This window comes from Onychostruthus taczanowskii, unplaced genomic scaffold (assembly GCF_017590055.1).
Source record: "Onychostruthus taczanowskii isolate IOZ18803 unplaced genomic scaffold, ASM1759005v1 scaffold8, whole genome shotgun sequence".
Taxonomy (NCBI): domain Eukaryota; kingdom Metazoa; phylum Chordata; class Aves; order Passeriformes; family Passeridae; genus Onychostruthus; species Onychostruthus taczanowskii.
Window position 1 is genome coordinate 8304578 of NW_024505892.1, and position 144179 is coordinate 8448756.

At 39.9% G+C, this 144179-nt stretch overlaps 2 protein-coding genes across 3 annotated transcripts; one reads left to right on the forward strand and one right to left on the reverse strand.

Moving 5' to 3' along the window:
• The first annotated feature begins 6625 nt into the window (after window positions 1–6625).
• Window positions 6626–59417, forward strand: ENPP1 (ectonucleotide pyrophosphatase/phosphodiesterase 1). Of its 2 annotated transcripts, XM_041423756.1 has the most exons (25): window positions 6626–6974; window positions 22137–22209; window positions 23655–23771; window positions 26689–26814; window positions 26984–27044; window positions 32024–32121; window positions 35643–35722; window positions 37029–37148; window positions 38261–38370; window positions 39540–39605; window positions 39913–39985; window positions 41598–41706; window positions 42861–42992; window positions 44629–44660; window positions 45897–46024; window positions 47051–47120; window positions 49094–49181; window positions 49993–50168; window positions 50665–50716; window positions 53112–53266; window positions 54534–54669; window positions 55456–55536; window positions 55986–56118; window positions 56768–56924; window positions 57771–59417. In XM_041423756.1, the coding sequence occupies exons 1-25, from the start codon at window positions 6789–6791 to the stop codon at window positions 57936–57938; spliced, it is 2727 nt and encodes a 908-aa protein (XP_041279690.1). In that variant the 5' UTR covers window positions 6626–6788; the 3' UTR covers window positions 57939–59417. The 2 variants fall into 2 exon arrangements, with proteins under 2 accessions (XP_041279690.1, XP_041279691.1); XM_041423757.1 differs by lacking the exons at window positions 6626–6974; window positions 22137–22209; window positions 35643–35722.
• A 14256-nt stretch (window positions 59418–73673) lies between these two features.
• Window positions 73674–76882, reverse strand: CCN2 (cellular communication network factor 2). Its single transcript, XM_041423915.1, has 5 exons — window positions 76455–76882; window positions 76131–76347; window positions 75748–75999; window positions 75310–75521; window positions 73674–74988 (listed from the first exon to the last, which is right to left on the reverse strand). Exons 1-5 carry the CDS (start codon window positions 76836–76838, stop codon window positions 74692–74694), a joined length of 1362 nt encoding a protein of 453 aa, XP_041279849.1. The 5' UTR covers window positions 76839–76882; the 3' UTR covers window positions 73674–74691.
• Window positions 76883–144179: the final 67297 nt, after the last annotated feature.

Below are 144179 nucleotides of genomic sequence, written 5' to 3' on the forward strand. Positions count from 1 at the left end.
GTTTTATTTAAAATTTATCTACAGATGTTATTCTTAAACAGTGTTTAAGTTTTCAAAAGTGTTTGTGCAGAGGATTGCTCAGGATTGCAAAACCAGCTGTCCAGAAAAGGCTGTGATGGTCAAATCTTCAGAAACATGGAGTATTTATTGCTGTCACAGTTCTGAAGAGCAGAAACACCACAACTATTCAAATTACTTGGAAGCTTTATGGATGTCCTTTTTATGGCGAGGAAATTTGATCAAAACAACAAAATTTTTTCATTAGGTGTTTTGTTCTACTGAATTGGATCATCTGTTAAAATGCTTGCACACCGTGCACTAACTTTCAGATGGGTGAGAAATAACATCTACACCACTAAAAAACAAAGATAAAACTTCCTCCTTTTTTTTTTCCCTCCAGGTACTCCCCTCTGTCCATCCACTCTTCCCTACCTCTTTGAGATCTTTGAGTTTTATCTCTTGAGTTTTCCAGCTGGCCTTAACATTATACTTTTCAAGTGTAACATGAATGTTAATAATGTTAATATTGATGGTATTAATGTTAAATTCCCATTTTATACCTTCTTTTTTTCCCTGAAGAACACGTTTTTGGTTTTTTTTTTTATTTTCTCTTTTTATCCCTGCATGTTGTATTTTAATTTTGTGTATTGAGTAATACCGTATTTGAAAATTCCAGATGTTTCCTTAAATGTGCAACAAATTCCTGGATCATTTGTTGCTTGTTGAAACACCGGAAGAAACAACTTGCATTGTGAAAATCACTTTTTTTTCCCCCGTGCTAATTCAGTTCAGCCTGACTTAAAGCATCATTCCAGGTGTTTTTTAGAAGTAAAGATTTCTTCCAGAATCTTGTTTTGATGACATTTTAGTAGGTTCATATGAAATATGTTTTGTTCCAGCAGTGAAATACAAACTTGGCATTCCATGTTCTTGTTTCCAGTAAAAAGGTAGTGAATGCCAATGCCTGTAAGCTGTTGAAAAGGAGACATGTAGCATCTGAATGGTAAAGCTACTATGCAGGATATAGAACTTCCTCAAATTACACTGACCTACATATTTTACATGTTGGCAACAATATACTAAAATTTAAGGAGGTATTTCTTCACTAAAACTTAGAATGCAAAATTTTATACTACAGGATGGGGTAGATCCTAAAATATGTATGTGTTCAAGAAGTGGTTCGACATGATGAAAAATTATCTTGAACAGTATTTAGCAGGAGACACTCCCTCAAAATTCTTCTCAGCTGCAGGTCTTTGACCACTGTCTACCCTAATTAAATAGAACCGTTCTTGTACTTCTAGGCTTGAAATAGAAGTGGATTTCAAAGACTTAGAGTATAAGTTTGTATGGAGCTGCTGGATGCCCATTGCTAAAATCCTTATGCATTTTTTTCAAATCTCTGCCCTCAACTGACTATCTATTTTGAAAGCCTTTTTTTCTTCCCATCCTGGTTCGTGTTGAATCTTGTTCATTTCAAGATGTCAAAAATCAAGGAGAGGTAAGCGGATATCTAACTTAATTTGTAAGACAACACTTAACTTGTGAAAGAACATCTAATATTCTTTAAATCACACTCTAGCTGCAGTGGATGTTGCAGTACCTACACTATTGCTTTGCTCTGGACTCCTCCCAGATTGATAAGCACTGCTTTTAATATTACTACAAGCACTACTGCATTAACCTTTCAGGTTTTCAAGAAACCACTCAGGTGTTTGCTCTAACACTGTATTCTTCCTCCCACCTCCCCCCCCTTTTTTTTTTTTTTTGTGAACAACCTACGATTTTTCCACCATAGATACCAAGGTATTCTTCCTGATAATAGGCTTGATTGTGCAGACCATTTAGATATGGTTGGCAGATTAGGTATTGAAACTGTGTTTGCTTGAGAGATTATGCTGAGAAGAGCATAATGAATGTATGCTTGGTTCGCATTAAAGTATGCAAGCATCTTATAGTCTGCTTCCCAACAAATCCTGCCAATATGTTGTCATCACATCAGGATTTTATAGTTTGAAAGAGTATAGGCATTTTTTCTAAAATCAAATAGAGGCATTTTTATATAGGTTAGAGAGAAGGAAATCACTGTCAAGCAATTATTTCCTATTGCTAAAGGACTTTTTATATTTTTCTTCTACTGTTGCCAGCTATCACTGGTAGCTAACAACTGTTGTGTTAACAGTTATTAAATTTCCAATAATATATGCCAAACTAAGACTGAAAGGAGGAACAATTATGCCATTTTTCAATTATACAGTAAATATTAAGTTATCAGTTTATTATCTATAGTTGGTTTTGGTTTTTTGGAGACCAGCAGAACAACCAAAAAATGGGTAATTATTTGCAAAAATTATTTTCTTTCTGCACTTATTAAAAGGGCCGTGTTGGGGAACAAAATTAACAGATTTTGAAGCAAGTAGTTACAAAGGACTAATTAATTTTTCCTGACAAAGAGGCATCTTGATGCTAAGCTCAGAATCTGAGACTTGCAATGTGTGACTTGAAACTGTACCTTGCCCTTGTGTCTTGGATCTCTGCTTGGTTATGTGCCATCCCTTGATGCAAACCATTCAGTCCACACAGTTTGATATGCCCATAAATGCCGTGGGATTTCTGACTTCATCCTAGGCATTACTCCCAGATGTAATAAAACAATTTTGAGCTATACCTCCAATTTCATTTGTTCCTTTCATTAAGTACTTGCATTTTGGTGAAGTTTTAGACACATTTTGAATGCTAAATAAAACCACCCATTAGGATATTTCAGAAACTACCATAATTGCTAATTTTTCAATGATTTCCAGACTAGTTTACAATGCAACACTCATACAACAATGCCAGAGAAGTCCTTAGAGCAGGAGCTGAGAAACATCTTCAATTAGCTCCTATAAGGTAGAGTCCAGTGCAACACTGAGCAGCAATGGTCTTCAACGAGCAGCTTCAGACTTTCCTAGGGCTCCTGGTCTTCTTCATGGTTACAGGAATTTTGCTGTGGATTAGAGGCAATGCAACAGGAAATATTTGCACCAACCACCAACCACTGGTTTCTACTGCAATGCAAGAGGCAAGACTCAGCCAGCCAGGAGCTGATTATCGCTGGCAACCTCACAAGATGATGCTCCTCTGCCTGCAAGCTCTCCCTGTCCCCCCGCTGTGAGAGCAGCAAGGGCCTCCCAACTCTGGCTGGTGCAAGTGGGTAGTCCAATCATGCAACATGGTGCAATTTACAACCCCCTGTCACTAACCACAGCTCCTAAATGGGCCACAGCCACCTCTCACACAGGGGCTAGATGAGAGAACTTGGTGTTTGTTCAGGTCTTTCCAAAAACAGATGTTTGGTGGAGATTTTGTCGAGGTGAAAAATGCAAGGAGAAAACATCACAAGCTGTGACATGCAGCAGCATGGAAAACTTCCTGTGTTTACCTTTTGCTCCTCGTACATAATTGATTTTTGTTAATCTTTGCTTCAGCCACTAAAAGCTGAACAGCAAATTAAAATTTATAATCTCTGATGACTCCCTTCACAGATAAGGCCTGCAGACATGAAGCTGGTGTTACTGCTATTCTCTCTTGACATTTGGTTGGGCAGCTTGACTCAATTACTGCTGGAGCTGGCAGCTGCCCTCACTTCCTCAAAAGCTTCCTCAGTCTCTGTCGAAATGGCTACAGCCAATTTTTAGAATTTGGATTTGCAACCTCAGTAATCTCTGCTATTAATTTGTTTCACAATGATGTCTTTTGTCACAGATTTGTTAAAATGGTATTGACTGCTATTTAACAGCCTCACCACAAAGAGACCAAGCAGATGTGGATTTCTGAAGGTTTGATATTGGGAATGTTTTACCTCTTCCCCCAGTATTCAATAGATTTATTCAGATATGTTTGACATATTCAGTGCCAAAATTTAGTCTTTTTTGGTTTTCTAGACTCTCTTGTCTAGAGCACTTTGACACCTTGTCAGTCAGCTGAAACGAGCTAACTTCTCACTGTAGGTTAATTATTTTCCATGCTGGTTAATTATTTTCCATGACTAGCCTCAAGTACCTTGACTATTTGTACTGTCACAAAAAGAAATTACAAAATTTATGATGTTTCAGGAATATTTGTACACAGAAGAGTAAGTGTTAATGAATAGTTAATGGTTAATGAATGAACAACTCAGAAGTTATCTCCAGCTGCAGAATATCCTTTCTTTCTATGGAAAAAAAATATACCTTTTTGTTTGCAGTGTAGTTATACATAATTGTCGTTGCAGCATCATTACACTATATGTGCAATTCAAATTTTTGAGTGAGTGACACTTTGGACAAGAAAGATTTCTATTTGACTTTAAATTAATCAAAAATATATTTCTACATGCAAAAACAAGGAAATGAAAAATGAAATCTTATCTGTACAAAAAACCAATGCTGCAAAGTTTTAATTTCTCTTTTTTTTTGTTTGTAGAGAGAAAGCATTTACTTTATTGCTAGTGTGACTGGAAATGGAAAAATAAAAGATTTGAACTTACACACATTATTGCAGTATTTTTTCATTTTTATGAAAAAAAAAGTGATGGTCCTACTGCCACTTGTGCTAATTATTAAAGCCACATTCACTGAAAAAACCCGAAACCTAAACAATTTGACTATGTCAGTTTTTATGAGAGTTTTAAAATTATTGTGCAACCAGTATTCAATTTGCAACTTTCACATGCCAAAACCCTTGAAAGTATAATAAGCAGTCTGCTCAGCTGGACAGCTGTTTGAAATGCCACATTAATGGAATAAAGGAGATTTTTTAATGTAGGCTCCAGGGCTTAGTTCTCACAGTTTCTGTTGCCTTTCTCTTTTCTTTGCGACCAAGTGAAACATTAGTGCAGAAATTCTCAAGACTGCACCTATGGAACCTCATTAGATGACAACGGGCACGTGGGAGCAGCCCTGCAGTGACCCTCAGCATGCTGCGAGCTGCAGCAACACTACAGACCAGCAGTAATGTACATGCTGCAGCCTGGCAATTATTTTTAATGGGAACTTGTACTGACAGCTTGTTCTTGCAACTCAGCTGAAATAGAAAGCAGAACAACAACATTTCAACAGGGATCAAGATCACTTCCAAAGGAAATTTTAATTTCATTGTAGCTATTTTTTAGAAAATATGGATTTTTGTCAGAAACTATGTAAGGGCCACTCCTTTCTGAGTACATTGACAGGTAAAATAAATCTGATAGAGACTCCTGAAGCCCTAGGAAATCAAACCCACCATCTCATTTGAACTCAAAGACTAAGCCTAATGTCAACATACATAACTGTATATAGTAAAAAACCCGTAAAAATTATGCAGAATGAGATACCTTTAGTAATGTTAACCTAAGGCATACTTTGCAAGTCTTGATGCTACTCAACCCTCACAGATCTATTACAGAAAGGAGGAATGACCCACATGTGGAGCCAGCCCTGCAGTCAGGGTTGTACCTACACATGTGGGGTGAACTGCCTTTCCCCATGCACAGTCAGGGTGTGTACAAACACCTCTCTCTTGCCAAACAAGCAGGGCTGAGTGGGAATGACTGGGAAGTGACATATTGGATCCAGGTGGTGCCAGACCCAATAAAGGCCCTAAAGGACACTAAACATGGATTTTACCCCAACAACACCAGCCCTCTGAGCAGGGCCTGGCTTGGGGGCAATGAGTCCAAAGTCACAGAATCAGAGAATATGCTGAGCCGGAAGGAACCCACAAGGATTATCAAGTCCAATTCCTGACCCAGCACAGGACCATCCTCAACAGTCACACCATGAGCCTCAGGGCATTGTCCAAGTGCTTCTCGAGCTCTCTCAGGCTGGTGCTGTGACCACTTCCCTGGGGAGCCTGTTCCAGTGCCCAAACACCCTCTGCGTGAAGAACCTTTTCCTGATATCCAATCTAAACCTCCCCTGACATAATTCCAGGCCATTTCCTCGAGTCCTGTCGCAGGTTACCATAGAGATCAGTGCCTGCCTCTCCTCTTCCCCTCACGAGGAAGTTGTAAACCGGGATGATGTCTCCCCTCAGTCCCCTCTTCTCCCGGCGGAAAAGACCAAATCACCCCCCAGGAGTGGCAGTGTCCCCCGGGCGGGCGATGAAGCCGCCTGCTGAGCTGATCCTAGCCCCGGTGTGCGGGCGCTCTGCTGGCCCGACGCCCCGCGTTGTGGGGGTTTCCGAGGGCATCCCGCAGGTGCTTAGGGACGGGAGGGGAAAACCTCCTTGGGAAGGGGCGAAGAACTGCAGGCAGGGACGGAGGGAAGCACCTTGCGAAGGCGACCAGCAGCCGGCGGCCCTCCGGGTGCAAAGGCGCACCGGGGGCTGGCTGCCTGCCTGTGGCAGCACCGGGAGCGGCACCGGGAGCGGGACTGGGAGCGGGACCCCCGCCCCCGCGCACACCTGTGCCACCGCCGCCGGGCGGCTTCGGGGACCGCCACCGCCTCCGCCCCGGGACCGGGCAGCGGAAACTTTCTCCACGCTCCCTCGTAAACACGGCCCGGCGCCCTCCCCCGGACACTATTTCGGAGTCCTCCGGCCCCGCACCGCCTCCCTGCCCGGCCCGCCCTCACCTGCAGGGAGGGGTCGGAAAGCGGGGGGCGGCCGAGCCGGGGTGACCGAGCGAGGCGGGCAGGGAAGGACGGGAACATCCCGCTCCCTCCTGCACGCCGCTGCCGGCGGGGGAGCGGGGGCCGCCGGTGTCCGCGTTCCGGGCGGGGCGGGACCGGGCTGCCGGGCTATTAATAGCCGTGTCCGGGCGGGCGGAGGGCAGAGCCGCGGGGACCATGCAGGGGAACGGGCAGCAAGCGGGGAAGGGCCACGAGGAGCACCTGGATGGGGTAGGGGCGGCTGATGACGGGCTGCAGACTGCGGCTGTGCCCATGCTGCCGGCCATGGAGGTGGCCGAGGAGCCGGAGAAGCCTCCGGGCGGCAAGAGCAAGGATCCCAACACCTACAAAGTGCTCTCCCTGGTAAGGGCCGGGGCGCCGCGGGGCCGGGCGGAGCTGGGTCTCACCTCGCCGGCGGGAGCGAGGGGAGCGCCGCGGCCGGCGCAGGTGTTTGGCCCGTCCCCAAGCTTCGGGAGATGGGAGACGAGCCCGTGGCGGGACCTTAGAAGCCTCTGGGCGGTGTTGGAAGAGGGTGACTGCCTTCGGCAGCGCGGGCTCCTCGGGATGCCTGGGGCAGCAGTGCTACGGGACGGCTCCGCTTCGGGAGTCAGCCTCGGGCAGGGGCGTGGCATTGCGAATAGACAGCGACCTGCCTCAGAGAGGGCTTCGAAACTCTTGGTTTATTTTACTCTTCTGGCGGTCCTCAGCGTTGAAATCTTTCAAAATTTTTTGTGGTGTCAATGGTTGTCTCGTCTTCCATCATGTGGTTTTAGGTGTTTGCTGTAGGGGGGACACCAGGGAAGACTAAATCTGGTTAAAATAGGAAAATACAGCTGGAAAATCTAAAAAGAGTTCAAGAGCCAAAAGGACAGAGGAAGTGTAAAAACTTGCCTTTCTCTGAATTCGAGCTACCGTGGGTTGAAAGTTTGTCTCCAAGTGCTGCTGGGAGGCACTTTTGGCCCTTGTTCGGAAGCCCCAGCAGCCAAAGCCATTGTTAGCAGGTAGGTCACTTTCCAGTTTTAGCCACGCTGCTGTATTATAATTATCCTCCCCATAGAGATGTGAAAATAAGACCTTCCAAACTGCCTGCAGTAATCATTATGAGGCTAAAATCATTATCAAGGTGAAGGAATTGTGGTGTTCTTGGAAGGAAGCTTTAGTGGAACTGCAGCAGACGTCACTACGCCTAAGTAGTCCTCTTTCAATACACTGAAGCATAAATGTCAAGGTGCCTATCCAAATTTACTGATATCTTTGTAATCTGGCTACCTTTTCAAATGATTCATCCACCCATATCATTGTGACTACAGGTTGGTCATACTTTCTAACATAGCAGGAGGTGAATTATGTTTCTAAGTTTGTCAGAATGTTATAAGAAAAAAAAAATAATGCAAAGGTCTATGGTAGTTTCCATGCAGAAGCTTTTTTGGCAACTTTTCTGATGAAATGTCCCCGTAAATAAAGGTTGTGGTTAGTAGCTCATTTCATTACTTCATTGTCTTCTGTGGAGGTTAAGGTTGTGCCATAAAAGCCACTGCAGTTGGATGGTGAAGACAGCTCAGCTCTTTTCAGGCTTAGAAATTAGATACCAGTAGTGGGAAATAGTGCTATCCTATTCAAAACCTAGTATTGTTGCCCTGAGCTTTTTAGGCTCTAATGCAATAGAATTATTAGAGATGCACAGCCACTTAGATACCAGAGTTGAGCACAAGTTAGTGCTTGCAGTTACTAATTCTTCTGAATTAAGTTCTTATTTTCCAAATGCCATTCATTGAGAACTGACAAGAATTTCCTCCTGTGCTCACGAGTGTCAGAGTGAAATATGTCACCTATACAAAAACAATTAAAAAAATTCTAAATATTTATGGCCATACACTAATTTTTTTGGGGTGACTGCAAACACAGAGATAACGTAAGATATTCAGTGAGAACTTGGAAAAGTTTGTAAATACTGCAGGTGATACTGGATTGAGTAAAACAAGAATGTATTTAACCTAAACATGTCAGAAAGAAGCAAACTGGAGTTGGAAATGCTAGTTTGTTCTTTCTCAGAAACTGTTGTATTTATAAAGCATTGATGATATCTAAATGTGCTAAAAAAGTGAGTAGACTTACCTGGTTGGTGTTTGTAGTTTTATAGTAATGAGAAATTATTAAAGTGTCCAGATGTAGGTAAATCTCATTTGCCTGCATTTATCCTAGTTGTGTGTGGTATTGCCTCATTTATTTATATAGATAAAAAAATCCCACAAACGACTGCTTTCAAGTGAGCTTATGTTGAAATTTTCTAAAAACTCGTTAATGCATTTCTGCTGATTAAGGAATACTTGAATCACTCTTCTTGTTTTTCTGGAAAGCTCAGACTGGACTGCATTCTCCACTTCCTTCACAAGTGCCTGCCAGCTGCAGATGTCTGTGCAGTTTGTGAACACAGCCTCAACGTCCCCAGCTCTTGTCCACGAGCCAGCCTTACCCTGTCACAGAGCAGCTGTTGCTGCTGCAGAGGGAGGATTCCACAGGTGGTGGATTTTACTAACCCATAGTGCTTCCCTAAGCACCTAAAGCACACCTTTTTATTCGCTGTCTTGCCAGTTTTTTGAGCACAAACTTCTGTCCCTCAAAGCCCAGTGAACTGTCTGTCTGTCTGTAGTCTCTCCAGGCTGTTGTGTGAGTGAGCAGTATGCTGCTGCCCAAGAGCAGCATAACCTTTGCTTGTGTTTGAGGTTTTCCCACTTGCCAGGAACTCAGGCATTGCATTTTGGTCTGATTCATTCATTCCGGTAAAATAAGTTTTTCCATGCCAGTCTAACAGCTGAAACATTGAGAGAAATAAAAGTAATAATATAAGAGAATGTTTCTTTTCAACAGCTTCAGACTTTTTGTCAGAAGTGGAAAATTCATTTAAACTGACACTTTTGTTAGAAAAATTCTTAAGGAGTTTTGCAGCTTGAGAATTCCTAAGTAGAAAAAAATTACAAAAAAATTCCAGGTAAGGTCCAGACTGAGACATTGAAAGTGTGTTAGTCTCATCTAAAGAGAAACTCAAGCATTTCAGAGTGCATAAAGATAATAAATTGTGAAGTTTAAAAAGAATGCGGTGGAACGCACTTAATATTTTTATAGTCTGTAAGTTTTTTTCCCCTTTTTTCATTAAGACTGTCCAGGTTTTTTTGTGGTTTTTTTGTTGTTTTTTTTTTTTTTTTTTTCTTTTTTTAAGGCACATCCCAAAAACTAACCAACTTCCTACTTTGGGCAAGAGATTAAAACCTCTTCAGGTCTCTTCTAGCCTTATCATATCACAGAATGGGTTTGGTCTGAAGAGATCCTTAACAATCAGCCAGTTTCAACCCCTCTATCATGGGCAGGGATACCTACGCTAGACCAGGTTGCTCAAAGCCCATTTCATCTGGCTTTGGACACTTGCATGGAAGGGGTATCCACATATTCTCTGAGCAATCTTTTAAAGTGTATTGCTGCCCTTACAATATATAATTTATTCTTGATGTGTAATATAAACAGACCTTCTTTCAGTTTAAGGCCATTTCCCCTTGTCTGATCACTACGTGCTCTGTAACAAGTCCCTTTCCAGCTCTTTCATTGGCCCCTTCAGGTACTGGAAGGTGCTTAAGGTCTTCTCAGGGCTTTCTCTTCTTCAGCTTGAATAGCCCCAACTCTCTCTACCTATCTTCACTGAAGAGGTGGTCTACTTCTCTCTGTGGGTCTCCTTTGGACTTGCTTCAAGAAGTCTTAAGAATTCCTTTTATGCTGAGGACTCTAGAGCTGCGTTCCAGGTGGGATCCACATGGGCAGAGTAGAGGGGCAGAATCCCCTCTCCTGACCTGCTGGTCACACTTCTGTGGATACAGCCCAGGATGCAGCTGGCCGTCTGGGCTGTGAGTGCACGTTGACAGCCCGTGTCTGGCTTTTCATCTACGAGCACCCCCAAGTCCTTCTCTGCAGGGCTGTTCTTAGTGAGTCCTTCTCCCAGTCTGCACTCATCTCAGGGATTGCCCTTATCCAGGTGTGTAGCACCTTGCACTTGTTGAACTTCACTAGGTTCTTGTGGTCCCACTTCTCAAGCTTGTCCAGGTTCCTCTGGGTGTCATCCCATTCTTGTTAGGTCAACTGCACTGCTCAGTTTTGTGCCATCTGCAGACCAGCTGGGGATGCTGGGTCACATTGGGCTTCTCATCCACTAACAGCCCCAAGTCTTTCTCCTCAGGGCTGCTTTCAAACCATTCTCTGCCCTGCCTGTGCTGGTACTGAGATTGTCATGCAGGAGCACCCACTTGGCCTTTGCACAGTCCCACCTCTCAAGCTTGCCCAGGCCGTTCTGGATGGCAATCCCTTCCCTCCAGCCTGTTGACTGCACCTCACAGCTTGGTGTCATTGGCAAACTTGCTGAGGGTGCCTTGATCCTGCTTCCCATGTCACTGACAAAATGTCAAATAGTGCTGGTTCCTGTGCTCACCCTGAGGAAGGCTACTCCTCATGGTTTTCACTGGCACATCAAGCCCCTAAGCATAGTTCATGAGTGTGACCATCCAGCCAATTCCATGTCCCTCTGTCAAATCCACATCTCTCCAGTGTAGAGACCAGGATGTCATGCAGAGCATGCCAAATGCTTTGCACAAGTCCAGGTAGATGATATTCCCTTCTCCACTACTGCTGTAATCCCATTTTAGAAGGCCACCAAATTTGTCAGACACAATTGGCCCTTAGTGAAGCCGCAATAGCTATCACCTATCGCCTTCTTACTTTCCATGTGCCTTAGTGTAGTTTTCAGGAACATCTGCTCCATGATTCTATAAATCTGATTTCAGTCATCTCATGGTTGCTATGTTAAGCTTTTATGAATCATAAACCCCCATTTATCGTAAATAAATGAGATAATCTCTGCCCAAGGGAGAGTTTCTGTTGCCAGCTCATATTTGCCATTGCTGCTGTCAGCAGAGAGTGCATATCTGTATTCTTTTTTCCATAAAAAAAGGCAGGATGTGTATTTAATTACCCAAACCTTGTGATTTGGACCATGGTTATTGATTTCAGTTGACTTCAGTGTGGGTATTTTTATGGGCATCAGTCAGTTCTCAAGCTCTGGATTGGAGGATGCTGTTGTCTAAATTGGAGAGGCCTGGGTGCCATGTTCAATCTTTAATCTATTTTTGGCCCTCAGCAAACCATTCCATTTCAGCCTTTTTTTTTTTTTTTTTTTTTTTTTTTTTTTTTTTGTATTATTTTGCTTTATGTGGCTTGTAATTTTTTCTTTATTTTTCAGTAGGGAAAAGTGGTCCTTGCTGAAATTACTTGCTTCAATGACAGTGCTGGACTGAGCTTAGATGGGACTTCTGAGATCCAAGAAACACCACACAGCTCAATATGAGTGACTGTTGGGTGATTTAAATTTTTTTTGGCATTAAACATCGCTTGGTGAAATATGAAGTAAAGAATGATGGTGACAAGACTGTCATACTTTTAATAGACTTTGAAGCACTTTCAGTTTAGAAACATTAAAAGAGTTCTTGGCTGATCTCCAATATCTTAATAATTTGTAGGAAAATCTCTTCCAATGTTGGGAAACAAGAATGCTTTACAGCTGTCTTCTGCCAATGTTACAGCTCTCCAGCTTCCATGGTGACTTGGTTTTAAATATGAACACATGGTGTTTGACAAAACATTTTCTTTATTGAGCTTGCTGTTGATATTGCTTAAATGTATTAATTAGAATAAAAGTGTAACGTTATGTAAAATAAAATAAAGACGTTATCCAATTTAAGCCATCAAAAGAAAGTTTGGGGTTTGAATTTAAAAATCATTATAACTAAATATTTCTCTTCTGTCTACTCATTTATGGGGAAGACTTTGCAAATAATTCTCATTATATGCAGTGAAATGTAAACCCAGAATTTCTTCATTGCCCTTCAAGTGAGGATTTTCATGCTGGGTATTGAAGACAAAAATCATAATCTTGCTTTTGTACAATAAAAAAAATTAGGTATTTTAGCTCTGAAGGGTTTCCAGGGTTAATTTGTATTCTTGCTTTATTTGCACTTCATAAAGCTAGTTGGCATAACCTATCCTAAAAGGCAGAAGCTGATATGAATTAAAAAGTATTGTCCAATGACACACTTACAGGAATTGAGTCTTTCTATTTGGTTGAGGATTTTAAAAAATAGGAAAAGAAAGCCCCAAATCAAGCAACAGTGAACACAGACAAACAAAATCCAACACCAGCTGAACAACAGCAAAACCAAAACAACAACAGAGAAAACCATTCCCCAAATTCCACTTTTATAAAAATCTTCACAAAGGTAGAGACCATCTTCATTAAAAACTGTAATCAGAACTCAGTTTAAATTTTATTTCCCAACTAAGTTGAATTTGGATACACAGTCAAAGGGGTGATTGTGAATTGGCCAAGCAAACTTCAGCTTGCTTTCAGCTGGGTATTTTAGGTATGGCTTTTAGCATCAATAAAACAGCATGGAGTTTAGGCTACCAAATACTCTCTTGTGCAGCTGAATTGGAGGACTTAAGCCTTGCAGGAGGTTTTAGTCACCCTTTGGAGTGCAGTGTGTGTGGATGCTTCTGGCTGCCTGGACTCCAGCTGGAGTGCAAATCTTGGGACAGGCTGAAGCACGCCCAGCTGTGTGACTGGTGCATCTGTCAGTGCTCCTGGCTGGCTGCCTGCCTGAAAGCAGGCACATTGGCCTAGGAATAGGAGTAGAATTAGGGAGTGGAGAATGGGAGTGTAGATTAGGCCACGCTGTGCTTGGCTCAGCCCTTTGGTCCATTCAGGCAGAACGAGTGAGTGGAGTTGTGATTGGTGTTGTGTGCTCAGACTTACTGCTCCAGCATTCAGAGTTCTAATGCAATCTGTGCCTTAGGGTTTTCATTACATTTCTTTAATTTTGCAGTAATGTTTGCAGTAAATCTTTGCCTTCCTGTCAGGCACCAGGTGAAGGCAGGTCATGCTGGAAGAGAAGGTAAAACTATCCAGTCGTGGCAACAAGGCAGTGCCTTTATTGGACAGGGACAGTCTCACTATGTGTGAGTAAGGAGAGCACAGTGGATTTGGGGACACCAACCAGGTTCAGCCAATAGTCTAAATTGCCAGGTGAGTGTATAATGGTAAGAGAGGTCCAAGGTAAGGGAAGGCAGGCCTGTGAGTTTGGGTCAACAGAATAAATGGCCAGGATGGACTTGACTGTAGTGTGGCTGTACCATATTCCAGACCGGGCATAGAGGAAAGGCTGGCTAAAACAAGGGCAGAGTGACTCTTCTGAGGCTTTCTCTAGCTTTTTGTTGTAGAGCTATCTTCAAGACAGATCCAGATCTCCCAATTAGTCCTATCAATAACTGAACCATTACTGGAGAACTGGCCCCAAGCACAGGCAGCCAAACTCCTGGGAAGAGGGGGGCAGCTTGTGTTCCGAACACCTTCATATAGTTCTGCAAAACTCTTGGATACTAAAATAATAAAGAACGCATTAACAGTTTAAATTGGTAGACTTTCTGTAGTAATAATTTTATCTTGAATTCGGAACAACTTAGTTACACTGTGCTAAAACTTGGATTTCAGGCAAGGCCAAAGATATAAAAACTGTGCAAGGCTTCCTTCCAACTCCTGCTCTTCAAAAATTTTCCTTTGCATTTTTTTGCTGGTATCACTGGAATTACACAGAGTGAATTGTTCTGATTTGACTTGCAGTGGAAGCTACGTTATTGTTGCTTCTGGCTGAAAGGAGGAGTAGAGTAAATAAAGGCTTTGAAAACATGAAAGGTATGAAGAGTTTCTCACCTTGGAGCTGATAATAGAAATGAATATATTGGCAAGTATCTCTGTGACCATATGCTATGAACGTATTTGTCAATGTACTGCATCATGACAGTGTCCCATTTGAATGAAACAGTATTAGATGTGATTTTAAGATAAGCTATTTTATAATGTTCAATATTGGAATGATATTTTTAAATATCAAAATACTGGTTTGATATATTTCCTGACCTCTTTTCAAAAAAACACTTTCTGCACTGAAAAGCAAAAAGCACTGTCCTGCATAGATGTTGCACAAGTCACCTGTATAAAAAGTTTCCTGTGTGTTTATAAGGCAGCAGTGGCTTTTGTGGTAAATGCAGGGTGGTGGAGGACAAAGAAATGTATTATAAGTAAGGACTTATTTCAAATGAAATAAAAGTGTAATTGTTTAACACAATAAGTTAGCTAAGGAAAAAAGGAAGTAATAAGAAAAAAATGTAGTATTTGCATTTCTGAAGAAACTCAGTGAGCATAGCCTTGTCCCAGTTCTGCTGTGTAATGGCATATAGGCAAATCAACGTATATAAATGCATTCCAGTGTGGTAGTATGTGGATACAAGTTTGTGTTAAATGCTGGTTGCTTTTGTTCCTAGAATAACAAAAAGTGTAGTGTTGTTATAGCTACTTCAAGAAAATCAATAATCCAACCTGGCATGTATATGTCATTTCACTGTTTAATGCTGGTAAATGGGCCAGTTCTAGAACTTTTTTGTAGCTCAAATATGTTTCTGTGTGGGAGGTATCAAAATTTGATAGTCTGCCTTTTGTTTTTTGAGGGGCTATATTCAAAAGGTGCTGAGGTAAATAATGGTCTCTTTATCATCCCTTGTCTTTGTTTTGGGAAAATGGCCAGAGGATTCAGGGCTGAAGATGAGTCTGGGGTCAATATCAGTGTACTTAGTAAATACTTACAATGAATAACTGAAATTGTTTGACTTTATATTAAAGGTCTTTTCCAGCCTAAATGATTGTTTGAAACCTGATTTGTCCTACATTCTTCTCATACTGCTTGTGGTTCTGCAGTTATTTGACACTCCTAATAATCCTGGTGTTTTACAGGATTTCTTCACTTACTCTTTAAGGTCATTTTGTCTTCTGTGGAAGTTAATATTGCTGTCATGTTGGCAATTGTAACAGGATCTGCCAAAGAAAAATGGATGTGAATATAGGTTTACTTGGTATATTGTGTGGTATAAGCAGTACCCTGTAGAAACTATCCTCTCTGTTCTCTGTTCTTGTCACAGCTCTCACGACTGTAATCTAAACTGGAACAGCTTTGGCTTTATTCTTGAAAAGGCACTTCTGGAATAGGAAGGGCATGAAGATGGCTTAAGGCCATGTTTTCAGATTCAATTTTGCTTTTATTTATGAGTCAGTGCAACTTGTTTGGAAAACAAATTTTAATTGGCATAATCACTGACAGTTTCTTTCCTTTCTATGCAGTCATGCATTCATATATGGTTGCCACTAAAGTGGATGACGTGCGATGGGCTTTGTTCTGTGTTCTTAGTCTGCTGTGTTGAATAAAAGAATTGTGCTTGAAAGTACAATGTTTACTTTTTTATCATAACATGTGTTTTCAGTCCTGTTTTCCTTAGGTTTCTACAAAAATCTACTTGCTGATTAAATAGCAGAGTCAGCTGCTATCTGCTTTTTGTGAATTGAACTAGAAGTTTTATTTCCCCTTCTTTGTGGCTAGCATATTGTTGCACTTTAATTTTTCTCTAAATTCTCTCATGATCTTAAGTGCAGTGAAAAAGGTAACAGCTGGGGTAAAGCTTTGATAACAACAGCTTAAGTGCTAATGACTTCCAGGAGAATATGTACCTACACAGTTGGGCAAGCAACAAATGAGAAAAATATTTTAGATTCCAGCGATGCTAACTCTTCTGTCTTTTGGTATCTTTCTGTTAAAAACAGATGCTTGAATAGTTTTGGAAGGTATTTAGAGAGCTGTAGTATGATGATGTCTTCTGCTGATAATTCTCTACTGAGTGAAGTGTTATCACTCTTTGGTGAGCTCTGTGAAGGCTTTTATAATACCTTGCAGTGGCTCAATCTACCTTTAAAACACTCTTGTCCTTTGAATGGCCTTTGGTTGCAATAGAACATAATAACAGTCCTGAGAACACTCAATAGAAAGAATAAGAGTAGACCTCCTGTGTGCCTCTTTGAGGAAGAAAAACAACAATGACTATGCATTTCCATAGTAAATCATTTTAGCTCTCGAAAAGTTTTGGGTGTTATCTCCAGCATTTTCAGCCACTGACTTCAGAATTATTTAGTCACTTCCAGTGTTGTACAACAGCCAGGACCTGAGAGCCTCAGCGATTCTCCTCCTGCTGGCCTCTACGAGTGGAATGTAGATCAACAGAAGCAAGTCTTTGTAGACCATAAAAATATTTACAAATGTGGAAAGAAGAGATGACTGGTGCAAGAAGGAGGTGGTGCACTTGATTCAGTGCTGATTTACTTTTTTTTAGGTGATTTACTAAAGTGTTACTTGAGTAGCAGCACTGGTGTGAGTGAAGTACCTACTCCTTTCAGTTTATTAAACTTTATTAAGTAACCCCTGCTTTTGAATAAAACTGAGCTGTTGGCAAGGGGATTATGCTGGTTTAAAAATAATTTTTACAAGCATGAGTAAGTGTTTCACTGCCCCTGGCATGTGTAGATAAGTGTAGTTTTTTTTTCTTTATACTGTATGCTGTCTGCATTTTTAACAGTCAGAAGGTGACACTGTTCTTGCTTGAAGTTCATTATTTATTATTGTGTTCTTTACATTTTGGCAGGTGAAATTCTTTCTCAAAGATATTTTAGTGTTAAGGTTCAGGTCAGTAATCATCTATTCTAGGTGCACAGAACAGTGAAAACACAGCATGCCTTTTGCAGATCCCAGTGGTTTTGGAAAATTCCATGGGTTTTCTTAATACTGGCATTACAGACCCTGTCTAGACATCCTCTCTTCATGGATATGTGTGACACAACTGTGAGAACCAATCGTGGAGATTAGGATGGAAAAACATTATTTTGCATGGTTTCCTTGATAATTGTGTAGTTGTTAATGGATGTGTCTTAAATCATGGAATGACAAGTTTTGTTGACCATGGAATACTAGGGAAGGGAGATGGAAAGCAACTGAGTGCAAGGCAGGCAAAAAGTGAGGAAGATCAACACAGAAATAAATGTAATTCATAATGATAATTCCTTAAAAGAAGTATCAGTGCATTCTTTGCCAAAGAAAATGCAGAATAGAGGAGGGGAGTGGGAGAGGTGGATGGAGCTAGAGAAGAATGAAGAGAAAGGGACAGTAGTATTAACTGCTCAAAGGAGAACTAAAATGTGATAGGAAAGGTGGCAGTAGCTAAGGCCAGTGAGAGATTTCTTTGTGTGTCAGTAAGACCTGTACAGCTGAGGAGTCTCTTTGGGATCAGGTGTGTGCAGCCTGCATGCTTTGCCGACTCCAGCCCTTCCAGCAGCTCCCCAAAATTACTGCTGAAAAATCCTCTTCAAATGCAGCTCTAGAGATGAGTGATGATTCTCTTCTCTAACCATGCTATCATATTTCAATTTACCCAGCTCAAAATTAAAGGCTTTTGAAATAAAAGGCTTTTGAAATGTTCTCAGGATTGCAGTTTTCCAGACTTTCAACTACCTATTCACAACGATTATAATTGTTTACAAAGCAAAGCTTTTATTGCTTCCTCCCACGTAAAGGAAGCAGTGATGGGACAGAGATTCATCCCTAGATGACAATGTTTTTGTGATTCCAAAACAAACTTTCTAAAAATTATTTTTAAACCAAAAAAGGACACTTTCTTCTCTGCAGTTGTTATTGTGTTGTTTTAAAAACTTTTTCTCAAGTGCTATATTAGAACTGAATCTGACAGTTTGTGCTGGTAGCCTCATAAAAGATACAGATTTTACAATGTTATTTTTCTACTGTGTTTTATAAGGCCAGGTTCTTTAATTTTACTTGTCTTCCTATTAAATGTTGGATTCCTGTATTCTTTCTTAATGTCACCTTGTTCTCAATTCTTGCTTTCTCTTTTGAGTGAAAGAATACTGGTGAGAGAGAACAGGTAAGGTTTCTTCCTGTGGTTTAAAAAGCCAGATTAAACCTTCAAGGCAGGTGTTATGTTGACAGTTTGGTAGTAGCTAGAGATTTGAATTTGGTGCTTGCTGCAGGATGCTAAACAAGGTCCTTGTTAGTAAACAAGCATGCATGCAGCTGCTTGTCTTCATATGGATTAAAAAAATATATAATCTTTATGTAGCAGGCTGCAGCATCTCCAACCTGACCTACCTGTATGTAAAGCAGGTCAGGTAAAATTAGTAACCTACTTGCTGTGGTAAGGTTTTCTTATAGAATCACAGAACAGTTTGGGTTGCAAGGGACCTTAAACATCATCTAGTTCCAGCACCCCTGTCATAGACAGGGACACCTACTAGGTTGCTCAAAGCCCTGTCCAACTTGGACTGGAAAACTTCCAATGCATCCACAACTTCTCTGGACAGCAGATATGTTGCAATAAGAAAGAAGCAAAGTAAACTGGTTCATCTTTAGGGTGCAGCAGTGAATATCTGGATCTTTAAAAATAGTTTGGATATTCTTCATCATCTACAGAGTTGATAATCTTAGGGCCTTTCCACTGACAAACTACTGATGTAACACCTCTTGCTGTGCCTAGTCAGGACTGCTGCTGCTGGCCAGTATTAGCTGCTCCTTATTGTCCCAGCAGAACATTTTGCCATTTGTGTGGATAGTATCCATGTGACTGAAGTCATTCAGGCTCAAGATAAAGCTTCAATTCAAAGCCTTAAACACTAAGCTGCAATTGCATGAGGTTCTACTGGGTTAGATTTGACTGTCCCAGAACACTGTCAAATGTTTAATGTGTAAACTTACTGTTTTTGTAAAAATTATTTATTAAGTGTTAAAGAAGGAAAGAAAGAGGAAAACAAAAAGGAGGGGGAAGCTTTACTGTTTTGCTGTAAAATATTTTTAATACAAAAATTTAATCTAGTGGGACTAAGGTTAAGAAAACAAAGGATTTAATGTAGTGAGTCAAGAGTTTCTAGATCTTACTATATAATTGCATTTGGTATTGCGTTTAGTGGTATTTTGTACCCAAAAGAGTACTCGTGTCTCAGTGAACATAATCCTTTTGTTTTTTGTTTCTTGGAATTATGTTCATAGGAGCGTAAAACTGAAAACCTGGAATATAAGACAAAACTGTGATTTTATTTTTGGTGCCAAAATCACAGAAATTATTTGTGAGAATTTCAGCGAAGTTTCACCAGTTTTATGATGAGAAGTATCATAGTACTGTCGCTTTTGGGTGGGTTTTATGTAAATTTTATTTTTGCATTAATTATTAAATTCCTGCATTACATACACTGAAGCTCCATAAGGGAATATTAATAGTCCATTTAGTGGCACCGCAATGTGTTTTCTGTACAAGGATGCCTTAGGTGGCCAAAGTCCCATAGGTCATAGGTCTAGGTAGCTATTTGAAGGTATGGGAACAAAGCTGTTACAAATACAGTAGCTGTGGGTTTAGATTGTTTTAAAGCATGTTTGTGTTCACATCTCAGAGAGCATTCTGCTCCTTGATCTTAGTAGCAGGGCCTGGTGGGAGCAGAGAAACAATAAATCTTCACCCTGAAATAAGATTTTCTTAACCTTGCTTTTAAAAAATAAATTAATCCATTTGTAATTTAATAATAATAATAACAATAATAGTAATGATAATGTTAAAAGAACAATAGCAGATCTTGTCCTCTCCACTGATTTTGCTGGGCTTTGACATCTTGCGTTTGAATTGTCACATATCTCCCTGTGCACCTGCTCTTATCTAGATAATATTTTATATGAGGGATTTCAAAGGTCCAGAACAATTTATATTGAAGATAACATTGTTGATACTTATGTAATAGAAAGTGTTGATGCTGCATGTGTTAGTATTCTGATTTAAAAACAAAACAAAACAAAAAAATCCCAAAACAAAAAACACCCCAAAACCAAAACCAAAAAAGAAAAGTACAAAGCACTGTACTTGTGTTCATTCTTGATAGCTGGGTGTAATGGAGACTTGCATCTTTCTGTAAGTTTTTTCATATCCAGGTGCATAGATGATGCTAGATTTTTTCCCTCTTCAGTCTTTTAATATTTTCTTTCTTTCCCTGTCAATTCAAAGACTGTAATTGAACTGAAAAAATTCTTTGCTACATGTGATGTTGAATAAGATTCTAGTGACTTGCCTGGTTCAGAATTCTAAGCCACAGCTTCGTCTATTTATGCAGTCTAGTGTTCAATTTTTAAATAAATGGTATACATGAAATAATTTTTATGTTGATTGATTTGCTTTTTGTTAATTTTTAGTTCAAAATTCAGAGTAATATATGAATTCCAATTCTACACATTCCAGAAATTGCTTTCTTACTGTCTTTATTAACTCTTTAGTGAACAAAATTGGAAAGTAAACTGTAGAGTTCTTAAAAACAACACAATTAGTTTTTAGTTACTGAAGTGCTCATAGTATTTAGGAAGAATAAACTTAAGAAATAATTAGGGACATTTTAAAATGGAAGGAATTTTTGCCACATCACAATATGATTCAGGCATCCTACTGAAGGCTGACTCAACAGATTTTGCTCATGGGAAAGGACAAAAAAATGGACAGAATTGTGTAGCCATGTGTGTGAAGTTATTGAAGTATTGCTTCAATGCGATTTTTCTGCAGAAAACAGTGACTGGAAAGGTGATATGTACACATTTTCCCTACCCAGAGCTCCCCAAATTATTTTGTACAAGAAAGCCTGCATTATTGCAGTATCTTCTGTTTCAGGACTTCTGGCAAAGTACTTTATTAAATTCTACACTTAAATAGAATAGCTGTTGTAACTGCATTATTGGCTTCCCTTTAATTACTGTGTAAGCACTGATAGTGCATATGCTTTTCAAAGAGTTTATGGAGTAAACCCAATACTTAATGAGGTTAAAAGAAATCTGTCCCTGCATTTGAGCAGGCATTAAATCCTGCTGTGACATGCTGGACCAGGGTAATACAGTGCTTGTTCTATAACTTCAGTGCATCCAGAATCCATAATGAACACAGCCGTAGTGTCCGGTCAGTGCAAGACACTGTGGTCAGCCTTAATGTGACATCCCACAGTTGCTTACCATGGTGTGGACCCAGATCTAGTATGAACTGGATACTAGGAAGTGGGAAAAGGTTTTCCTGCCTAAGAAAATTATAGGTATCACTTAAGGGCTATGCCTTCTGTTGGTAGTCTGTGGTTAATGGCAAAACTTCACCTTCTTAGAACAACATACAAGGAAGGAAGGAGTAGAGTAAAAAAGTTTCTATAAAATGTGTAAGAAATAGAAATATCTCATCATGAAAGAATGATATAAAAGAAATCAAGAAAAACATGCTGATGTATGTCTATGCTAAAGGATTTGAGAAGAAATGATAGACATAGGCCCAGTTCTGACAAGCATGTTCATACACTGCTAATTAATAGCAAACAGCATAACTACTTGTGGAAGTGAAAACTGCTGGTGAAAACAGTGAAATTGGCCTCCCAATCAGCATGTTTATGAATTTCAGTACAATTGTATAGCATTACAGAGAAAATGAGCACTTTCAAAACCATTCAATGGTAATTTAATATTATTTCTTTTCCTTCCTGTCCCACAGGTACTCTGTGTCTGCATGTTAACGACAATCCTAGGATGTATATTTGGCCTGAAGCCTAGCTGTTCAAAAGATGGTAAATAATATGTCTTTTATTTAGTAATATTACTAAACAATTCCTTTTTTTTTCTTTTTGTGAATTAATTTTCATATTATCAGAACACCACCCTTCTTGTTGCAGTAGGAGGATGCATGCATGCATGGCTTGAAACAGTATCAGTAAGAGTGGAATAAAAATACCAGAAAATAAACCTCAGGTGTACTCAATAATTGTGTGTACTCACTTGAGAGGTAAAATGATCCTAGTACTCAGTGTCTGATCTGGCAGCTTCCATGTATCCCAGCTGTCACTGTGGTGAATGGCTGGCTTTTTTCAGTTCACCATTAAAAAAACCAAAATGAAACAACAAAACACAACAACTTCTATTTCATGTTGTCCTGGAACATTTGTTTTTCATCTTTTCCAGTCAATTATGGAGGAAAAAAAAAAAGTTATTTTTTTTACTGGTTAGAATTGTAGCCTGAAAACATTCCTGGTGGAATTCCTCTGTCTGTTTTCTGTTCTGAAAAATATGTGTTTTTTTCAATGATGAAGTTTCATCAGGTAGAAGGCTATTTTTTTTTTTTAAAGAAATTAGGCTTCACTTTGGGAGCAACTCTGAAGAATAATTTCAGGGCTGAACATAAAATTATTTTCAACAGAAGTTCAGTTTATAAAATTTCTGTTACTATATATATATAGGTTTCTTCTAATTTTATTACAGCTCTGCAGTATTGGTTCATTAATATCTCATTTTCCTAATGTCACACACCTCAAGATTCTTCAGAAGAGAAGCCAAATGATGGAGGATTTCCCTCACTCCCTTCTGGTGGTTGCTCAGGATTAGACAGTGTGACCAATTTCTTAATTTTTGTTAATGTTTCTAGTTGGGTGGTGGTGGTTTTTTTTTGGGGGGGGGGGGGGGTGTTTGGGGTTTTTTTGTTTGTTTTGGTTTTTTCGTTTTGTTTCCTTTCTTTTCTTCATTTATGATTATTCCCCTGCTCTCAGCAACCCCAATCTAGTGGAAGAATGCTATGTCTTTTTCTTTTTTATATTGAAATTGAACAAAAAATAAATCAGTGTTTGTATCTTTTGTGTCTGCTTTGGAACAGCCATCCTTACGTCTTGAGATCTTACATGTTCTTAGGGACTGTACTCGCATCTTCCTGTGACACAGAGAGGCAAGGACAGTCACAACTAGCTTTTGTTTCTTTGGTTTCTGCCAATACTGAAACACCATGTTCCTGCTAAAAGAGGACAGAACCCTTTGTTCAATATGATAAAAAATTATTTTTGTTCAGTAAGGGGAAATAAGCATTTGGTTGGATCAAGACTTTCCTTTGCCTGTCACTGTTTTTGCAGCCATCCTATACGCTGGAATCACCAACTGTGTCATTTCACACGCTGGCTGTATTAGTTTCTTTTGCATGTTGACTGATTTGGGCTCAGCCACTGATATCTAACACTATCCAATATTACAGTGAAAACCTGCAAAGGTCGTTGCTTTGAAAGGACCTTTGGAAGCTGCCGTTGTGATAAAGATTGTGTCAAGCTTGGAAACTGCTGCTTAGATTACCAGGAAACATGTATACAACCAGGTAAGGATGGAAGAAACTGAGGGAGCAATCTCTCCTGTTCTTTGACAGGGGACAGCTCAGCATATGTGAGTACTGCTGTGGTCAGGGCTTATTTCAGATGGGCTGTGAGTGCAAAACGGGGCTACTGAGCAGCAGAGAGTTTCTGATGCCACTCATCTTCCCCTTTTTACGCTGCCTTGCGTTCCTGGATGGAGTTGTAGTGATGATGGAGGTACTGGGGATTCCTGTGGAAACATCAGGGCTCTGGTACAGCTGCTGTTTCACACAAGCAAGGCTTGTATTTCACCCAGCTGGTCTACTTAGGAGCTGACAAAGCCTGTAGGCTGGCTGTCCCATTGCTCTCCTGTGAGAAGAGAGGCTGCCACAGACTGTGCTGCTGCCCTCCCCCTTGGAAGGAGGAGGAACAATGGCAACACGTGGTCTTAGCCAGCTTTTTGTTTGCTGGTGGTGAGACAACAGTGACCCGCATTGTCCCTGGCATCAGGGATAACTCCTACGTTCTTGGGCAAGCCTGGAATAGAAGTGCATTCTGCATATTGCATTTGTCTGTCATCGCCTGAGTGAAAAAGGGGAAGGACAAAGCAGCTCTGTAAAAGCTGCCATCTCTCCTTACCCAGCTGCTCAGGCCCTTGGCCTTGCTGCTCCCCAGCCTGAGTGTGAAGCAAGGGTCATGAGCATGAATCAAGGCAGGATGACAGAACAGATTGCACTGGTGAAGGATTGCGAAATGAGAAGCAGCTGCCATGGTTTGCCAAAAGGCAAAGTTCAAATAGACAAACGTGCAAAAAATACCTTGGAGAAATTTTACAGGGAAAGATGTTAGTGTGTCTAGAAAAACAAGTACAGCACTTGAGTATTTTCTCTACTTTGGTTTTGCCTTTATGCTTCAAAAGCTGCATTCCTTTTAGATAACTTTTTTTTCTTACTCTTCTTTATACACATTTGATTAATTTCTGGGTGAGACCACACTGATACATTTAAAATTCCAATATGGATGTTGAAAACCAAATGATTAAACTGAGCTCAGATCCCTGCTTCAGTTGACTGCTACTGAAAGGTCAAGTTACACATATATAGTTGATATATCCAGGTATATAATCATATCAGTTTTACTCTGTCTGTTTTATGACATCACTCCCCCTGAGTATAACGGTTCTTTAAAAACAAACTGGAGAGTCTGTCTTAGCATCTTAGCACTAGGATTATGAATGAATTCATTGGTGCTGTTTTTTGGGGTTTTTTTAAAATTAGACCTAACAGCAGTGGAGAATCAAATTCTAATTTCCCAGTAGTATCCTGTAACTAGAACCATAATAGATTGTTCTCTCTCTCATGGAAGTAGAGATCTATTTGATATTACTGGAATTTCTGAAAGTAATTACTGAAAGTGAGATCAACTGCCTGACAATGCTTTTAGGGATTTCTAATTGCTAGTCATGTATGAAAATCATTGAGTGTCTTCTGCTCAAACATTTAGATTTGGCTTCCATGTCTCTGTTAAGATCTTCACTTAAGTATTCACTCAGCTGGTAAATTCACTGGTGTTTATCCTCACTGAATGTAAAGGATTTATTTGTGTTTATGACTGTTAAGAAATCACAGAATCACAGAATCACAGAATATGCTGAGTTGGAAGGGACCCTTCAGAATGAAGTCCAACTTCTGGCCCTGCACAGGACATGCCAAGAGCCACACCATGTGTCTGAGAGTTATGCAAATGCTTCTTGAACTCTGTGAGGCTTGATGCTGTCACCATTCCCTGAGGATCTTTTTCCAGTGTCCAGCCACCTTCTGGGTGAAAAATCTTACAATAATACTTAACCTAAAGCTCACCTGATTCAACTTCATGCTCTTTCCTTGAGCTCTCTCACTAGTCATGAGAGTGAAGAGCTTGGTACCTGCTTATCTTCTCCTCTGCTTCCCCTCATGAGAATGTTGAAGGCTATAATGGAGCTTTTCCTCAGTCTCCTCTTCTCCAGGCTAAACAAACCAAGTGACCTCAGCTGCTCCTCATAAGGTTTCCCCTCCAGACCCTTCACCATCCTCATGGCCCTCCTTTGGGCACTTTTCTCATAGTTTAATACTTAAATTGTGGCACCCAAAACTGCCCCCGGCACTTGAGGCTGCCCCGGTGCAGGAGTGCCCTGCTCTGGCAGGACAATCCCCTCCCTTGCCCGTCTGGCCATGCTGTGCCTGATGCCCCCCAGGACAGGCTTGGCACTCCTGACTACCAGCGCACTGCTGATTCATGTTCAACCAGGACATCCAGGTCTTCAAATGATACAATGTACTGGAATATGCCATTCAGAAACGATCATTGTTCTCCAATAAAATCAGCAGTGGAGCTGAAGTCAATAGGTCTTCTGTGAGCTTATGTATAGAGTCTTAAATAATGGCAGTGATGCCTATGACTAAGAGGTGCTGAAAGAGGCTGGAGTGCCTGATGATGACTGGTAAAATCCACTGTGACTTCAGATGCAAGTCAGAATAAATTAATGCTGCTCACTGTTTTCTAGGCATTCCAAATTCAGATAATTTTTTTTTCTGATGGAGTTTTTGGGAATTTTTCTATAGTATGACCTTACCAAATTAAACCCACATAAATTACCATATTTCAGGAGATCTGTAAAATAGATTCTTTCTGACCTGTGGTATTTATATCCATATGCTGCATAGATGTGTTCAGATGACTGTGCTCTTGGATATTTAGTCATGGGTGTTCCTATTTCCTGAAGTGCCCAAGTTTGTGATACCATGCATGTATGAGATAACTCATTATCGCTATTACACCTGAGAACTATTTCTCAGTGAGTAGAGATTTGAGACTGAACTTAACACTTGCTTTATTAGTTCTGGACTTACAGCAGTATTAATGTATTAATCATTGTGCTGTCTTTCTCTCTCACCCGTTTTTTAGCCCACATATGGACCTGCAATAAATTCAGGTGTGGAGAAAAGAGGCGACTAGAATATCATTGTTCCTGTTCAGATGATTGTGTGGAAAACAACGATTGCTGTGTTAATTATCAAGCTGTTTGTAAAGGTAAGTATCATCAACAAATTACTACCCTTTCTCATATGTACCTATATTTGTATAGAAAGAGCAAGAACATAATATGACTTTAAAAGCATCCAGTAACATGAAAAAAACCTTGCATCTATCAGTAAGAATGTACTGTCTTAAAAAATGAATTGCACTCATTTGTTTTAAGGAGAGGCAAGCTGGGTTGAAGAAGAGTGTGAGAACATTACTGAACCTCAGTGTCCGAAAGGGTGAGGAAATTTTATATTTGCATAGCTCTGCTCTTTGCTTGCGTTTCATTTTTGAGATTGTTTTCCCTGCTGTGCCTTCCTGGGACCTGCTTGCCTTTTACGCACACAGTGAAAGCAGCTGCCAGACAGAGATGAACCCCTGTTCAGCCAACATTTGTTGGTGCTTACTAACACATCAGGTTGCTCTGTCTCAACACTTGCTTGACTTGCAACATGTGCCTATTCCTCAGTCCTGGTGTTTCTCACAGATATGTGTGCCCTGGACAACTCTGCCTGGTTGCCAGTCATATTATTGACCTACATGTGCTACAATACCCACCATTCCAAATATTTTGGGACCCGTCCAGCAATCTTAGACTCCTGTCTCCCTCCCTTGTCTATTTAAAAGACCTTTCCAATACCTTGCATTTTCCAGCCTCAGGACTCCAAATTGTGGGCAGATCTGTGTTCCAGCTCCACCAGGAGTGGGACAGCACTATTTGCAAGCTGTCTGAATTACTTTCTTTAAAAGGTGTAAAGTGCCATGGGATCCTTTTATCCTCTGGCTCAGCTCCACATTGGGCCTGCTCCTGCAAGTTATGTATACAGTGTGTAAGGAATGACTCATGTGGTTTATGGCATCAGCACTCAGGCTTGAATAGTACAGCAAAGCTCCCAGCCAGGAAAGAAAGCTTGTATTACTTGAATTGTTTTTGCTATGGGATCTTCTAACTAAGTTTGTAATTACATTTGACTATTAACTATGATTGTATGTCTAAGCTGTCAATAGAAGTGACTTTAATTCTAGATTGATTTATGTTCTAGTAGTGAATACTTGCTTGACATGTTATGAGACATGTTATGGGACAACTACATTCTTGTCTGACAAGTATCAAAAAATACACACCTTTTTATTTTGATTTTGAAATTATACTGCAGTGGGATATTTCTAGTAAAGTAAAACCATTTTATTTTGTTCTTATGTTATTACATTTTTGACGTAAGATATATAAATCATGCTATTTTTATTCATTGGGGTTATAATACTGTCAAACAGAATACAAAATATTTCCATGTGAAATATTTCATACCAATTGAGTACCCTCCACTCTGATTCAGAGCACTAACAGTTGTTGACATGTCAGAACCTTCATCAGGACAGAAACTGGAGCTTCTGTTCAGCTTGTTGTCCAAGTCCGCAGTAATCCCCTGTGTAGGAAGCTGGTAGCCAGGCACTTCTTGAAGTTTTTGTCGTTGAATTTTTTTCTGAGTTGAGGAGCCATTTGGAACTTCTTGCTGGGAACAGAGTCTACAATGGTGATTTCTCTAACACAGGGTTAGGAAGCTTTGCCCCCAAGAGGTTGGTAAACAAAGAAGAGTCTTGTGCAGATCCACAGTCACAGTCAAAGTTACTGACGCAAGTGCTGTAGGGCAACTCCTGTCGGTTAACTTGTTTTTAGGGTTTTTTCTTTGTTTTTTTCTGTTCAGCTCATGAAAGGGATACATAGTTACTCCTCTAAAATTGTTTTAATCCTGGTAACCCCCAAAATGTTGCAATAAAACCCAGCCCAGGAAAGGGTGATGTGTGGTCAAAGTTGAATCAAGCAGTGTTGACTGAAGGTTCATCTTGGACTATTAGCACACAAGCCTCTCCCAAAAGTAACAACTCTGTAAACAATCCGCTTCTTCCTATGCTGTGTAGTAGTCAGTAGTGCAGGTGAATTTAGTTGCAGTGCTCTTTTTGAGACTTCAGGGTATCAATTCTGATTCTGTGCATAGCATATTTCGTGGGTTCCAATTGCTGGTTTTATTCTGTTTTAGTTTTAGCTGAGTTTTAGCTGTTCCTGTGGTGCAGAATAGACAAAAGATGACACAGCATTCAATGAGGTGCTTAATCTGAGAAATCCCACTGATTTCAGTGAGATGAACTGCTCACTGATTTCACTGATCAACAACTTAATTTTAAGTACACAACTAAGTCTTTTCAAAACTGGGTTCTGTATTGTTTAATAGGATTATAAAGTTAATAGGCTATAAGATCTCAGGAGTGATCTAATCATTCCCACTGTTCTAGGAGTGAAATAATACTAATTCAAACCTACTTAAGCAGTTTATCCTAGTACTTACATAGATGCCTTTACTGATGACTTTTTGCTGTCTTTTTGTCCTCATGTCTTCTTCTGTACTTCAGACCTATTACTATTTGTCCTATCTTCATTGAGTTGTAAGAGCATCTGATTACTTTCCTCTTTGCTGATCTCTCTTTATATCTGGAGATTGCTCTTATGCCTCCTGTTGAGGCTTTCTGTACATTTAGTGGAAAAGAAAACATTTCCTCCTGTGCTTTATGGTTGTATATAGGCAGTATGAATGTGTGTGGGATGAGAAGTCTTCTGGGTATTACATTAAGCTTTTCAAGGGAGCTTTCTTTCCTTCCTATTTTGTTTTCTTTCTCTTTCTTTTAATTATGGTCTAACCTGCCTGCAGTGAGGGAGGCCAACTTGGCAATGTGTTCCATGGTTCTGGCCTCTTGATCATCCAGACTGGTGAACCTACTGGACCACAGCAAGCCTGTGTTGCCTGCATAATGTTTCCATAGAAGCCAGTTTATAGGAGGGGATAATTGCTACTGCATTTCCTTCAGTTTGGAGTCAGGATGTGACTGTGGCATACCTATTTATCCAAGAGCTGTGAAACGCTCTTGTCTTACTGTTTGGACACAGCCAGCATGAATCACCAACAGGACCAAAATTTGAGCCTCCCAGGCTTGCTTGCTCATGGCAGCCCATTCATTAAGTAGCAAGTGCAGTCTTGGCCACTGACAGGAAAAATGCGTGGAAGTGGCTGATATACCTCAGAATGGAGCTTGGGTCGATTTGTCAGGGGATTTTACTGGAGCTGTTCCAAAGAGAGTGCAGTTTAACACGGTCTGTCATGCTTTGCTTCCCTGAGCACTAGGGCAGATCACTAAATATATGACTTTTGGCATGAGTAGAGATAGAAGAAGTGAAATGGGCAATTGCCCTCATTGTGGCAATGGCCTATTTTGCCAAGTTTAATTTTACATGTGCGAAGGGGTCGGTAGCTAGATTTGCAGACAACCAAAACATGTATTTAACAGTTGGTTTACTTGTAAATGCCAAACCAGAAACAGTTGCGTAAAGTCCCTTTCTAAGTGCTTGTTTTAAGTTTGGTGGGGTTTTCTGGTTTTGGTTTGTTTTTTTCTTTTTTTTTTTTTAAGTTAGACTTGTTGGTAAGTAATATTGAACAGCCTTTGCCTCAAAGTTCACATTTTATTGCACAGAACTTTGCAGTGACCATTTTTAGACGTGGAGAAGGTATTTCTGCAAAACTTGCAGAGATCAGAATCCGTGGTGCAAAAATATACTTGTAATATGGGCAAAGGTAGTGCATAAAGTTTCCTTACTGTGTTCTGCCATATGACTTTAGTTTTGACCTGAAAATTACTCATTTCTTGTTCCCACCTGTGCCATATAAATTAAAAAGCAGGCTACAAACATACATCTTAGAAATGCATCTAAATGTTTTGTTCTGTCTGGGATATAGGGTAGGCTATGTGATAATTCTGACTAATGAAATTCTTTTGGCTGAACTGTCATCCAAATTGTTCATTAAAATTTTCTTAAGATGGACATGTTTTGGTTGCCTGACTATTCCTTACTTTAATATAGTTACATTTGTTTGACTGACACACAGCTTATAAATGTTTCATTTGTAAATGGCTCTTCAGCTTTCTTTTGTGGCGTACATCACTAAAGAAATTGTCAACACTTCATAAATAATATTTGTCTTCTATCCTTGCTGTTTTATTTTTGGAAACTAGAGTATAACAAAGTTTTAAAAAAGTAAATATAAAAAGGGAAAATGAGCTGGCAATAAACCAATATATTAATATTATAATATTATAAATAGTAAATTGTTTTATGAAATTCCGTATTTTCAATAGTTATTGCTGCCCAGCAGTAATTTTTTTTTTCAGTCTCACATGCCCTCATGTCTATAGGTCAAACACAGGGTATGTTTTCTTCAAGGAAGAAGTTACTGATGTTACAGAAGTTACTATTCCTGTCTGTGATGCAATGTTTTAAGTACTTACAGTTGGAGAGAAATTGTTTGAACAGGGCTGAATTTGGGAGCAAGTCAAGACTGGAAAACATGGGTCCTGTGGAGACTGGAAGGGGAGATTTTGTTTTTGTTGGTTCCAGTGAAATCAGTATCTGGCTTTATCTGTCAAGTTCCTAGCAGAAATGCTGTTACAGTGTTTCCAGTCACAGGGCCACATTTTTGAGTTTGGAGATGGGTAGGACTTCTGGGGCAGTAAGCAAGTTCTTTTTGGTTGGATAATCTTTGTAAGATGAGAGGAAAAGTATGTATTTTAGTTGCTGATTTAACATACCCTGTACGTTAGACTTGCTTACAGTTCTGTGCACTATATATGTGCACTATATATATATATATATATATATATATGTATATAAACAATCCTTTTTTTTTCATCTAGGTTACAGGTTGTTGAGGAGGAAAGTGAATAAAGGAAAGTTTGGCTTTGCATTGCCTTGTTTCTTTCCCTGCTCTTAGCTTGGAATGGGAGAATGGGGTTGGAGGGGTTGAGTGTAGCTTCAGTGGGACTGATTTAAAGATAAGGAGTAGCAAATCCACCAGATGGATCACCTGAGCATGTTGGCTTGTTCACCTTAAAGGTGTGTTTGAAATCAGGCCTTGCCATGACTTTTCTGTGCATGCCCTGCTGCAGACCTCAGCCTCTTTGGGTGCAGATTGCTCTGCCAGCCTTCAAGCAGAGGGACCGGAGCAGTTTGCTCACCACTGTGCCAGCAAAATTTCTGCTGAGGAGGACTTCCTTGCCTGGCTTACAGCCTCATAATGAACATTCCCACAGTCTGGGCAAACTTTCTTGAAATTAGTGATAGGAAACTGTTTCTCAGAGTCTGTCTTTTAATATTCAGTTTCTGTTTGTTCAGATTTACCAAGTCTCCAGTGTTGCTATTTTCATTGGATGGCTTCAGAGCGGAATATTTGCAGACTTGGGGTGGACTTCTACCTGTTATTAGCAAATTACGTGAGTAGTTTCTTTGTCTAAGAACTATTATGATGTCTTACCTGAAAAAAACACAAATGCAGCTTTCCTCACTCTTTAAAATCCTCACTCTTCTGCCATGAATATGGAAGTTGTTGCCCTAAAGAACACCCATGCACAAAGAACTTCAGGTGTTGGAGAGTGGAAGGGCAAGAAAGAGAGGGCTTGAGGAAAGGGCCCTTTTGATTTTCATTGAAATCTTATAAGTTATAGCCCCTGTTATATTTAGGAGGTGGATTTTTTTTTTTTTTTTTTTTTTTTTTTTTTTTGCTGTGAGGTTATTATATTTCTTCAAAACAGAAGTAGATCCTTTTTACTCTGTAATACTTGTCATCTCATATTTAGGTGGAATGGCTTTGGAATATGAAAAGCATTTGATTATATTTGGAAAACGAAGACAGAGGAGGAATAGACTAAGAGGAGATGATATAGAAGGGCTGGTGGAAATGTAATGAATCCAGGAAAACCTTAATTTAGCAAACATTTCCAGAAGAAATATTCCCCAGCTTTTTTAGTGTCTTACTTGATTTGGTGGTGTCTAAATAATTTTAGTTACTTTTCCTGTTTCTGTTTTGGCTGCAGTCTGTAGAGAACTGATGATATTTCTTGTCTGAAAAATATGCCAATCTTCTTGACATTCCGAAATTACTACCTGGGGTGCCTGGTTTCAGTTTGACTAAAAATAAATCAGTAAAAATACTTGCTTTTTTACACAGTGGTTGTTACAACTTGAAGCATTCCAGAGGATAACAATTCGCAGATGTATCTGAGGTTTTGGGTTCCTTTTAGTTTTGTTCCGTGCTAGAATAAAATAAGATATTTGCAAAGTTTTCATTAGACGCAGTTATAAAAAATTTAAACCGGACAAAATTTCTGGGACATTTCTAGGAGAGGCTAGCTCGTACAAATTATTCTAGCTCTGCCTGAGATACAAGATAGAAATGTCACAAAGCATGTGTAGGACCTCCAGTCTGCAGTATCCACTTACACATGTGAAGTTTCTTCATTCTTTGGTCTGGATAGACTACAGTGGAACTTCTCTCATTGACTTCTATAATTAACTTGCACTTCTCTTTGCACTGAGCCTATGACAAAATCTGACCACTAAGAAATACAAATACATTTGTATCTTCATCAAAGTCATTTCACTTCTCCACAGTGACAAGGTTTTTTATGGTCAAAACGTATATTTTTAAAATATTCTAATACCAGAATGCCTAATAATGCATGTTTTATATCCAAAAAAATACTTGTCCCAGTCTGGGGGCAAGTATTAATTCTGCATTATGCTTATGGTTCTAAAGTACTCTGGATCATTCTTTGGTAATATGCTAGAAGGGCTTTGCTATACACTGTGCTATGGAATCTTCAGCTTTCTTCTTTTTTCTCTCATAGTAAAAATTTGGTGAAATGCTCAGATAAAGCAAATTTTCTTTAGTAAGAGAAAAATATTCTCATTAATGAAATTTGGTGTCCCTAAGGAGGGACTGTGGCTTCAAATCTCTTATGTGCTTTATGTTCCATGTGTCCAAAAATGGTGGAAGCAGTCATATTGTAAAAATAAACTAATATATGAGTTAGTAAATACTCCTGCAGGACTTCAGTGTTCAGAAAAGGGTAATGAAATCTATTTCTCTGTGTAGACAGGTAACAATAGTGAATAAATTGCTTAACTATTGCAGAAAAATTGTATTAAATAATTTTAGAGTTCACAGCTGTCCATTTATAGAACTATTAAATTTTCAAAAAGAGTTTAAGAATGACAGCACTTACAGAGCAGTGAACAGCTAGTCACATTCAGTAACTTATGGGACTGCCTGGTTCTGTGTTAAATTAGAACTGTGCTAAATGCCTGGATTTTCATCTTCAAAGCATTTGATGACAAGGGTAGAATTCCAGTAGATAAAAATATTGCCATTATTTGGTCCTGTTAATTCAGCCATGCTTACAGTGATATTTTGGTGTCGTCTTGGAGAAATCTGTCAGAGTAGATGCCTGTAAGACTATCATAATTTCACTTTTGCCATGCTTTGTTATACATTTGCTCTTCCTGCTATTTGAAAGATGAACAATTCAGCATGGAGCTGAGGGATTTTAGTGAATCCAGGAATAGTCTTGCTGGGCACGTGTGGTGTTCAGAGAAGACGTTTTCATATACAATTACGCTGTGGTATTTTAAGTTTTAGATAAATGATCCTTTTGTCTTAAAACATCTTTATCTAATCCAATGAGCCACAAAGAATACTGATAACTCTGGTGGAAAGTCCTACCAAAACCCCCCTAGGATTCTTGGCAAAACTTTTTAAGTGTGTTTCTCTATTACTTTAAAAAGCAAAGCAAAACAAAACAAAACAAGCCAACCTCCCCAGACACCCACACCAAAAAACTAAGATTTTGGAAGACAGTCTCAACAACAGATTTGGAAGTAGTTGAAATGTGCTAGGTGTTTTCCAGTAATAAAAGAAGATACAAGTGATTATTAGTTACTTATAGAATGCAAGTGTGGGAGGTGAAGCCTGTGTGACTTGAGAGGAATTCTTTTTCTGGCCTGGCTTCTTTTATCCTCATTAGCTGAAATGTGTTATTTCAACTGAAATCTAATTGAAGCCCTAATCCAATGAGTTCAAAGTGCCTTGATGCAACACCTCCTATGTTATGAATCCTTTAATTTCTATTCTATTTATATTATGTGTAATTACACAGAGTCAGTGAAGATGTTGCAGTGATGTTCGCCTTATAGGGTCATTAGTTTCGGTTCTGTAGCATCTGTTGAAGCAGTTTTGGTATTTTTTAAGTTGTCATGAAAACCTTTTTTTTTCTTTCTGAAAATTTAGGCCCACTCATTTGCTGATAGAAATTTAGACCCCTTAAATAAGGTTTGCCAGCTGTTTTGGCCTTACTAATGCTTCTTCATACTAGCAAATACTGTATGCTAATCTCCCTAAAGCCATATGATTTGTATATTGAGATAAAGAAAACTTTGACATACATCCTAGAATAAGGGCTTATTTTTTATATTTTAAAAGCCCCACAAACAAGAAAGGAACATTGAAAAACAAGCAATAATTTGACAGATGGCTTAGAGAGCCAGGCACCACTGTGTCAGTGGCCACTTCACCTCTCCTCTGGGAGCACCCAGGGTTAAGTGTCTGGTTGGTCTCAAGGTGCTGACTGCATTTACTGCATAACAGGGCAACTTTGGAGGGTGTGATTTCTTTCATTTTTCATTCTTATCTGGACATACTTTTCACAAAGGCTGTAGGTTTTGCTCATGTGACCATTGCAGTCAGCCATTAGGAATGTATAAAATTTGTGTTAATAGGCTTTTAGTCAGCTTGTAAATGAATATGGGAAGAAAAGTCCACAATTTTGAAGACTGAAAACTTTCTGGAAATATGTTATGTTGGTTTTGGGTTTTTTTAATAGCTATACATTGTCTTGAGAGAAACTTGCAAGATTTTTATTTCAGTAATTTTGCTGACTCTCTTTGTTACTTCCTCTAGAGAAATGTGGAACATACACTTCAAGTATGAGACCAGTGTATCCTTCAAAAACCTTTCCCAACCATTACTCCATTGTCACAGTAAGAATTCTTGTATAATATGTTTCCACTACTGTTCATTATCAAGTTTTCTCCAAGGGAATAGTATATTTTGATGCATTATTAAAATAATTTGCTTTCCCTTCAGAACAGGAAAAATTATGTATTATATTTATGTAACTTAGGTTAACAGCTGTTATATAACACTACAGCTAAGTGGCCAGATCTAATGTTAGTAAATCCAGTCCTTCCAAGAGTAGCTGTGAAAAATCCTGTATAGCCAAAAGGTTCCATCACTTTACAACTCCTCATTTGTGTAACTATTTCCACTAAATTGCAGTTTCCTCTCTTGGAGTGGGAGCAACCTAACTGCTTTAAGTTGCCAACCTTATTCCACTTCATTAAAGTAGCCTGGCATGATGAAAAGAAGGGTATGAAATGAGAGGAAAGATTTGAGCATCATGCTGATAGTGGCTCTGTGTGATGGACTGTACCTAAGCCTGCATAGAAATGTCACAAAGCTGATATTGTAAATTTGACACTTCTTGCATGTAGGAGGAAAAAGAAAAATTGAGGTTCTCAACACAAATGCAGGGCTCGAATCCAGGACATCCTGTTTAGTTTCATCATGCCAAAACTAAAATTCAATCAAATACTAGGATCTGCACTTTCTTATCTTCCCAGTTTGTCAAGACCTTTGGTGGGAGCACAAGGTCAGGAATGAGGTGCTTAATTGTGTAATCCTGACAAATCTCCATGACTGAATATGCAGCTAAGAGTCCTTAGTCATGCCCAGCAACCATGTGAGGTGTACAGTGCAGAGCTTTATCTCCACTCCTCATTTTTGTGAAAAGTAGCAAGGTCCTAATCGTGGTGGTGCTTTATCCCTGATAAATGTAAAAAGAAGCTAGTCTGATTAAAGAGAGAGCACAAAGTCTGCTAAAACTAACCAAGACCTGGTACCTGCACTTCTTTGACTGCTCATGTAATGGTTTTCTAGAGCTAGAGCTTTTGCTCATGTGATGGAGGTCTAGCATAGATGATTGCTTTGTCTTTGGTACTAAAGATACAACAAATGTGTGAACTCAAACACTGTCTTTCAGTTGGATCCCAAAGGACAGTGCCTAATATTTTTTAACTCTCACTGAGAAGCAAATAAGGGTGGGAAGGTAGGGCTTGGATGCAATGAGAGATGATGCTGCTAAATTTGGCTCCTGAGCTACTGGTGGAGTAGAAGTCGCCAGCAGAGTGACTATTCAATGGATACATTTGTCTAAAGGACGTGTTTGAGTCGCTGGAAGGTTCTTTTTCTTTAGAGCATTGCAACAAAGCATACTCTCAATTACAGGGGCTGTATCCTGAATCTCACGGTATAATTGATAACAAGATGTATGACCCCAAAAGAAATGCATCCTTCACCCTTAAAAGTGAGGAGAAGTTTAATCCACAGTGGTACCAAGGCCAGCCTGTAAGTATTAATACCCTTCTGAGAATGTACATCACCCTGTTATGTTACTTAATATGGCTTGGGTGCATAGTGATGTTGAAAGAGGACAGAGGGTAGTTCTAAGTCAGCCAAGAAGCGTTACTCAGCACCACTAGGAAGTGCTAGAGCTGCAAAATAACAAATGAAACAAAATGTAACAGCTTTTGTTGAACTTAAATGGAATTTTCCCCAAGGAGAATGCTAGCTCAAAATAGCTAATATAGCTACCAGATTTTCATCTGTTTTTAACATGAGTGGGCTTGCAGTTAACTTCTGTGAGGAAATCAGCAGACCAATAAGATTGAGTAATAAGAAACAATAATAAAGGTTTATGCTCTGCTTAAATTACTTATAAGTCTAAAGATGTGCTTTTAAAAGAAATTATCTCAGCTCGATCATATACCTATGGCAGAACTGATGAGATTGCCATGAAAATGAAGTGGCATGGAAAAATTTAAATGAGCACTAGCCTGAAAAATAGCAAGGGACCAGATGTAACTGTTTAATATATGCGGAAGACTGGGGGTTTTTTGGTTGTTGTTTGTTTTGTTTTGTTTGTTTGTTTGTTTGTTTTTCCTTGTAACCAGAACACACAGGTGTAGAACTTGCAGGCCACTGAGAATAGAGTGATGTACGAGTTAGGCAGGAAGCATGCAGAAGGCATAAATCTGTAAACCATGAGAGCAGCAGTAAAATCAAAAGGACTGACCAAAATGCTGTTTCCATATGTCAAGAGTGTGTGGGACATTGGTCCTTGGAATATTGCCACCCCTTCTTTTGTCACTGCTTTTGAGACATTTCCCGTTCCTGGCGTTCAGCTGTGGCTCTACTGTTGCATTTCTGCTAATGCTTCCTACCTCTGTCCTGGCTCTCCGTGGCATTGCAGCAGCAGGGATGCGGGTGATTGCCACAAGGAATCAGCCTCCCAAGTGTAGCTGCAGATACAATGGCAGGCAAGATGGACTGGAGTGCTGTGTGTAACAGTTGGTTTCTGATCTCGCCGAAGGGTGTGCAGTTGGTCAGGGGCGGTGGGCCTGGCAGTCTCTCAGCCGATTCGGTGACGGGCGCTAACAATGGCGAATGTTCTCCGGCAGATTTGGCTCACCGCCATGTACCAAGGGCTGAAAGCAGGGACCTTCTTCTGGCCTGGGTCTGATGTAGCAGTGAATGGAACCTTTCCAAACCTGTATGAAATATACAATAGGTATGTAAATGCCTTTCTCTTGGAGGAATATTTGACTTTAATGATTGCAGTGGGACAGATGCCAGAGAAAGCATACCTTTTTTCCCTTCTTTTTTAAATAATTTTGTGGAAATGGGGAAAAAAGGCTAGGATCCAATTAACTTTGTTTCAGTATAATGTAGAGCCTTTGTTTAATTATCTTTTCATTCCTCAAGAAATATTTTAATGGTAAGATGTGTAAAAAGCATAACCAGCTTTGAAGCTCTAGTGCTTTACTCTATTTATACAAACCTTTTGAGGCTGGTGTAGAATATTTCAATATAAACTTCTCATGAGTGAATGGATAAGTGAATGATGATGTGATATTGTCTATGGAAACTAAAGTTTTACTGTGGACTTTGGTAAGCTGTTCCAATTTAAAATTATTTTCATTGCAGATTTTGAAAATATTAAGGCACTCATATTTTAGTCAGTGATTGCTCTTCACTGCAATTAAACATTTTCTGCTTAATGAAAATGTTTATCACCATTTATTTTATAATCTCAAATCTTGCCCAAGAAATCAGGCTTCTCATTTCTATTTTAGGATTATTTTCTGTTCTTACACCCTTCATACAGGATGGAATTTTTGACTCTTGATTTGCTGCCTATATTTTCTTCCCTAGGAACCGATGATGCACTGTTACTTGAACTTGTGTTAAACACTGAATACTTACTTTGTGGGTGCCTAGTGTTGTTAAAGGTCAACGTGCTTATTGTTGGTCTACTTCAGTAATTGATGCAGGGATCTACTTTGTAACCTAGTATGAGAAAATTTTATTCAACCTATTTAAATTTAAAATACCCAATCCCACTCCTAAACCAGGAATTTTTCAAAACATAATATAGGAATAAAAGCCTGCATGTGACTTTGCACCTTGATGCCAATTATTTGCTTTGTATAATAAGCATAAGCAGTACTGGGAGCATTATTCTAATCATATTGGGAACAATATTCAAGGGAGATTCAGATCAGGCCATAAATTCCTCTAGAGTCACAGGCAATTAGCATGGACAAATTTGTATCCTGCTGAAAAGCCTATAATGATTTTTTTTTCTACTAAAGTACAGTGATTTTTTGATAATGTATGGCTAAAATATTTAGCTCTTGGAAATACATGGATGGTTGATTCTATATTATTTTGATGTAGCTCAATCCCCTTTGAAGAAAGAGTGGTGACTGTCCTTCGCTGGCTGCAGCTGCCTGAAGATGAAAGGTGGGTATACATTTGTGAGTGTGAGTTCCTGTTTGAGGAGTATTGCAATTAATTACTTTGTAAACACAATTTCTGTTTTAAACAATATCTTACGCTTTATTCTAACAATGTTGAAATATTATTTAGTGCAAACCTGTTTCTATGACTGAAAACTTTTTAAATTAAGTTGCATCTCTCAGTATAATGTATTTTTTCTCTGAATGACAGCGTTATTTCCAATATGTGATCTCCATTGTTGAAATATAATCTCTTCAAACTGTCTCAACATGTATGTAAAATATTACATTTTTGGTACTGTTTGATATAGACCACACTTTTACACTCTGTATTTAGAAGAACCAGATTCCTCGGGCCATAAGTTTGGACCAGTAAGCAGCGGAGTAAGTAGTTTTGTAGTTTCTTAATTTTTTTTTTTTAAATTTGACACTTTACTCTGACTCTCTAAGTTTCATAATTCACATTAGGTTAACTGAGATCATGTGAATTCTCATGTATTCTTTATTTCAGTAACTTTTAAATTACCAATGTATGTTTGGGTATGTCTTGTATGTTCTTTTATTTGCATCCTAGCTTACTGATGGTTGATATTGATTTTTGGCGGGGGAGGGGAATGGGGACAGAAAATTTGTATAATTTCAATTTAGCAACAGCAGAGGTTTGTATAACAATGTCCAAGTTGTGGTGGTGAAGTATGTTACAATTGACAAAATGACAATGTTACAATTGTCATTCATTTCCCCCCAGTCTCTGTGCTAAGGTTAGGTGGATTTTGGCTTTATTTCCCTGCAGTTATAATTTATGCTTTCTCAGAAAGAGACAGATGAAAGGAACATTGGCCTCATCACAGTCTGTGATTTATTCTATAAGTAAGAAGCCTTTGGGACTGCTACTGTCTTAAAAAGTACTGAATAACTTTACATTTTAAAATGCCAAAGTAAAAAAATTCAAAGGAAAAAGTTCTTGGAAATTCAGGACCTTTGTAAAATTCTCCCATCTTGAACAGTCAGGGAGTTTAGGCATCATAAATAGGTATTTCGCTTCAGTGGTGATAAGAGTAAAAAAAACTCTTGCCAATTCCTCTTGAGCTGTGATTAGTTGCTATTTGCGTAAGAAGTAACAGACATAATTGGAGCTGCAGTATAGGGAACTTGATTAAATTGGTTATCTTTTTCTTTGCTTAATAAGTGGATCTAAAGTTCTGTATGTCAGGAATGCTGTGGAGAGGAGGAGGCTGAGGATTTGCATATAGTCTCTGCAGGAGCATCTCTTTGTTAATACAAAGCAAGACAGCTTGTACTAGTAGTTCAGTGAGGTGACAGAATTACTTCATTGGAAAATACTTTTTTTTTTTTTAACCTAGCAAGTATTCAAAAGTAGCTCCATTGCTGTACCTCTGCAAGTCAGCTAGGGCCCCAGACCCCTGATCACAACCAGTGCTAGACTAGTAGTTCATTGTTTGGCTTTTTCAGTTTCTTTAGAGTATTTTGACTGGATATTAGTCTCAGAGCACGATTTCAGGGACAGTTTGCTCCAATTCCCAACAGGCATTTTGAGGAAGGGTATTGCAGGCTTGGCTTCCTCTCTTCTATCTGGCACATTAGTATCTGCATCCTTTGTCATTCCTTGCTGTCTTTGGCTGTGCCCAAGCACAATGCAACAAGCATCCTCAGTTTCATACTTTAAAAACCACCCTTACTGGTTCTAATCTGTGAGGTGTTTTTTGTTTGATGCTTTTGTTCAGGGTTATTTTCCTTTTTTTTTAAAGCATCTGCAACTGAAATAGAACATAAAAAGGTGTAGCTGTTTCTTTCTTGGTGCAGTATGCAGAAAAAAAATTGGGCTAAGTGCTGTATAGTGTAGACATAGGCAATCTTCTGTAGGTGGAGGTAACTCTGAAACATGCAGGTGATATACAGTCTGCAGGCTCTCATTTTTATTTAGACATATTTAACAGTATTTTTAACACTTTACATTCTTATTTTTGTCCTGCAGGTCATTATGGCATTACAGAGAGTGGACAAAATAGTAGGGATGCTGATGGATGGTCTAAAGCAAATGAATTTGCATAAATGCCTGAACATTATTTTTATATCAGATCATGGTAAATTTGATTTTATAAAATATATCACAACTTTGAAGAACTGTCTTTATAAAGTAATATTCTGAATTTATACTTATATGTTTCTGGCAAGGTTAACAAAGCAAGTAATACCTATAAAATATGTTTTATATTATTAAGATGATATGACAAATAGTGTGAGAGAGTCAGACTATTTTATGAAGGGGTAAAGAAGTGGAGAACATAGGGAGGAATTAAGTAATTTTCATATTTTATTTCTAATTCCTTTTCTGACTATTACCAGATGATAAAAGAAATAGAATAGAAAATGTGTACTGTAAAAAGATATATTTCGATTTCTTCTGTCTTTTAACTACATTGCACAGCAACAGTTTACAAACTGCTGAGGAACTGAAAAGACAAGCCATGTCTTCTTTTTTTTATTATCAGTTCCTGTATATGTTATTAGAAGACTGTGAATATGAAACTTTGATTTATTTGTCTAGCTTTTCTGTGTATCTGGAATTATTTCTATAAGTTACATATTTAAGCATTTTTTTCTACTTCTTTTCTTGACAAATGAAATATAAGCACACTTTCATGCAGCACAAAATTGACTTGCAAAGCTCTTTGCCACAGGAAATTATGCAAGTCAAATATCTGTATAGGCTTATAAAAATTATTACATTAATGGAGCGTAAACCTGCCAGTAATTATTTGAAGTAGGAGCTTAAATGCAATGAACAACTGGAAGCCCCTTTCTGAAAACTGATAAAGAATACTGTGAGAAAGACCAGTCAATAATTTTGTGCTTATTGGTTATTTCTTTATATATGTACTGAACATTATTAGGTAGGATACTGGGCTGAATTACTATTTGGTCTGACCATTACTACTGTTCTTAGGCTCATAATAGTTCTTTTCCCTTTAGAGAAGAAAGTTTGTATTTTTATTAAATTGGAGAGTCTTTCTCAGCTGAGTTGGCTGATAGTGTTTATCTGTGCTTGGTTTTTTATCTTCTATGCATGTGTATTGTGGTCTTCTTGGGTCAGATGCTTTGGGATTGCTGTTAAAAAAATCAGAGAAATTACATTTCTGACTTCTACAACTGAAGTTACATGTTTCCTTAGCAAGGTTCCTACACTGATATTCCTTTACACTTTACACTTTAAAAGAAAATGTATTTTCTTTTACAGGGATGGAAGTAGGGAGCTGCAGAAAAACAGCATATCTGAACAGCTATCTGGACAATGTCCAAGATTTCATAGTTGTACCTGGTCCTGCAGCTCGCCTAAGACCTAATAATGTTCCAGATGAGTATTTCTCTTGTATGTAGTTGCTAAACTAACTTTTGTTATTGGGTTATATGTTTTTGTACGTTTCAAATACAAACTTAGGATTCAAATACAAATACTTACACGTATTCCATTAGTAAACCTGAGTGAATGCACTTAGCTACAATCTGGACAACGATGAAGAGGAAATACTGAATAGTGTGTGCAATTGTGTTTTTAAAGACCATTTGACTTTCCAAGTCTGAAAGTATATTTGAATTCCACATTCAAATACATGAAAACATTTTGTGGGCTGCCTCAGTTACCAACTGCAAATGCCTTCTGCTTTGTGAATGGCATTCCTTCTAATAAGATCACCCATGCACAAGACAGCCCAAAAATCCTTCCTTCACATCTCACCTCATTTCCTTATTCATTAAGTTTTGCATAAATTTGCAATATTGCTGTCTTAGAGAAATGTTAAATTGTTACTGTCATTTATATATTATTTTGAGTATTATATTTCCTAGTTATAAAAAATGGGCCTAATGGCCTGACAGTAACTGAGTAAACCACGAATAAACATAAATAATAAAACAGAGTAAAAAATCAATGAATATTTACAAATTTTAAACGCTGATTTGTTAAGCAGTCTTATTTTAGGCTAACATTTAATCCCTGCAATTTTTGGTACTTTTTAATGTTGAGTGCAGAAGCTTTCTTCATATTTCATAGCATTTTTTTTGGGTGTGTTGGTTTTTTTCTGTTGAGATTATTGTTCTTTGTACCCTTTAAAACTTGTAGACCTCAACCCCAGTGACTTTGTCCTGTTTACTTCACTGCTTGATGCTATTCTAAACTGTTCAAAATGTTTACTTGGAGCACATGGGAGTCAAATGCAGTGTCAGATTCTCCCTGGAGAACTTCAGGAAGAGGAGAAGTGGCACATCTCCTCCTTTGGACCTGTGCTCTATTACAATGAATTAGCACAGCTGTCTTTGTAGCATGGCATCTATCTGTGCAGGAGTTATGAATGGTTCTCTTGCCAGGGTAATCCTTTAGGTACTTGAGTCAAGTGGTGGATATCAGAGTCAGGACAGAGTAACTGTGAAATGTAGTGGGCCTGTGTTATGCAAAATGTCAAACTACATGATGTAATGGTCCCTTTTGGCTTGAGCCTAAGCATCTGAAACTTAGCCAGCTGGTGCTTGGCTTTCTTTCTAAGGGTATTTGCTAAACAAAACTGCTGTCCTGGTAGTTGCATTTGTGTCTTTTTCTTTAAAGGCTTATTAGCAAAGAAAAATTCACCTTGATTAACACAGCATTTAGTTGCTTTTTTTCTGAAAACTTGCTTCTTGGATTATTTTTCTAACTGTGGCTAATATAGTTTAATGTAAGTATAGTTAACTTTTAACTAATAAATTTAACTAAAGTTTAACTAATATAGTTTAAATTTAAAGCTGTAAATAAGTAGTCAAGAGGAAGAGAGGCTGAACTGAAATTTTATAAAAGCAATACTTGATAGTTTAGGGATTATCTTGCTCTGTATGGTTTTCACTTTGGAAAAATAATTTCTTACACCCAGAAATTTATTGAAACTTATAATTTGTGTTACATGATGGGAATGTTTTCATTTTACATCTGATCTTTTTAAACTTAGGTGACTAATACTTACCTATGATTCTTCCAGTTAATTATGAAGGCATTGTGAGAAACCTCACGGTAAGTGTTGTCTTATCTGTTGCTCTAGCTTAATTTCTGCTGACATTTATAAGTATTTTACAGCATTAGCTGTTTTCTGGGCAACTTACATACTATGTGTACTTTGATTCAGTGACAGGATGAGGGGACATAATCTTATACTGCACCAGGGGAGGTTTAGGTTGGACATCTAGAAGAATTTTTTCTAGTTGACAGGGTGATGTTTAGTCATAGTTGTACTTGATGATCTCAGAGGTCTTTTCCAACCTAATTGATTTTGTGTGTGACCTTCGGTTAACAGCAGCAACAACAAAAGTAGTTCCTCACAGGGGAAGGTGAAATTTGAATAAGGTGACATACAGCTATTGAATTGTGCATTAACTAAAGCTTTGTGTTCATTTCCCTGTATTGTGTTTTTCTTCCAACTGGAGAACTTGTGTATCTGGACCATACTAGCTAAGGGCCGCATCAGTGTAAAGCTCAGCTCTATTGCCAGGACACACACAGGATTTTTTTGCTGACACCTTTTTGATAAACAGCTTTGAGAGACGATATTGAATTTTCTTTTTTTGGGGGGGGGTGTCAGTTGCAGTGTAATGAATTTGCTTTTTTGCTCTGTCCCTGGCTTCTGTTCTCATCCCTGCACCGTAATCTGTTTGCCTCTCATTTGTGCAGACACTATTGGTGAGAACAATGCTGTTTGTATAGATGAATTCATTATTCAAAAATTCCAATATTACAGTAGGGATTTTGTTTTGTAGATTTTTTCATTTTTAAAGTCATTAATGGATCTTGGTTCATAAAAAAGTTTATTTGTCCCTGTGTGATCAGTCTAAAAATCCTAAATGTCTGTTACCTTCTCTATTACAGAGCTGTAGACTTTTTGTACTGGACAATCTCTTATCACTTGTGAAAGTATCATGATGTTCATGTCTTAGTGTAATTCTTTATAATTCCATGCAGTACCATTTGGTTCTATATAAATGTAGGCTGTAAGACAAAAAAACCCAAATTTTTTTCCATAATGCAATATTAAATATCTTTTAATAACTACTGAATCCAAAACCGGTCAGTATTTGTGATTTTAGTATTCATTCATATATCTCAGATCTTATGACTCCAAACCTGGTGGAGTTACATTGTTCTTAGTGGAAGTTATTGCAGACCATTTGCAGTTGATGTGCTTTGTAAGAACTGTGATGACATAAAATACTCATTTCACCAAGATTTCCTTATGTTTTAATGTAAACATTTCAGTGCATAAAACCAAACCAGCCTTTCAAAGCTTATATGAAACAGCTGCTGCCCAAGCGTTTCCATTATTCCTATAATGACCGGATCGAACCGCTGCACTTTTATTTAGACTCCCAGTGGCAGCTTGCTCGGTAAGTTTCAGTTCTCAGTACCCAGCGGTACAACAAATAATTTATTGTTTTCTCTGCCAAGTGCTTAGAGTTCAGTGATAGCTGTTAGAGTGTGATATTCTTGTTTGTCATAGCAAAGGGACATTGCAAAGGAACAATGCCTTCTTTTTTCTGCAGGTTTTGCTGGCCTGGGGAGGCTAAATTCTAAACTGGCAGCTATTGATATTCTGCCTGCTGGGCATGGAGGTAGTGGCAGGTTAGCAATTAAGGTCCTTTCTCTCAGATACTTGAGCACATCTTGCCATGCTGTTGAAATTTCCAAAGTGAGTCCATGAAGGCAGAGCATGTAAATAATTTCTAGGTTGAATCAGTCTTGTCAGTCATTGAACTGAGTCCATGGTAGTTAATTACTTTATGTGTTTTGATTAAAGCGTTTACAAGTCCCAGAACAGTGGTATCTGTTGTAATGGTATTAATTTTGAGCACCTCTGTGATACTTCAGGGCTTTCATCATGGAAGAGTTTTTCAGTGCCCTTCAGTAAGTCCTGTTGTGTAACACTATAGATATGTGCAAGTTGTGCAAATCAGATTTGGGTTAATAGAACTGCGTGTTTATATAGTGTGTATGGACCTAGTACAGGTTAGATGTTTGTTTCTATTAGACTGTAAGATTCCCGTCTAAATGGTCTAAATTAGGTTAGTGTTTCTATTTAAAAAATATTGAGAATATACTTAAAGTACTGTAAAGTTGTTACTTAAGTGACAGTGAAATGAAAATCTTTTGGCCTGAAATGCATTTTCTTCTTTCATGTAATGTGATTTGACTTTAAATGACTCTGATAGACACATGAAAATTCCAAAGGGATAACATTTGCAGAGAAAATTACCATTCTAGTTTTAAAGGCATTCTTTTCCCAAGCACTAGATTTCTCATTCTCTATGGACAATCTTCTAAGTATGTTTTAACAGAGAAGTAAATACATCATCACAGAATGTACTTGATGCCAGTGTGATTTGTGAGTTATGTAAACTGTGTATTTTTAATAGAAAACCACTTGAGATTAAAAGCTGCAAAGGTGGATTCCATGGCTCAGACAATCGCTTCCCCAATATGCAGGTGAGGTTTAAATTTATGTTAGCTCTTATTTTTAGTTTCTTCTGTTTCCAGATGCTGTGTTTGCTGGGTGTTGAGGTTTGTTTTTTGTTTGGTTTTTGTTTGTTTGATTTAAGATCTGTGATATTATTCCATCTGCAGTTAAAGAAATAAAACATTTATAGGACTGATATTGTCACGTGCTGGATAACTCACAAAAGTAAGGAGAGTCTTGAACTTCTCTTTAATGAGAAATGGGAAGAGGTCATAGGGAAACTTGAAATCAGATCCTCAGTTTTAAGTGGGGATGTCACTTAACCTATCCTCTATCTTATTTTCTACTATCAAGAAAATGAAAGCCAATATTCTTGATTTCAAAAAGCTGTGTGAAGGATTAAAATCCACAAACCATTGTGAGGTACTTAGAACTATATACAGTGAATATGTGTAAATACTTTTATTAAAGAGAAATCCATGTATTACATGGACTTCGTAGGTCTTCTCATGAAACTTGTTTTCAATAATTTCCTTTCTTAAATGCCTTTTTTTTTTTTCATGTGTTGTAGAGTTATATAACTTTGGCACCAAACTGTTTTTAAAAAAGTCTTAACCTTGTATCAATTTACCCTTCCAGGATTATATTTCTTCCCTGATTTGACAATGGAAAACCTGTTGATAGTGTTTCTAGTAATGGGTTGCAATCAGCAAGCCCCGTGATGCCATATGTATTCCATCTCTCTCTGCTGCAGTTTGACTCTGTAAATTTCTTTCAGTAGGTTGACTCTATTCAAACTTTTTTGCCACACTTGGGATTGTCAGTTTATCATAGCACCCCTAACAAGTCCTAAACCAGATATAATTTATCCTTATTGTTGCTACCATTATAGCAACATAACAGTATTTTGTACTCTGTTACCAAAAACAACAGAAAGGAGGTAGCGTGTCCCTGCCTCATCTGGTTCAAATTAGGCTGGTTGAGCACATTATTAGCCTGCAGATTCTAGTATCAACAGTTGCAAAATAATGCCCTGTGTTATGCTTTGATCTCAAAAAAAGGAGTTAAGAGTTGAGTTTTAGCCTCTGCTTTTGCCACACAGCTATGAAATTTGAGGCAATTGCATTGTTCGCAAAGAGCTTGGAGATCTTTTCCAGGGATGAGCTATGCATTGTAAAACATCCATCACTCATTCAGTAGCTTGATACCACAGATGTGTGCAATCTGTTTCTCTTCATTAAAAATAAGCTGAATAACTGAGGATAAGTTTTAAAACAATATTTTTGGCAGCAGTTGAGCTTAAGCATTTGTTGCCCTTGCCACTTTGCTCATGCAGCAAACCCTGCATGTGCTGGTGTAGCATTTGGGTGGCTGCAGTGTCAAGTAGGTTGGGGAATTGAACCAGAAGGAAAAGAGCCAGCAGGAGAAAAAAAAAAGGAAAGGTTTTTGAGCTGGCCGCATTCCTGGATCAGGCCCAGTACAGCTCAGGAAGTGGTGCAAGAAGAAAAAACAGCTGCAAACCAGGCATGGAAGCCTACGATCCTACCATTGCTTAAACCACTTAAAGCATTGCTACCAACAGATGTTTTTATAGCCCCAAGTTAAAAGCTTCAAAATTGTTTACAGGATGTGATATGTGATGGTTACTTTGGATCAACATTTCCATTAAATCTTTTAAAGCATTTAAGAAAATACGTTTTCTTCAAAAGCAGAGAAGAGCAAGGGACATCATAAATGGCTAAAGGCAACAATGAGACAGAATTGGGTTTCCTAGTACTCTTCTACAACTTTTAAAAATTCTTCTTATACATCTACTTTTTTTTTAAAAAAAAAAAAAAAAAAGAAAACCACATGCTTTTGACTTGATACATACTGTGTTGCTAAAAAGATTAAGATTCCAAGATTAAATTCTTGGAAGAAAATGCCCTCTGAGTGTAAAGATAATTTTCATTTCAATTTGTCTTAAACAGAATTCCATTATACTTTTCTCTGTAAATCCTAGGCTATCTTTATTGGTTTTGGACCAGGATTCAAGTCTGGTACTCAAGTCGATCCATTTGAAAACATTGAAGTATATAATTTAATGTGTGGTAAGTACAATGGATGGGGGTCAGTTTTGTTCAGTAAGGTATAATATATTTTAAGAGATTGTTAAGTGTCCTCAGAAACTCATCGTTAAGAGTTGCTGCTGATTTTCACAAATCAGCTGTTTGTTTTTCTGAGAAAGGGCCATCTCTAAATGACTAATAGCAGTTTAAGATCTACTGGTCTGGCTACCTTGTCTATCTCTTTTTCACTGGTCACGCTCTGTATTCCTCTGGCTTTTCCACAGCTGGTGCTTTGACTCACCACTACTAAAAATGGCTACTTCAAAATCTCTCTAGCATCATGAAGGGAAACCTCCTTTCCTTCCTCTTTCAGACACAATGTTACTGTGACTCCTTATTCCTGTGGCTGTTCTTCATTCTGTATTTAATGGTTTCTCCAAAAGTCTGTCACTAGATTTACCACTTTCTGTTCATTTATTCCCCTTGAGGTCCTCACCTGTTTTCCATTATTTCCTGCCTACTTCCCTCTCTGGTTAGAACCTGTACTGCTTCTGTGAGAAGACAAGTATACAAAAGAGTTTGATCCAGAAAATACATACGAGTACTGCAAATGCTTGAGATTGGTGGCTGTATTCAAGCGACTTGCTCAACCTTACAAGAAGATTAGTACCATACTGAACACTAGCTAAGAATGTGTGGGGACCCTTTTAAAGAGGCTGCTTTGCTTTTCTTGTTGGTTGTTATGAGCAGCAAGCAGTGAAGCTTTGTCTCATCCATACTTGTAAGCACAATATAATCAACTGTGCATTACAATCTTTCTCTTCCTGTTAATATCACTTGAATTCTTTCATAGATTTGCTTGGTGTGAAGCCAGCCCCAAACAATGGAACTCATGGACGCCTAAACCCTCTATTGAAGCACCCTGTTTACACCCCCCACCATCCCAAAGAAACAAGTCATCCTTCTGAATGTTCTGTGGTGGGAGAAAGAGCCTTTTCAGTGAGCCTTGGCTGCTCCTGCAGGACAGGGGTAAGTGCTGAAATGGTTAAAGTTGTGAAGGCAGAAGTCTGTGTTGTATTTAAAGACTGCAACTTTGCATTCTCCAGAAAGTTTTACAGTCTCTTACTATTGGTTTCAAAATCAAATCTTGCTTGGGGTTAGTGAGTGCTATCCTGTATTTGTGTATTAATTTTTTGCAGATTGCTTGTGTTAAGTCACATTAATTTCTGAAGAGCCTGGAAAAACTCCAGAGAAGCTTGATGGGGAAAGCATTCAGTTCTTGGCTTGCCTCAATTATGTTGAAATTTCTGTCCTGTGAATATTGTGTTTGGGCTGTGATTTTCAAGCCTGTAGATTTGCTTGTGGTAAAACCAATTTGTTACTGGAAATTTCCTGTAGTTCCTCTCCAGTACATGTCAGTGAGTTCTGTGTATGTATAACTTGCAAAACAGAAGTTACATTTAAGTGTGGTACCGACTCATAAGGTGCTTTGTAGAATCTCACTGCTTGTCCTTTATTATTATAGGGCTTGCCAATAAGGGATTTTCATCAGCGTTTAAATTTTACTGAAACAGAAGGTAAGAATTTCAGATAATAATATAAAATTTAAAAGCTAACAATAACAAATTATTAGTTGTCAAACATTTTTATGTTTTTAAACTTCTGAGCAACTCTCAAGTAAATTATGTGAAAATTCTTTTAAATACTTGCTGGAACTATAGTCCTGTCTGGAGAATTTCTGGATGCCTCACCCCTGGAAATGTTAAAGGCCAGGTTGGATGGGGCTTTGAACAACCTGGTCTAGTGGAAGATGTCCCTGCTCTTGACAGGGTGGTTGAAACTAGATGGTCTTTTTGGTCTCTTACAGCCCATACCATTCTATGATTCTCATGTTTTTGAATACAGTCCTCCTGAACCATTTGTTCTCAGGTAAATGTGTATCCTTATACGTGTGTCTTTATGGCATATGTGTTATCTGTTACTTTTGACTTCTCTAGTACTGAAGTAGTGAGCATTCCAGAATGGGAACCAAGAGTGTTGTATGGGGAAGTACCTGATAGCAAATCAATGCAAATAATGATACCCATAACGGCAGCATACTTTTAATGAGGCAAAAGGAGTATTTTATATGTTTGTTAAGTGGTCTTGAGTTGTTACTTCTTTTACTTATGCTTTATTTCCATTCATTGGACATACACGTGCCATGTTTAAGCTTTAAGTTTGCAAGGCTGTAGATGTGTTCACGAGTCATAAAACAAAGTAAACTATTTTGAGCATGAAACAGGTAAAACAGCAAGTAAAAAATGAAAACTGTAAGTCAAAATGGAACATAGTTCCAGGTGCTAATGCCTTAATAGATAACATCAAGAAGATCAAGATGCCAGAAATAGGCTGATAGAGACCTTGCCTCGTGTGTGTGTGTGTGTGTGTGTGTGTGTGTGTGTTCATGAAACCTTGGAGGTTTTAAACAAATAAGCTGTATTTGGCAACACCCCACTATAACTCACTATTGTTAAGAACTGGACATAAATGCCAGTTACTGGCAGGGTCCAGTATTTGCTCCTTATCCAGAGCTAATTCAAGGATTCTGTTGATTTGTGTAGTTTGTTCTGAAACAAAGAGTGGATAGAGCTTTCTTGAATGTTTTCCACTAATGACAGGTCATCATTTTAAAATGTGTCCCAGAACCCTTTCAAAATAAGTCTTTGAGTATTGTAATGCTCATGAGTGCAACAAAATCAAATCCAGTTAGAACAATACGATGTGTTTTCTCCAAAGTGTGCCAGGGGTTTTGCTGAAACAGACTCTGAGTATCTCTGGGGGCTTTGCTTAACCTGGCTTTGAAGAAACTTGACAAGGCCAGACAAAATAACATATTTCAGTTCTCTTTTGTAGAAATAGGAACTTAAGGCTCTAAACCTACATTTTTGAAGCAGCAGGATTTTGTCTTGAATTATCAGTGAGACCTGGTATAGCACTGTATTAACAGTAATAATTTCATTATGAATTGTATTGATTAAGAACTAATCAGATATTAAAGCATTTCACAGATGAAAGAATTAATTTACTAGAGTAAACAGCCTAGAAGTGCCTTAAGACTGTATAGAGTTTATTACTTCAGTTTGCATGTTCTCTCATTGATTGTTGCAACTTGACAGTCTGTAAGGACAAAAAATTCTAACTGCATTTTTACTTTAATGAAAAAAATACGGGGTTTTTTTTTCCCTCATGGGTGGAGAAGTAACTGTCATAATCTTCAAACTCATTTGTACTGTGGAAAAAACCCTGCACGTTCATGGCTCAATTTCTTTCCCTATGTAATAAATTTGCCTTTAAACTGTGTAATTATTTTTGGATGGTAAGGACCTATTTAATGGAAGATACACTTTGACATCTTCTTGATAATTTTATTCATGTAATGATTGAAAATACTTGAATCTTCAAAGGCAAAGTAGTGAGTCCTTGCACAGCTGAAAATCCAGTCCAATACTTCACTGTATTTTTTATTTAGATCTCTGTATTTCGTAGTCTTTTAAATGCATTTTTACATACAACGATGTGGTTTCTACTGAAATAGTAATTTCAAATCACCAGAATTGGTTTCTCTCCCATCTAAATGTTGCATAAAAGCAGATCCCACATTTTTAAATTGAAACACAAAGTCAACAAAGACTTTAACTTTGCAACTTGAATTTATCTCCTGTTTTTAGTCGCAAAAAGTTTTGGTTTAAATATAAGCTTAATTAGTGCAGCATAAGTTTAAACGATTCCTTTATACTGGCTTCATCACTTAATTTATTGCCTTAACATAAAAACTATGCCTTTGATAAAATAATGAAAATTTTTTGTCCCATTTCTGTGGCTTCTGTTTGCTTGACTATTGAAAATTAAGGCAGCCTTAGATGTATAAAAGAGGAGGGTACGTAACAACCAGTATTAATTGAAAAGCAATAAGCACTATTTCTGTTGCAGTTGAGAAGACAAAGGAACTTAATTTACCCTATGGACGGCCCAGGGTTCTGCAGAAAAAACATAATTACTGCCTCCTTTACCATTACCGCTACGTGAGCGGGTACAGCAGGGACTACAAGATGGCTCTGTGGAGTGCGTACACTCTTGGCAGAGATGTAAGTATAAGAAGAAAGTTTACAAGCAGCCTTAAAAAGTAAAAATCTAGAATGTCAGTTATTCCTGAAGGCTTCTTATATCTGCTCATGATAAGAGTCACCATGGTGGTGGAGTCACCATCCATAGAGGTGTTCGAGAAAGGACTGGATTTGGCAATTAGTCTAGTTGACAAGTTGATGGTCGGTCAAAGACTGGACTCAATTATCTTAAGAAAAAGAGGTCTTTTTCCAGCTGAAATGGGTCTGTGCTATTATCTCCCAAGGAACTAAGTTGAACCACGTAAGATATAAAGTGGAAATTTGTGTAAGGTTCCGATAAGGATTGGATTGGACTCTTCCATTTCTCAAAGTGAAACAGTTTACCTCCAGATTGAGCAGATCCATCAGGAATTGAGGAGTCCATTGCCATTGGTACAGAACCCTTAGGAGACTGCACTGGTAGCATAGGTCTGCTACAGCAGTCTGTCAGTGCTGTCCTTAAAAACTGGACTCTGTGGGTTTCATAGTATTGAAGCAGTAATGTGGCAGGATCCTTTTGAAAAAGTAATCTCAGGACCACCTTGAGCTGTTTATGCCCTGATATGATCCTTCTCTCAGAATATAATCCTGATTGGGGAAAAAATGAGATCAGTGAAAATAAAGCTGGTCTTTGTGGTCCTGAGCCTTATGCTTAAGATACATCTGTTCAGTGTAGAGTACCGATCTGATGAATGAAAGTTTTTTCAAGCTGGGCTTTCCCATTCAGAGAAAATTTAGGAGCCAGATCATGCTTAGGATAATAGAGAATACTTTTAAATTGATTATCTGGGAATCATAGGTTTTAAATAATGACTGTTATAATTAAATTCAGCTAAACTCTGGCAAGATTTACTTGATCCTAAATATTTTTAGGGCAGAGGCATAAAGCAACCAGTTACTCTGACAAGTGGCCCTATTTTTCAAGACAAGTGACATCTATTTTTCAATTATGTGAGTCTGCTTATCTGTCAGTAAATCAGGTTGTCTTTAATGGGGACCTCTTGAGTCTCTTTTAGAAGATGTTATAATTGACTAAAAAGCTGCACTTCTGTTCACTTTAGTTCCAAGGTATATGAAGTGGATGGGAGGGCTTGTTTTTCCACTGACATAAGAGGAACAATTCTTGCATCTTAGTTAAGTCCTTCACACTCTTAAAAGCAGCTGCAGCCAAATATTTAGAGTTCTACAGTCTCTCAAGAGAATTATTGTAAGTCAGCTTTCACAATGATACTTTCTTCTTGTTCAATAGGACCAATGGGTTTCTTCTACAGGAGCTGCCTCCAACTGTTTACACAAAGATGTTCGTATTTCACAGAATCATAACCAGACCTGTTTGTTTTACAACAATCATCCTCACCTAACTTATGGATTTCTTGCCCCTCCAAGTAAGTACTGTCTCTTCGTTGTACAGCATGTCTGATGTACATGATTTGTAATGCAGCAGGTGTAGTATTTTGTAGGTGTTCATGATACCTAATCAGAATACGAAGCAGTAGTTGCTGAATTGGTGCAGTTCACTTCAGCATATGAAAAAGGAAAACATTTTAGATGCTTCAGCAGTTGGTGGCTTGTCCAAGGTCACTTAGTACTTCCCAGAAGTTTTGACGCTTATCATGCTTCTAAAGTGGCACCTCACAGAAGAAACTGGGAGGGACATGTAGACATTGAGTGAAGTCCAGCAAGCTGGTAAATTGCAAATTCACTCTGTATACGTGGATAAATTGTTTGTGACCTGATATGGAAGTATTTTTATTGACTCTACTGCACTGAATACCAAGGAGCAGGTTATTTAAACATCCACATCAAATATAGTTTGCAAAGTTCTAACAGAATCCTATATTTAAATATAGATTATACAGTCATGGAAAGTTGGCCTGACACTCATGAATTTTATTTCCCTCCCCACAATTCAGAAGCCTGTCCTGATATTTTTAAATCTCATTAAATTTGGCAACTCTCTATCTGACAAGTGCAATTGCTGTTGCTACTAAGATTATTTATTATAGATGGAATCTGGCAGGTACTGAAGTCAGCACTTACACCCACATCAGTTTTGGAAAATGAAGTTAGGTCAGCTCCATCTCAATGCTACTACACTGTTCACTAAAAGCATGGAAATGCAAGTTTAAAGTAACAAATCCATGTAATTAATTGTCCTTTTTTTGTTTCAGATTTTATGACAGATGCAAAGAAACCTCACTATGATGCCTTGCTTACCAGCAACATTGTACCAATGTATCCTGCATTTAAAGGTATTTTATTTGTATGCTTGTTTTATGTCCATAGTCGAATAGAGGACTGCTGGTATTGTGCTGGCTTCCAGATCATGCACATGACCCCTGGTTCCTGGGAGAGAAGAAGTATGAGATGGTTGGCTGAGAGAAAATAAGCATATTCCTGGTGAAAAAGAAGGATAATTGTGGTACTTCTCCTGGAAAAAAAAAAGATATATCCTGTTTTTTAATGGAATACTGTTCAATTCTTAATTGTAATTTAAAATATTATATAGGTTATATATGTCAGGACATGGTGCAGTGGATGCTGCTGCCCAGTTGTATGCAACCTTTAAAAACAGCAAACACCTGTAGAATTTATTTTCCTAGCTTATCGTGTCTGTCTATACTCCACTGAATTCTCTGCAGCGTTGTATTAGCAGCTTCTATGGTGAAGATTGTTTCCTGATCCCATTACTGTGTTTCAGTGTTATGGAACTACTTCCATCAACACCTGCTGCCTGAATATGCTGCAGCCAGGAATGGTGTCAATGTAGTCAGTGGTCCTGTGTTTGATTATGACTCTGATGGGCTCTATGATACCCCAGAAAAATTGCAAAGGTGAGAACCTTTCACATTCTAATCCTTTGTTTCTTTCCTCCAATACTGATCTGTTAGTAATTATCCTTCTTCAGAAAGACACGCAAATGATCCTAAGGAGAAAAGTAAGTTCAGAAAAAAGCAACAAGCCTGAAGAGAAAAATGCATCTTCAAAATGTGTCATGCTAAAACTGAAGGTGGAGTTTAAGAGAAACTGTTGCATGTAGAATGATGTCTACCAGCCTGAAAACTTAGGACATTTACATTGCCTCTGTAGAAGAGGACAAGGCAAGGGCTTATCCCTGGTGGCATGGCTGATACTTCCTGAGCTGGCAGTGTTCTACTACGAGTTGTGGGCAACACCAGTTAGCAAAATTGGCTCAAGCTAGCAGGCAAACAGATTCCTGCACTTGGGCTGAACTCTTCATCGCCTCTGGAGTTTTCTGCATTTTTATGGCAAATCAATTTGTTATACCTCATCAAACTTGTTATTTAGTCTACAAGCCAAACTTGATTTTCAAAAATAGTAATCTGGAATTTTCCTTCCAGACCTAAGCTTTCTTTGAACAAAATAGGTGCATTCATAAAATCAGATATAGCTGAATGTTGTCATGTGATCTTTGTCCAAGGATGATTTGGTGGATTTACAGAAAGATCTCTTGTATTTCAGATACCTTGGTAATTCAGAAGTTCCAGTTCCAACTCACTTCTTCATTGTGCTGACTAGCTGTAAAAATACTTCTGAAACACCTCTGGAGTGTGAAGGCTCTCTAGATGCCTTGTCTTTCATTGTACCTCACAGAGAAGACAACAGTGAAAGCTGTGCAGTAAGTAGTGTGTTTGGCCCCCATAAACATCTGAAGTCAGGCTGGAGCTTGTTTTGTTGGATATCAGTGTTTTGTTGGATATCAGATATTAACTGGTTAGAGCCTTTGAAAATGGTACAGTCTACATGCTCATCTTGAGAGAGAAGACAATATTTTTGCAAACAGAATTACATCAAAGTCTGTGAATATGATCAAATGTGAAAATAGATCTGTTCAAAGCTTAGAGCTAGCAGAGTGGAGTCGGAGTATGCAGAGAGCATGAGTTACATGCAGAGACTTCTGTAATGCAACTATTCAGTCAACAGCTGAGAAGGACAAAGAGCTTCTAAGAGAACTCATCCATAACAAAAGTTCAGTGCTAAGGCCAAATGCATTCCCAGAAGGAGAAGACAGAGATGTTCCTGAAGAGCACTGGTTGCTTCTAGTTCAGCTACCTTGGCATTGTGGTGAGAACACACATAACTACGCTCCATATGCACAAAAAAAAAGTGTGGAAAGTGTGTAGACCAATCCTACAGCAAGGAATCAGAGTCAGACACAGCTTTCAGAAATATTTTTATCATACTGATGGTAGATAAATGCTGGACCTAACTTGCCATTCCCCATTATCACCAACTGGTGTAGCTACAGGTTTTGTATACTGGAAGAGGTAACAGCAAGAACTAAATTCAGACAGTCTTCTATATATGTATAATCCTTGCACACTGTTTGTTAGATGCTTGCCAACAGTTATTGATTTCTGCCTTTATAAAACATCAAAATGTCTCTTTTTAGTAGATTAAATGCATCTCAGGATGAAAAAAAAAGTTTTACAGCCCCTTTTTTTTTCCTACTCTGTCCCAATAGGATGGCAAGTCTGAGTCCATGTGGGTTGAAGAGAGAATGAAGTTTCATACGGCTCGGATCAGAGATATAGAATTACTTACTGGACTCAGCTTCTATCAAGACAGAAAACAACCAATATCTGAAATTTTACAGTTAAAAACATATTTGCCAACTTTTGAGACAGTCTGATTTTTCCTATGGAATGTTGCTATTCATGTCACAACTGATTTGTAAATAGACTTTTTTTAATTAATGAAACCTTTTTTTTTTTTAAATAAGCTGGAACTTTTATTGAGAACTCTTGACCAAATTGCTAGTAGAGAGGAAAGTGGGTGCCATATTTGTATCTCAGGGACTCCTGATGGACTATGCTTGTGACACAGAATGGCAGTGACTGTCATTCCCACTTGGATGTGGTGGAACCATGTCTGTTACCATGCTAACATCATTTGGTCATCATAGTCACAGACACGAACACAAATGTTATCTTTGATATGCACTGGAGAGGGGAAATTTTATAAAGCATAGTTTATGATCAGCATTCTACTTTAAAAATGCAGACAGTTAGCAAATACACTTCTGGGAAAGAGCTACATTCTTGGTGACCGAACAACAACACTCTTCTCACTCCAGTTTTCCTTGAAGTGTGAATTGCACTCTGAGCTTTTGGTGTCATAAAACAATGCAGTGTTATGGTGCAAGAAGCTATACTGGGGTCAGTAGAACTGGTAACTAAGCCTTCCCCCACATGGAAGAGACGCCTAGCTACAGGAATTCCGCGGGCTGGGAAGCCTTGGCATGTTGCTGCCCTCTGATGGCTCCAACACTGACGGAGAATTAGATGCATGTGCTGTACAGGCATCCTCAGAACGAGTGGGTGTAGGATGCATCAAGTCACCCTGTAAATGAGAAGAAATTATGTCAGGAATATGTCTGAGCTCCCAGAAGTAATTACTTACTTCAAGCTAAACTTAGACTTGATGAAAAATTTTGCTTTATTGAAGTAAAGATGTTTTTCTCTGTTTGGTACATGTTTTTGTCAGCTGTGGTTTTGAAATCCCATTTTTGAATGCAGATGTTGTCAGAGATGCAAATTATAAATAAGCATGTAATGACCTTTCTTGGAAACTTTCAGGCTACACAAACAGCTGCTACAGGCACTCAGGAGTGTAGGAACTCCCTCCTTTTCCAGTACACATATTGTCACCTTTGTAATTCTCCCACTCTCTAAAGCTGATGACCCAAAATTGGCTCTGTAATGTATAAAATTCAGCATAGCCAATTTCACATTTATGGTCTTCTCATTTAAAAAGGAGAAAATACATCACGCACAAGTATGTCAGAAGAGCCTGTAACTGCGCAGAGAGGCATTTGATCTTATAGCTTGGCCAGGACATGTTGAAGGCTGGATTCAGAGCCTGCTGAAGTCAGAGGAAGCTTTTCCATTAACTTCAGTTTGAGTGGGCTGAAGTTCTGGGACCATTTTTTTTTAACCAATGTATTTTCTTGATCTTATGTTACAAGCATGATTTTTTTTTTCTCAAGTAGTTTCACTGTGTGAAATCTAAATGTGTTGTAGCAACCTCACAATACGATAGGACTGTGACAGCATTATTCAGTGTAACTGCTTTGTAATGTTGCCTGTGACCAATAAACCCATCAGAAGTACTGTGCTGTTTGTGACCCTTTCTGTACCAAATGCTACCAACAGGTGCAGTTACAGAGCACAATTTCACTTTTTCGGGGGGAGGATGGGAGTTGCTTCATTCTTTGCGCTATGAATTGAATTTCTCCAGCTGTAATGTTAATTACATTTATTATTAGGAGAGGAAAGTAGGGAGAAAGATCATCGAGGTATTAAGGTGGTTTTTGTGCTGTTGTTGGTTTTTTGGTTTTTTTTTTACAACTGGTACTGTCTCCTGAATACAAATAGGTATGTTGACATCTTAAGGTGATGCCAGTTTCCATTAAGAGGCAGGGCCAGCATCATAGCTCCTGGATAAAAATGGAACCAGTGTGTCTTCAAGCATGTGACTTCTGGTTTGACCTTTGATTTTGGAATGGAGAGCAGTTGTGAAAGCTATTCTGGTCATCAAGACAGGGCAGGAGCGAAGTGGGGTTTGGGATGTGTCTTTGCCAGAAATTGACAAGTCAAATTGACAGTGAAGAGAGTTATTATCATTTAATGTTAGTGTAAATATTTCTGCTGATTTAATTTCTTCTTTGGTTTTTAAAGACATTTGTAATGGTGGTGTCAGAACATATGAATAAATGCTGGTGCTAGTCCTGGCGTCCTGTGGCTAGTGCTACCCCAGGATGACAGATACTGATAGGTTGTCTTTTTGAAGCCTGATGGGACCCAAGGAGCATCCTACAGTCACCAGCAAATTCCGTTCAGAAAAACTTGACAACTTCATTTGCCTGGATGTAAAATGTTTTTTGTTTCAGCTGGGTATGATATCAGAGCTTGTCCTGGTTCCATCCAGGACAGGGTTAATTTTTGCAGTAGCCAGGAGAGGCATGGCCAGGGCCATGAGGTTATTCCATAGCACCTCACAGCAGGCACAGGGGCTGGGAGGGAGGTTGGCTTCCTTCCTGCCAGCTGGTGGTGGGGAGCACTCATCTGCGGAATCTCTGGCCTGTCTTCTGCAGTCTGTTGCTAATATTGTTGTTACTGATTGCTTTCTTATCTCGTTGTTTCCAGCAAATTGTTCTTATCTCAACCTGCGATCTTTACCTTTTGTGTCTCTAATTCTCATCTCATCCTGCTGCAGGGATGATGGGAGAGGGGAGGGAATCGGGGAATGCGCGAGCAGCATGTGGTTTGGAGTGTTTCAGTAGGAACACTAAATTGGGGAATACCATTCCTAAACCATGACAGAGTTCCACTAAGCATTTTCAGTAGGTAAAGCTGAAAGGTGACATGTGACATGGGTGTCAGTATTACTCAATGTAACTGCTTCTTTGCTGTGTAGTGTGGCCTTCTTTCAAGTGAAAAAGGCAGAGGAAGAACAGACTTCAGCTCACTGGTCTGGATGTGCCTAGAAGTGAAATGTGTCACAAGACAAGTAGAGTTGTGCATTGACAGGTCTTTAGGTAGTGCAGACCTTGTATTACTGATTGATACTGTCAGTAACTGAGAGGTAATTTGCTTGACTAATATTTTGGAGTTTCTTGCTCTTGTTTACCTCAGGACCTACCATGTTTAAAGAAAATAAACCAATATCTAACTGTTGGTATTTCAGACAGGACTGTTCTTGTAAATCTCTTCTCAACGCATCCCAAATACACTAAACCACTGTGTCCAGCCTAGTGCACAACAGCTGTCTGCTAAAAGCACCTGCCAGCGGCTGCCCTGTGTCATCCGATGAGTGGGTGGCCTGGGCTCCTGCCTTTCCTTAGTCTGAGCAGATTCAAAGTACAAAATTATCCCTTTAAATACAAGGTTATAAACCATACTCAGCAAGTTGGAAGGAGCTACCCATCTGCTGCATGGGAAGGCACCCACTTTTCCAGGAAAATGAGATTCATGCAGACCAGAAATCAGAAAGAAATATAAAAGGAAGCCTCAATCTGTGACTCTGTGGTTAGGACACTAATCTAAGAGGCTAAGATCTCTTTTCTGACCTCTGTTTTTTCAAAGTCTGCTGCAAAGCTCAAGCTTGTTGCTGAGAAGGTACCTGTACCAGAAGGAGTTGCCCAAGGTACCATTCCAGAGTGGACGCTCAGGAATAAGAGCACCGTGAGGAACTTCTAGTGCTGCAGGGTCACAGGGCAGCTGCTGTAACACTCTGTGCCCACAGCAGCACCACTAATGAGCTTGGGAAACCAGCCCAGGGCTCATGGTGAGCTCTATATTCAGCACTTTTACTGCTGGGCTGTGGTAAACTGTTTTTGCTCTTCTGAGGAGTTCAGGGGCAGAGTCAATAAGAGTCCAGCAACTTATTCAAGCACAAGTTTCCAAATCTTTGTGTTTGTTTGCCAGCAGCAGCAACATCTCCTACTTTCCCTCGCATACCTTGCAGCAATGTCTGGGAGGTGTTGGAGCACCATGCTGAGGTGGCTTGTGTACCATGAGTGGTACGTCTACCATAGCTCAGGAACCTCTATATTACAGGAAACCAGTCCAGGTCTGGCATCCTGTGACTCAGACTCCCTGGAAAGGAGTCCTTTGCTGAACCACTGTGAGTCACCACACCAAGCTTGAGCCTCAGGAAAGGCTGCTATGGAGACCATGGACAAACTTGGAATAATTATGGAAGCCTGGAAACAGATTTTAGAGGATACCATTGCAAATTATTGAATTCCTCCTTAGCCACAACATGTGTCAAATTTATGTTGCCATTTACTGCATGTTTAGTTCTCCCTATTTTTAATTTACTGAAATGAAACAAATACAGTGAGATGAAAGAGTTTCGAGTCACCCCAAAACTCCAGACTGGTCTACTGATCAGAAGACAGCAGAATTGCCTTTTGGTCATATCCATAAGGCACATAGGCATGGCTGACAGTCATAGAATCAGAATAATTCTGATTGGATAAGACCTCTAATGTCATAGAGTCCAACCATTAACCCAGCACTGCCAAGTCCACCATGAAACCATGTCACTAAGTGCCACATCCACACATCTCCTAAATTCTTCCAAAGACAGTAACCACTTCTCTGAGCAGCCTATTCTGGTGCTTCGCAAACATTTTGGTGAGGAAATATTTCTAATACCCAAAAACTCACCTGGTGCAACTTCAAGCTGTTTTACTCTCAGTATTTCACTTGTTACCTGGGGGAAAGGCTGACCCCCACCTGTCTACACCCTCCTTTCAGGCAGTTGTAGAGAGTGATAAGGTCACCCCTGAGCCTTCTTTTCTCCAGGTTAAACAACCTCAGCTCACTCAGCCACTCCTCATAGGACTTGTGTTCCAAACCCTTCACCAGCTTAGTTATCCTTCTCTAAACTCACTCTTGCGTCTCAGTGTCTTTCTTGTAGTGAGTGGCCCAGAACTGAGCACAGTAGTAGTCCATGAATACACCAGTTTTGAGCACAGGGGAGACAATTCCTGCCCTGGTCCTTCCGGCCACACTATGGCTGATAGGGGCCAGGGTGCCATCAGACTTCTTGGCCACCTGGGCACAGCTGGCTCATGTTCAGCTGCTGTTCACCAGCACCCCCAGGTGCTTTCCATCAGGCATCTTCCCAGGCACCCTGCCCTAAACCTGAAGGGTTACATGGGGCTGCTGTGCCAGATTCAGTGCTTCATTTTATTGTTATTTGCCTTGGCCCATCAATCCAGCCTGTTCAGATTCCTCTGCAGAGCCTTCCTGTCCCTACAGCAGATTGACATTCCCACCTAACTTGGTGTCATCTGTGAACTGATGAGGATGCACTTGATCCCCTCATGCAAGTTATCAGTGAAGATGTTAAACAGAATGGTCCCACTACTGAGTCTTGGGGAGCACCACTCATGACCAGCCACCAACTGGATGTCAATCCATTGACCACCACTCTGGACTCAGCCATCCACACACCTACCCACCCAAGCCATGAGCAGCCAGGTTTTCTGGGTGAATGCTGTGGGAAATGGTGTCAAAGGCTTTACTAAAGTCTAGGTAAACAACACCCACAGACTTTCACAAAAGGAGCTTGGTCAAGCAAGGATCTGCCTTTTTTAAGCCCGTGCTGATTGGGATGATCCCTTGGTTGTCTTGTACATGTCGTGATTGCATTCATGATGATCTGCTTCACGACCTTCCCTGGAACTAAGGTCAGGCTGATGGGCATGTAGTTCCCCAGATCTCCTTCCAGCCCTTTTTGCAGGTGTGTGTCAGGTTTGTTAACTTCCATCTAGTTGTTATGAGTTGGCATTTGTGGCACTCTGGCAAAGCCATGCTTTAACACCAGCCTCAGTCTGAAACTTGACAGAGAATTTCTTTATGTCTCTGCTGGAGGCCTTGCCTTTGCCATCCTGCATCTGTGCCAGAGCTTTGAATTTCTCTGTGGCAGAAAGCATGCTGCTTGAGGGTGATGAGTTAATTTTTAAATCTTGTGGCTTAGCTTCTAAGTCTTCTGCTGGCTGCAGAAGATGGCACACTCTACTATAAAAAAATAATTATGCTCTTTGTCACAGTCCTGTAACTAGGTCTAAAGCTGTATTTAGGCCCCTTACATGGAGAAGGAAGTGATGTAAGGAATTGATTCTGGTGTTCAAAATAAATTGTTTATGGACTTATAGATACATTATACTTTGAATGAGTAGTGAACACAGATGCATTTGCCGGTGATATCTGGCCCTCTTCTGGCCTGATCTGGAATAACTGGGAAATGATCTGTTAATGCTCAGTGTGATTTTCTAAGGAAACATGGCCCCAGGACAGTAGAAATCCAGGCAAACCACCTGAAAATAATGGGCTTTCCTAGGCTCCTTATGAGGTACTTTCCATTCTTGTAATTAGCTAACACAACTAGTAGAATTTTTAGAGATGTGAGCATGGGGAAGCTTGAATTACTAAGGTGCAAAGAATCAAAATTCTGCAGAAGAAGGTTGTGCTATCATTTCCCATCACCAAGGAAGTTTTTACTTTCATATTACTCTATATCCTGTTTATGGAACATGCCAGTGGAACTTTCTTGCACAAGTGAGCTAAAATCACTTAAATTTCGTGTTTCCATCTCCCACTGCTAGCTTCAACAGAGCAGAAGTGCAATGTGACTCTGTATCAACCATTTAATTGCTTAATCTGAATTGTTCTTGTGAGTTCTTGCAGAAATGGATTTCGTCTTGGAGATTACATATTATGAGCCAGGTCGTCCACAGCTTTCAAAAACCCCAAACCAACCAAAACAAAGCCAAAAAATAACAACAAAAAAACAACCAACAAAAAAACCCAAGAGGACTAAAGCATGACCTCAGACTCCCAGCCCCCATATGCTGCAAGCTCAGAACATATTGATGTCCTTTCAGATTCAGCACTAGGTTTTATGTAGCTCCTTGATGCGTAGCTTCCTTAAATACAGAAATATGGACATTCCTGCAACATCCACAATGAGTCCTTCACAATGGTAATTTGCCAAAGGATAATCCATACCAAAATAAAGCTTCCGAAAAATGAATAATTTTGTTATGAAAAACATGGTGGTGAAACTGAAGTATTACACAAAAAACCCCTACATGCAAGAAAAAGCCATGTGGCATTTAATATCAAAGTCCACAAAAATTACAGAGCTGTAGTTATTTCAGCAAGAATGCAAGTACTCCATTACCTAAAGTGCATCAAAAAAGGCAATGTTATGTGTTGTAGGGAATAGGTCTATCAACAAGAACAAGCCCACAGCTTCCTTAAAGAGAAAAAGCAACAGGTAGTTACGGGATGTAACTCTTGGTAGGGATTTAGAAGCTGAAGAAATGGGTCAGTTAGGAACAGGCTGATGGTGAGCACAAAGCTGGGCTATCTACGAGACTGTCTCCTTTCCAAGGCAGGGGGTGACACTAGGAGACTGAAGAGATTTTTCTGACATCTGCCTGACTGAGTGGTACTGATACCTCAAGGCTTCTGCGTCCTGTGCTGGGCCTGAGATTCACTGAGCGTTTACAGTCAGGTTAGTTGAAAAAAGCATTGAAAAAAGTCTGAAGAAGACCACTTGTAAAAGGTTTTTCACCTGGGGAAGATGATCTGAGGATATGTGTCTCTAAAAAGCCTCGGTTCTCTGCTCATGCAGATGAGGTGCTGAGTGCTGTTAAGGAGCAGAGTAAGGCAAGTAAATCTCAGGTGAATCTCTGGTTCTGAGTGACTAAGAATGGCCAGTCCATCAATGCTACTATTGAATAAACTTGTTATTCACGTGAGTTGTAGAAAACATATTAACTTCTGAAGGAAGATTATGGGCCTTACAAACATACACATATCTCACCACGTTTTTGAGTCTCAGTAGTGTAGCAGTGCATGTATCAGACCCTGCTCCACAATTCTGTTGGGCACTTGACAGCTGCAGAAGACACAATCCAGACAAAACGGCACTTCAGCCCTCTGGCCCATTTGTATGTCCAAATCCATTTCACATTAGTGGGTCTCAAGTAGGGAGCTGGATCAAAGTTTTTTTACAATAGGTTTGGGTTAGATTCAGAGCATCAGAGTCAAATACCTATTTAGCAGAAAAATCTGCACAAAATGGATGTGATTCATTGTCTATGCATGTTGAAGAAGTCAGGAGGGAATTTTTCCCTTTCAACAATTTAACTCAAAAGCTTTTTGTAACATAATTAGTCATCTGGAAAAAAGGAGATGTAATTACATAAGATAATTTTATCGTTCTCTGACAGATACCCAAAGCCTACATATGAATCTGTATCTGCCTAAGGAGGAGAAGCAAGTTCTGCTCATCCTAAAACTTGAACCTTGGAGTGTTGATTAGTTTTTTAGAAGCATGCAAGATAAAAAGGAAGACAATTAAAACATACTCTGCTTTAATATCCTCTTTAATAAATAAACCCCTCTTTCTGTGTATTTTTCCAGGTACCTGCTGGTGAAAACTATTGTGATGTATTGTGACATATTATAGTGATTTGTTCCTTCAGCGTGGGTGCCACGCACTTTGGGGATTTCATTTTCTATATTTTCAATATAGATAACAATGCTGCAATGATATCTAAGTAAAGCAAGGTGCTTGGGCGGAACTGTGTAGCTGTTACTTTAATTCCCTTTGAGAAAAATAAAAAAGATTTCCTGTACTTCCAGCAAGTCTATGTTTACATCATCCCTCGTAACAAAATAGCACGAATTGTTTCAAGTGAGTAATCTAATGCCTTCCACCAAAAAGAGCAGGAGCCTGTTTAGCTTCATTCGTACGGAGGCAGAGGCTGTACCCGGAGCAGAAGGCGGCTGCCGAGCTGCCACGCGGTGTCAGTGTGATGCAGAGAAAGAGCCCGGTCCCCTTCCTGTGGTCCGGCGTGAAGTCTGGCAGAGCTCTGTGCCAAACGGGACCTGGCACTGTGTTTGTAGTAATTCGGTGTTTCGGGAGTTGACAGTCTGATAGCGGCTCACGTGGGGTATTAAGTGCTAGCTGGGACAAACATGGAATATATTGCTGCACTTTCTACCCTATCTATAGCAGCATCATCTAGCAGAGATTATATGCTCCAAAGTGGCCTCATCAATGAAACCACTTTTATCTAAATGAATTCATGAAATAAAATGACAGACCAACTTTTGCCTCCTCCTTGTTTTGGAAAAGCTAGACAGACAAAATACAGGTGCCAGTGTTTCTTCATTTTCTGTCTAAAGGACAGGATGTTTTTGTGCAATCCTACTAGCCCACAACTTGTTCTGGTATGGATGTACAGAGCAAAAAAAATATTCAAAGACTGGTTTAATGAAGTCTAATAAATAATCTTAGAGAGAATCTTAGGCATAACTGTAAACTATTTGGAAGAGGATCCTGCTGCCTCTCACAATCAGAAGTAACCATACAGCACAAAGAGATTTTATCAGCCTTTTGGTTGTTTGTCTCAGATTTGTATTGAGAAGGCCATTGTATTGTCTGTGTGTAGTTGTTAACAAATATACATATTGTTTCTAATAAATTGTTTTATGATAAGGTCTGTGGAGAATGCCAGGCAGAAGCCAAAGAAAACATTACATAAATAGCTTCTAATTTGCTTTTCAACTGAATAAAATTAAAGTGCTTGTAAGGACAGAAGAGTCTTGTTTCATTTCTGCATGTAGAAAGTCCACTATTTTTTCACACAAAACCCAAGTTTTTACCCAGATAACCCTGACACTCTTAGACTGTTTGTACTTACAAGATTTGCCATGCTCATTATATTCTTGCAGAAGTCAGAAAAGCCAGAACTAAAAATGCCCATCGAATACAGTTATCCGAAGGATAACAAAAGCACACTCACATCTGTAGAGCAGAATATTGCATAAGGTGACACATTTATATTATAACTGCATCTTCATGAGAATAGCTAGATGATGCAGGCAGCTACAATGGGGATGTCTGCGTCTGTAAGTGCTTGTGTGTGTGTAAGGTTAAACCTCACAGAATATCCTTACTCCAGGTGTTTTCCATGTTGACTAGCTCTAAGTGAGGCACCCTCTTCTGAAGTGGGATAGCATTGCCAATTCTTCTCTAACAGTATTTCCTGGTGTCTGTAATCAAATGACTGTAAACTAAAATGGCACTTTCTAGAGTGCTCTTTAGTACTCCTGTGAATCATAAGGATAAACAAAAATGCTGTACCTTTAGCACAGCAAGAAAAACCAAATGTTGCTTTCCCTTGAAATACTGATCCCAGGTGACTTCTCACAGGCATTAGCCATGCTGGGACAGGCGTTAGCCATATCACAGAATCACAGGATCACTAGGTTGGAAGAGACCTTCAAGATCAGCAAATCCAACCCATGCCCTAACCAAATAAACCACGGCACCAAGTGCTACATCCAGTCTTTTTTTTAAACACATCCAGGGATGGTGACTCCACCACATCCCCAGGCACATCATTCCAGTACTTTATCACCCTTTGCATGAAAAACTTTTTCCTAATATCCAACCTATATTTCCTTTGACACAGCTTGAGACTGTGTCCTCTGGTTCTGTCAGTTGCTGCCATGGCCCCACCTGACTACAACTAACCCTTCAGGAAGTTGTAGAGAGTGATAAAGTTGCCTCTGAGTCTCCTTTTCTCCAGGATAAACACCCCCAGCTCCCTCAGCCATTCCTCATAGGGCTTGCTAGGATCCATTCAAGATCACTGGCTGGGGCATATTCTTATATATGCAGTTCTTTCCAAAGTGACTACATAGTGGCTATGGAGCTGTGGCTGGAAGAATCAATGGAAGAAAAGAAATATTTCATTTATATGTCATCATATGAAAATCCTTTGAGTCACAGATGAAGAGAAACCTCAGTTGAGCGCATTCCCCCAGATGGGTAACTACAGCTGAGAGGCTAACGGGGAAATCCACTGAAAGGCACTCCTGGCAATTCCCAAGGTAAGATGAGCTGACTTTCTTCATTAATTCCCAACATATTAGATTTCTGAATTTTGATTAACTTACTGATCTTGGACTTTTTAACCTCACAGCAAGCTTAGAATTAGAGCAGCATGTATAAATGGAAAAGGCCAAATATGACTTCATACTTATTTCCATTGCTCTGTTAATTAAAAAAGCATACTTAACACCATATCACACAGTGTATTAAGATTATATCAAGTACTTCCCACATGTTATATTGTCTAAAGTTTGAATAGTATTTCAGATCTAATTTGAATCCTTGTCCTTCTCTTTCATTTACCAGATACACTGGCTTATCACTTCCCTTGTAGGTTGTACTAGGTTGTAATTTTAGCTGTTTACAGAACACTATTTTGTGCAGTTTGTGCTCCTGAAAGTGCTTATTGCCCAGCAAATGCCACAGGATCCAGCCTGTGTCCTCCTAGGAGCCCTCCAAGGCACACAGTCCCTAACTGTGACACACACAGAGTCCTAAAATTGTACAGCCTTAGGATTTTGGGTCACAGGTGGTCCAAGCCAGTCTGACTGCAGTTATGTTGTTAACTAGGCTGACTGGAGTCCTGAAAACTAGCTGAAAAGCTGGTTCTTAGCATTCAGCTCAGGAGCAGGAAAACATATTTTGTAGCTGCTGAAAGCTGCTAAATACCTGCTTTTAATAGGTCTAATTTAAACCAACAAACATTTATTTGGATTGCGCATTTCTTTCAGTGGCTCAATTAATGGGGCTGAGTAATGAATGGAGGCACCACTGGATTGTATTAGCACTGCAGTACTGTGTTAGCAGCCTTTTGGTCCTGCTCAGGAGGCTGTAATATACTTTGTTCCTTACAACATAAACACCATTATACTCCTACCAGGGTTGAATTTACTCAACATTAGGCAAATGCATATAGTCCTGCAATTGGCACAACCCCAATAACAGAGGAATGCTGCCACAATATGCAACCAGATGTTTCAGGGTGGGACATTTCAGAATGGGCCCACGTTCACTACTCTGGGGATGTGGGCTTGGACTAGCACAGAGAAGAGCTGAAAAAGCCAGGGCAAGCACTAAGGACTGCAAACAGTTGTTCTCTGATGCAGCAGCAACCCTGAATCGTGCAGTGGAGATGGGACCTTAGTCATGCTTCTAAACTCTGTTCAAACACTTAATGTGTTGAAGGCTTTAGTACAGTTTGGGAACAGGTTCCTTGAAGAAATTCCTGGTATTTCCTGGTTCCAGGCAGGCTGAAAAACACTGTGAGAATGTAGTGGCTTTTGGTATGTCCATTTATGGACATGAATCAAAGGAACTGCAGGGAGGAAAAAAAGTGGAAAATGAGAGGAAAAATAAGTTAACTGAACTACTTCCTCTCTCGGATTCTTCTTGGGTTTTGGGCAAAGCCTTACAGTGGTATTTCTTCCCAACTTCTCCTTGCTAACTACTTCCATATGTAGGCATAGTATAACACCAGTTAAAGCCATATTTAAGCACTGTTTTTAAAGAACTTGGGTTTTTGGTGGTAGGATACAAAGTCAGAATGGTTGAATTACTGTATATTCAGGTAAGAATATTACTGTTCCTTTTTATATTTAATGTCCTTTTCAGTATAATGAAATTAGAGCTTTCTTCAAGTGCGAGGTCTGAAAAAGCTATGCTACATGAGAAAAATACAAATGATCTAGTAAAGAATATGCTATTTCTAGTGGTGTCCAAAAGTCAGTTTTCTCAGCTAAGTCCCCGTCTTTGTGAGACAAACAACTGGATACTGTTCAAAGACTTATTTGTTCCTGTGTGGTTGCAGATCATTAAAAGTGGCTCATTCTTGAAGACTTTTTTAACTAGTGTCTTTTGGATGTGTCTTAGCTCTGAGGAATCTGACAAATTTCCATCTGGAGAGTAGAGCCTATTTCATATGAAAGGGCTATAATCCCTGTCTGTTGTTCACATCTGTATTGTGTTAGAAAGCTAAGCTGCAAATCCATGCAAAAGTGTTGTGGTACAAAAATCTGTAATACGATGGTTTAGAACTATTTCAAAGTATTTGATACTCTTGTCTCCAGCCACCTTGAATTTCTGTTTAATATTTATTTGAATACCTTTTATCAAATTAGTATTGACTTTACAGTGATTCTTTACCAACTGTATTATTAATATAGCTGGAGATCCATTTAAAGGAGGTAGTAAATAGAATGAATATGCTTTCATATATGAATAAAATATTTTTAAAGTACAGTAGCAAACTTGCTCAATAGGATTTTCTGAGGATGCAAACAACCAAAAGCAGATTTCCAAAATAAGGTATTTTGAAAGCAACATGAACCAGTGTTCTCTCCCATGTAAGTGACTTTGGACTTTTGAACTCAGGTTTTTATTCTTCCATCTATGCATCTTAGGCACAAAGAATGAAATCAGGAAACTTCTTTACGGTTGAAAGGCCCACATTGTAGCCATCATTTAAGATGCCATAAATTCCACACAAGGGCTCCTTTTTCCTGGGATGCCTTTGAAAGAAAGCCTTACAAACAGTATGATGCCTACCTATAGCTCTAGGAGACCTTAAAACAAAATATTTAAATTTCTTTACCTTCAGAGATAAAACCTTCAGAGGTCTAACACCAGTGAAATGGTGTAAAACCTATGCTTCTGTCAGAAGACTACACATGTTCCTGGAGAAAGGAGTTCAAATCATTATAATGCATACCTGAGATTTATGATCCTTGATATGCTCAGGGCAGAGCAACAACTTGCTTAACAGATTTGCATATGTAGCGTATTCCCTTATTTTAATTCCCAGTGGCGACAACAAACCGCTATCAAAATATTCTGACAGGCCTCTTCCGTGCTCTGCTGGCCTGTGAAACAGTGCAATAATGTTTCAGATTGCAGGCAAGGCAGTTTCATCATCACATAACCTGGGAAAGGACAGGAAGTGGTCCTGGGCTGCTTTGGGGGAACCCCATTGCAGGTGTCTTTCAGACAGCCCTTCCACAACCAGAGCCCTGCTGTTGCTCTCTGACCCTCCAGCCTTGTTTGCCAGGCACAGCTGGACGACAGTGCCAGGGGAAGCCACAGCGCTGTGTGGATTAGGTGCTGGAGATACAGCCCACACTGCAGAGAGCTGGGAGCAGAACATGAGTGAATTTCGTGGTCATGAGGCTCATGGGAATAATGGTATTAGGAAATGTCATTCATTATAATATCTGATAGTAGCTGATAAAATACTGCAGAGCAGAGCTGCTCATCAACACGCTTTAGCAGTGCCATAAGAACCCCATTTCTCACAGGAATTAATCCAACCTGCCAGGTACATTGTGCTTCTTTCTGTTTTGCTGATCCTGAGAGCTTCTATAGCAATGGTTATGAATGAAGTCCACATACATCCTGTCCTTTCTGGAACTAGAAATGAGAGTTTTCTTGTTATTTGGGGGTGGAGCCACAGTAGTGGTCAGGCAACCAGTCCTCTGTGCTGTACTAATGTTTGAAGCGTTTCCAGGTTGAGCTGAATGGCTGCACAATATTCATAATCTGAAAAAAAACATAGAGAAAAAAATGCTGGAGAGTCTCAGGGAACACAAGAGCCAGAGGCTACCCAAAAGTATTTCGTATGGGACGTAGAAAGCCACTTCCTCATGCCAGGAGAATTCCTTTTATTTTTCAGAGGAAGGGAAAATGCTTCTATGCCCTTGAGCAAAGCCTGGTGAAGCCATTGGCAAGACTCCCATTGACTTCCCATTAGTTTAGGGCTCTGTTGTTCATCATTAGTCAAAGCTGGTGTTACACTGATCTGCTGCTAATGCTAGCTGAAATCAATGGGATTGGAAGGTGCTCAGGAAGGATGGACATTTTTATAAGCTAACACTCTTTCAGCACCAGGAAATTCCAGATTGAACTTGTTTGCCTGAAAAGGATTCTTGTTGGAGAGCGTGTTTTTTTCTCAAAACAAGAACTAATGCTTCTAGTACAAAGGTTAATTTTGAATTCAAAGAATCTCCTTGTCTTAATAAAGGGACAAAAAAAGTCTGTTATTAATGTAGGTCCCAGCACAGGACTGAAGCTTTTCTTTCAGCTTTAGGCAGATGAGGGAATTGACTCACAACTGTCCTTACAAATAGTTCTTGCTTATCTAAGAAGGTTTGGACCATTATCAAAATGTGTAGCTGTTACAATACTTCTCATCCGTGGCCCTGCAGGAGTTTGAACCCATGGAGACACTTTACACAGAACTGTCACATGTAATGGTTTGGCCTTGTCAGCAAGCAGGAAGATAATCTGTGTAATTGCCACCAGAGTTCAGTGCTCTACCATACCACACTTAGGTGTTAATTCAAGTAAAGCTACATCTAAATTAGCCCTACACCACATGAAGGTTAAATCCGACGTTTTTTAGAGGCCCCGTCCAACCTGTCGTATTCTGTGTTTTTTATGATGCAACTCATTAGCTATTCCATGAGAATTGCACCAAATTTTGGGCTTCTGGATTTGAGTCTAGAACCACTTCAATGCTTTTAGTAATTGAAAATATTTTCCTTGCCTTAGTTGAAAACAAATCTTAACCAGTGGAACACCTCAATGAAATTAAGCATGTAGTGTGGTGTATTACAGCAGCAGTTGAATACTATTGTGACAGCTGGCTCCCTTCAAACTACATGTGATGCATGGGGAGACCTGCTGCACATTCTAATGCCATACTGGGCTTGGCAAAGCAAGCCTGGCCCTTCCCTCCATTCTAAATTCAGAAGAGTAACAAACTACAGTTGGTTCACTACTAGCAGAATAAGTAAATCTTTAGCTTATCCCTAAGTGTATGTGCTTCTGGAGAAAGAACCCACCACACATTTCTTGATTTTCATCTAGTGCAAAGGCAACCCCTTTAGAAACATGAAAAGGAATAGTGGAGACTAAAGGTAAATGAAATACCAAGCCATTTATATAAAAAATATAAATACTTTATTTTCAACTAAAAAGGTGCAAACATGTAACTTTTGGTCACACTTCTCAACAAATAAACTGTCCAAAAAGAGCCATAGTCAAAGAAAGAAACAAATGCTCAAGTGGAAAGACTGATGAACAACAGAACAGCCATTTCTCTTAAAGCCACTTGTCTTATGAAGTAGTAAGTAAACATATTTTGCCAGACAAATGCTTTGTAACATTACAGGCACCTCAACTTCATCTTGACCTCAACTCACCATTTGGCCATATCGGAACAATTTCCACTAGAGTATCTATTTCATGCTTTGAATGCATTGTCAAACAAGCTTTAAATCTTACCTATCTTGTTCCAAAAAAGAAGGCTATCATTGAACTTTCAAAGCATTAAACAAAAGCACAAAACTTTAAATTAATTTAGATAACTGTACAAATATATATACACACAGTATTTACAATATTCATAAAAAGTAGCTTGTTACAGGTAAATTAACTGCCACAAGCTGTCCAGTCTAATTGACATGATTCGGATTCTTGCTGGCCAAGCCATCTGAATCAGAGTGTCAGAGCTGAAACATTACTGTCCTGACTAACAGAACACCTTCTACTTAGCACTTTGCTGGGTGTTTGCATTCCAGCTGTTGCTGTCTCTAAGCCAGCGCCAGCAAACATGCTAATGGTCTCTTCTCAATTGCACTACTAGATGAAGCACGCTGTACCACATTAAGGGAACATTTGCTTGAATATGCTTTTCCTGCCTGTTTCCCTTAACCCCATCACACCACCTCAGGTGCAACATGTTCTGAAGCTGTGTCTTGCTGTGGTCCCACTGTCCATTTTACGTTCTTCTTCAAATCACCATTTGGGGTCAGTAGAAAAATTGTCTTAAGTCACATGAAGCAGTTTGTTGAAATTAAAAAAAAAAACTGATTTAAATACCTTGTGCTATTGAATCATGTTTACAAAATGAGATGCAAATCAGTTCAAGTTGAGAATGTACTTAGCGTCTCCTTCTGGCTTTATGCCATGTCTCCATACATCTTTCTGTAGTACAGAGACTCAAAGATGTCATTGTCTCCAGGGCAGTTGTAGTGGCACGCGCAGGTCTTGATGAACATCATTTTCCTTTTCATGATCTCCCCATCAGGGCACTTGAACTCCACAGGGAGGGTGGCTGTTCTGTGGGGTGTGCAGCAGCGCCCGTCAGTGCAAACACCACAGAACTTAGCTCTGTAGGTCTTCACGCTGGTGCAGCCAGACAGCTCAAACTTGACAGGCTTGGAGATTTTGGGGGTGCGAATGCACTTTTTGCCTTTCTGTTAGGACAGAAGTCAATACCAGATGTTTAGAAGGTAGGCTTTCACAAAGCACATTAAGCTTGCAAGTTACTGAGCAGACATGCTAATCCTTACTATATTATCATTAGGCAAGATTGTCTTATATAGTGCCATAACACAGCATGAGAGAAAACTAAGGACATTTAATTGTAAATAGTGATCACCACTAGGGTAAAACTCAAATTTCAAAGCAAACCACTTGAAACTGACTACCTGTCAGCACTGCATTTTTGGTCACTGCCCTTTTGCTAGTGGATGGAAGCAACCCAGTGCAGCATACATAAAGATAATGGTATTTACCTTGATGTTCTCCTCCAGGTCTGCTTCACAAGGTCTGACCATGCAGAGTCTACTCTGTTTCTCCAGTCTGCAGAAGGCATTATCATTGGTGACCCTGGTAGAGATACCCATGCCACAGGTCTTGGAGCAAGCACTCCATTCCGTGGTCTGTACCAGGCAGTTGGCACGCATCATTGTTGGGTCTGGACCGTAAGTGTCTTCCAGTCTGTAAGCTGCAGGAGACAGAAAACCAAAATGAGACCACTGCCTGACCTCAGCCCTCTAAACGCTCCTTCCTTTCCCTGAGAAATTCAGGCAGTTGCACTAATCTGTGGGGTGATTCCACTAACTGCAGCACTCCAGCCTCTGCCCTGTGTCCACCTAGTCCACTGCCTTCAGCCTCCATCATGCAGGGTGCCCCCTCCCCCGGCTGCCATCTGCAGAGAGCCCCCCACTCACCGGCAAGTGCAGGTCCCACGGCAGTCTGCTCTTTGGCCTCATCGCAGACCCACTCCTCGCAGCACTTTCCAGGGAGCTTCACCCGGCGCGGGTAGGGGCAGTCGGGGCTGGGCAGGCGGACGTCCATGCTGCAGAGGGGCACGCAGCCCACGGCGCCGTCCAGGCAGGTGCACTGGTACTTGCAGCTGCTCTGGAAGGACTCTCCGCTCCGGTACACCATGCCGCTGAACACGCACGGGGCGCCGTCCCGAGCTGCGAGGGGCAGGAGGCAGAGCGTGAGTCGGGCGGGTGGGAGTCTCGGAGGTTCCCACTTTGCTCGCTCCCTGCCCGGCAGGACCCTGTTCCCCTTCCCGCGGCAGGCGGCAGCCCCGGCCCCCACTCACCGGTGCAGACGCCGATTCTGCGGTTGGCGGGGGAGCCGAAATCGCAGAAGAGCCCCTTGTGATGGTCGCAGGGGTCGCGCTCGGTGCAGAGCTCGCCCAGCTGCTTGGCGCACACGCGGCAGCAGCCGCAGCCGTCGAGCACCAGGGAGACGCCGGCGGGGCAGGTGGGACTGGCTCCGCACTGGCACTGCCCGCTGCACTCCTGGCCCTGAGCCTCCTGCAAGTGCCGGGGGGGACAGAGAGAGGGGGGGGGGGGCGTCAGAGCCGCCGCCGGGACCGCCCGGACGGGGCAGGCGCGGCGGCGCCGCGGGCGGCAGCACTTACCGGGCTGAGGAGAGCGAGCAGCAGGGCGAGGGCGAACGTGTTGGGGACCATCCTGCAGCGGTCAGCGGCTTGTGGGTGACGAGGCGGCGGCGTTGGGCAGACGGGCGGCGAGGGGAGCCGAGGTAAACCGAGAGCTTCTCGCAGGGCGGATCTCCTCGGCGGCGCGGACGGGGCTGCGGCGGGCCGTGGGCGCTGTGCCGGAGGGTAGCTGCTGCCGGCTGTTGTTGGGCTCCGCTCTCCTCCGCTCCGCTCCGTCCGAGTGCGGCGGGAGAGTGGCTGTGTGACTGCCGAGTGCCGCGACGGACGCCCCTTTATAGGCGGCGGCGGCGCGGCCTCGCCAATGGGCTGAATGGGGCCGCGGACAAACAGCGACATTCCGCGCATTCCTGCGCGCCGCGCCGCGCCGCCCGCCCCGCCCCGCGCCGCCGCCGCCGCCCCGGAGCGGCCCTGACCCCTGACTCCCGCATTCCTCCGGCTGCGCGCCCCCAGCGCACACTCTCACCCCCCCATCACGGTTTTTTATTTTTCGTCCTGATGCGTTTTAAATGTGAGTCCCCGTCGCTGCCAGCGCTCCCGGCCGCCCCCCCGCTCCCGGCAGCGCGTTATTTCGAGGCGAGCGGCGGGTCCGGTGGGAAGGGGCGGCGGGGCGGTTGCCAGGGGCGTTCGGGGGAATCCGCTATTTCCCTTCCCCTGTGCTCCCCGCTCGTCCCTCGTCCCTCCCCCGGGCACAGAGGATCGGGGGTGGCGCGGGGTACCCGGTGTCCGGCGGCGAACGGTCCGGGCACTTTGGTACCACCGAAAAAAGGTATAATTACACTACCGGGTATAAATTGACTCTGTGTACCACTGAATCATACTGAATATTTGTAATGTGTTCCTTCCCTAATAGATGCTCTCTATGAATAGAGAGAGTGCCTATTTACTCTGAAATACTTGGCACAGTGAGTGGAGTCTGAAGCATGGAAGAAGTGGCTATTATTTTCCCACTGCCTGTGTGCAGCTGTCATTTCTGAGCAACACGTTCCTCGCACATCCCTGCTTCCAACCTTCCTGATGGTCCGCCCCAGGATTACAACAAGAAGAGAATGGCATGCCACTTCATTCAGCCAAAACCTTAACACTGTGGTTTGTATTTGACTGAACCCAGGACGTAAGCATTGTGGCTTGTATTAAGTCATTGCAGATAACTGCTGTGATTATTGTTTTTTTTTTCTTTTTTTAACTGGGAGGATGGCTCTTCCCCCGCCTCCTGTGTATGATTTGAATATTCAGTGATGTCATGTTGTTTGACCTTCTCTTTAATGCAAGGAATGCCAGTGTTTTGGCTTTTGACCTGTGGAAGTATGTTAGTGTTTAGTAAGAGAGACTGGCTTAATGCATTGCAATAAGCAATCTAAAATCTTGTAGTACCTTAAGAGATCTCATCTTTTGTGTGCAGGCTTTCCCCTACTGCCATTCTCCCTTGCTCCCCACTTCTTTCTATGCCACCATATCTAGGTATACTTCCATGCTATGGTGCTATGATAATAAAACAAGATTCATGAGGGGAAAAGAAGGTCTTCTATGGGCCTTCTTTTCCTCAGTTGGACCATTGTGCTGTAAAACTGCTGCTTATATTCTGCCAGCATTGTACTGCATCTGGTAAAGTCATTTGGATGTCATTTCTTCTACTTGAAATTCTCCATTAGAAGAAAAGAGATTGTCTTTGAAAGAAAAAATGAACCCCAGAGGAACAGTTATGGTAAATAATATATGTTCCCAAAACCATGAGGGCTCCTAAAATCTGTATTTACTTGAAGGACTCCAGTGGCCTCAGTGCTGGGTAAATAGTATGTGTACCAAACTATGTATGACATGCACACCAAAATGCAAATGTAACCAGGTAAACAGAATGCCTTTTTTAAATGCCTAAATATGGTAGAAGATCAGAGAGAGAGAGAGAGGCTCTAGACATGTTTTATAACTTTCCATGTAAGAGGTTTTTTTCAGAGATACAATTTTATTAAACAAAACCTAAGAATCTCACTGACAGAAAAAGTATGTTTAAAAGTAACAAACTACCAGAAAGCCAGGAAATCCAAAATTAAAGGATAAATCTGTCCTCCCACTGCAGGCCAAGTACAGCAAGCCCCATACACTTGCTGCCCTGAGAAAAAGGGCTTGAATAGTTGCTTGAATTCAGAACTAATTCTGGTCTTGCACCACTGTGGATCAGGCATTAGCCCACTAAATTACAAGTTATATCAGCACATGCAGGTAGGCAAGAATCAGAGTCCACAGGAGTGCCTTTTGGTCATCTTGGTTTCTATGTTGTTAGATGTGTCTAACAATGGGTACTTCATTGGTGCGTGTGTATCTACGCACAGAGGCAAAGGGAACTTGAAAGCAAAGGCGGTTCTTGCAGACTCCAATCTGTCTTCAGATTATCCTTTCTGATGACAACCACAGAATGCTCAAGGTTGGAACAGACCTTCAAGATCATTTTGTCCAGCCATCAATGTCACCCCACCATAATCACCCCTAAACAGTATCCCCGGATGCCACATCCAGGTGCCTCTTGAGTATGCTACAGGTTGGACAAGTACGTCTTGGCTTTGATGCATAAAATGGTTAAAATGCACTAATTTTGACTTCCATGCAGGTGTTTATACAGCACATGCTTTTAAGATAGTATATTTTTTCTGCTGAAACTAGGAATTCACTACACCAGCCTTGTAGACTTGTTTACACAGCTATATACGGTATGTGTGTGTCTACATCAGCTTCAGTTGGTGAAGTCTTGTAAAATGTACAGGTGTGGATTGCTACATTCCTCTCTTGTGTTTTTCCTTCTTTATTTTTTTTTCCTGCTTCCCCCCAAAAAGTCACTTGATCAGGTATCAGACATAGTGAAAACCTGGCAAGACTACAGGAAAGTGGCTAGACTTGGAGTGTTTGTGTACTTAAAGAAAGAATCTTGCACATTTTCAACTTTCAGTCACAGATATTTTTTTATAAGAGCAATTGGAGGTCTGAGCCAGCCCTCAAAGCGGAAATCAAAAGCTCCCAGAGAAACATACCCAAGGAATGTGAATCTGATCCAACAACCATACGCAATGCACATACAGTACTGTCAGTCTTATAGGAAGTCTTCCCATATATGGACATCTGGACCCTGAGCTGTTTATCATCACCATGGGCTTGTAGCTGGCCTCAGACATTTCTGGCTTCCCTCAGGTTTAGTGTGCCAATTAGTTCCTTTCCCAAAATGCTCACCAGGATATTTCTTTAAAATTGTAATAAATATATCTCAGAGTTCTGAGAGGTCTGGTTAAAGTTACGTTAGTAGGCTTTTGCTTAAAATGCAGATTCCAAGAAAGACTTGCTCTGCTAGCTCAGGAATAGACACAGAATAAAAATAATGAAATTTATTCCATCATGAATGTGGTTGCCTGGTATTTCTCTTTCTTAGAAGTCATCTGGTAGCTTATTCTATGTATCTGGAGGCATGGAAAGGGCTCTGAAGTAGACCACTTGCTGAACTTCTACTCATCCTTTTCTGGGCAGATGTGTGATCTCATGAATCAGCAAAGGCAAAGAAAAGACCACATTTCCCAGGATCTGTCAAGCAACTTATCCATGTTGTGCAATTTGTACTGCTTGGTTAGAGTGGTACAAAGCCTTTCACCTTGTAGACATGACAATTTATGTCAGCTAATCTTACTAACGAGAGCCATTAGCTCTTCTCCAGAGTGAACCAGAATTAGAAGGCAGGGAAGGGCACTGGATGGCATAGGCTTATGGACATGTTTGCTGCTGAAATGGTGGACCTAGTCCAAATTCCTCCAGATACTGGTTCAGATTCCTCCAGATACTGGTTCAGATTCTCCGCTAGCATCAGTTGGGTAGTTCATTAAATGCACAGTTGGCCATCAGAATATTGGGATTTGAAAAGTCCAAGTCCATTGGGCTAAAGCAAAATCATCAGGTGCAGTTCCCATTAGCAGACCTGAGTTTTGTTGCTTTCAGTAATGTTATTCTTTACGTGTTAACATGCAAATATTTTGTTACTTCTAGAGTCCTGAGAATGCTGCTTTAAGCACTTGGCTTTATTCTTAAAAAGTAACTGGAGTTTTTGTGAATGTGTGTGGTCTTAAACTGGCAAAGTGATTACTGGAAGTAATCTAAATGGGTATTCAAAGGACATGTAAAACTATTCGTACGAAAGTGAGATTATGAGTACTGTGAAGCTAAATGTCCTTTGCCTACTGAGTCTCAGGTTCAGTTTGTCTTATTTTATTCTGAAAAATTTGCCACAGATCTGGTCTTAGAAGCAGTGTAGGAGCAGCATTCACTACTTCTGTAAGGAGGCTGGCTGTGTCCTGGGTTTTTCTGGGGAAGCATAGAGTCCTTCCATGGCTCTCAAAGGTGAGTAAGGAGGGAGAGGCTTTCAGTTGTTTGTTTCTCAGATTTGGCTGAGGTTTGCAACCTCTTGCTGTAGTAAGTCAACTAGTGTAGGGCTGCAGTGGGTCACTGACCACTCCTTTGACAATTGTCCCATAAATGGTTAACAATTCATAAAAAGTTACTGTTGCTGGCTGGAGAGGAAATGTGGCCAGGGATTGACTCAGAACACACACCAGAAATCCTTTTGAGATTCTCAGAGGAACCACGTGGAAAACAGCTGGATGAACACTTCCTCCCACTCTGTCATAGATTATGTGGGCAGGAAAGAATCAGATCTGCTTAGTCTACAATGTGTGTCATCTTGTTTTCAGTTTTTCTGCCTATTTCTTTCAGGAGCTGTTAGTGTAAGTTTTGAGGGTTTGTGGGGTTTTTTTTCCCCAAGCTGAGACACCAGTGTGTAATTAATATTTGACCAAATTAAGGACATTCATCAACAAATGAAGTTTTCTTTGCCATAAACTATGGGATCTCTTAATTTATATTGTAGCTGCTGTGGAGTAGAGGCCTGGGGAGAATCCTGTGGGATACATTTTCCATGCTGTCTGATAGGATAGGGTCAATACTTTTACATGTGTGGGTGACAGCATGGTTTCTTTGGGGATAAATGAAAAGAGAGAAATGTCTCCCCCATTTTTGATACAAGTTTAATTCACTGACCTTGCTGTAGTGGGCTTTTCTGTTTACACAGTCCTTCCAGAGGAAGTGGAGGAGTTGGCTTATTATATAGGTCTGTGATGTGTCTTGAGGACTTCATATGCATACTGCATCAGCTGACCTGCAAAAGAACATAATGTCCTCGATGCATTGGCACCAAATTCTAGAGATTCTATGATTTTTCAGGAAAAAATAATAGAATTTGATCTATGTTCCCCATGGTTCAGCTGCCAGCTTGGCTGTCTGTTTTTTCAGCAAGTGATATGTAGTATGTGACCTGTGTAAATACATCTGTACAAGTGACGCAGACAGGGAAACTGGGATGTAACCAACAACAGCCAAGGTGGCTTCCTTGTTGACCCATGGATGTGTGTGAAATTTAGCAATTACTGGGCCAGGTCTGAAAAACATCTTAGACTGCTGATCCCTCTGGTGTTGGTGGGAAATTCTCTGTCAGACCATTTTTCACATGGAGATGAGAAAAGCAGATACTCCAAGAAATGTGCATTGTTACGGAAGTGGGGACATGTTTAAAATATTTTTATTTCCTGCAGGAACTAATTGAGGAAACCTAGTTGTTTTAAACATCAGTGGTCTCAGGTCCAGTGTTTACAACCATGTTGCTACAGATGTCTTATTGGTGAGTGGCTTTTAAGTAATAAGCATGATGTTATAAAAGTGGTAGAACTCTCACTAACAGCACGTGTTCCTGAGCATATTACTCCATTTATAACCCTTTTATTAAAGGGTTTTAAATAGAAATCAAGGTTAGGTTTTACTGTATGGTGTTTGTTTTGACCATTTTGGACAATGGGGTTTTTGTGAAGATTAAGCCTAAGAAGTTATTTGTGGTACATTTCTTGTGAGGAAGTTATCCATGATGGATCTTGTGGAAAAGTCTAACCTTAATAGCATGGTAGATGTGTATAATTATTTGAGATTCAATTATGACATGGGATGAAAAGACAGTTCATCAACTGCCTGTTTGTATTGCCTGAGCTTTGCAAGGTATTTGAAAAACTTACATCTGTCCTAATAGTGTTCCCGTGTGAGTTACAAACTTTGTAATAAAAATTTCAGGTGAGTTTTAAAAACTTGTATGAACTAGCTTTTCTCCTTCTGTCACTCACAAGATACAAAGGGTTAATTTTTAAATTCCCTGGGAACAGTTTTCTCTCAAATTCAGTGATAACTCACCTAGGCCTTCACATATCTTTATCTTTCTTGATAAATGGCTTGCAAAGAGTGACGGTGGAGTGCATGACTTGGGAAGTGCACTTTCTATTTCTTTTTTGCCATCAAGCTGCCACAGGGGGGAGTAGAAGTTTGGAAAGGACTGTGCTTCCCAAAAAGTCACCGAGGCAAGTTCTGTATTTGTGTGTACCCTGGCCAGTCTCTCACGGGGAGAAAAGCAGGGGCAAAAGAGGAGTGGGTGTTCTAGGAATGAAAAGATTGGTTGGAGAAAGGAGCTGGAGGGTTTCTGCAGCTGGAACAAGCTGAATGGTTCACTGCTTTGCAAAACCACGCTGTTTTTCTTATTCATTCCTAACAGCTTTTCTGTCCAGATGTAAGGAGAATGTGACTGAATTGTTTTCCTGCCTCAGGAGGGAAGATGACATGTGGGAGTTGTAAAGCACTTGCAAAATCCCTGCCTGTCTGACAAAAGGCTTTTCCCACATTAGTGCTATTGGCTAATGAAGAAAAAATGCTAGGCAGAGGCAAGGCAGAGGACACAGTGAGGAAAAGTTTTGCTAACTTGATAGAAAAGGGTTGTTTTTGTGGGACTGTTAGTGTTGGTGGAATCCACGCTGTCTGCTTCACGATGAGTAACTGGACTCTGTGGGTCCTAGGCAGGCAGGACGCGTTCCTCACGCCTTGGCCCTGGCTGTGAGGTCACTCTCTCGTCCCTTGTGTGACCACAACTTCTCTTGCAAGGCACAGTCTGAAGCAGCAGCGTGGCTGTCTGCCACCATCCTGCCCTGCCACTGGGTTTGGTACAGTTCTGCAGAGGAGGCATGTGGACAGAGATGGGGCTGTAAGAGCGGGAGTTGAAGGAGTGGGCTCAGATTTTGAAGTAGTGTAATATAACAAGAGGGTGGAAAAGGGATTTATCCCTCCTGTTAGTTTCCCACCCATGTGCCGTATTTGAGCATGTCCCCAGAGAAAAGCAGCCAAGGTCCTGAGTGGGAAAGGCTAAACAGGGCTGAAGAGAAAGGTGTACGAATGTGTTTGTGTGGGAAGGGTTGCGGTGGAGTGGGGTGGAATGGAGGAAGTGGAGAAATCGGTGTGTGAGGAGAGTGGTGTAGGTGAGCCAGCCAAGGATGAGGTGGGCTTGGCAGCTTCCTTCCCACGGCCTTCACAGCATTTCACCACCAAGAAACTGTGCCCAGGTCCGTTCAGCCATGGGAAAACTCCTTTGCCAGAAGAAGAGAGAGGTGTCTGCGGCAAAGTCTGGGTGCTCCTCTTCTCCACACCTTTGGTAGCCAGTCCCGGCTTTCTGTTGCCCTGCTGCACTCAGGAACAAGCTGCATTGAGGTGCATGGTGGAGACACCACAAGTTTCTCAATTTTTGGGTCTGCGTTAGGGAGTTTTATCACTGGACAACCTAGTCAACACTTTTTGGGAAAGAATGAAATATTTTTTAGGAACTTGTTAGTGATCAGGAAAACAACTGAAAGGAGTGAATCAGGCACATTTTCTAAGTCCTCAAGATCTGATTGCACAGATCTGTAATGAGGTAGAGTAAGGGAGAAATAAGGAAGAATTAAAGGAGAAACACATTTATGCTTCTGTAACCTATCACGAGAAATAACAATAACCCTGGCTAAATGTTTTATTTTAGAATGCAGAGGAGAATATGGCAGGTAAGGCTTTGCTTTTGGTTTTAATGGTGAAAATTGATTGGGAAGACTGGAAAGGAAAACCATTCTTCAGGTAACATTTTTTATTTTGCATTTTGTATATCTGCAATTCCTGGACTTTTGAAGTATCATCAAAAGGAGCCCTGGCAAAATCCACATTTTTTATGTTTAGCACATTTATAAATTCAGTGCTTGCTCCACAACCTTGTCCTTAACAGACACAAAAAAGAGAGAATTATTGGTCCAATTTCCAAATAACACATAAGGAATTTGTTTATGCTTTTGGGAGGTAATGTGCCTAAGTTTGAGTGGAACTTTGTTAAGTATAATGAAATTCTGAAGGAATGCAAGGCTGGTTTTGCTCAACAGTAAACATCTAAGATTAAAAAAATACATATATATTTTTCAAACTTGTGCCTAAACCTCAAGTTTCTTGTTTTTAATTAGGGTGGTTGTTGCAAATGCAGGAAGTTAACCAAACATAAAAATACAAACAGAAAACAATAAAATTAAATACATTCAGAGCAACTTTTAATTTTTTCCTTAGTTGTAGTTGTACATAAATTATAGATGAGGTTAAAGTCAGAAGCATAGTGAAGCTTGTACCACAGTTTACTGCACTCACTTGGACTCTTGCAATAATAAAACCCTGGAGAATGCTGACCTGAGTCAGTGTCACAGTGTCATAATACCTAGACCTTCTTAGTGTGCTTTTACAAAGCACAGGGTCAAGATATTAATTCTGAACATGAAATGTTTTGTTACAAATGTTTTCTAACATTTGAAGAATCAATACATGTACAAAGTCAAAACCAAGAGCAAAACGAGCATTACATGGTTTGTAATTCCAGTTTCTATGGGTTTTCTATTTTCATCACTTTACTCTTTTCAAGAAGGAAAAGGAGAGTAAGTCTGAGGGAAATTGCAGCAACCTTTTTTGAGTCCAACACTTTTACTTGATATGTCAGCCCTCCTGTTTAGACTCTTTATCATAGTTGAGGATGAATGGACAGCATAGTTACTGTAGTGTAATAGAAGCATTCTTCTCCTTGAAAAGCTATAGATGTGTGTTTTCTGCTGCTAGAGGTCACAGGTTTGTTACTGCAGAGGCTTGGTTTTACATAGTGTCCAGAGCTGATTCCTTACGCAGTTTTGACATTTTATTATATAATTGCAGCAAGAAAAACACATATGCTGTATTTCAAGTCAAATTAGTTGAATAAATGAGGTGTCTATTTTTTATTTCTTGAAAGCCACCAGAGCAAATCTTGCCAAAGTTATGTTTTTACTCAAAATTCCTTAATTTTTCCTGCTTTTGCTGCAGGCCAACACAGGACAGTACATTCTCATTATTTAATCCTATAAGAAAAAAAAACGAAAAACTAGAAAAACCCCATCAAGGTAACAAGAAGTTCTCTTCTACAGATATTTATCAAGAAAGCCAAGCAGAAACATAACTGCAGGACTTAAAACATATTTGATAATGCTGAACTAACTGAACAAATTCATTAGAGTTTTGGGGAGAACTAAGATGGGAATAACAGGAAAGCTGTAGAGAAAAAAATCTCACAAGATTAAGACAGTAGAGTGCCCAGAATTTTTGTGAAGATTTGATGCTGGGATACTTCTGATGAAAATAGACCCAGGGTGATCCTCTTACCTAATGACTACTCTTGCTTGGAAGGACATTTTGAATTTGTGAATAAGTGTAGGGGTTGAGATAATTGATAGTCATCATAGAGTACCCAGCTGTAGATATCTTTAGCAGATTGACCATGGGGCAGTGGTGACACACTGCCTGACCAGCTGTAACATGTCATCCCCAGAGCATGAGGGATAAAACTTTCTTCCTTGCCTGCCTTTGCCCTTTGCACCTTGCAAAATATTCACTTCTTTTGCATCACTTGTGCATCAAATCCTTCTTCATTTTGGAAGCTTTCTGTAGTTATGATATTTCATTAAAAATCCTTTCTTAGGACTTTTCCCCTCCTGAGGAGCTGGGAGCCTCAGGAAAGAAATATAAACAATAACTGTCTGCTGCAGTGGAATGCAATAGGTGTATCTTTAATTGGTTTACGTGGATTGTTTTCAATTGATGACTAATCACAGCCACTTGTGTCAAGGCTGTGAGCAGTCACAAGATTTTGTTATGTATTTTATTTTATTCTTGTTTTTTGTAGCCTTCTGATCTTTTTGTTCTTTTTGTTCTTTTAGTGTAGTTTTAATGTAGTATTTTAATATAATATATAACATAATCAGCCTTCTGAAATGGAGTCAAGCCTTGTGTCTCCACACACAGAGAGTTCATCACAACAGCTTTCTCCTTTTCCTGACCATCATTTTCCCCAACTGGCTCCTAGTGCCTTTTCACGACTTTCCTCATTTTGCTTGTGTCTTCAGTGAGCTGTATCTTCTCTAGCACAGAGATGAAGCTGCTGTTGCTCCTCACCACATTCCCACAAGCAGCCCTTTCTGTCTTCAGAGCAATGATCTCCTTTTCAGGAGGTGACTCTTGGTCTGCTTCTGAGTATAAGCTGATACTTAAGATTAACTTTGCTAGCCTGGGTGTGAAGTTTTTATAAACAATGTGTAGGTGAATGTAGAAGGCTTTTGGGAAGGCCACTGAGGGGGTCTTACAGATTTGTTTAGCCTGTACCATAGCTTGGAGAATGTTTTTAAAACAACTCTGTTTTCCACGCTGGAAAGGTCACTGCTTCTTTAGAATATTTTTGGAGATGTTTCTGTGGTTTGTCAGATCTAAAAATAAACTGTGATCAACACACTTTAAAATGACAGGTTTTTTTATGACCTTTTTTTCTTTTTTAAGAGTATATAAAGCAATTATATATTTGTTTTACAACTGGGGAACCAGTCAGAACTACAGACAAGCTATGAAAATCCCCTTCAGAATTCCAGGACTATTTTTTTGGTGTGTCTTCAAAGTTGTGAGCATCTGCTTGCCTATCTGTTCATCTGTCTTATGCTTTTTATAGAGCCTATCATTTTTTCAACTGAGAGACAAACATTTCTAGTCTTTTTCCTAAATTTCTAGGACAACTGGAGACCTTTGATTGAAGTTTTTTTCAATTAGAAAGAGAAGTCCTGATGAAATAGATCCTGTGTTTTGCTTGTGTTGTTTTTCAGCAAAATGCAGTGGCGAAAAAACTTGGAATTCTTTTGTTCTGAAACATGTCAATGATTTGGTTTGATTTTGAAAGGGAGAAATGTTGGAGGAGTTTATTTGTGTCAAGGACCTAGTGGTCTTGATTGTCCTCAAAAACACTTTTAAATTTTTCACTTTGAGTGACATTTTTTAAATGTCTATCACTGTAAATAGGGCTGAAGTCATGTTTGGGAACCCAGTCTTCTTCAAAGAGAAGAAAAAACATATTCTGGTCCACATCAGGGAACACTTAGAAACATCCTATGATGATTTGTTTAGAGTCATGAAAGCCTGTTATGTAAAAGCAAATTTGGCAATGCAGTTTTGCCATTTTCTGTCACTGTAGTTGCTCCTAAACCAAATCCCATCTGCAGTATGGAGCCTTGGGTTAGGTAGTTCAAAAGGCCAGTGTTGGGTCCAGGCCAGTGAGTCTGGCAGGTGGGGATCAATCAATGATGAAGACCTTGGAGACCTTCAGGCATCATTCTGCATTTTCTCTGCTTTTGTGTGAGTCCTGTGCTTGAGTGTGCAGTATGGGTTCGGAGTGTGGGTGGAAGCTTTGCTGCCTGTAAAGAAATGGCAGCTGTTTGTCATGCTCTTTCTCTGCTTGAGTTGCAGGGGGAGTTTTAGAGGCACAGCTGCAGGGATTGAGTCCAGTGAGATCTTCTTTGGAGACCTGAGGGTACCAAACTTTTCTCTGATGACACTTGCACACAAGGACATTATCTCCCCTCACAGCTGCTTCAGGAACATTTTGTGTTTCTTGAATTTAATCTAGGTGTTCTAACACAGCTCTCCAGCCTAGCAGTAGTTGGGTTTCTGCCCTAAGCCCTCAAGCATGTCCCAGAAGGGTGATGTGCCAGGGACATTTTCAAAGGGCTCAAGTATGGACTGCTTTGCCCTTGCCTGCAGGGCAGAGGGCTGGTGCAGTTTATTCCTTCAGGGATTTTCCTGCCTTTCACAGCCAAGGGCTGTAGCATTCAGCACTTTGTCAGTGTTACCAGCAGCTGCCCTTGTGGACTACCTGCTTTGCAGAGTGGCATGGGGAAGAGCTGAGGGGAGAGCCTTATCTACCTGGTCTGCCACCTCTAGAGTACACAGGTTAGGAAAGTCACCCCTGCATTTAAGAAAGAAGAAGTAGCATGACCTCTCTGTCTATCCACTGATTTAAATCCCATTCTATTTTAAACCCCATTTTTGACAGTGAGTCTTATCTAAAATTGGCAGTAAAACAGAGAATGTTGCTTCTCATCAGGACAGAGCCTGCATTTAGCTTTCTTTCAAGTGGTGCAATAAAATATGGGAATAGACTTCAGCTTCCCATGTTTTAATTCTTGTTTTTTAATCCTTGTTTTCATTTTTGAAACTGTTTGGATCCAAAAATACATTTTTTTCTTTTTCCACTTCTGGTTTGTTTGTTGGACCACTGCCTGCTCACCCTATTCAGATGTCAAGAGACTCTCTATTTTTCCATTTCTGGAATAGTCATTCACGACTCAGTGTTTCTTGTGAAAACCCTCAGAATTTACAGTGTGTTTATTGGTCTCTCACCAACTGAAGTTTCTCTCTTGTAATATTTTGTTTCAAAGTTTCTCTCAGATTCTGTTGTATAGATTTGGTTCACAAAATAATTCTGTGGTAGGCCTAGGAGTTTGAGAGACCATCTTCCTAAAAGATCTACCTAATAACTAATTAAGATATAAGGAATTTATATAATTTGTTGAACTGGTAGGTTTGAGACATAATTGATGCGGTAAGAGACTTTTAATAGTAGACTAATGGGCAAAAGATAACAGTTGTATGCAGTGTTTCAGGAATGCACAGTAAAACACAGCTTCTGTATGAAGAGGCCATTCTTGGGTCCAGATTTTGCAATTGTGCTGCACAGAATAGGAGCAGGTTTGTGCAAAAGAGCTTGTAAAATCTGGTAAAAAAGGGGAGAACCAATAACCTGTGATGGGTATTTTCCCAGAGTGCAGGTAAGGTGGTTTACTTTAGGGGTGTTGCAGTTGAAAGGAAGACTGAGGAAGAAGAGGTACATGGCATAAACTGGAGTAGAAATAGCAAGAAAGTAAAATGTTGAGGGGGAAGTTCATCAAACTGTAGAGCAGAAAAACATACGGAAGAGTTACTGAAAGAGTAGAACATGGTGGGTTTTGTAGCAGAACCCATTGCTGTTCTGTCCAACACCTAATTAGCCTGGTAAAGTGAAACATTAATGAACTTCACTATTGACTTTTTTCATTTTTATAGCTATGTAAGCTGAAGTGTGGAAGGAAGCTGTAGAAGCAAATAGCTGGAATGTGCTACAAGTGTGTGAGGGCCAGGGCCACTGAACAGTGCAATGAGGCAGGAGAAGTGGATGGAAACTGGTATATTCAGTCCATTAAATGAAAAATCTACCAAATCAGACCTGTCCTATGACTCCATTTCTCATTTTATTTCCTCTCTGTCTCTCATTAAAGTGTACAGCTCTGGGTAGGTAGGAACTTTTGGGTGACTGGCTCAGAAAAGGAAAACTGCATCTATGGTTTGGTTTGAGTGCTACCATTTAAGCCTAATGAACTGGTTCATTAAACTATTACAATAATTGTGTTTTAGACATAGCTTAGTTTTAAGCCTGGGCATGAAACAATATCTTTCTAAAAATCAAGATTGTTTGTGAATCTTTCTTTTCCTGCTGTGGTTCTTGCTGAGTTTTGTCCAGGATGTCTCTGGAAATGTGAGCTCCAGATATATCACAAGACAGTCTGTGTTGTGTGGCAGCTGTATGTTTGAGAAGAAAAGGCTGGAGGAGATGGCTAAATGTGAATGCAGGCTTCTGTGTGTTCATCAGCACTGATTCCAAACATCCTGTTCTGTTTCTGATCACTGATTAGCAGCACAAACAAGATAGATACCTTTAGCCACTAAAAATTATCCCTCTTCCACTCTCATGGTCTCTCTAGACTGGAGTTTTGTAAGCTGCTTTATGCAGATTTGTTTCCAGAGATCTCACAATCCAAATTTTGCTCCCAACTATAGTAATTTAAAGCCTATTTAGACTCTCCTGAAATACAGATTTATAAAGAAAATGTTGACAGTTCCTGGTCTTTTCCTGGCCTCAGTTCCTCTCCTCTCCTCACTGGTGGGAGCCACAATAATATTGATTTCCTCTAGCTGTCTTTCATCAAATGCTCAAAACAGCATTTTTTCCTTTGGTGCAAACATCAAAAATGTGGACAGTTTTGTTTTCCTAAACTTGGACAACATCTATGAACATATTATTTCTCTGGGAATGCAGTACAACCTTTCCCAATTTTATTAAAAACCACCTTTTTTGGATAAAGTGTGTGTCATTGTATGCACTTTTACTCTGTCCTAGGTATCTTGTTCTAGGAAACTGTCTGCTTTTTTCATTCCTCCAGGACTTTCTTCATGTGAGGAGTAGAAATGAAAACTGTGCTTTTTTCTCTCAGGATGCGTTCAAGTTGTTTGTCTTCCTAACCTAGACATCTGAAGTATTTCCAAGTAGTTAAATACTCTCAGTGATAGTAAGGTTTTACTGATACTTATGTTACTTGTTGACCCAATCCAAAATCAATCATGATTATAAATGAGCTCTGACATCTGGAAAAAGTTATACTGAAGCCTGGCTGCAGTTTAGTTCTTTACCTTTTGGGACAAGCCTTTTGCATTTGATCTGGGTTGGAAATCTCAAAATCAGATTTGGATGTGTATGTGGAAAGAAGGGTATAAGAGAAAATGCAGAAAATGCAGAACAGTCTCATATTTCCATTGTTGTATTTTTTAATTCTGCCCATCTGAAATTACCCATGTCATGTCAATGTAAAGGTTCATCAGTGCAAGGTAAAAGCTGCATGTTAAAACGTGTATCCATGTTCTATGAACAGTTTTTCATAACGCAGTCTTCAGTGCCTGTCAGGAAAACTGAGAAAAGATATGTGCTGGCTCATCAGATCCCACGCAGAGCACTTGAGAGCTTGCCAGAGAAGGAACTAGTCTTCTGAGCCTGAGAAGGGTAAAACTTACAATCCTCTCAAGTTTTACTTAAGAGTTTGTGAAAGGGCTCGGCCTTGCCTACATGCCTCTCATCACAAATGGAAATAGGCAACCCATCCGAGGGAGTGGGCTTATTTGGAAACTGTTTTACCTAAGAAGAGAAGGCTAGTCCAGCAAAGGTGTGGTTTTATTTACATGCATGCTCTTCACTTATGATTGGAGTGTGTCTGGAAGGTGTGGTCTCATTTACATCCCGCCTCAACTGCCTTTGGCTTCTCTAGATTCACCCCTTGCCTGTGACTGGAAAAGGAACTCCTGCAAGCAGAATAAAACAGCTGTGTGAAAAACATGTTTTTTCTTCCTCTGTTTCTTTGGTGAATGCATTCCTAATGGTACGTACCCAAAAAGGGAAGGCCATGTTCCTGGGGAGAGAGTTTTGGGTCTGCCTAGGTATGTGTATGTATGTACATGTGTGTGTATGTTCTTGAAATACCAAGATGAACATACTGGGTTTTGTGCTAGCCTGAGTGTTGGAGGGTGCTAGAGCTGTTTCTGAGGAAAGGTAAGGGTTCTTTCCCTTTTTTTTTTAAGGTACATATACAACTTTTCAAAGATGCTGCTGACAGCTCTGGAAGAAGGCCTGTCTTTGGGGTGTGGGTGTGGGTGCGTGGCATTTAATGGAGTTCCTTGCATCAAAGTGAAGCCAACATAAACATGGTAGCAGCATCTCTCATAATCTTTGAACCACGACAGCAGGCTGCAGCAAAGGACATGCAGGGCAGTCAGGCCCTGGCTACTCTGCATGCAGTTGCCATTCCGTATTTAATCCCTTCTTCAGCATGTGTATGGTGTATATTCAACTGTAGAGGCTACGCTTCCTTATATCACGAGGCAGTTCAGCTGCTGTTGGCATCTGTGTGTATTAATTTTGGGATGCAGATACATTTGTAGCAGAAAGTGGACTGGAGGAACTCTTGCATGTGGGTTGTGGGGCATCCAGAAAGCCTTCAAGTCGCTGTTGACTTGGTTGGAATGAATTTACTGGGATTGCTCTAGTCCTTCCCCATTTTCCTTCTTCCATCTATGCCTTATCAGGCATCATCTTTGTTAATTCCAGGTGATAAGCAAGGCAGAGGTATAAGAGGTAGTCTGCTGATTTTTCTCTTCCTGTGTTTTCTAAAACAAAAACTGAATTTACAAAACCCTGACAATTGGTCCAGATGCACATCCATTTAGTGTTATTTTCACTGAGAGCAGAGCTGTGGTGTTGCTTACATTGTTAGTGGAAAGTGGATGGAGTCCCTTCAGTGTGAAGCCCTGATGTGTGACTGTGCCTAAAAGCACTGAAGGAGCTGCAACCAACGCACTGGGGCTGGCTACCCCTGCCATGTCTGGGATTCCTTTACTGTGGCATGCTGTGCTGCTCAGCACAACCAAGGCACTTCCAAGAAGCCTCACATGGGGATGTGCAGGTCACAATCCATTTCTCTTATACTGCTGCCTCTGCTATATCTGATTATGCTCCTGTAACTCAAGGCAAATGTCTAGGAATGACAGACTAAAGTGCTCACATTTTCAGGTTAGACTCAGAACTCTTTTTCAGCTGTAGATACTGCTGAATACCTTATAAACACCTGTCAATGACCCATTTCTCCTTTGCCTGCAGAAACGTGGTGAAACTGGAAGTCTAGCTATCTGCCACACTCAGGTTTAGCAGATGAAAGTTACTAAAATATTTTCTCTCTTTTTTGTAACCAAGACAATCTGAGGTGCACAAAAATAATTGCATGCCAGTCCACCGCAGGAGGAAAAGTGTCTGGCATTGTGTCTTTGGATTGCAGACAGGCAGGAGAGACAGAATGTTTGTCATCAGGATCCCCTGCACGTACTCTGGAGCCACAGCTGAAATTTTAAAGTTACTCACACACATTGCACCACCGTGAAGACATGTCCTCTAGATGATGCAAACCAAGTGAGTGATGTATGCTGAGGTCACTGCTGTACAGAGACCTTTATACACCCGAGGCACTGACTGGTCTAAACTGCCATGGCAGAGCTGTGTAAGTTAGCCTGGACTGTGTGCTACGCTGTTCTGCTTCTCTGGAGCCAAACTAGGATGTTTAAATAAGGCTTGTGAATCTCTACACTGCCTTGCATTCATGGCTTAAGACTGCACTAAGAGACATATACCTCATTTTTAAAATTGGCATAGATTCCAACACACAAGGGTGCTTTATAAAAATTTCTGGCTTCTTGATCTTTCTCTCCTCCTTGAACATTCTTCCTCAGATTTAGCTTCCCTCCTTCGACCCCAGCATTGCTCCTGAGCAAACACACTGGTTACATCTGTGTAGGCAAGGGACGGTGCCTGCCCCCAGTGTCAGCTCTCTGCTGAGCATCAAGCAGCTGTTCCCCCTGTCCTGACAGACGTGATAGTCCTTTAGCTGCTGTGCATGCACCAAAATAGATTGTTTCTCCTGTCAGAAGAAAAGATGGCAAGTGTATAACTTAGGGAAAAGGGATCCAATGGGAGATAAGAGTGTAGGAGACATTACTGCAGTTCTATATTTGGAATTGGTTACGTATGTGTGTGGTAACCCTAATGATGGGTGGACTGTACTTTCTCATTACCATAATTACATTTCCTTTCATAGCTAGGGTTGGGGATGCATCCAGACGTTGCAGAACACATCAGTAGATTTAGTGTGGCTTACTCAGTCTCCATTTATCAGACTGTGTCCCAATTATGTTACATTTAGGAAACAGAATAATTTTCTGGTTATAGCACATGGAATTTGTGGCATTCTAATCCTAGTCATCCTGCTGTATGACCTTGGAGAAGTTGTTTTACTACTCTTTGATGGTAAAAAATTAACTCGCCCCATGGATGGATTTTAATACCATGCCAAGTTTAAAAAAATCTGAAGCTAAAGTTAGCCTTCTAAATCCATATTTAGGGGCTAAATGGGATGACTTGTTTCCATAATCCTGAGCACCCAGCAACTGTCTCCTGCTGAGACCAGCTAGAGATTTTGGGTGTTCAGCAGTCTGAAACATGGAGCAAAAGAAGAGTGAAAGCAGCTGCTTGTGTGCACATGAGGAGGAACTCACTGAAGTGTTGTGGTAAAACAGGGACAGCACTCTGTCTTTCCTGAGTGGTTGTCACGGTCACAGCATTGGGGAGATGTAGGTGGGATTAAGCTCGTGAATTTTTTTGTCTAAAAGTGGAAGATCTCTTTAGTAGATCCCTTAGTTCAGTGAATCCAGAACAGCTTTCAATCAGGACAGATGAGCGCCCCGTGATGTGCCATCCTGCCCACCTCTCTGGATGTGGGATGAGTTATCCTCTGGAGGTCCTCAGCCCCGTCCATAGAGTTAAGCACTTCATAAATGTTTAGATGGTTTGCTTGGGCTCTGTTGACTGTAGAGCCAGCGGGTGACTTATGGTGCATTAGGTGTGTCAGAGCTGCACATATCTGCAGAGAATGGTGAAACCCTATTACAGGCCTGAGCAGTTTGATTGTGAAAGCTAGGAACAAGAGAAAGCAGGGAGAAATAGTTGAGCCTTGTAAGGAAAAGGAAATATAAACTTGACTGTAGTCATTGAAAACCTATTCCACATTGATGGCATAGTTTGTTTCCACTGGAGAGCTTTGTTCTGTGTTCGAGGTGGAAGATTAATTTTCCCACGGGAGAAATAAGCTTTGAATAAGTCAGTTAAAATGGATTGTTCTTATGTGCACCACACATCTATAGGAGAAACAGAAGACGTTTACATGCTCCCTGAGGAGGAACTATGACAAGCAGACAATTAAGCAATTCCCCTGCATCCCCAGATTTAAAGAACCACGTAATGGCTTAATTGAGTTGAGTTGCTGAGAGTGCAGCGCTGCACTGAGATTCGTGCTGAGAAGTGCGCGATTCCCAGAGGCATCCATCAGGTTTTAAAGAATTGACTTTCCATGCTAATTGACCCAGATGTGCTTGGTTTTACCTCACAATTTCCACTTCATTCAATTACTATTAAAGAGAAGGGAATGAGAAAAAAGGGGACTTCATTTGTCTTGTTTACTATATCAAAAGGGAGCTTTCTTAAGGCAACATTTTGTACTGTTGAACAAATCATTCATCTTCAAATGGAGCAGCATTTATTTCACCTTTTTTTTTTTTCCCGAATGACTGAGCATGTATTTTGCAGACAGTAGAGGATATTAGTTAAGCCACTCTGCTTGGCAAAGCAAGAGTAAGCATCATCACCAGAAGAAATGAGGGCGGTACACATGGAAGGACAGTGTGTCATCTGTCTGACCAGGCAGGGCTGAGCAGCAGAGGATGAGGGTTGAGGACTATCATGCCTTAGTGCAGCGCTGGTCCACCCAAACAATCATTCAATGAAGAAAAAAAGTAATTTTAATCTATTTATATCTGCTAGAAGGCAAGGATATGTTTGAGAAATAGACTTTGCAAAGTGAATTAGCAGCTGAGCTCTTCCATGTACCAGGCCAGTAGACACCTCGTTTTGGCAAGATATGGTCATCTTTCATGTGTGTGTAAATGGTCCTGGAGGACACAGAGCAATTAGTGTAAGACTGGTGTTCCCAGTACATCCTCTATGTGTGCAGAACCTGGGTTTTGTTTCTGGTCAATTCACAAGGCTTAATTCATTTAGAAATAAAGTATATCTGTGTGGTAGGGAATGAGTCATGCTGTAGCTACATTCCTGGAATACCACTGGAGGCTTTCTTCTGTAAGGATGCTGCTCTCTACCTACTTAATGACTTCAAGCGTATCTCAAAGAGCACCAGCAAGAGGCACGTACAGGAGGAACTCCTGTACATTCATATTTAAACAGGCTGTTTCAGCGAAACAGCTGAAATTAGTGGAATTTATCTAAGTTTACACAGTTGTTAAGGGAGCAGAATTTAGCCCAATGCTTGTGATAAGCCATATTTTGTACCATCCAGTGAAGTTATGGAGCTCTACTGTTAAGTGAAGGAGTTCAAGAGGTTTGCTTCTTTGCTAGGAGTTGTATGCCATATATAGTCAGCAGTGGGGTTTTTTGCTGCTGTTTTTTTTTTTTTTTTTTTTTTTTTTAACTTAAGAAGGCTCGCCTCCAAACTGCTGAATCATATTTCAACTATAGACCTGGTGACTTTTCAGAATTTGAATCATAGTTGGGCCCCCTGGATATCAAGCTGTGAAGCCACACGTGGGCTCAACAGTTGGCAACCACAGAGTACAACTTTGGCAGTGTTATATTCACAGTCCAGATGTTGGATGGTTCAGCCACAACATACAGCATGTTAGAAGGGAGCAACAGCATGACTAAGAATTGCTGTTTACTTAATTTAAATAACATGGTTTGTACTGTTCTTGATGATTAGCCTGGATATTAAAAGCCAGACTGCTTTAGATCTGTATCCCATCCCAGAAGAAAGTCTTATGTAACAACCCCACTTGAATTGAGAAACCTTTTTTTGGATATTTTAGTGTTGCATTCTTCCTGCCAAGGTCTTCTGTGAGAAGCTGTCCAGTTACAGTCACTTCTGAAGCCAGGTATAGATATATCAGGAATATCAAAAAGCACCAACGTCCTGTGAAACTGGAAATAAGAATGTCAAAGTGGTACCTGAGATTTATAAATGTAATATGTTCTGCTTTTATCTTACCAGCTGCAGTGATTAATTGCTTAGCAATAATTAGGAAAGATAGAGGCAGTCTCCATTAAAGCAGGGTTCTTCAAAACTGCAGACTTAGTCAGTTGAACTCCTTTTTCATGTGCCTCATTTTAAATAATGTACTGTATTTAAATGGTGAACTTTTAACTTACTAAAATTTTGTCCATGTGATACAAGAAGCTGAGGAGAGTCTTGGTAATTTGATTCCTTTATCAATATTTCCTAAGGAGTAGAGAATTTAGTCAGTGAAAACAGCTACTGTTGTTTTTCAGGGCATTTAAAACAAATAACTTTATTTTTTTGTAGTGAAAACTACATCTGGAAATGAACAAACAGTGAATCACCTAGTCCAAATTACTTTCTTATGTCTGCAGAGAACATGCTGACAGAAGTTTGAAAGGATTTTTTATTTTGTTTTTTTGAGAATGACTGTGAGACGCATGGTAGCAAAAATTCTTCATTAATTTGATTACTTTATTTCAGCGAAATCCTAAACTTGAAACCTAGACAGACATGAAAGTAGGGAAATATTTAAAAAAATACTTTCAAAATGAAAGGAAGTTCCAGTAAAAATGTGGATATTGGAGACTCATCAGGCAGGGCTGGTGATTCCTCTGTGCCTGTTGTGCTGAAATGGAGCCCTGAAGGTAAAATGCCTGGGAATATACCAGGGATTTTTTCTGGCCAAGGAGTTAAATGGAACACTTTTGGTGGATAGACACTACTGGAGCTGAGTAGGACCTGTGCTAGAGCAGGAGACACCACAGAGTTGAGCAGAATGCAACTTTGGTGTGCCAGTCTCAGTGATGAGCAGATACAGGAGGCTCAAGGAGAATATTTTATCAAAAGAAATAAGGCATTTAAGGACATGGAAAAGGGGTTTTGGAAGAAAAAGGGGTTCTTGGGGTTTGTGACATGGAAAAGAGAATAGTTCAGTTGTTTTTGTGGAGGAAGAGTCTTGAAGAGAAAATTAGGAGAACGGGATGAAAATATGAAGGGACCAAGACAAATTTTGGCTATCTTGCTTTGTGTTTCAGCAGCTGTGGTAAAACTGAGTTCCGCAGAGGAGAACATTAATGGAGCAGAACAGCACAGGCCCTTGAAACAAAACAAAAAGGCTGGAAAGAGAGAAGATGAATAATATAATCAGAGAGTTCAATGACAGCAAATTTAATTCGCCAAAGGCCCTGGAAATTTTACAATATTATTTTTTGCAAGGAATATGTATAATATTTATCTAAATAGAAAGTAGTAAGATTTTGCGCTGTTTATATAATTTCTGTTACCCACTCCAATCAGCTACCTGAATGCTCATTTAATTAGAAGAACAGAAAGGTTTTGAATAGAGCTTTCCATGAACACGTTATTATAAGAGGTGAAATGTATGGGAGGAGTTAAGAAAACTTAAATCAGTGAAGGTCTTGCTTCACAGATTCATGAAGATTCTTCAGTCTACAAATGGGATAAAGCAGGCTCAGATAAGATCTGTAAGTTCAAGTCAGAAAACTTCACCCTCAGTGGGTCTAACTGTCAAAGCAATTAAAGCATCTCTTGTGATGGGTATTAATCATTATTTATTTCTTATCCAGGATCCCAGTAAAGAATTAATGAAATACCTGAAGGTCAGCTCAGTAGTGGAGTTATACATTATTGTCCTGTTTGTGACAGCAGAAGTTCAGGTCAGAGACTGACTGGTTATGTTGACAGTTTGTATTAGTACTGTGATTTAGAAATACTTTGCTTTTGCAAAAGCAAAAATAATTATCCCAGGAATAAGTTGCAGAAAAATAGATGTGATATTTTTATTCAAATGAAATATACTCCACAATTTTTATTAATAGAATTGAAAAGGAAACTCGAGGAAACTTTAAAAGCCAGTGCTTTGTTTCTTAGGAACCAGAACAACCATGATGAAAGCAGATGCTTACCTGGCATACAAGATTCAGCACTTAAAATATCCAATCAGCAAAAGGCTTGCTGTCTTCCTGGAATTATGAGATACACATCAAATGCTTAAATTAGTCAAAGATTTAGTCATACTTGGTTCAAAGAAACCTGTGCATATGCATTCGCATCTGCCTAGATTCTGAGCTATTAAGTGTCTTATATACCCTTAATCCTATTCTGCATTTTAGTTTTAGAGCATAATATTACCATACTACAGTTATCAGACATCTTGCCTCGAATGTTTCATAATATGCAATTTCAGGGGTTTTATGTGTGTTCTTATAGAGACATTCCATCAGCTTTAATCATGTGGGAAGGGGAAGTGCTGACTCTCATTTAACCCGTGCCATCTTATAGCAGGTTAGAAAGACATTGTCAAAATATGGAATTCCCCAGGAATACTCTCACTTTCCTTCAGCACAGTGACCGAGGGTATTGCACCTGGTGCAACACAGGATTTATCAAGAAACTGTTCTCTAAGTAATACTTACTAGCTAGATTCCTTAATTTAAATACCGTTTAAATAGGAAAGCAAATCCTGGAATAATTTCTTATCTTTACTACAAAATCCAAACTCTGCATTATATTTGGAAGAAAACCAGACATAGTTAACGGACTGAGAATTACAAAGAAGCCCAGAAGCTCTACTCCTCTTCTCCTGAATTAACAATCAAATTAACAAATTGATTTTGCTACCTTAAGACAAGAAACATGCAGTGTGTACTGAGAATGCTCAGCTGCAGAGTAGAAATGAAAGCCACAAGGTTTTTCCTTCTGGCAGGGAGGAGAACGAGTACAAAGTTGGGAGGGCATAATTAAAACTCTCCAGTCCATTGTATAAAATGTAAACTAGGAAATGTTTTTTAGGGACTATAAAATACCAGTGGTTACTATACATACCTACATATCACAGAACTGTAGAATCATTTGGGTTGGAAGAGACCAAAAAAATCATCTTGTTCCAACACTCATGCCATGGGAAGGGTCACTTTGCAGTAGACCAGGTCGCTTATCCAACCTGGCCTTGAATGTTTCCAGGAGTAGGGCAACCACAACTTCTGTGGGCAGCCTTTTCCAGTGCCTCACCACCCTCACAGTAAAGGATTTCTTCCTGATATCTAAACTAAACCTGCCCTCTTCCAGGTTAAAGCCATTAGCCTTATCCTGTTACTACGTGCCCCTTCTGAAACCTTTCTCTCAAGTTCTCTTGGAGGACTCCTTTGTGCTATAAGGTCTCTCTGGAACTTTATTTTCTTCAGTGTAAACACCTCAACTTTCTCAGCCTGTCTTCACAGGATATTTGCTCCAGCCCTCTCATCATCTTTATGGCCCTTCTCTGGACTCACTCCAAAAAGTCCACATCCTTCTTCTACTGGGGGCCCCAGAGGTGGAGGTAGCACTCCAGCTGGGATCTCAGAAGGGCCCAGTAGAGGAGCAGGATCACCTCCCTTGGCCTGCTGGTCATGCTGCTTTTAATACAGCCCAGGATGCAGTTGGCCTTCTGGGCTGTGGGTGCACATTGGCAGCCTGTGCCCAGCTTTTCATCTACCAGCACCCCGAAGTCCTTCTCTATAGGGCTGTTCTCAAACAATTCTCTGCCCAGTCTATATTTGTGCTTGGGATTGTCCTGACCCTCCTGTAGGAGCACCCACTTGGCCTTTGCACAGTCCCCCCTCTCAAGCTTGCCCAGGCCACTCTGGATGGCAATCCCTTCCCTCCAGTCTGTTGATGGCACCACACAGCTCGGTGGCATTGGCAAACTTGCTGAGGGTGCCTTGATCCTGCTGCCCATGTCACTGACAAAATGTCAAACAGTGCTGGTCCCTATGCTGACCCTGAGGAAGGCTACTCCTCTCTAGTTTCCACTGGGACATTGAACCATTGACCACAACTCTGATAGTGTGGCTATGCAGACAATTTCTTATCCACTGAGTGGTTCCTATGTCAAACTCTTGTTCTCCAGTTGAGAGACAAGGACATTGTTCAGGACAGTGCTAAATGTCTAAGTAGATTATGTCAGTTGCTCTTCCCTACACACAAAATTTTGAAATAAAATAGTGGTTTCTCACTGCTAAGATATAGTACAGAACAATTATTCACCTATTTACCCCAGGATAGTTGGTATGTCATTAATTTCTTTGTTTAATTTTTGCTTTATAAGGGCAAAATCTGAAGTTTTCTGTGTGGGTTGCTTTTTGAGACCTCCAATTTAACTGATTTCTCCATTCCATTACCAGAACAATAAGACATATCTTTTTCCTTAGTTGTCCCAACCTCTCACAATCACAGAGTGGGATCTTATCAAGCACTCTGGTTTTGTTTTCCTGGGTGTTTGATCTCATTAGAAGAAGGTTTTAAATGCATTTCTTTAAGAATTTGATAGAGAAAAAGAAATTTGCATTCAGTGAGGTCAGAGTTACTTTAGGACATTGTTGGAAAATGATTGGTGGGAAACTAAGGAGAAGATCAAGGAAAGTTGAAGGAGCTGTGTGAGACAGTCATTAACATTTCTAATCCACTGAAAATTGTAAGTGTATTTCCTGGATCTGTGTTCCTCCACCCATATAGCCAGAAAATAAACTTCACAGACCAATTTCTAGGAGAATGGAATTCTTTCCAAATGACATTATTTTCTGGAAAACACATTCTCTTTTTCAAAGTGCACCTTCTGGCTGTACTTGACCTGAAGAACTTGTCTGGCAAGAACATGACTTTCTTTTACATTGGCATTAAAAGAATTAGTTCAACCCATTTTTTTCTGTACCAGTTCTGTTTCTGTGGGCCTTGCAGGAACATAGTTGTTGACTGGTTCCCAATTTATTAATGGCAAAATAGCCTTTTCAAGAAATTTAAATCAAGAGCTTTCTTCTTACTCCTTGCTAGAATACTTGTCCAAAAAGGATATAACTTAAGGGGAAAATTAAATGCCTGGTTGAAAGTAAATAATAAAATCACAGGTAAAACTGAAGATGCAATAGCTCTTTGCTTAGCCTCTTCATCTTCCTGCAAAAACAATGGTTTTGTATACATTGTGACTTCTCAGTGGAAAACAATAGGAATTGTATTTTCTATTTTAGTTTGATATCAATTGGTAATCACCTTAAGAACAGCATTCATAAATTACTCTATGTACTTGAGAGCAGCAATTCTTTTTTCCATGCAAAATGCCTATACTGTATATTGTACTGCTGGATTGCCTGGACTTGTAGGAAAGCTGGTTTTCCAGATGGTGTTTGTGAAAAGTTCTGAGCCATAAGTACAAATGAATCAAGCAACACCACAAAGAAGGGAAATAGCGTAAAATCTTTCATTTCTACTCAGAGAAGTAATTTATCCAGTGCTGACTGTATCATCATTGTGCATGTGTAGTGTGTAGTGAGTGGATATTCCTGTTGTGCATGGATAAGTATCCCCATCACACTTTCTAGGCATGGATTTACTCAAGGGTCAGGAGCCTGTTGCCCATTTCCCCTCCCTTCTCCCTGTACCGCTGCCACAGGAACACTTGCTGCTCAGATCATGTGAGGCTTGCACTGTTCTCCTACCTAATACTGCTTGCAGCTGCATGCAGCCTTTCATGTTTACTTCAGCTTGGAGTTGTGGGTCTGCTGGGAAGGAAATCCAGCCACGAGACTTTTTAAGTAGTGGTTTGATCTTTGTCAATGAGATTGACTCAATTTAGACACGTTCCCCTGAGAGGTCAAATCTGGACTGGAATACGTTAAGGGCTGTCAGAACGCTGTAAGCAGGAAAGGCAGATATTGCAGCCATCAAGCGTTTGATTCCAACAGAGAGTCTTGTAAATGGGGATGTTTAATAGACCGTGGAGAAGTTAAAAGGAAGGATTAGACAACTGGTAGGGTCAAGTACACTTAGGTAATCATAAATGCATCGGGTGGTGCTGTAATTAAAAATGCTCCTGGACTCATTCAGTTGGCCTTGGAGCATGCCTACTACAGGCAGATGTTATGTTCCAAGGGGCTTCTGTACTTGTCCAAATCATATGAAAGCTTTGAAACTTATACTTAATGTTAAGCTTTTAAAAAACAGGGTGGGAGAAAATGCACTAATGATTCAGACTCTCGAATAAACAATTTAATCACACTGTACTCTGAAGTGAAAGTATTTGTGATAGCTGTTTGCAAAGCAAATGTTTGCAGAAAAAAAATTTTCAATTCTCATTTTAGAATGTTAAAAGAAAACTATTCTCGGTGAGTATTTTTGTTAAACATGTCAGCCAGAGCCTTGATAAATGTTTATTAGATGCACTTTGATACTAAATGTCTGTATAAAGCATAAACAACTTTTTTTTTTAAATAAAAGGGCATTTTTTATTGAAAAAATGTTTCTTGACTATTTTTGCTATCTTTAGCAAACACACAAGAGTTGTGCAACTCCATTTAATGCTTAGAATAATATTTCCTATACACACTTTGCTGGTTAAATTCAAAGAGTGTTTTCTTACACACCAGGCCAGAATCACATGACGAAATTTAAACTGATTGCTTTAGGCTTTGATTCTCTTTGATTACTTATTTGGGTCAGACATCTAGAAAGAAGATAAATATCATATAAAAAATATTGACCTTCTCCTTGAAAACACATTTTTAAACAACTTTGAGAGCTGCTGCTCTGTGCTTTGTTATATGCTTCTTAGTAAGTTCAATTTCAGATTTAGTTTTTATATTTTTGAGCAAATGGAAGTTGATAAATGCCCTTCTCATAACATTGGTGGAAATGTATGAGCCTGAGGTCTGTAACTACTGGCAAGAAAGATGAGGTAGGAAAGGGCAGCCTGCTAATAAAAGGATTATTCAGAATACGATACTTATGCAACTCAGAATAGCACTTCTGTTTCTGTCATATTATATTTCTTGAAGTTGGCATATGAAAATTCAGCTGTGGCCCTGGCTTCTTAAAAATCTTTTTGCATGAAAAGTGACCTTTCTTCCTTAAATGTCCTGGCCTCTCTTGGTCATTATGCCAATTTCAGCCATGTGGAAAGGAAGAAACTAGCTTATCCTGCCACTTTAGCTAAGGTTTTCAGGAAACTGAAGCAAGGGCAGGGTCTGGAGTTTATGTGAAAACTGATGGAGCTACACTGGAACCTGTTTAGCAACAATTAAACTGATGAAGATTAGCTAAATTCTACTACTAAAAATCTTCATATACACTTCTTAAAAATAACTTTTTATAGGCAACCATAGGCAAAAGTAAAAATACAGAAATTGCCTTGGAATACCAGTGAAATTCCTCACAGAAGCAGCCGGGTCTGAGGAACATTTCAGAGAGAGGTGGTGGAGTTGCCCTCCCAGGGTCTTTTCAAGCAGCATCTTCAGGTGTTCTGGACAAACAGCTGTTAGGCCATTGGTCTAGAGAGAAAGTTTTGGTAACTCTTGACGACTCTCTTGTCAGGTGTCGATACTAACATTTGAGGTTTTTTAGCATGAAGCTCTCAGGTGATTTGTGAAAATCCAGAATCCTGCCTTTCTTTGTGAATAAAGACCAGTATTTCTTGCCAGTATAATGAGCAGAAAGTGTTTATTCCTTTATTCAGTCCCTGAAGGGGATACATTGTCTTAGTACTGCACATTTTGAGATTGGGCAAAGCATGAAAGCAAAATCATGAGCAGCTGTATTTCTGCCTTGTTCTTAGTAAGATAATAGGGAGTCTCACAGGGGATAAACGTAAGCTGCTTTGTTACTTATTTTCTTAACATTATTTTTTGTGTTTTGCCCTTTCTGGAAGGCACCGACAGGCAAACAGAAAACTGCCTTTCCTCTTCAGTTATTTTGCATGAAAGCAGCAGCACATTCCCCTTGTGCCTTTCCAGTACTACGCAGATACTTCTGAGTTTGTACAGCACAGCAAGGACTTGCTCCAAGATGATACTTTCAGGCAACTCATTCACAGTAGTGATTTTTTTGTGCAAAAGCAGATCCATGCTCTGCCAGTGATGCCCTTTTGCCTGCCAGGAGGCAGCTGCAGTGTTGCTCTTTGCCCAGTGGTCATGGAGGGGGTGAGTCTGTGCAGGAGCAGGCTGGTTGGAACCTGGGGCAGGCACACACTGGTCTGGGCAGCGGGGAAGGCTGGAGCTGCCATCCTCTCCAGCAGGGCTGGACCATTTCCTCACAAGAAACAAAGCTGCTGTTTCACCCCAGGCGCTGCTGGAGCGTGGGTGACCAAGACTGGTCCCACTGCAGTGTCATGCAGGCTGAGGAAACACTGTGCATCACGAGGCCTCAAGGCAAGTATTCAAGCGAGGGTTAAAATGGCTGGACAGCTTGCCCACTAGAAAACAGGGGTTTTTTTCCATAGTCACTTCCCAGTCTTGGATATACAGTCTCTAGTTACTGGAGGGATTCAGAGCTGGCACAGGCAGCCTCTTAAGCATTAGGCTGCCCCTGTGTTCTTGGCACCAAATTCAGACAACTTTGAGAACATTTCAGATCTTCTGGAGTGTGGGTTGTTTTTTTTTTTGTTTTTTTTTTTTGGGTTTTTTTTTTTTTTTTTTGTTTTTTTGTTTTTTTTTTGGTTTTGTTTTGTTTTGGATTTTTTTTCTATTTTTTAATCCCTTTCCATAAGAAAGTAGTTCTATTTTTAGGACTTGGCCTAAATTGTTGAACCCAGTGGTTTTACTGTTGTTGTTTTTCCTCTCTTCAATCAAACTGAAGTGGTTCTGGCTGATCTGACTAGCAAATCTGCTGTGTCTCTTAGAGTTACACTCGAGGAGATTTTTTGATTGCATGGGTGTGTATGTTTGTATGGAAAGTTTCTCTCAATTTCCTGGAATAAAAGGAGTCTTGACTTCTTCCAAAATCTATACTCCGTGCTTGTAAATGTCTGTGTTAAGACTGGTTTTGTGCAACATCGTGAAGGATGCTGGCCTAAAACATGATATGCTACTAAATTGAATTTTATATTTGAAATTTTTCTCCCCAGTATCTTCTGTTCTTCCTTGCTGCAGCTGTTTCAATGTATGTTTGTCTTCAACCTGCAGAGATATCAGAATATTCCATTTTTATCACCTGTGCAAAATCAGACATCATAACAAACTGATGACCAGAGCAGTGACTGAAGCAGTGATAAGTATCTCTATCACCTCTCTCTTAGTCTACAGCACATACAGAGACCCTGCTCACCCAAGTTAGCTCTTGGATGAGAGGGAATATTTCTTCCTCTGCATGGTGCTATGCTTCAACTAATCAGATTTTCCATCTGTGCTGGTTGCAGGGCAAGGCTCAGGGGATTAAGGGTAGTATGAAAAGCTACCCCTTTTCTTCCTCTGTGCAGTATTTAAGTTGCCGCTTGCACTCACTGTCTGAAAGCATCTGTCCTTCTGTTGCACAGGATGTCTGAGCAGGCTGGAGGGCACATGCCTGTTACTGGCTGGTTTGGGAGCCTTCCAAAGGAATAGGATTTCTCCCAGTTTTGGAGGACCAGAGGGAGTAGCAGCCAGCCACTTCCCATGGAACCACAGATGTCAACTAGACCACTGTAGATTGTCCTAAGGCCATTATTCCAAAGCATGGCTGGACACCTCTGCTTTGTGTTATAATTTAGGCAGTTTTCCTACAGACTGAGACTTTGACTTGGAGAGGGGAAGGCACCTTCCAATAACTGGGTGCAATACATGGTGCCTTGAGGGTGGAGTTAAAAACCTGTGCCTGTCCTCAGGGTTTCCCCATTTGCTGCTGGAGAGCTCTTTGCTCAGATTCTCAGCAGTGCACGAAGTGGATTCCCTGTAGGCAACTCCAGCATCACCAGGCTGGGCTGTTTTTCCAAATATATTGCTGCATCCCACCTTTGGATCACTTTCTGGATGTAGACTTTTGCTTTTACTAATAATGAGTATAGACTTCAGATCTTCCTTGCACAACTTTAAAGCATTCAAAAGATCCCAGGCTTTTAAAAAAAAGATTTGAAAGCTGTCATCAAAACCATAATAAATTGACAAACAATTTTCAAAAGTTTCCAAATGTGAGTGTAGCTCCAGGTCTTAAATCCAGTGGGGAAAAAAAGGCATTTATATGGAGTTTAGCATTTCCTGGGTCTGGAATACACTTACTTATTCTTTCTGTGTCTGGCCCTGGCTTCTAGAAGTGTGAAGTTCAAAACTAGCCATACTAACCCTTGACTTCCATTTTGCTTTTCTTAGGCAGTTATGGCATTTCTTTTCTTATATCGTATTAAAATTAATGAACATTCAAGCACCATTTATTCTGTTGAGCTTACTTTTTCCAGTTTTTTTGCCAGCACTCTAATAATGCAATCTTCACCTAGTAAAGAGACTTAGAGCATTATATTCTAAAAAATACATTTTTCAAAGGAGCAGAGGCATTTGCTTGTTTCCTAGGCAAATTCTCACAAAAGTAATTACATTCTGCCTACTGCATTCCTCTGCCACTTCAATTGGATATGGTGTTCCTCCTTAGTTTGTTCCCTACAATTTTGCATAGCATTATTGACTACTGTTAAATATTTGCTGTCCACCATTCCAGCAATGCCTTAGTATATAAAGGCAATAATTGAAGTAAGCTACCAGATAAATAAAATTAGGAGCACATCCTCATGGAATTTACCATCTAAAATACTTGTTAATCCAATCTTCCAGATGCAAGTGTTTTTAACCATGACCAGGAATTACAATAACTGATGACATTAATCAGCAACATAATTAGCTGTGGTTGCTTTGAAATGAGGAATATTTAATGGTGACTTTGGTACAGCAATATAAGAGGGTCACTGTGGGCCATGTGTACTGGTGCCTTCAAGCTGTGACCACTGTTTACAACAGAAGTTACATTGGTGGGTGAATTTCAGCATGTCTGCTGTAAGCAGACGAAGAGAACAATCAGCACTATCCAACCCACAGGTGAAATCCGGAGAAGGACAGATGACCGCTCCTTTCTTGGCATGCTCACAGTAGGTATGAGTTCAGGTATGAATTGAAACAGCCTGAGACATGTTCAATAGATAATTCCAGGGAACTTTCCACTACTCCTTCATAATCAGAGCATTTCAGAGCTCCCTGACAGAAATAAGTCTTTTTTCCCCTCACATTTCAGCACATTTATTCAGTAATGGCAGAACTGGGACCTGTGAGGCTAGTATTAGAATACTAATTTTAGCTTTTCTTTGATTCTCCCATGTTACAGAAAAAAATATCCCTTAATTTGCATGGTCCTTTTCCTTGAAACTCTTGGCTTTTAACACATTCAGTGTAGTGAACCAAAACCACTGCTACTTGCTTCCCCTGAAATTATACCAGTTTATTTGATTTCACCCTGGACATACTCTGTATGTCACTGGGAGGGATACCAGACCCAGTGATTGCATAGATCTTCTTGGGTCAAGGCTGGGGCTGTGCTGCACTCCAGGCCCACCTGCTGCACAGGGGCTGCATCAGGGTGGATTGGGGAAAACCACCCTCCATAAAATGAAGTGACAAAACTTGGTGACCAAGCCACACCAAAGCCTTTGAGAAGGAGGAGAGTTTTTTTGTGGGAAGAGAAAGAAAGCAAGGCAAGGCAAGGCAAGAATAATTTCTTCTGGGATTTGTCGGAGGAACTGCTGAATACGTCAAGAATTTACAGCTCAGATGCAGCAAATTCAGCTGAACAAATCTAAATGTGACCTGACATGGCTACTGGAAAACTAAAGTAATGAAGTAACTGGCCTTATTCTGTGTTTCCTATAGTGGAATTTTCTTTGATAGCTCTGAAATGCAATGGTGTGTTGTCATTTGGTTGAGCAGTAATAGCACAAATGGGAAACAGTGAAAAAGCTCTCATCGAGGTGAGAACTGTAGCCTTTGATCCTGTCTTTATTCCCCTATCAGTCTTCAGGCTTGTTCAGTGTCTGACTTGTTTTGATTGATATGTGATGCCGTTACGCTCCCAGATTTATGTTTTGTTGATGTAAGTGGTTATTGTTTGTCCATGCCAGGAAAGAAGCAGTGGCAGCTATTGGCCTGCATTTCCATGGCAGATTCAGCAAAGGTAGGGAGGTGAGGGTTCCTCTGGGGTAGAGGAAGGAAGGGACTCCAAGTCTGAACCATCCATACTTTGAAAGGAAACAGAATTCTAATTTAATTGCCTCTAAACTTAAAGTCTGCTTGTTACCAGCCAGCAGATGGTGGATGCTTACAGATCCTCCAGCCCTCCTGGTCATTTTCCTTCCTTTTTTTTCATTTTTCCTGAAGGAGATGCCAGAATGTATGTTACCTCAGTACAGTAAGAACTTCAGAAACCAACTCAAGGAACAGTTTTTGAACACAGAACTGTAAGACAACATCTTTTTGTGAAGTGCATATTGAGTTCAGAATTGTTTATGACTTGGTTTACTTAATCTCTTCAATTTTCATATATATTCTGCTACTTTGAACTGAGCAGAGCAAATATCCTGTTTCTTGGAACCTTTTGGCACACTTAGATGATAAGGAGAAACAAGGAAAAAATATCATGAAGAAATATTTTTTGGTTTTATGCACCATAACTCTACACAGCAAACATTCTAAGTGTGCAAAGCTTAGAAGCTTGCTGAACTTCCTCTGCAGGTTCCCAGTGTTTTAACATTCCTTATAAGATGTTTGCCATAATGGATTTCACAGATGTATTACTTTATAATTGCTTCATGTATCATATATCAAATGTCTTTTGAATTTTTTTGCTTATGGATTATAGAAATGTTCCATAATTACCATTGTCTCTAGCTTGACAAACACCTGGAAAGCAACATTATTTGTTTCATGACAGAAAGTTGTTTTGATCAAGAAACCAAGGAAAGATCTCATTTTTTGTTGTTTTAGGATTTAGTGCTCCTGAAAAGAACACTCACTCTTTTGGGCACCAAAAATGTGTGTATTTTTTTGTCCTTTTTAATGCTTATTTTTCCTGGTGGAGTTGCCCTGTTCTTTGTTTCATTGTATTTTTGCATGCATAGAGACAGAGACTGGTAACCTTTCATACAATTTGAAATCTCGCAGGAGTGAGTTCTGTACTCTGCAAGTTTTTTTTTGTTTCCTTCCTAGAGGAAACCTCTAACAGTGAGGTATTTAAACCTTTGCCACACCCCTAAGGCTGTGGATCCCATAGGCACTGCCCATTGCAACAAACCAGAAGATTCCTCATTCTCCTGGTGTTGCAGTAGGAGTGGAGAGTGGAAATGTTAACAAAGGTGTGTTTAGAACAGAAGAACACAATATAAGACTGTAAAGACCCCATTCCTACAAGGTAACAGTGATGATGTGATCAGCATTGTGATTATTGGAAAGAAGCACAAAGCTGCTCCCGCAGTGACACCAGCACGAGCCCAAAGTGATAGCACTAGCTGGTCAGCAGGCATGAAGCTTGTGCCACAGCAGATATGGGTGAGGATACTGAGTTGTTGAGTGCTGGGAGCATCCATGGCTCAGTTGCAGCTGTCAGACCTCATGAGGGGAAATCGGAAAGTTGGAGAGCAAGAGGAGATGCTGAGGCAGGACCTCCAGAGACAGTGGTCAGCCTCACTAGGCGTCTACCACATTCTTCACCTTCTGACAGTGTTACAACATGAGGGCAAAGGGAAATAAAAATGTTGCTGCTTTACTAGCAAAGATTGAGAATCACTGGACTGGAGCTCAAGAGGGGAAAGAAAGAAGTATCTTAAAAAGTGACATCTGTAAATATTTTTCTTGTCAGTATAACATTTCTTCTTTTGAGAGAGAAAAGTCAAACCCACAGGTTTAAGGAGCAAGAGAAAAGGCCACTCAGGTTTCCAGGTCAGGCTTGGGTCTCCTGTTCTGCATGTTCTCTCTGCTTGGTCTCCAGCTCCCCTGCTGGGAGCCAGGAAGGGCAGAGCATGGCCAACAGGCCAGGTTCTTCTGATCACAGCTGTCCCTCTGTGTGCTTGCCTGGTGTGTGGCCCTTGCTAATACTGGCTGAAATGTTCTGCTTGTTTTTATAGAATTGTCAAATAGTTTGGGTTGGAAGGGACCTTTAAAGGTTGTCTGGTTCCAAACCCCCTGCCATAAGCAGAGACAATTTCAGCTAGATTACATTGCTCAGAGCCCCATCCAGCCTGACCTTGAATGTTTCCAGGGATGCGGCAACCACCACGTCGCTGGGAAACCTGTGGGTTCCAGTGTTTTACCACCCTCATCATAAGAGAATTTCTTCCCTATATCTACTCTGAATGCACCCTCTTTTAATTTGAAATCATTACCACAGGCCTACTAAAAAGTCTGTCTCCATGTTTCTTGTAGACCCCCTTTAGGTACTGGAAGGCTGGAACAAGGTCTCCCCAGTACCTTCTTTTCCCCAGGCTGAACAGCCCCAACTCTTCACAGGAGAAGTACTTCAGCCCTCTGATCATCTTTATGGTCTCCCTCTGGGCTTGGCTCAATGTCTTTCCTGTGCTGAAGACTTCAGAGCTGGATGCAGTACTCCAGGTGGAGTCTCACTGGAATGGAGCAGAGGGCCAGTCACCTCCCCTGACCTGCTGGCCATGCTGACATTTTAATTTTTTTTTAGCAATGAGCACTTCCCCTTTGTGCAAATAGGAGCCACACAGATAGTTTGGTCATTCTTCTGGTTTTAGTAGGGTTCTGCAGGGGTTTGGACCACGAATATGCTTTACAACAAGATATATAAGAGCTGCTGTCCCACTGTCATCTCCTGGGTGTGTGTGAATGTTTCGGGGGCAGCCATCTGTCTGTATGTCTGTGTGCATATCTGGCTAACTGGGTGCAGCTCTATGGCCATCAGCTGAAGGTCTGCAACACTGCCCTTGCTTTGGCTCAGCTTTCAAGGGTTCATATGACTGCTGGGTGTCCTGGCATGGTGGATACAAGGCCAGCCCACTCAGAGAGGGTTACATGGGAAGTGCCAAGCACCATTACCACATGGATTTTCTCAAGGCAAGAGAGGTCTTCTCCTGGCCCAACAAAGCTCCCATAGGATTTCACCCCAATCTCATTGTACAAAGTTGCTCTTGTACGGCAGTTGAAGACCATGGTCCCCTTGCTGCAGTCTGAGCTTTTCAGTCTATGTGAGCCATGAGTTTCTTTCTGGTTCCACTTTGACAGACATGTAGAGACATATCTTGTAGTGGATCCCTTTTCTCAAGAGATTGTTCTCCTAAATAGGCCACTTTACAATCTAAAAATTAACGTGGGCCAAGATTTTCTTAGAAGTACTATCAGATCTAAGAAAGTGAATTGACTTGATAATGGAACGAAAACCTTGTTGTTTTTTAAAAAAATCAGTTTACAAAATGGAGACCGTTGAGCGGGGAGGGAGGGGAGAATTAAGTTTAGAACTTAATTCCTCCACACTCAACAGGCTCATTTACAGGAAGAATACAACAAATCTCTTGTTTTTGCAACACAAGGCCTTTATACAGGTAAACATGTTGAGAATGCTGCCTGTAGTGTTTGCCCAGCTAGACCGTAAAGAATTCCTGGTAGCAGAGGGGATCTAGTGCCATTGCCCAGCCCCGGCAACCTCTACTTTCCTCCTGCCTCTATCTGCCCTACTGCCAGGAAGGGAGACTGCCAGAGTTGTCCTATTCCTCTGAAACTGTCCAGCAGGTTTATTCTGAGTAGAGACAGAGTGGTCTTCCATTTTGCAATTACAGAAACAAGAATATCCTGTTGAGCTTTCTCACTTTCCTCCCTTCCCCACTGCCACCGCTTGGTATGACTGTAGGGAATATAAATGGAACAGGAAATTTGACCGCATCCAGGATCAATGTCATTAAAGACACATCTTGTTTTAAAATCTAATTTTATATAACTGCTGTGTTATATAATATGCTTTTGTTTGTCGTCTTGATTTTTATCGAGGTAGTGTACATTCCCCTGGACCTTTTCATGAAGGAATGTTTATACCTGTGGGCAGGCACTAATGGCAGTGAAAGGCTTGCATTCATGGGAACAGCATTTAGCAATTCATGGTTGCCAAGGTAAGCAACAAAGGCATGCCCTCTGCCACTCCACTGCCTCTAAAAGAAACAGTCTCTAAGGTAACAGGCTAGCACCCCTTGAGGCCAAAAATCTTTAGCTTTTTAGACAGAAAAACGCATTAAATAATACCAAGAAAAGCATTTTTTTTGTCAAGGAATTTTTTCTTCACAACAGAGAAGGGGCTCAAAGTGTTCTATTTTTGGTTCTGTTCAGGAATTTAATTCAGCTGCTGCCCAGTCTTTGTGCACTCAACACCCCTTTGACAGTTTGGTTTCGGGGGCACATAGGACTAATGAGCCAAGGCATGACTGCAGTTGGAGACTGGCGCCTCCCAGGCCTGTGACTGTTGTTCAAGTGAATAGGCAATTTCTCTGATTAGCTTGGAATTTGCAGCATTATCCAGATGGTTATTTGGCATGAGCCCTTTTTCCAGGATCACAGTCAATTTGAGAGATTGAGTCACCTGAAGAAAAGGTCTGCAGAGACAGCAGTTGCTAGATGCTGCTTGTGATAGGATGGGAGAAAGGGCTTCTCCTTGACTTCTTCTTTCTCTGAAGCTGCTTGCCAACCTCTTTTATCTTACTGTAGCAAAAGGGAAGAAGTAGGTGAGTCATCACATTTTCCTAGTATGAGACATTAATTGGGAGAAGAAATAATTAATTGGGAGAAGAGTAAAGGGCTTCTTTTTAAAACTGAAGTCTAACAAAAAGTGAAATGCCAGATCACCTTTCTACTAATGCTGGTGTGTCAGAGACTCACTGCATGCTGAAGACAACTTGTCTTTGCAGAACATTCATATGACTCTTACATGGGTACAGTTCGCTGCATGTGGGGAAAAGAAAAAAAGAAAATAAGCATTTTCTGGAATATTTTTCTTTATAAATGACTCAAGTTATCTAAATTGCTTGACAATTGTAGAGTGGTAATTCATGGGCTCTAACAGGGTAATACAGTATCTGATGGAAGTAATATGTCTTTTTATACGTGATGGAGTTCCTGCAGTTCCTAGGGTAGTAACAAAGGTCTTAGAGCTGTTCACGAAAGGAGAGATGTGTCCTAGAACTCTTTTGCAGTTTGTTCAACAGACTTGATGCTGATATTAATACGTTTTTACTCAGAACAGAGGCAGGTTGATAATCAGACCTAGTTGTATCTTCAGGTGTTCAACACATGCCTCACATTTCAGTCAGTCTCTGTGAATAAGGTTCAAGCTGTTGTGCTAACTTACAGAGTTTAAGGGAAAGACGATAAAGGTTGCTGCCCTCACTGCATTCAAAGAAAGCACACACAGTGCTGACAATTCACTTTGCTTACTTTCATCTCATATTCTATAAAGTAATTATGGTATAATTGCAGACTTTCCAATGATTTAAAGCAAAATAGCACAAAGAAGATTAAACGAGGAAGTGAGTTAGTAACATCATCCACCCCAGAAACACCAACAATGTGACAATTTGTTATTATGCAAAAGATTCAAAGTTGAGGCCATGCCAGGAAGTATCCAGACACTCTTTTTAAGTTCAACACCTTGTCATGTGCGCATTTTGATGCAGCCCACATTCACATGCTGTCATGCAACAGAGGTCCTGTTCCATTTGAGGCATAGATTGACTGGTGCTCACTAAAGAAACAATTTGGTATTTGTTTATTGTGCATCTTTATTCATATCTCAGATGCAAAAAAAGGAATTAAATGTCATCGAAGTCAGGATGGAGACATGTTGCTGTCTGAGCAATCTGTGCTTGTCTTCTGAGGAAGCAATATTTTAAGTAATAGCTTAGTGTGCTTAGCACATGCCCATAGCACTGAGCTGCGCAGTCATAGCTACTTCCAGCTAGAGCATGACCAAGTTGTGAAATGAGTCTGGTCAGAAAAACAAAGCACTGAATCTCTATTTTCTTACACATTCCAAGGAATATCCCTATAGATTTGGCTGAAACATTTCAGAAACATTCATCTTGAGGAATTTATGCCATATGGAAAACTTCAGTTTGACAAAATTTTAACTAACAGAATATGAGTTCTTGAAAGTTGATGTTTGAAGCAACAGTAGTTATAGGGAGCTGTATTAGACCTATCATGAACTAACAAATAATAAGACAGATTAATTTACAAAAACAATTTTTTCAAAGTTCTGGCTTCAATTTATTTCCTTGAACTTAGTGTTGATATTTTTGTTGACTTCACAAGGTAAGTTAACATAACAACTGCATTCTGTGACTATAATTATAAAGTATTATTTCATATCTAAGCTATTAGCTGAAGAGTCTAAACCCTTTTCCTTCTCCCCCACCCCAAAGAACCATTATGATGTTACTGTGAAAAGACAGAATCTTGGGAAAATTAAAGCAAAAACTGATTGCTCATATTTGACAATGTGGTTTATAAAGATTGTTTTCCAACAGCTATAAAATACTTTCATTTCCTTGTCAGAAAGATGAAAATGTGTAACCACCATTTGCTTAACAGCTCTTAACTGTAGCTGGAAAATATATTTGTTTCATTTGACTTAAATACCATTACATTTGTCTCATATTTTTGATCTGTGCTTTTGCAGATCATAAGGCACAGTGTACACATGCATTTATATAGTGTTCATTTTCCAAAGCACACATAACCTGACATCTTGAGGGCTGATCCAAAATTCAGCAAGGTCACTAGGAAGACTCTTAGCTAAGCATCATTCTATCCCCCTTATGCTCTGAGCAAATATTTTCCCCCAATGTACTCCCTAGATTTCAGTAGCTGCTCCCAAAGTAGGTACAGGGACCTAGTTTAGAGATTCTTTTTTCATGTTCAGGTTTTATTTCACCATTTAGCACAAAGTTGACTGATGATGAGATTTCAAATAATGAGTGTTTTGTACAGCAGATGGCTACTGGAGCTTTTAGAATACTCTTCCTGTAATATTTAAATTGAACTAGTGCCCAAATACTTCTGTCCCAAAGTTGGGAATTTCAGTTTAGTATCAATACATGCAGGAGAGCCCAGCCTCTTATTCAGACCTTATCTAAATAAGTCAGATGTCCTGATACTCAAAATTGGAGAGGAAGAAATTTGAATATAAGAATTCTAGGACAGGTTTCCAATATTTCTGGTCCCAGTTGCCACTATCACAGTTTTAGCTTTTATTTTGTTATATTGGTGTTTATTTCCCTGTCTAACCCAGATCTGGAAGAGAGATAGTCCAAAACATTTGTAAAAATAGACCAACCTAACATTTTAGGAAGTGAGGCAAGCTTTAGGCAGTACTGACTCTAAGAATAAGCAAAGACCTTTAATTTTGCTTCAACTACTTTGCCCTCCTTCACCTCAGCATTGTTGCTTCAACTACTTTGCCCTCCTTCACCTCAGCATTGGTCAGGAAATCTCAAGATATTAAAAAGCAGACAAATATAATGATGGCTAATGGAATATGTATTAGTGAATGGAAAATAATGGTCAACTGTGTTATCAAGGATATCTAATTGTATAGTAGTAGATACTCATGGGGAATGAGAGGAACCCTTCTCTCAGACCAATGTGTTTATGGATAGACTGAGTTCTGTCTACTGAAGTGTTTCTCTGAAGATGCTCATATAGGCCATGCTTTTTTTCATGCATTTACAGATAAAAATATCATTAAATATGGTTTTTCTTTTAATCCCATGGATTATGAGTATGGTTGATAAGTACAAGTTAGTATCTTATCCCTGTGCACTACTGCTTACGCACCCACAGGTAACTTACCTCATTGTTATAAGTGATTGTCACCTTGTGGTGCTTTCCTGCTATTTGGGCTTCTAAAGATCTCCTCACTTCTCTACATTAATGTCTTACTGCAACTAGGGCTGGTTTAGAGGTGATGATACATGGAGCCAGGAAGGACTCCACCTTATTTTCAAACCAAGAAACAACTCAACTTTAGACCTGACAGCTAAAACCACCTTTTGTTTTTAAACTGAGGAAAAGTGATGGGAAGTCACTGAGAGACAGTAAATGTGAGCTGCTTTTAAATTCCATCCTAGCTTTAAATGGTGCTTTGACAACACACAGAAAACTATATATTTTGGGACTTACAGGACTTCTGCAGAGTTGGTGCAAATACAATGAAAATTGTAGTGTTTATGTAATCTATAAATAAAACAGTAAAGAAACCCAAGTCCCACCAGGATCAAAAGTAAAAAAGGAGTAGGAACAAACAAGATAATTAATAAATGGATTGGTTGATTTTTTTCCCTTAATAAACAATGAAGTCCTTGATATACTCATATTTGCAGATATGTATAGGTATGCAAAGCACTGAGAAAATGGAAATGTTTATTGAGTCCCATTTCCCAAAATACTATGAACAGAAGCAGTCAAAGGTTTCACAGAAAGGAACTGGTTTCTTAGGTTCACAACTAGAATTTTTTAAGAGAATGGGTTAGGTCCTAGAAAGGCACAAAAATACTCAGATAACATTTTCTAGAGACAAAATAAAATAAAATAAAATAAAACAAAATACAGCCTTTCAGACAGAAACACAGTGTAACACTACATGTAAGAAATTGTCCACATGAATATGTGCATTCTTGCTCACTCACCCAAAACATAAAATCTTCACTAAAAATGTGACCTCATTATCATATGTAGTAGAAAGGTGACTCTTGATAAATTGAAGTTGAAAAATATCAACCTCAAGTGTTTGAGGAGGCAGAGGGAATTGCATATTTTGATTCTTAACTTTCCTTAGGATTATTTTTGACAGTTCACACAACACTAATGGAGATGGCATCTAAGTTCTTTGGATTCAATGCAAAAGACACTTTCTTTTCACCAGAATCTACTTCTTATAAAATGAAAGTGTTTCCATTTCTAATCTTCAAAGTAAATTACAACCAATGAAGGGATAATGCAAAAAGTTCCATTAGGCTCATCTCCATAGACACAGGATTAACAAAAGTCTATTTTCCCTGTAGACATCCTAATGTATTTATGGTAATGGTATATATATATATTTTTTTTAATACACTGGTGAGGGAGTAACCAAACATACAGATAAAGCAAGATTTGAAAAGTGAAGATAATTTTAGTAGAATCAATAAGGTTTGCTCTGGGATTTGAGAAAACTGAAGTGAATGACCTGGAATGCTTAAATTGCTTATGCTTCCCACAATGTTGTCAGGAAATAATAAAACGCATTTGAAAAATTCCACATGATTATCATTAAATACCAGTAGAACTCAGGCATTCCATTTCTGCCTAACTCAAAAAGGAAATATAAACTATGTATTTCTTTACACAGTATATATAAGTCTGAAGAAGGCTTCCAGTCACTGAGAGCTATGCAGAATGAGAACATTCTTCTTTTTTTCCTGCTGGTAATACATATTCAGCTTGAAGGAAGACCTACTGGAAAAGCTTTGGAAAGGTGTATTTTGTTTTCCAGTGGACCACTACTGCCCAGGTTGGTTATGTAAGAGGTGTCGATTCTGGAAGTGGCACGCTGTGTGCCAGGATTCAGATTAGACAGGATGCTTTTATGCATTGCTACATTTGGAGACTTTCATAAAAATGGGTATAAAGGCCCCATTTCTAAGGCTAGTACCAACAGAATAGAGACGATGGTGAGATTGAGCTTGAACTATTTGGCCTAGGAAGTTTGCAAAGTGCTTGCCAGGTTTTTTTTATATCCTTATCAGTAAGTTTTCTAGTATCAGCAAGGAAAATTCATGACCATTAACTAAAAATTTTGGTTCTCTAGGCTTTATAAGCAAATGTCTGCTCCTGAGTATGTGTTTAAGCTTTACACCTGAGCTGCTGATAAGTGATTTCCAAAAGCCACGTGTGACTGCCTTTTTCCACTTGTAGTGCAGTCAGGGAAAACTTATCTTCAAGTTTTAATGCATCTTTCACAAGGCTGATTTAAGGAATCTCCAGAAACCTCTTTTTGGGCACTGTTTCGCTAAAATAGTTTTTTTCACAACCCACCAGTAACTTCCTTATGAAGTGTGTGCTTTGACACATATCAAGATAATGTGGAAATCAATGGGGCAGTTAGTACCAACTTTGCTGAGAATAGAGTCAGGCACTTGGAGTTTTGAAAGTATCAGGCCAAGAGTGGCAGAGACAGCTGAAGGCCTGTCAGAACATTGTTCCTGGACTTTCAACTCCCTCTCACCGGAGCAGGTACCAAGACTTGCTTGCACAGTAGTGACCAAGATTGGAATGACCTACTGGGATCAAACAAAAACTAATGGAAGGAGGTTATTGTCACGCCAAATTCTGATCAGCTCTTTTTTTAAGGCTATGGAAAAAAAGTTATGGAAAATATGCAAAAGTTTTCATTTTTCTGTTGGTAAGGAGAACATTCTGAACCAGGCAACCTTTTGGAAAATTTCAGAAATCATGCAGAGCCCTTCAGTAGACAGGGATGTGCTCAGTTGTCATTTGCAGGACCACCTACAGCTAATTAGGAAGAGGACTTGAGAAGCTAGCTGTTAGTTAGAAATGCCAGAGACTATGGATAGGTCTACACTGTAATTCAGGTGCTAAGCCTGTTTTCATACTCTGACCTCTATACATTTTCTCCCATGGAAACCAGAGGTTTGAGCTGCCCTTTGGAAGAAATCAAGTTTTCCCTAAGATGGAATCCACTAATTATTTTGGGGATAATTTATTTTCAGAAGACACTAGTTCAGCTTGTTCAGGTTATGCAGTTTTTCTGTGTAACTCTAGCAAGTTCATTCTCTTGACTACCCTCTCACTAACTCATAACATGCTCCGTGGTGTGCCTTACTTGCACATCATGCTATAAAGACACCACTGCAGCAGGCTGAAATGTTCTGAAAGGCCACAACATGAAATAATTGCGTCTTAGGCCATGGGGGCTTCCTGTGGACTCCAGAGGAGACAGTAGGTGAGGTACTCCAGAGTATAGCCCTGAGCAGTCACATGGATGCAGTCACTCTGTGCCACCTGGTGTAGGATTGCTCCCTGAGGGGAATTCTGCAGTAAGCTATTGCTACAGCGATAAAATTGAGAGTTCCTAAACCAGGAAAGAAACAGAGGAATTTTAAAGGATCCTCAGAAGAATTAGTAAAGTCTTAAGATAAAAAAATATTTATAATCTATTCAGACAATAAAAGGGATGATGGATGAAAAGCACACCATTTGAATAAAAGAAGCTCATCCTACTTCTGCCAATTCTTCATTGTAATATGCCTCAACCAGGCCCCAAATAGAGATTTGCTCTACCGTAATTCCTGCATTCAGTTACCATTGAAATATATTTATTGCTGGTGGTTAGCAGCCAGCCTTTGAAATGGTGCACTAAGTGCCTCATTTTTATATTATTTAGTCAGAAAAAGTCATAATTTAACTTTGTTTTGCAAGTACTCTGACAGACCAAGGAAGGCTTGCTTTATTTTGCTGTCCAGCGGTTGTGTGAGTCCCTTGCAGAATATTTGGCATCCGAACACTTGAGCGTTAAATGCAGCATCCTTTCTCTTTGAGCAGGGTGATGTGCACTGAAGGCTCAGCCCTCCTTCCTTCCCATATCCCCGATCCTTGGAGAGAGGAGAGGCAGAACAGCTCCTCGAGCCAGCATGAGGCTTTGCTTCAGAGACACTGTAGGAAAGACTGTGCCATTCTGGCAGAAGTGAGGAACAATTATTCTTTCTGTTGTTGAACCGTCTCTTCAGGAAAAGACATGGACCAGGGAGATGAAATATCTTGAACTTTATGTGTGTCCAGCACATATGCCACCATCTGAGATATGCCACCAACTATAGGAAGCAACCTATGTGAAAATGGGGAATGTGCTACAAATGCGATGGTCTTTTTCAAGAATTTCTGCTTCTCAGAGAGATATGACAATCCTGCTTCAGAACCAGCTGGTGTGTGGCAGGCAGTCTGGCCAGGAATATTGGCAGAAATGTGAAATCTCTTCAGTCCTCTGCGTGGCCTTCTAAGAACCCGTGTGGAGGCGATGTGGTGTCTGCAGGTAATGGTGCTTGGCAACCGGTCTGCCCCAGCCACATAGTCTTGAAGGAAAGGGGATTGGTTTGGGTGGGTTTGGTGGGTGCAATCACTATTTTATTGACTTCTTTCTTAGCAATAGAGGTATAAGGAACTGAAGGATCTGTTGCAGATACAGAAGAAATCATGTGCATTTATGCTAAACTTTAATTGGAGGCTATTAACATACAGCATTTGATCTGCATAGGAAGAGCAGTGCAAAAGGGAGGAATAGTTTTTTTGCATCCCTTAACTTCCAGGAGAGTACACAAGGGGAATCATGTCAGATTTCTTCTTGGTTCATTTGCTCTGCTTACTAGCTTGGAAAGTTGGTTTTTTTGTTTGTTATACTGGATAATATTGAAATACTGGGACAGGAAAAAAAAAAGCCTGAAACTGTTCCATAGGCTGGTATAGTCTTATAAATCTAAATAGCAAAGTAAAAAAAGTATTGTATCTGGCAGTTCTCTTTAGCTGTGATAGACATTTATAGTTACGAGTACAATGGATATTGTTAGCCATCAATTTGCCTTCACAAAACCCCTCCATTTACTAAAAGTCTGGTTGGAATAATGACCCCAAATTAATGATAATATAAAACAGTTCTACAGCCACTCCCCAGTTTTCTTTTAATTGTAGAAATCTTAGTTTAATATGTAAAATTTTATTATAAGCTCTTACGGCTCTTGTTCAGAAAGGCTTTTATTCCTCTTTGTGCAAATAATTCCTTTGTAGAGTTCATGCATAAACACTTCTGTATACTTCAAGATCTGTGAATTGGTCTTTTGTTTTTTTCTATTACTACTATTAATATTATTATTATTGTTATATCATTTTGTTTTGTTTTACTTAATTTTATTTTTACCTGCTCATGTTTCTACATGTCAGTACTTCCAAAGTGAGTAAAGTTGCTGAGATGGGTACCTCATTCAGAGAAAGTAAGTAGACTTAAAGCATGCATAACTTGATTCAATAATCATGACACTCTACACTGGCACAGCTCTCCTTGTGCCCTCTTCCTCACCTTCCTTCAACATATACTGCGGCACATCCTGAAAGAGAAGTCTCCCACCACCACTCCCTTGATATTGATATAAAGGCAGCTTCACATCCACCCAGATTCTTCCCTTTCCTCAGTAACCATGAAAACACAACATCCATCTTTTCCTCTCTCTGACTGTGTCTTTGGACTTTAAGCCAGGTAAGAGTAAGAGCTATAAATTGAAGTGAATTATACAGCTGGGTAAATAAAGTGGGACGAAAGGGAGAAAAAGGGAAATGTGTTTCCTATCACAGAGTTTAAAAAACAGACTTGGCACACAAGAGGAAAAAACAAAACAGGAAACAAGTTTCTACATATAAATTAAACTTTTTCACCCTCAAACTTTTTAGATAGCCCAGGAGTAATAAGTACGTGTGTTTCTTGGACCAGCAAAGCAAGCATTCCAACACTGAATGGCTTCCTGTTCAACACGTTCAAAGCCAGAGACTGTTTTTGGGGGTTGGTTAGAAATATGTGTGAAGTATGCACTTTTACTTCAGGCCAAATAAAATGTTTTTAATCTCCCTCCCATCCCCCTTCCCCCCAAAAAAAAGAAAAAGAAAAAAAAAGTCAAAAAAGGAAAATGTGACCCAAGTTTTTTCTTTCACTAAGGAAGTTCAATGATTAGCCTTCAGTTAATGTGCAAATATTCTCACTTCCATGTAAAGATACTTAAAAGGGAACTGGTCAGTGTCATTCTACACTGGCATTTGATGCTGTTGAACTATAATGAGTAGGTGCATACAGGAGCTGAAGAAATTGGCCCCATGCAAAGGCAGGAAAACAGCAAATATTTTAGGGTGTGAAGTGTGTTACAGCATTTTCCCCCCATTAGTGTCAAAGCTATAATTCACAAATTGTTGATCCATTTTCGTCTTCTACCACATCAGCCTCAAATATTATTTGGTACTACATTGTGTTTGCCCATAGATCTTTAGGTTTTTGGTTGCTTTTTTTTTTTTTTTTATGTTTACAACATTTGATTACATGGCCAAAAGTCAAAGTAAGACACATGGGAAAAAAACATGGAGTACCATATGCCATGGATGTGCCAGTGTGAGGGGGTTTTCTAGTTCTTCAGTGAAGCCACAGGGTACTTTTTGCAAAAAGAAAAAAAAAACCACAAAAGAACAACAAACCAGAAAAGTACACCTTTTCTTTTTTCCTTACAGCTGGCAGGCAATAGGTACATCTAACTAACCTAGACCTCAGTTTGTCCCTTTCTATAATTTCACTAATTACTGCTTCTAGCAACATATTTTCTGCCAGCTCCAAGGAAACAGAAGCCATGTAAGTGGTAGCCAACTATTTTCTTTTAGTATTTTTCTCATTCCAGTGTTTTTGAGCAAACTGAGGTTCTAAACACTGTTCTGTTTCAATATTTGAAGAATGCTATGTACTGAGTACTCTCCAAGCTGGTATGTTGTTGTGAGGCGTCAGTCTTGTCTGTTGCTCTCACCCCACCTTGAATGAACTGAGCTGCATACTTTGTTTTTGCTCTTTCTGCCTGATTTTTACAAAAACCCAACCAACTAAGAAAACAACAAAGCCCCTTTCCCCCCACTGCTAGGTCCTTATGAACACTTAGGTTTGGGTTTTCACTTGAGGAAAATGAGTCCTAGGCAGAGTCACAAGTCTCACCTAAATCAGTAAAATTTGACTTGTGCTAATTTGCACCAGAATAAGCCAGGGTTTTGTTTAGGCCCTGCCAAATATAGTACTCTTTTCAGAGGTTCTGCTGAAGTTAATAAACTTAAATAAATAAATAAACTTAATAAAGTTAGCGGAAGTTAATAATGCTAGATAGACTTCACTGGCGACTCATCCCTGGACCTCTACGTATTTCAGTATCATACCATACTTGATATCCAGAGCTATTCCTGGGAGTGGGGAGGACAGCAGGAGAAATGACTGGTAAAGAATAATTTTCCCTCCTTGAAAGTCCAGCTTTCCCAAGAAGAGTTGCAGGAATTCAGTTTCTACTGATTCTGTGGCAGCTACTTAGTGAGGCTCTTCTGCTACCTCTCTGGAGCACTTAAATTCAATTTCAGGTCAACTCCATTGTCTTCTACCCTTCAGACTCCTTCTTCCCACAGACCAATTTTCCCATATTCCCAAAATAAAACCACTGTGTTTGTTTGTTATTCTGAACCTTGTAACTTCCTTTCCCTGACCTTCACCATTAACACTTCAGAGTTTCTCTTCTTGTTTCTTCTCATCTAATATCATATTTCTATATACCAGTAATTTTTCTGGTGTGTTAAATCAGTCGTTGGCAAACTGATATGAATTCATAGGAAGGGGAATGGGTTTAGGTATGTCCTATGGAAACTTCAAGGTCCAACTTTCTGTACAGTCGTGTTGGCCAAACTTCAGGTTCGCAGCAATAATCAGTATCAACAGATTATAATCCAAGGTCATACACTTTGATATAATTAATATGTTTCTTGTAACTTAGCCTGTTCTTTTAAAATTGAAACTCAAACCTTTCATTTGCAGCAACAGAAAAGAAAGATCTGAGAAATATTATGAAGAAGCACATGAATTTTATGTCTGAGCTGTAAGAGTTACTCCTGGGCTGTCCACATACACACTTTTGAGGGAGGACAAAAATAGAGCATGAAAAAAGAAGGAAAAAAAGAAATATAGAGTAGGAGAGAGACAGAAAAAAGGAGAGGAAGAAAGGAGAGGAAGGGGAAGGAAGGAAAGAAGGAAGGAATTTGGGATGTGGAGTTGGTGTGGTCAAGAGCAGAAAGCCAGCTAAAACTGGAAAAGAAAATGAATGAAAAAAAAATATTTCAGGGAGAATTTATGGTAGTTTAAATCCCTATTTCTTTTGCCAGGTAGAGAAATCTTAAGCCTGTTACATGATCTTAAACATCTTTCCAAGTGCTTCAGTGAATCACTGCCATTACCAATATGGGCAGAAATTTACTATATCAGCTTCCCAGACACTGAACACAGTCTTGGCAGAGCTGATAGGTATTAACTCACTGAGTCAGATAGGGTGTTCTTTTTTTATCTTCAAGGCACACAGGAGCAGCTCCAGCCATGTTGTCCCTGCAGCTGCTGCCGAAAGCTGGCTGGCCAGTGTGAATAGGCTGGAACTGCTGGTGATTGGTACTGCAAGACTTGCATGGTAAGTTCAGGCTGTTCCAGAAGCCAATGAGACTATTACTGACATCCTGGAGTAGTTCCATAAGGTCATGTCAGTCATACTCAGGAATCTAAGAAAACCTCAGCAGATAATACTATTGCTGTCATTATAGAGATACATGGTTTCAGGCATCATTATCTTGGTTGATAATGTTTGTCAGTGTCACAAAGCTCCCTCACTGGGGCTTTGTACCTTTGACATTATTTACTGTAGAGAATTTCACATTTAACTTTTTTTCTTGCCCAGTCCTAGCATTCACCCCTTTCAGATACAGATGCCTAAACAAAGTTGTTTTGTTTTGCGGAAGCAAAGTCTATACATTACTCTTTACTTAATGGGAATCTATTTTGTTTGTTGGCAGGAACTATTTTCTATACTTCTCCTAAAGAAATAGCTATGGTTGAAGGTGGTCAGGATAGAAGACAGTAAAGAACACACACTGCACTCTGTAGAAACACAGCATGAGAGCAACCGGAAGGTGCTTTGAAGCAGTTGCATGTGCTGTGGAGATATTATGTGGTTGACTTCTGCCAAATGGATTCAGTGGATGAAGTAACAGCCAAAGTCTCAAGTTGCTCTTCAGGAGACAGCAGATTTTGTTTTCTCTGATTTTTCCATTCTTTTCTGCTTTCAGCATTCCATCCTTTGAATCATTTAAGAAGTCTGAATTTCAAAGCCAAATAATCACTGAGAAAGTTAGGCAATGCTGACCTATAGCTAGGAAACAGCAGCCATTTCTTCCAGATGAATGCATCACTCTGTGCATATCTTGTCCTTGTACTTTCCCTCAGGCACAGTTGGCCACAGGGCAAGGAAGAATGCCAGGGAGATGGTTGCATCTACTTCTCCTTGTGAGCAAACCTACCTACCAGAGTACACCCCATCTCTGCTACTATACTGCATTACTCTGAAGAAATCTCCTGTGAGTAACCCCAAAACATCAAACCTACAGGACTTATTAGAATTTAGTAGAAGGGACTTTGGTCTTTTTTTTCAACAGTGCTTGGGTTCATCCTGTTGGTCTGTACCATTTTGAAGAGGGATATTGAGGACCAAGGGCTGTATTCATGAAGTGGTTTGGGCAGTCTTATTTACATAGCAACTGCTTTTTCAACAGAATCACAACCATCTTGTCCCATCACATTTCTGATGAACAACCATATGGGTACCAATTCACCTCAGGGAGATGAGAGGTGCTGTCCCAGACTGTCTTAATACAAGCTTCCAGCTATTTCCAGCTTACAGAAATTCCAGGGTCTTTTGCAGCTCACCAGATTAAAGGCTGCAAGTCTTGACAGTGTGACTTCAGGTTTCCTTGAGTGCTATACTGCAAGAACAGCCAGCAGGAAGTCAGCAACAGACTAACAGGAAATAAATTGCAACTCCTACAGGAATTTCATTCCTAGTCTGCATAAATTACTGATGTACTAGCGTGGCATTAAAGAGCAGTTGCTTGACTGGTATCCATTGGTAGATGTCAAGGTTCTGGGTGCAAGGATGGACCTGCTCCATCTGCACCTGACAGTGCTCCTCTGCCTGCAGTGCTCCTCTGCCCCTTAGGGTATCTCTCCAACATTAAATGTCTTGATGGGAGGTTGAACCAAATTTGAGTGCAATGCCAGTCTAGGTGGTTGATTGTAAGTGATACTTACTGCTTATTAGCAGCAAAGCCTTTTCAGGACCCATACACATTGTAAACCAGCAAGTCTCTCTTTCTTCCTGGCTCTCAGTCAGTATGTACACACACACACGCGCGCACATACACACACGTGAATGAGCCCAAATTGATCAAATTAATTTCAGGAGTGCCCAAACATCACTGAGTGTGGTGGAAGATGGCATCAATGCAAGGCTAATACCATGACTGTTGCTACATTTGAATGCTGCCATCACTAGAGAAATACTCTAACCTGGTAATTCAGGAATGGGAACTAAACCATTTTAGCCAGCTTGTTATCAAGACACCATATATTCACTGCAGACTAGCTCATCAGCATGTTATAAAAAAACAGGGGCTGGAGATTTGCCCTTTCTTAGTGGTGCTTGAGATTGCTTCTGAACCATATAGAGCAGTGCTGTCAAAAGACATCAAAGGTGGGAAGATGCAAACAGAAGCTAGTAAGAGGGAAAGAGCCCCCAGAAGCTGACCCTTTGGTTATACTGGGGGTCCTTTTCCTTTTCTTCCTGTGCATTTAGAAAGTGGCCATTTTGCAAATAGATAAAAATACATGCACAAGAGCTGGGAACATCTTGTACACAGATGTGAGTCAGTACTTGGCAGGTGGCTAATGGGAGTCAGATTTCCCAGACAATAATTACATTTTCAAAAGAAGAATTAAAGCGACAAGAAAAAAAGGACTTATTCCCATTAGCTGAGAGTGTGAGCTCTGAAGTGAAATTATCCTTTCTTTTAACATAGTTTATTCTACGTCACTTCAGATATTGCCTGCATAAAACATCCAGGAATTATAAGCTGAATCTTTCAAGGAGTTCACTTTCTAAATGGGTACAGGTTAAATGATTACTTGTTTTGCTCCTCCAAACTGTCCAGCCATTTCTGATGCAAAAACTGTAAAGACATGATAACAATATCACATAGTGTTCAAAAACATCACGATAGGACCCAACTATCAGTGTAGTTAGTCAAGGAGAACAACATGCGGCACACCATTTGTTTTATTGTTACTGTGGATCAGAAAACCTTTTCCATAGCAAGACTTTCCATATCAAATTGAGGACTATGAATTCAGGTACGTCTGCCACTTCTGTGGAAAACAACATCCAGCTTCTTCTTAGCCTTGCAGGACCGTGACTTGGGCTTACAGTGCATTTCCTAATTTCATCATAAAAAGACAAATGTGGTCAGAACCATAGAGTTGTAGGTGGGTTGTGATTTGGTTCATTGCAATTTGACTTTTAATTGCTACCAATTTTAATATTTGGTTATTCTGTCAGAATCAGTTTTTTTAATATGTCTTTGAAAACTCTCTTTTCAAAATCGTACATGAGAAGATGCTTGCCTTTGGTAAAAAATCTGCCTGTCTGTCTGCCTGTCTACATGTCTGTCTCTTTATCTGCTATTCTACACATTGATAGCTATGGAAAAGTAGAATGCCAGTAGTCAGAATAAATTAGTTTTGGGGCAGAAGTATACTTGAAAGTTTGTGTTCAAATTTCCTTATGAAATGGCACACTCTGGCTGTTACAATGAAACAGATCTCTTCTTCAGGTAAGGAGGATGTTTTGTGCCCTGGAAAATGTGTTTAACCAGAGAACTCTGCCTAAAGAGGGAATTAAGAACATAAAACGCTCCCAGCATGCTGGTATTAAGTTGCCATGTTTTCAGTGAGGTATGGAATATTATAATATTTAATATTTTTGTTAATTTGTCACCAAATTTTCCGTCAAAAAATTTGTTTTCCTTTTCAACCCCAGTTCTGAAGGCAGTTCTAGGTGCTTTTTCTGTTTGTTTGTTTGCTTAATGCAGGATAGGGGGTAGGCTATGGAAAAGTGTGATCAGTAGAGTGTTGGATTTTCTCAGAAGCTGCATCTGAGAAAGTATGAGCCACAGGAACTATATGAGGCTACACATCATTCACAGGATTTTTTTAAGCTTCTAGCTGCAGTTTATCCAGGATGTTATAATATTTTTCTGTATGTTGTCCTTTAACATGCATACATCAGTCCAAAGAAAGATGAGTGTGTAGAAACCACATCTTCATAAGAGCCAGATATCACCACAAAACCAGTGGGGTGTAATTCTTTCCAAGTCACAGAAGTGCCCTACCATGAGATGGGACAATAGTTCAGAACAAGATATATTTTTATTCATTTTAATAGGAGGAAAAGGGATTTAGTGAGACAGAAAGTGCAGAAGCTAGAAGACAGATTGTATTAAAAAAACCCAAAAAACAAAACAAACTTGCAAAAGTACTTTGCTGGGAAAAATGAGATTAAATATTGCCTGCCATGTGTTATGGTACTTGAAGACTAAAACAAAGAAATTTTTTTGTATCCTCAGCTTCCTTTTTCTAAGCAAATTCCTGGGGATACTTACAGCATTACAACTTCCAGTTGTTTCCCATTACTGAAAGCTTCCAGGTTACCCACGCACTGTTAAAGGAAGTGCTTGTCCATCACTGTCAGCTCAGTCCTGACTGGGGCCAATGGGGAACTTCTGGTTGTCCAAAATACAGCTGGGCTGAGTTCTAAGTTAACTTCCTGAGGCTCATGAAGATGTGGAAATTCTCAAGCATAAACTTGTCTTTGGAGTCATTGTGTGCATGACAGATATCATAAGAAACAAATTTGGGCTGCGACTTGGACATACCCAAGGAAAAGAGGAAGCCCTTCTATGTCTGGTGCTCAAGGCTCCTCATGTGGTCTGTGAGAACAGCTTCCTAAGGTGGTGACTTCATCCTGCCCAGGGAAAATACACCCAAGGTCCACTGGTAGCCTGTGGAAAGATTCCAGAATCACAGAATGGGTCAGGTGGAAGTGAGCCATCTTGTCCAGCTTCCCTGCTCAGTCAGGGTAATGCTGCAGCTCACGACACAATTGTGTCCAGGAAGTTCTTGAATATCTCCAGTGGGAGAGACTCCACTCACAAGAGAGATGTTCCAGTCCCTTAACTGTCCTTGTTATCCTCTGCTGGACTAGCTCCAGGGCCTCCATGTCTCTCTTGTACTAAGGAGCCTACAATTGGACACTCTGGATGTGACCTCACCAGGGCTGACTATAGGGGCAGGATCCCCTCCCTTGTCCTACTGGCAATGGTTTTCCTAATGCACTCCAAGGTTCTGTTGGCCCTTTTGGCCACAAGGGCACACTGCTGGCCCATGGACAATCCTTCACCACTGCTGCTTTCCAGCAGGGTGGCCCCCAGCACTGTGGCCAACTTGGCTGTGAGGGTCTGTTGCTTGTTTGCTTTTGGCCTTTCCGTGGATGCAAGCTCTTCAGCGGGAATGGCCTGAAGCAGTATCTCTGTTTCTGGGCTCCAGATACAAAAAGGCATAATATAAAAAGTGCGTTATAAAAAGAACAAAATATTGACCTGTTCCTGTGGTGAGTGGGTGTGAGCAAGCTTAAAGTGCTGTGCTGTTACTTTTCCTGATCCCTGAGTAGAGATCACTGTTCCTAAAACAAACAAACAAATAAACAAGAAGCTAATTTAAAGCATTTCAAATCTGGTTATTTCTGAGTTGCAGAAGAATGAACATCAACTAGTTCTTTATTAGGAGTATGATATCCAGTTCTGATTTTAAGTCATAGCTTACACTTTCATGGACATTTAGGGTAAGATTTATCCTGTCCTAATTCTCAACAAGTTACTTCATCCTAATAGAATTGCCGAGTTCGTGGGAAGTCTGCTTTCAGATGTCCTTGAAGAATTTCTTAGCTTTTGGAAAACTTGTTTTCCACAGCTCTATTAAAGGGGAAACCTTATGCAATGAGGAGCCCAATACTTACTGGGCCAGAATGAGAGGGAGAGGGAGCATGACACTGAAGGGTTAGCAGGCTGCAGTTTCTATATTTTATCCAATGTTTGCAAAAAGTGACTCACTCTTCTTTTGGCATCAAGCAAAATCCTGGGGAAAGCAGGTACCAAAGCTCAGCCTGTGCCATCTGACTTGCTCTAGGCAGCTGTGAGTGATGGAGTACACATGGTTTGGTGTTCAATTCTCAGGTGCCCGGTTCTGCTGAGGCCTGGTAGAAGGCAACTGCAGACCTAAGCTTTCGAGCACAGCCAGAAAAATCTAGTGTTGCAACAATACCTGTACTTCAAAAGCTTACTTTTGCTTTTGTACCTAATGTCCACTCTGATCCATGCACACTGCGTGTGTCCTGTGTCTTAGTATTCACCCATGTGTATTTCTTTATTTCCAACCTTTTGACTCTTGCTCCCTTACAGGATTATTTTTATTTACACCTATAGCCTTTAGCATGCAAATATTTTTGGCTGGACTGAGTTCTGTATCAAAATGTCTTTTTCTTTTTGTAAAAAATTTGTAATTCTCTCTAAGGTCTCTTCCCCTTCAGTGGTCATTTGAAGGGTAAAATATCTACTAGTACCAAATGCAGTTTTGATAATGGGGTACTGGTGCAGAATAAACACTTCTCCACAGCATTTGTGTACTTCAAACCATTCCCCATTAATACAGTTTATTCTAAATTGAGCATAAGGTTGTAACTGGAGACCATTTCAGTAGTGTCTATTAATATTGGGTCAGATTCTACAGCACTGGCTATATAAAAAAAGTCCTTACTTGCACCAGCAAGTTCTGTTTAAAGTGATGGTAATTTAATTCCTCTTTGCCTAATCTGGCCCACTTTTAGGGATGCAACAACATTTTTTACAGCATTAGTAAGATGATAAAAAAACTTTACAGAAAAAAATTTAAGCTCTTGAAGAAAGTGATAGCTGATGTCATAAGCATCATTCTTTCCAAATCCTTCTTATAGCAGTATAGAATGGGATCTTCTGCTGAACTGATTGCCAGTATTTTCAGTTTCACACATCTTTTTCAAGGGGTTATAACCTTCCTAACAGTAGTTTGAGCAGAAGGTTGTTGTGAAAGTGTCTTTTCCTATCTTGGAAGAGTGATATTTGACTTAAATTGAAAACTAAAATAACTGTTAATATTTTTTAGGTACATTTCTAAGACATTTGTTCATGTATTAAAGTGACATGTGGAAGCAGTTAGCAAAGTGTTCACTTTAAAAAGAAGGCAGCATAGAGTGCAGAAGGACAAACAGTATTTTTTCCCACCCCTTTAACTATTGTAAGAAATCTGTTTTTAGCAGTGATATGTGTTCTGTCAGCACCACAGAAGTGCTTGAGTCCTGTGTAAAAGGAGACATCTGCTATACCTCTTTCAAAAGACCTGGCACTCTCCATTTCTGTTGAATGGAGGGCTCTCAGCCTCTCTCCTGGGGTCACACATAAGCCAAGAGTTAATCACACATCCAGAAAGACATGCTGCTGCACTGCTCCATTCTGACAAGATCCTGTGTCTGCGGCCCTTGTGTTCCCACCTAGGCTTCTCTCAGTGCTGTGCTTTCATTTAAATCTTGCTTGTAATTTTTTTCTGCATTGTATTTGTAAAAAGGGAAAAATATCCCCTCTTCATTGTCTTGCCAAACCAATTATACCAATCTAACTTACCTTCTGTGTAAATTTTTTAGTACTCCTGATCTTTTGAGAAGTTTTCTTGTACTTCACCTTCACTTGAATATTGGTCATTATACCTATACAAGTGACTTTACCTGTTCACAATAAGTTCAGAATCTTGCCTGTCCACATTGGGAAAAGATGCTTTATTAAAACTTCTGCTGCCCTTAGTCTTATCACACTAACATTTTCAAACAGTATGGTAAGAATCTGGAGTGAAATTTATCATCTCTCAACTTGAAAACACTATTTCTTGTCTTATCCTTTTCCACTGATGGTGTGCTTGGGGATGTCATCTCCTGTGACCAGAATTTATATTCACCTCACTTAGACACTGTCACTTGAAAGCTGACATCTAGTCCATGCTATCTCTCTAGAGTGGGGCTCTAACCGAGGCAAGGCAATTCAGTTCACTGATCTGAAGGTGGAAAGACTGGTGTCTAGAAGTAATGGTTTCTCTCCTTTAACTACAGAAGGATCCAGAGGTGCTGACTTGACCACACAGCATAACTTTGTGATGGTTATGGGATATGAGTCCTACTCCATTATTAGCAGGTATATTAACAAGTATATGTATTCAAGTATATTCATAGTCAAATATATTAGAGATGCAATGATGCAAAAAGGTTCGAGGGAAGAGATAATGCTGTATGTTACCAATTCCATTTGTAAGAAAGAGGGGGCATACCTAAAGCTGCCAGTTACAATGCATTAGCTGTTGCTAATAATAAACACTTTGCTAAGTGCTCTCTGTGCTAAAAAAAAGGCGAGGAGCAAAGAAACTCCTCACAATTTAAACAGAGAGTTGAAAACAGAAATAAAAATTTCTCTTAGAGTTCAAATTGGTATATTAAGATTTTAAAATTAAATAATCCAGAGATTTATAGCAAAGATTGCAATTGTGGCCTAAAGAAGGAGCTAATGTTAGTCTTCTTTCAGCAACCCTATTCAAAGTTCATGATCTACCAAGATTTCCTAACCTTATCAGGAGAACTTCAAAGAAAATGTCTGAGAGTGGGTGTAACCAGGGAAAAAGAAATAAACAGCGGCTAGCATAAGTATAAAATTCAGCATGTGAAAAGGTTCTAGGCAGAGAGTCAAAATGACAAGAACAAATACACAAGAGGGCAAAACTCTGTCTGCCAGCAGTTACACCAGTATTGCCTATCACTTGTGTTCCTGCTTATGGTAACACTGTACTAGTACAGCTCACTTGATCTTTCTGGATCTAGTCCTGATTTTCAGTGATGTGAAAGAAGAATCATCCACATGTGCCTCTCTTACTTCTCCTTTGAACTAAGAGCTGAGGAAAGTGGAAACTTCTTGTGAGTGTTGATATTATACCTTACAGAAGGTTGGGCTGAGAAGCAGGAGTTGAATATCTTTGTATATATTCTTCTGTTACACAAGAAATTATTTCTGAATGCAATCAAAACATTGGCCCTGGATCCTATTGCACTAAACAGTGGTGTTAAGGGTTCTCTGCAAGCCAGATGAGCAAAAGTAATGAAAACACTAGTCAAAGTTCAAAGCCAGATGTCTTGCTTCTAAAGGGAAAATGAATCAGATTCTCCAAATCTCGTCTTTCTCTGATTCTGAGTTTAGGGACTTAATATGTTATTCAAGATATTTTAAAATACTTTGGTTCAATAAATAGTGCATCTTTAAATGCTGGTTAACTTCTTCTGTGAAATTATTAAAATGTATTAGAAAAATGTACGAATATAAGGGGTATTTTTCCATTTCTGTGTTTGTTTCAGTGCTGTTGAATTATAGTGCCTGGCTACTAACAGTCATTATAATTGCTGCTACAACCACAGCTATGGAAGAGAAACATCTTGAGAAAAAACAGCTGTATCACCCTTAATATAAGGAGGGAATCTGAATACTCGAAAGCCTTTTAATGTACAGTCTAACACAAGCAACACCAGCCTCCCATAATTAGCACACCTTCCTGGATGAAATGTAAGACAAATATAAGGAAAAAATGTGTGCAGTCCAGGGAGGTTGTTTTTCTTCCTTCTGAGATTTAGAGCAAAAGCCCAACTGCGATATTTGTTGGTGTCCTGAACAATTATTATTCTCCGAGTCTCATTAAAACAAAAGAAAACAAAACAAAACCCCTGCCTTTGTCTCGGGTCGTTCCAGAACATTTGCCCTCTGCTGTAATGTATCCAGGCAGGAAATGTTTTTCTTCTTTTAAAATGAACAGTGCAAGGATATTGTGAAGAATTCACGTAGGATAATATGCTATCAGCACCCTCCAGTTGTTTGTTATGGCCATTTTCAGCCCAAATGGGGACACTGAGTTTGCTTGAATTCTCACAGTTCTGGCAAAGTCATCTCTGTGTGACAACAAAAAACCCAACAATCACTTCCTAAAAAGTTTCAGAGAATTATTTTTCTCAGACTTATCTCACTGTTTAATTCCACTGCTGAGAAGAAATGCAGTTTTACAACAGACTTGCCCCTTTACTGTATATTTGTCAGTGGTGACTGTACAGTTTTACCTTCTCACATTCTTTGTTTCTCTCTGGAGGAGATAATAAAGAGGACATACTTTCCGGTGCCCTCTGGATGGATGTGGCCCATGCTTAAGGTCACTCCAAAACAACAGACCCTCAACTGCAGTCATGGCTAGAAGCTTTTTCTATAAAAAAGCCTTGTTTTGCTGGAGGCAGCAGACTTCGCAGAGACGCACAGGAATGTGAGGCTACTTCATAAGCACAATTTCCAATCTCAGGATGTTTCTCCACAGCAGGTCTTGGTTATAAAGTTAATGTGGATGTTTTATGCAGAAAGCTTTATGTTCTGAAGACCAGCCATGATGCCACTTAGGCAAGGATGGTTTCTCTCTCAGTTAAGTCTCAAGACCAGGAGCAGAGCAAGGGTAAACCCCCTTTTTGGGAAAGAATTGACAACAGTGGAAACATTTTCGAACTTCCTCAGACATTTTCCCAGAGAAAGCAGTTCTCAGGGTATTTAAGTGTCAGTGGTGTTGGCTGCTTGGTTACTCTATTGCCCAACTTGTGGCAGCTATCCTCTGCATATTTTGCACATGTCCACAAGGAAGAGCATTTATAATTGCACCCAGAACAGAAAGCAAAGCTCATTTTCTAACTGTGGATGCCAGCTGGCAAGTACAGGGCTTGTTTTCTTTCTAAAACATAGACTTTCTTTTTAGTCTTAGCAGCTACCTCCCACTTCCTCTCAAAATATGTGTTTGATGCTTGGTAAAGATCACTGTGCTGATATTACTGAGGAGAGGAAAAAGGTAGGAGGATGGTCAGGATGATAGCCACAAATTTAGGAAACCTAAATTAAAATCTCTGTCACATACTTCCTGTGTTATCTTTGACAAATCACTGAGCCACAACAGACTTAGTTTTCCTCAAACTCTGTGCTTCAATTTCACATCTGTCAAACATGAAGCATAGAGTTTCTCTAGCATGAGCTTATTTAAATTCTGACTGTGAAGTTTCTGAATATTTGCTGTCATGGGTGCCACATTGCTTTTTAAACTAAGGTGTTTGAAAAGGATAATTAAGATATGTAACAAGAGGACTTGCTTTTACTTATTTGTTTATTCTTATAATGAGGAAGCTCAGAAATAAATGCTGTGGGGCTGCAGAAGAGGATTTATTCATCAGGACCAGATGAACAAGCCCTTGCAACCTTTTTGGGAAAAACTGCTCCTCTGCTGAGTTTTCCAGAAGAATAACCGTAAAAGAATGATTGAAATAAGAAATTATTCTGGAAAAAATATGGTTTCCTGTTGAGTAATCCAAGGCTTTATTGTTTCTCAGGGAGCAAAGAGCTGCAGAATCTTAAAAAAAAAAAAAAAAAGAAAGAAAAAAAAAAGGAAAAAACAAAAGAATCAAGACACTAGTTAGTACAGGCTAGCAGACTAATGAAGTAACTGTTAACATTATGTGACATGCCTCTGGAAGTATATTTATTGCTCCAAGAATTCCCCAATGATAATTTTCTGACTAGTTTTGTTTGTTTTGTGTTATTTAAAGTCTATTGATATGATATATAATTTAAAATACATGAGAATGATAAACAGTTTATTTTATTTGAATAATTATTTTACTTTCTTCTTGCCAAGTACCTATCCAAATCTATCAAGAAACTGATAAATAAAAGTCTCAATCCTGGGCCCACTGAGGTAGGAAAGAAAATGATTGCCTGTAGTCAGAGTTAAGACAGTGGGCTTTTACAAATAACCAAACATACCCAAGCACTGAGGTCAGGGGTCTTTTTGAGTGAACCAGCACAAGGATCAGCTGGCAATTATGTAATGTAAGTGCACTGTTGTTGTGGGACTGTTGTCTGTGATCTAGGGCTGAAGGTAAGGGCTACAGGGACCAGCACCAACAAAGTGTGAGCAGCATAACAGAACCTGCTAAAAATTTCCCATAGCTTGACCCAAGCTCCTCAACATCCTCTGGAAAGAGAAATAATATTTCAAGAGGACAAGTTAATCTTCAGTTGTTTGCTTTAAAACATGAATTTTCAGTTTTGTTAGTGCAGTGCAGAATGAACCCTTTTGCAGTGGTGACAGCTTCAGAGTGATGCCTATTTCCCACCCACCAACGCCACTTGCAAAGTTTTTACTGGGCAACTGCAGTGAGAAAACTGATGAGACTTATTTTAATCAATTATTTTCTTCCCAAGACTTAATGTTGTTAACTTTAAGAAGTCATTAGAATGGTGACATGAACAGCAGACAATAGCTACAGGTTTTAATGTATGCAAGTGTGGGTAAGAACCCTTTCTCATGCTTTAAGAAACAGAAAGGATTATTCTAAAATGGTTTACTTAATTACCCAAATCATGCCTTCTTCAGTGAAAAGCAATAAAAATGAGAGCCTGTGATTATTTCTATATTTCTGAAATAAAATGTTGATGCCATTAGCTAAGAAATACTTTAGTGACAGTTTGAAACAGAAGTCTCCAATGCGCTTTCAATATAGATTTTAAGGGTTCATTATTCTTGGTTTGTTTTATGCCAGTTGAACATTAAAAACAGATTTTCTGAGGCTTAGGAAGCATGCATCCTTTACATGAAGGCTAATCCTCAAACAAACATGCCTTCAACAATCACTTAGTTCACTCTATACGCATAGCAAGGAATTCAAGTCACAGAATCCTCATAAGATGCTTATTTTAAAGTACAATAATTTCCCTGCTTATCCTGTACTTTCTTCTCTAATTCAATGAAAAACCGATTATTACATAGGCATAAGAAATGTTTCTAATTTGGCTTTTTCCAGATCTCCTCTTAGCAGATATTACTTTCTCACAGATTGCCCCAGTTTAATATAGAAACTGCATTAATAAGGAGTCAGAAAAAAAGATTGTTGGAAAGAAAAAAAAGCACCTCTGGCTCCTATGGAGAGCAACTGCATGTGAACAGATACATATTTTCTGAAAGACATAATTCTACCCTGAGACTAGTGACAACTGATTGAGGCCTAAAAGGTTCAGAGTGGCCTTTCCAAAGACTGGAGGCCGATTAAAATTTGTCCAGTGTCGTGTCAGGGAAAAATGTTCTAGTGCAGATTCATTCAAGGACTCACAAAAAACAACAGCCATTTAAATGAGTTGTGTCAAAACAAGTCTTGCTACAAATTTTCTTAATATTTGAAGACAAAAGGAGATTAAAAAATCAAGATCTCAATTTTGTAGCTCAGTCAACCTTCTCCATTTTCTAAGTCATGGGTGAAAAGTGCTTTCAGGTAGAAACCCTGTAAAAACTGGTGATGTCATCTTAAAATATAAACTTGCTTTCTAGCTTAATTTAATTTTGAATTCTTGCCTTTATTTTAACACAAAATTCAACTCAAATTAGGATTTGATAACATAAAGAATTTAGTCAACAAAACCCTTAGAAGAACAGCTATCCCTCCCTCATTCTAATTCCAGTCATGTTGTGGGATGGAGTTTTCCCTCTCTCGCTGTCATACCCATGCAGTGCTGGTCATTTTAATCTCAATTATTTATGCTTTTTTGAAAATGTGAGATATTTATGTAGAGCAATATATATTCAGCTGTACTTTTATTATTTCAAATATATTTATATATTGGCACCTTCTAGCATAACTTTATGGTTATGGCATATTCTTCCTGGCTATTGTAAGGCTTTCAATTCCTACTCAGCTCTATGTCTAAACAGAGAGAAAGGTAACTATTGCTATATTGTAATGAGGTAATTATTGCTATATGGTATATATTAGAAGGTAATTATTACTATATTGTCTTCTGTCATCTCTTCTGTACCGTCTACGCAGGAATTCAATACGGAAGTAATTATTTTTGTTTTCATTTCCATATCTTTTGATTACTTTAGCTATAGAAATATCTTTGTATGTAGGAAGGAAGACCACAGCATTCTGCACAGCACTGTACTGTTAAAGAGCTGCCTGAAGGTAGAAAGGAGTTTGCTTGCAGAGCCACTGTGTGAGTTACCCCAGCAGGGTTTGGTATAATCCATCTGACTGTACTGCCTGAAAAACCTGTTAAGAAAGTGGTAGAAAAGTTCCTAGAGGGTAACCTCTAGAAGAGCTAAGCTTTCTTCTTCACAGATATTATTGTAAAGAAATTGCAGAACCTGGAGCTTTTGTAAAGCCAGGGAATGAATTCCTGGTTTCCTTTAAGGTAGCAAGGATCTTGCTAGTGATGCGACCAGGTATATCTGTTCAGGTGAGATGCAGGGCTCTTCCTTCCAGCAAACCTTTGGGTATCAACAAGTCTAAAGAAGAGCATTTTTTTCTCATCTAAGGGAGTGTAAGATCTCTTCACAGGATGTGGGGCTAGAGACAAAAGAATAAAAAATCAAATTTTCCCCTAGACTATTTGCAGTCATCTGTAGTTATGCTGCAGATCAAGAAAATAACATAATATATGTTATAAACATAACAATTTTTACCTGTCAGTTTTACTACAGAGGACCACAGGCTTAGCCTACAGTAAACTACCTCACTTTGCCTTTCTTTCTTTTTCCTTTCCTCCCAGAATAGCCCAAACTCGAGGCTCTCCAAACCATGGTTACTTCACAGGGTGTTTTTCTACCCAAGCCCCTGGGCCAAACAACAGGTGTAGCACAAGGCTAAGAGTAAGCCTCTGGACAAAATGCTCTTGGTCAAGCTGGACCTCCTTTGCTCAGCTGACAGATGCATGCTTCCTCTGAGGCTGTCCCTGCCACGGGAAGGTCTGGGCTCTCCAAGTGGTGTGTGTGTACAGCTGCTCATAGGAAGTAGAGGAATAGACCTTTCTTGTAAGCAAGCTGTCCTATTTGCCCTGAATTTGAGACTGACCTTTTCTTTTCTGGTGGAATCTAAGACCAGGTGGCTTTTTGCTTCTTGAAAAGCAAGGTTATGTACAGGGCTCATGTGATGATATTAATGATTGATGATTAGTAGAAGGAAATACCAGGCACATGGCCTGTTCTGTAGGGGGTCATCAAGTTAGACATGGTAGCTGTATTGCAAGAAAATGCCTAAGAGCCTAAAGGCTTTCTAATAGCATTAAAAGTTTTATGATCTGGAGTAAGGTAATCAAATCTCATGCTTCAGGGCACATGCTGATCTCCACAGGAACCAGGAAGGCATTTCCCACCATGAGAGCTTTATGCAGTTGTCTGGGTGGTTTCCATCTTTCCCCAGACTGATGGTAAATGGAGCCTGTTGGAAGCAGGACACTTGAACTGCATGGAGTGACACCCACGTACCTGTATCTCTGTGTAGCTCTTAAAGAGCTAAAGATTTTGAATCCTATAGAAATGAATGCATTATGACAGGAAAGCTCCTGCAAAATGCCTTCAAAATGAAACTCCAGGCCAGCTTTCAGTCTCTATTAGGTAGGTGCAGTGCTCATTGAATGCACTCCCAGAACAGAGAACAATACTTGGCAAGCTGCTTCTAGTGAGGAAAAATTATTAATGTCATATGTCAAGTGCTCATAAAATGGTGTGGCACTTGTACACAGTGTCTTTTCTCATCTTAGGTATGAGGCTAGTCACTGCATCAAAGCAAAACAGAGTTCACAGCATCGTTTTTGTTCTCCCACCCCTAATGCACTGTCATGCCAGCCAGCTTCTCTGTATGCCCATCTGATAAAATCTGCGCTGTTTTGGCTGCCTCCTACTCCTCTTCTACTTTTAATTGTCTCTGTGGCTTTCTTCTTCCCTTTATTGTTTTTCTTCTCATTCTCTTCTGCCCAACTGAAGGAAATAATTTGTCAGTTGTTATTGAAATTTTTACTTTGATCTGGATAATGTAAAATATTTTAATCTGGAATGAAATATGATGCTACCACTTTGTCATTAGAAAAAAAATTCTCATGGGAACACTTATATAGGCATGTACATATACATATAATTAACAGTAGCATGGACAAAACCAAATTGCTTCAGCAATTCAGCAAAATCAGTTCAAGCCAAGACTTCTTAATTTATTCTGCTTGGAACACAATGTTTAAGAATGTTTTTCTTATGATGTCACAGTCAATGTCCCTTTTGGGTCCAAAGTTAATATCCCTTTTGACACCTCAGTCAGTATTTTCCCCTAATAATACTCTACATTTTTGTCATTATTTTTCACAGCCTTGTAAAAAGTTGTAATGACGCAGCCAAAGTAGAGTTTTGAAAAGCTACGTGTCAGACACCACGGTCAAGAAAAGCAGTTGGCTCCCCATATGCTTTGTGAGTTTAATGACCAAAACAACTTGAGTTTCTGTAAAATGAAAGCTAGTCCTCTGTCTGAGAGAAAGAAGACAAAGTAGTCAAATTACTCTGTCATTTTGTTTCTATTTACTAGTTAAAAGGGGGGAGACCACATCCCCCCATCCTCTGTTCAGTGGAAAATATAGAAGTAGCAATTAAATAGGTACAAATGTAATGCAGAACATAACAGTGTCACAGTTGTCATTCTGCATGGAAGCAGCAGAACAAGGTGAAATAATTCAGAGAAAATACTGAGAAAAATTCAGAGAAAAGCCTCCAGTGTTCATGTTGGGATCTACCCAGAAATGCTGGAACAGACATGCTCTCAAGACTGAAGGAGGAAAACAAGGAGTGACAGACAGCGTGTATCACACAATGGTCACTTGCACCTGTTTCTTTAAAGGGGGCCCAAGATGATTTGATACAGCTTTACCCACCCTTGTGAAGCTGTCATGATCTCCTAGGGTTCTTTCCTAGGGTTTGATACAAACGGCAGATTTGAGAAGTCTGAAGATGAGAATGTGGATTTTAAAAAGTGGTTTGAGGAAGGGAGAGTGGTTAACCTGAAGTGGGCAAATACTAAAGCTGTGACTTGTGATGCAGGAGGATTGGCCTTGGAGAAAAGGACAAGAATTGTTATCCTCCTGCAGGAAAAGAAGGAAATTCAGTAGACAGATAAGAGAATATGGTCAGAATTTTTCTTAATGGTTTTGCTTTTTGTGAACCAGAACATTTCTGTTCTAGAAAGCAGTGAAAGCAGACATTGTGAGAAACACAGCTGCAGATATGCAGGACACAGCTGCAAACAGCTACAGCTTCTGAAACATGTTTTATTTGTTTCTTTGCTTCAGCAGAAGACCACCTTACACTCTGAGAGAGGCTAGAAGTGGCCCACAATCATCGGCCAATCAGTCAAACACACCTCTCCTAGGCAGAGTAAGGGAGAATGCACAATCTGCAGCTTTTTCAGTGGGTGGGAAGGTAAGAGTGTCTGGGCAGGGAGAGAAGCATGCAGGAGATGTGAGAAGGTGAGTCTGTTCCACCTAGGATGTTTAAGGAGCCAGTTTGTTGCCATTGCAACATCACTTACAAAACACAAGCCCAATCCCTAATGAGCTTATCTTTTACAATAAGAGAAATCTTTCTTGCCTCAGAGTACTTGTTATGTGCTCAGAATGTGCTGTTTTCTTTCCAAAAGCTTTTCATCTTAAAGCGAGTTTTCGCCAATTGGTCTGAGACGGAGCTCTGTGAAGCAGCATGGCAAAAGAACAAGGCTGCATGCCATTCAACTTCAATAAGTCATGGGAGAAGATATTGTTTAGCCTTGCAGAGTTTATACTCTCAGATTTATAACTGTAAGTAATTAAAAGGAAGCAAGCCATCCTGGACCTGTCTATGCTCCAGCTCTTACAGAGCCCAGTGTCTCGCGTCTGGCATGGCTCAAGGGGCCATGTCCTTTTTGAAAGAGAAGTTACTAATTGGGTTGGCTGCTCCTTGCCAGTGGTGCAGGCAGCTCTGTGGGCATTGAGGAGAGTTCATGGGGTCTCCAGGCTGGCTAGGGAAAAAGAACTTTGCTAAACTTTTCCCTTCTTACAAAGCAGACTTTTTGGACTGTTGACATCAGAGCGACTTCTGTATTTGGGGCCTTTGTACAAAGCTTTGGATCCTGAAGATCTGGGCTGGGGAGTGGGTGCACATGCAAAGCCACAGCAGAGAGGGGTTCCATGCTGCCTCTGGAAGGCAGGTGTGACCAGAAGCTGGGAGCAGGTTGGGGGGGCATGCAGAGGTGGCAAATCTCCCTAGGAGTCTGGTCTGGCTTGTAAAATGTACTAGGAAGGATTCTGGAGTTCTAGATCTCATATGGCCCAATCTCTATATTCCACTGCATAGTCATTCAGACCTTCTCAGAGGTGTGTGCTGTCTTTGTGACCCACTGTTTGAGCTCTCTCCATATGATTAACTATAGCCACCAGACCTGTATACTCAAGTGGTCATGAATATTCATTATCAGCTTTAATGTTTTTTTTTTTAAATTTTATTTTAAGGGGATAAAAGTTGTGGTGAAAACTTGTGTCTGAGAAGGTGTTTTTCAGTCATTTTGACTGAAAAAGCTTGGGGCAGCACACACTATGCACTGTTATATAGATTTTAATAAATTCGGAGACAAATACAAAAGACTCCCATTGTTCAAGAGCTGTTCTATAACTGAACATATGTGCTGAAGCACAGTGGAAAAAATACTAGCAAAAGTGCCCAGTGTCTAGAGAAGTTTAAATACAGCAATGGCAACAGCCTGGTTGCTGATGCACAGTCCTTCCTGCTGTCTTCTGGTGTTTGGATACAACAAAACACCTGGGCTCAGAGCCATAGACCTCAAAATATCAGTATCAGAGCAGACGATGATTTATTTTTCTTAAGTCCTGAACGTAGACATTTGCACAATTATTTAAAGATGTTAAGTATCAAAAGATGTAAGTAAAGATGTAAGTATTATCTTCTGGAGGCATGTTGGTTTCCTTTTGGCAAATTTGGGACAATAATTAGGAACTGTGGCAAAACTACTTGAAATTCAGAAGGACCACTGAGGTAAAACATAGGCCTAGACTAAAAGAGAATAATACATCATCAAAAGAAAGAACTGGTTCATAAGGAGAAAAAGGAAAACCAGGTTGTACCATCATGACAGAATAAAGTATCTATTGGGCATAAGCTATTCTACAGGAAAGAAATAAAACAAATGATAGAATGAAAGGAAGTATTGACACTTAAAGTGGAGACTTTAGTGACAGTGATGGAAACTTTCTTATTAGGGTATAGATCATTGAAGCATTAGTCTGCTAAACTGGCTGAGACCAGTGGACATGATGGTTACTGCCTTTGCCAGTCAGAATAGAGAAAGGGCTAAGCTGCACTGTAGATGCCATTTGTCACAGAGAATCCACCACCAGGA

Excerpts from the sequence above, each read along its gene's own strand:
- CCN2 (XM_041423915.1), bottom strand. The coding sequence starts at position 76,838 with ATGCGCGGAATGTCGCTGTTTGTCCGCGGCCCCATTCAGCCCATTGGC. Across the intron at positions 76,000-76,130 it reads CAGAATCGGCGTCTGCACCG|CTCGGGACGGCGCCCCGTGC; the intron begins GTGAGTGGGGGC and ends TGCCCCTCGCAG. Across the intron at positions 74,989-75,309 it reads ACCTGGAGGAGAACATCAAG|AAAGGCAAAAAGTGCATTCG; the intron begins GTAAATACCATT and ends CTGTCCTAACAG.
- ENPP1 (XM_041423756.1), top strand. The coding sequence starts at position 6,789 with ATGCAGGGGAACGGGCAGCAAGCGGGGAAGGGCCACGAGGAGCACCTG. Across the intron at positions 39,986-41,597 it reads TTGGACCAGTAAGCAGCGGA|GTCATTATGGCATTACAGAG; the intron begins GTAAGTAGTTTT and ends TTTGTCCTGCAG. Across the intron at positions 46,025-47,050 it reads TCCCAGTGGCAGCTTGCTCG|AAAACCACTTGAGATTAAAA; the intron begins GTAAGTTTCAGT and ends TATTTTTAATAG.